The 142,437-nt window shown below is 49.0% G+C and overlaps 2 protein-coding genes and 1 long non-coding RNA gene across 4 annotated transcripts; 2 read left to right on the top strand and 1 right to left on the bottom strand.

Annotated features, from left to right (window-relative positions):
* The first annotated feature begins 540 nt into the window (after positions 1–540).
* On the top strand, positions 541–10,366 carry LOC107543121 (uncharacterized). The gene is made up of 4 exons (XR_001603781.2): positions 541–802; positions 1,860–3,049; positions 6,801–7,327; positions 7,896–10,366. It is a non-coding gene; the product is annotated as an uncharacterized LOC107543121 (long non-coding RNA).
* Positions 10,367–22,602: 12,236 nt separating this feature from the next.
* Positions 22,603–107,463, top strand: ADARB1 (adenosine deaminase RNA specific B1). 2 transcript variants are annotated; one of them, XM_087818393.1, is made up of 11 exons: positions 22,603–22,663; positions 56,444–56,594; positions 79,490–79,564; positions 83,478–84,412; positions 88,262–88,376; positions 90,806–90,974; positions 91,626–91,771; positions 92,841–93,009; positions 96,295–96,476; positions 102,794–102,972; positions 103,788–107,463. In XM_087818393.1, the coding sequence occupies exons 3-11, from the start codon at positions 79,537–79,539 to the stop codon at positions 103,965–103,967; spliced, it is 2,103 nt and encodes a 700-aa protein (XP_087674519.1). In that variant the 5' UTR covers positions 22,603–22,663; positions 56,444–56,594; positions 79,490–79,536; the 3' UTR covers positions 103,968–107,463. The 2 variants fall into 2 exon arrangements, with proteins under 2 accessions (XP_087674519.1, XP_087674518.1); XM_087818392.1 differs by having other exon boundaries at positions 91,623–91,771.
* Positions 107,464–120,580: 13,117 nt separating this feature from the next.
* POFUT2 (protein O-fucosyltransferase 2) lies at positions 120,581–130,961 on the bottom strand. Its single transcript, XM_087818391.1, has 9 exons — positions 130,812–130,961; positions 129,281–129,531; positions 126,572–126,716; positions 125,772–125,882; positions 125,004–125,070; positions 124,728–124,853; positions 123,593–123,773; positions 123,252–123,375; positions 120,581–121,975 (listed from the first exon to the last, which is right to left on the bottom strand). Exons 1-9 carry the CDS (start codon positions 130,940–130,942, stop codon positions 121,822–121,824), a joined length of 1,290 nt encoding a protein of 429 aa, XP_087674517.1. The 5' UTR covers positions 130,943–130,961; the 3' UTR covers positions 120,581–121,821.
* Positions 130,962–142,437: the final 11,476 nt, after the last annotated feature.

Raw genomic sequence — 142,437 nt, 5'->3', positions numbered from 1 at the left:
CCAGCCCTCTCTGTGACAACGGACATTAGAACACCAGGGACGCAAGCCTCACTTTCAGAGGCAAACCTGGGATGAATCATTTGGGCCTGATGGTACTTTGTTTTTTTTTAAATTAAAATGTAAATCCCTTTTCTGTGCTGATTAGAGAAGCTATAGGTGAAGAAAGCTTTCTGGCCCAGGGAGCTAACCAGAGAGGTTCTGTGACAAGTGGTCGGGTTGAATGAGGACCTGAATAAATGTGAGGCTTGCTCCCTGCCTGGGTGGCTCAGTTGGTTGGAGTGTCATCCTGTACACCAAAAGGTTGCGGGTTCAACTGGGCAGGGCACATACCTGGGTTGATGGGTTCGAGCCCTGGTTTGGGAATGTAGGGGAGGCAACTAATCGATGTTTCTCTCTCTCTCTCTTATCAATGGGAGACATATCCTTGGGTGAGGGTTAAAAAAAAAAGTGAGGCTTGCTCCGCTCTGCATCACAGGTGACAGCCTGGCCTCACTTCCAGAATCCCCACCAGCTTCCACCCCAGCCACACTCTTAGGGCTAGGGAAACTCCGGGGTGGGACTAGCTGGGCAGAGGTGCTCATACCTCAGAGTCACTCCACAGGGGCTGACAGGAGCGGGGCACCTGCCTCTCCTTCACGCACATGCTCCCTCTGGACCCGGATTCCACATTCGCTAGAAAAACAGCCCAGTTTGTGGGCACAGGACGGTGCTGCTTTTCGTCTCCTGGCTGCTGCACAAGTGATACCAAGCTCGGAACAATAAGGATGCGCTGGCAGCTCCAAACCTGAAACGCAAAGCAAAGGTTGGTACCCCTGGACGTACGAAGGAGTGTAAGGAGTGTAAACCTAGAAATGTAGTAGTAACACTACAGCTAACGAGAGGGGAGGAGGCAGAGTGGGGAAGAGGAGGAGGGGCAGCCTGTCGTGTCCGCACTCAGCGTGCGACGAGCACGTCCACAGCTGTCCTGGCTCCGGAGCTCCGGATCCCACGGGGCTCTTCTCTTGCTAGAAATCACCCAAAAGCAACAGGAGGAGATATAAATATGCAAATTCCATTTGCTTAAACTGAGGAACAGAGAATTGCCCTGACCTCCCAATGACAGGCCCACCTGTCTTTTGAGGCTGTCACCAACGTGCCCTTCGCCATGAAGCACCCTTAATCCCCCCGGTGTACACTCTGCTGTGGCTCCAGAGGCCCTGTGCCCTCACCCTGTGCCCATGTCCCCAGTATGCCATGCCCTCCTGGAGGGGGTGGGGCTCACTGCCCCCTGCCCCCACCCCTGCAGGGCTGCCTTCCCATGTGGCACCCACGGGCACTTCCCAAGGCTCCAGGACACTGGGGTCACCCTGGGCTCCAGAGGGGACAGGTGAGCCAGGAGCCCTTCAGGTGTGTGTATGGGAACGGGGAGAGATTGGCCTGAGAGTTCTCTTTGAGCTGATTTATATGATGGGTTAAGATTTTATTCAGGAAAAAGGGTGACAGGCCACCTTGTGCCTGGTACACAGTGGGTGTGCGGGTGGCTGAGCGAACAGAGCACAGTAGCTAGAGGTGGCTTCTGGGAGCTGCCAGATTCTTGTCTTTATGGTGACGCCACCAAGAGTGTGTGCCTGTGGCTTCTGTTCGGCACCCAGTACAGAGGCCTTTCTATTTGTGGATGGGAAGGTGGTAATTAAGGTGGAAACAGCCCTCACACAGTCGCTTTTATTTTAAGGCTCCACAAATGTTTATTTTCAGCCTGAAGATTTCTGTCTAAATTCACATTTTAGAGTTGAACTGAATTACTTTTCTTCATTTTAAAATTTATGTAAGGCGATGAAATTCCTTGCTTGCACTTTAAAAGCATCTTATTTTGCCTACAGAGAAATCAAAACAGCCAAGACTTAAAAGTTGAAATTTTTCATTTGTCTGTCTTCTCTGTGAGTCCTCCTGGGGGATTCTGCGAAGAAGAAAAAAATAACAAAATTATAAGTAACTGAAAACTCGCTTGGCCACGATGAGTTCGGAATCTCACCGATGCCCGAGCTGTTTGTGCTGGTGGAGTTTTGCGGTAACTGTCATGTCCCCTTCCGGAGGCTGACACAACCGATTCGGGTCGGGTCTCCTGGGGTGACGGAGCAAAAGGACACAACAGCCCCCCTTCACGCCTGTCCATCCCTTCCCAGAAATCCACTTTAGGAGAAAGAAACCAGGAGAATTAAACCAGGCTCCGGCCCTGCCAAGATGCTGGACTGGCCCAGGCTGCTGCTGGCTCCTGTCCCAACCAGCCCTGAGGGACTGTCACGGGAACGTCCTGTCGCCTAGAAAAGCACCGAGGAGAAGCCGGGAGAGCCCAGTGGTGTCTGGGGCCCGAGGCCAAGGGGTCGGTCACACTGCTCCTGTTTGCGTCCCCTATGTTGATATTTTGTTCTTCAGTGATTCCTTATATCCAATTTGGTCTTGTAAAATATTGCATTAAAACATTATTTATCCTGATTCCTGAGTTTTTGGTGCCCCTTGACATTTTGGGCCTTTGCCTCAGCCTAGTCCAGGCCCTAGTGGGTCAGAAGGCTGCACAGTGAACTTGTGTGCATGCATGGTTGTGCATGTATATATGCGTGCACACATGGGTATGCATGTATATGTGTGTGCATTATGGTTGTGCACATGTACATGTGTCCACACATGGGTGGTGTACCCATTTGTGGTGACTACAGTCTGGGGGGAGCAAAGCTGTAGGAAGATAAAATTGGGGAAAGCAGTCTGAGTCCAGCCTTTGTTTCCACATCAGTCTCCCCACTTGGGACAGTGCCCTTGGGAGTCAAATGCACAGACGCTGACACAGGCCAGGTGTGGAGACAAGCCGTGGGGCTGGAACTAGAAATAAAAAGGCTGCCTTATCCTGATCAAGTGTGTCTACCACGTGCCTTCAGCAAACATTACACTCAATGAACAAACACCTTCCCTTTCAGCTTGGGAAAAAAATAAACCAAGGATGCCCAGCGTTGCTGCTTCTGTGTAACACGGGCTGCAGGTCCTGGCCCACACGTGGAGAAAAAGGAAAGGAAATGAGGTGGGTAGGGATCAGAAAAGGGACTGAAACTCATTATCTACAAGCGAATGATCATCTATGGTGGGAAGCTAACAGGACAGACACACGACAGAACTCAAAATAGACTGCAGCAAAGTTACCAGATATAAGACCAACTTGCAAATGCAGTAGATTTTCTCTCTGCTAATAAACTAGAAAGTACACTAGACAGAAAGTAATAAACTAGAAAATACAAGTTAAAAGATCCCATTCAAATAAGCAGCAAAAATTATGACAACTCTAGGATTTAACCTGATAAAGAATGCACATTTCATCACTTGACAGTCTCTGGGAGGCCTTTGTGGGTGTGACGGCACCACTGTGTAATCCGTGTGAGCCCACTTAGCAGCTAATGTAAAATCGCCTGCTCAGCCGCTTCTCTGGCGGCCTGGTTTAGGTGTCAGGGTCCTGCGTGCCAGGACCACCCCGCCCCCCTGTGGGAAGGCAGTGAGGCTGGTCTCCGGCAGGTGGAAGTGCTCAGGCTTCTTCAAGGCCCATTTCCTCCCCTGAGACTCCCAGCCGACTCAAAGCCAACTGCAAAATCCTTCTGTGTCCCTGCCACACTGCAGTTTTCTGAAGTAGACACACCTCCTTGATTAGGGAGGAGGTGAGACCCAGGGGAAGACTGAGCAAAGATGATACAGGCTCTGCCCAGTGCTGGGGAGGCTGGGAGGAGCTGGAAGGGACCAGAATCTCCATCTGTGATCTACGGAGCCTGGGCTCTGGGGCGAGAGCAGCAATGCTGAAGGTGGGGATGTTCAGCTTTGGGTTTTCTTTTCCGTCTTTTTTTAGTGAATTTAACACCCAGCCAAAGGAAAGTGGAAAATAGCAAGTCAGATTTGATGTATCCCAACAGGGCACATGAGGCCACAAAGCTGGTGACTACCAAACACCCCTTTCTGTCCCAGCCATGGCCTCCCTGGGAATGCGGAGCCCTGAGTGGATGTGACAGAGCCCGAGGGAACCTGCCCCCGCCCAACACTTGAGCTATGGAAAGGTCTTTACTGTCATTGATATAAAGATGGGTTAGTTGTCAGTGTAAATATAAGTCAGTCAACTATTTTCAACATTAAAAATAAAATGTCAGCTGCTTATTTGCACCTGGAGAAATTCGGATGTGAACTTATAAAGATTTGATCGGGGACATAATTCTTCTCTGAGAGATTTCAGACACTGGCTGATTTTCCCTCTGCTGGTTTTACCTTAACATTTAGAAATATTTTTGTTGTGATCTTGTGAACAAAAGAAATTTAGCAGCTCTGATTTTAGTCCAGGCAGCTCCTAATCTGTCCATCCCAGTCCCAGATGACAACTATAAACTCAGATGATAGATGAAGGCAGCTCCATGAGGGCACCGAGTAGTGACCCAAATCAGGCAGATGTGGAGCGGGCGAGGGGACACTGGAGGAAGGTGAATTTTACAATCCCCAGCCCCAGAGCAGGCCCTAGGTCACAGAGCCTCAGATATATAATGTCATTGATCACTTTTTAATGTGCTTATCCAATCAGAGGAACAGACACAGAAAAAGATTTAGATAATGAAGTGCGTCTCAAGGGCCTGTAGGTAATATTAAAAAGTACTGTATAGTAGTATACATTAATTATAGTCTGAGAAGGAAGAGAAATAACAGCTTATAATTTCTCAATTTGGGTGGAAAACATACATTTATAGATTTAAGAAGCTCAGCAAACCCCAAGCAAAATAAATATAAAGAAAACCACTCTTAAATACATCATAGTCAAATCTCTGGAAACCAAAGATCAATAGAAAATCACAACAGCAGCCATAAGAACACAGCACACTGGTAATAGCAATTCAGATAATAGGCTCAAAAAATGGAGCCTCCATCAGGCAGAAATCACCAAGGTCATTGTTGAACTCAACAACACCATCAATCAGCTAGATACACTTGACATCTACTGACTCCATCCAACAACAGCAGGACACACATTCTTCTCAAGCTCACATAGGACATTGACCAAGATAGGCCACATTCTGGGTCAAGGACACCAAGAGTGAATGAACTCTTATGTAAACTATGGACTCTTGGTGGTGATGTCAGTGTAGGTTCATCAATTGTTACAAATGTACCCTCTGGTGGGGATGTTGAGAGTGAGGAGGCTGTGCCTGTGTGGGGGCAGGGGATATATGGGAACTCTGTATTTTTCATTCAACCTTTCTGTGAAACTAAAACTGCTCTAAAAACTAAGTCTATCAAAAATTGTATTTCTAAGATCTGTGCATCTCAATGTACATACATTTACACAAAAGACTAATCTAGTAATAATAACTGAGTGAGGAGTGAGAATAAGTGGAAGTATAGATTACTCAAGAGTGACAGAAAGTTAGTAAATATTGCAGGGGTGGACAGAGAAGTCTGTTGCAACATCTTGTGTACTCAGACACGTTTGAAATCTCCCACAACAATGTTTCCTTTAAAAAAGCAATTGAAGAGAAAATGTTCAACGTGGAAGACAGTCAAGCGAGATTCAGCATGTGCACAATTAGAGCCCCAAGGAAGAAAATTACACTAATGGGACAGAAAAAATATTGAATCATGTAATTCATGAACACTCTCCCTAATGAAAGAAGACAAATGTAGAGATTTAAAAAGAAACATTGGAACTCAAGAAAAATGAGCACCCCACAGCATTGTCAACACTATGACACCCCAGAAACTTTCCAGACTACAAATAATTAAAATATAAAGTGTTTTTAGCAGCCTAGCAAGAATATAAAGTTAGTTATAGAGAGAGAAATCAGTCTGGCCTCAGACATCTTCACAACAGCAATAGATACCAGAAGGCTGCAGAGCAATGCCCATGAGACGCTCAGGGAAAAACAGTGTGAACACAATTTTATAGCCAGCTATATTGTCATAAGTGAAAGGCAACTACGAACATTTTTCAACATGCAAAACTCAGGGGATATGATTCTTATGAGTAGAGGGTATATTTCAGCCAACTAAAAAAATGAATTTTAAAACATTATCAAAATAACTAACAGTGAACTGTGAATTTGTTTAACTATAGGACTCAGGCCAAAACAAATGTGACTACAATCAATCTGTGAGAACATAAGGTCATAAATTTTTGACCATAGAGAAATTCTAATTAACACTCACAAGCATTTGGAGTAACAGGGCAAGCAGGTGGGTAGGAGAAAGAGTGTGCTGAGGTCCACATCTGGCCAGGGGCTCAAAGACATTATTTGAAGTTAATAACGCAGGTAATGGAAGTGCAAGAATATTTATAGTGAAACATTAGCACCAAAAAAGGTGGCAGAGGGTGGTGAGGAGGGGAGGGAGGCCAGGAATCTACATCCCTCTGTGCACTGCTCAGCATGTACGGCTGATGGTGGGAGAAGAGACTCATAAAGTGCAAAAATTAATCACTTACATTTTAAAAGTAAAACAAATATATCCAAAGTTGCTCTTGAAATATTAGGTGTTTATTTTACACAAAATGTGATGAGAGTAAGAAATATTGTCGGAATGCAGATCATTCCATTCCAGCTGGTCTTTTTCATTTTGTATCCAAAGTTGTGGTGGTTAAGACTGGTAGCCAGAAGCTGTAACCAAAAAAAGCCACTTCCATTATGTGATTGCATAATTTTACACTCGGAGGAGCTCAATAAAATAGAAGTCTAGAGTTGCTTTTGTTTCTTTCCTAAAGATTAAGTTTCATAGGCCAACATGAGATTGGATGGTTAACATTTAAGATTTTTCTGCAGAATACATCTCAGCATTTTAAAATGCCTCAGACTGAGGAATTGGCCGCCTGCTACAGTAAAACCAGGATCTGGTTTTCTCCATCTGTTCGTGGACTCCAGGCATTCCACTGGGGAAAAAAGTAAGCCCCTAAAATAGATTCCCATCACTAGATGACATAGCCCTTTGGTAAGAACTAATTTGCAAGGAAAATTCCATATTTAATAGCTGCACTTTAACATTTTTATATTTTGGGGTTTCTCCATATTAAAAATAATGTTGAATGGAAATTGTTGTCAATTAATAAGGTAATTATTATGCTTACAAGCTAAATGTACCTTCTTCTGATCAGGATTTCCCACCTGATGTCCTTCAACCTGAAAGCGGGTTAGATAGAGGAACGGTTTCTTCTCGTCGTTTCTCGATGCAGGCTGCTGTAAGGGCAATAACACCACCTTGCCCCTACCCAGGCCACCTTCAGGAAGCTTCACGACCCTCTGGGCAGGGGTCAGACCCATCCTGCAGAGAAGGCCACATGTCAGCCCATCTGGTGAGCATTAGCCTCGGGACTTCTTGGTCGAGGTAACTTTCACATAGTTTTGGTACAAACTGAAAATACAGGATTCGATTACAAAAGCATTTGGAAAAATAAGTGTGGTCAGAGCAAAGCTGTACGGGAATCAAATTTAAAAAATACCAGAAAAAAATACATTGGAAGAAAAACAGGAAAATGTGTTTTAAAAATCAAAAGCCATTCAAAGATATGTGATGTTCGCCACAAAAGCTCTTTTTAGAAACAAAATCTTCAAGTCAACATTTTTATGATATTTACATTAATTTTGGTTGAAAAGAACCACATAATTAAATACTTTCAGTGATTTTTGAGTCTAAAATCATTGTTTCTCTGTATGTTCATAAAACAATGATACTACTTGTATTTTCTCTTTTAAAGGAGAAAAGTAGTTGATAAATGGCAGATTTGTGGGTCCAGAAATGTCCTTGCTTCTTGCCTTCAGTGGCAGAGTTAAAGTGACCCACTGTGTCTAATGAGAGGGCCTCTCATGAATTTATAATTGTCCTTGCCACATGCAAACTTTTCTTAATTATTTTCATTCTAGAAAACATTGCAACTTCTCAAGTGTCAACATAATCAAAGATGAACTATTAATGCAGGCAGATGCCACCCGCTGCTTCACAGACCCTGTCACCCTTCCTGGTCCGCAGTGATGACACCCCAGCCTCCCATGGCCAGCGGGCTGGGATGAAGTTGCAGCCAACACACTGTGGGGAGAAGTGATGCTTCCAGAGGCCCTCGCCTCCCCGCTGTCCTCCTCGAAGCAGGCTGGGGGGGGCAGCCCGGTGGCCTGGGAAGTCCCTTGTGGCAGACGGCAGCCTGGGCCCTAGACGTCTGAGTGGGGAAGGGGCCCCCTGTCCTACTCGAGCCCTCCTGCTGCCTTATCAGATGAACCTCTTTCAACTTTTCCAGGAGCAGTGACCACGCTTGTCCTGTGCTTGAGCCAACGCAGCGCCTCTGTGACCGTCGGTTAGAGCAGTTAGCCCACCCCACTCGCCCAGCCAATTGTAAGGGTTCTTTTCACCCCTTTATCCTGAGATCTCGCGGAGCATTTCTGGAGTTTCCATTCAGCTTGTGGTACCAGCTTCTGTTCTGTGAGTGGAATTCTCCAGAAACTTCATTCCCAGACGCTGAGGTTGTGTTCCCGGCACCGCGTTGTTATCACTGTCGCCCCAGCAGCCATCGCCGAGCTCAGCTCGCACTTGAGGTTTCCTACGCGGCCTGTGTCAGAGCTCCTGCTATGACCTGCCGCCGCACGTCCAGCACTTTCCATCCCCCGGGTGTCTGAGCACCTGGCAGGTGCTCCACGGGGCTGAGCTACCAGACTCCACACAGATGTGCTCATAGGAGAGTCTTTAATTAACTGCAGAGTCTTCTAGCAAAGGAATCTTGCAAGGCCTTTCCTTCCCGAAGGCTTGGCTCACTGGCAGAGCTCTGAGCAGGTACCAGGGCAGGAGCAAGACTGCAGAGGGTCTGCTCTTCTAAACCACATTTTCCAGAGACCTGAGACCTAAGAAATGGAATAGCAGTCTGCTCACACCATGGGAAGCACCTCTTCCATGTTTGCTGCATGAGCTATACATATTCATGGCAAAAAAAGGAAAGAGAGACTCACAACACCATCCCACAGAAAAATGCCTCATATACCTATATTTATATGAACATAGATAAATTACATGTTGTCCTATATGAGCATGTAATACATGATCTGTCGTATAGATTTTTCATTTAATAATTAGACCAGTAGCAGTTTTCAAGGTCAGTAAGTGGAGAGTTGTGTAAAATGGCGTTTGAATAATACAATTTACTGACTAATTCTTCATTGTTGACCATTTAAGTTGTTCAGATTTTAGCTTTTATAAGAAAGCTGTGAAAACACTGTTGTGCATATATTTGGGGACATACTCTTATCCTCGGGACAAATTCTAAGAAGTTGGACTCATTTTTAAGTTTCTGGTAAGTGACATCCAAGTATCCCACAGAGACAAGTGACAAAAGCTCCAGTGTCCCTGAAGTCCCGTCCCCTCCACCCCAGTGACATTCTTTTTAGTATTTGCTAGTCTAGTAACTGAAACCTGGTGCCTGGTTACTCCTTTAATTTCCAGTTTCACAGCAATGTTGACTGATTCTCATGTTAGTTGACCACTTGCAGTTCCTCCAACTGCCTGTAGCCCTCCACCAGCTGTTTTTTTAGTATGTCTTTTCCTAATGGCCATACTATGAAAATATTAGCCCTTTGCTTGCTGCATTATGCTGCAAACATTTCTGTCATTCGCCTTTTCACTTTGCTGGTGGTGCTTTTGTTCCTGTTGCGTGTCAGTGATCCCTCCCTTTCTGGCTTATGCCCGTCCCTTTGGCTATTACTGTGAGAGTGTACTGTGTGTGCGCATCGGCCTTCACGGGCTGCTCTGTGAACGCTGGCACTTATTTTGGCTCACGGTGTGAGGTGAATTCCCTGTCCACGGGGAACATGTGAGTGGGGGACCGGCCCCCTGTGCCCAGCCCCCTTCCTGCCCGTCTGGAAGGCTGCTGCTGCAAGTGCCAGACCGGAGCCCAGCTCACCCACTGGCTCCGTGACCCCAGGAAATGCTCTGCCAGTGGGAACATAATCACGGCAACCTCGTGGGTTGTGCTGAGGATCAAATAGGCAAGTATATATAAATCATGTACTTCTTTTAGTGTCTGGCACATACTAAGCACTATAGAAACCTTATTATTGTAGAGCCTGGTCTTAATTTAATTAAGATATATGATTGTTTCATTGCATACAATTACAACTTAATATTTTATAAGCTCTTCTTAAAATTCTCCAAGTCATTGGATCCAAAGAGGCTGCACTGGACACAACTGGAGCCTAATGGTACAATTGGAGTTTACACTTTGATAACCATTCCTTCCAGGGCAAGACCCTGGACCTAGACTGTGGATCGAGGAGGGGACACTCTGAGCTGCAGGTGGGTGGGTCCCCAAGGACTAACTGCCTCTTGGTAGGAAAATGGTTGGCAAAGATGATGTCCTGAGGAGGGGGAAACCTACAAGGAGAATTAGAGCCCTCCAGAGACTGTCCATTAAATAGAGAAATATGCTTTGGGTGCCAACTTGGCTCTGTAGTCCGGATGGTAACAGACTAGAGCCTTGAGCATAACCAAGCAGGCGGGTGTCCAGGGGCCTTAATGCAGCCACCGCTCATCGACCAAGGTGGACACAGGCCACTCAAGGAGTTGTTAGGTTGTAGGATTTTGTTCAGTTTGTCATCTTAATGCAATGAGCTCAATTCATACAGAGCTGGCAGGAGTTCGTATGCTGTCAGATTCCAAATGAGCATGCCCTGCCCTCCTGCAAGCCACCGCTGGCAAAGACAGAGGAAGTGGCGTCAGGTCCTCAGGTTATGCTGTTTGTAGAAGAAAGAACTAGAAACTAGGGACAAGCCCTTACAAGACAAGAAAGCATCTCTGTATGCTGATGACGTAGAGGACACTGTGGGCTCCCCCGCTCTCCCCTCCATCTGCCCTGACCTCATCCTTCTGTGCACCCCTTTGCTTTTCCTACAGCCACTCCCATGGGATCTCATCTTGCTAAGGTGATAACCCAGGTTTGCTGCCCACACCTCTCTCTGGAATTCCAGGCCAGCACACCTGTATTCCTCAGGGCTCTCCAGAGAAACAGAACCAACAGATGTACATATAGGAAGAGATTTATTACAAGGCATTGGCTCACGTGATTATGGAGTCTGACACTCGTCAGGACCTGTAGGCTGAGTCAGCAGGCTGGAGAATCAAGAGAGCTGATGGTTTAGTTCTAGTTGAAGGCTGGAAAAGGCCAATATCCCCATTCGGAGGCCATCAGGCAGGAGAATCCTTTCTAACTTGGGGGAGGCCAATCTTTTTGTTATATTCAAACCTTCACCTGATTGGTTGAGGCCCACCCACAGGGGAGGGCAATCTGCTCACTCAGTCTACCTATTTAAATGTTAACCTCATCCAGGAACACCCTCACACACACCCAGAGTGATGTGGAACTAAATGTCTGTGCCCCCTGTGGCCCAGTCTAGTTGACCTGTGAAATTAACCATCACAGCTCCTGAGCGGGATGGTGTAGCATCGTCACCTGCCAGTTTGGGAGTGCAGAGGGGAGGGTCCTCCCCAGTCTGGACGAGGGCTGTTAGTGAGGAGCCATCTAAACCAGAAGTCAGCCTTTGAATCTTCAGAGCTCAGGGTGGCCTTCAGGGAGGGTCCCAACCACAGGGAGTGGCTGGAAGCCACCTTCTTATCTCGTGCCCCACTGCCTGCCCACTACGAAGGGCCCTACGGTCCCAAGAGCAGGTGAAACCAGGGGGCTGCAGGTGAGCAGAGCCTCCCGTCGGGCCCAGCAGCCTCGGGTTCCAGGATAGGAATGGGTGAACATGAGGGTGGGAAGGAAGGACATTTCTAAAGGGGTTGCTGCCAGGGAGGCTGACAGGAAGACAGCGCAGGAAGGGAAGCCAGGCTTATCCCTTCTTCACTCACACCTTGCCTGTGGGTCATGGTGAGGACACAATGCTCAGGAAGTGCTGTGAGCCCAAGCCGACCCTCAGGTCAGGAAGGAAAGTGCACCTGTGGGACGTGCCCCAGAGAGTCCTTCACAGCAATGTGGGCGTCCTAAGCCCCTGGGAGATGTGGGGGAGGCATAGCATAGAAACTGGCCAGCGTGGCAGCCCCCATGACTCTGGGAAAGGAAGCTGCTGCAGAGCTGAGACAGTATTGGAGAGTTCCCGGAGCAGAGGGCAGTGCCAGGGGCCCTGATTTCCAGAGACAAGCCGCAAGGGCAGGAATAGTGGCTGCCATGCTGCATGGGGGTGTCTGGCATCCCGGGCTATGGGCCCAGCAGCCACCGCCACAGCAGTGTAGGTACCCACCCTTCCTTAACCAGATGCTGTCAACCTAAGGGCCCTGCCGCTTTTATTGAACAGGAGCCACTGTGATGGGGAGAGTATTTTTAGACTATTTTCTGCCAAGTGGCTCGAGCAGGATTAGCAAAACCAGGCATGAAAAGCCCACACAGCACACAGCAGCAATGCCAGGACCGGGTTCCCACATGCTGAGAGGCCTGTAAGGAAACCCCTCTCCAGTCCAGATTTGGCACCCACTTCCATCCCTTAAATAAGCAGGATCTCAGATTAGTCATGAGAAATAAACAAAATAAAAAGCCATGTCTTTGTTGTCAAAAGGAAGACAAAGCTCAAAAGCTGACATGTGGGGCAGAGGCTGCTCCGTTTGCTGACGTTTATCTCTCTTCCTGCACCTTTTGGTCTCTTCTATTCGTGGAAGGACAGAATTGAGCTGCAGCAGAATGAAAGGAAACGCAAGACAAACGGGCAGTCCAGGCAGAGCGGGGCCATCAGCTGCCCCAGAAATCCTGAAATAAAAATGGCTTTCCCATAAAACATTTGCTTGTCAGAGATGCAAAGTAGAGATATTTTTAGGCAATATTAATGCTCCAATTTGCAGACTGCCACTCATGTCTGCCCTTCCCCCACCCAAACCATCCATGTGCTTGGCTCCTTCCTTTTAAATTCTTTTTTTTTAGAATAATGTTCTCTATAGGAGGGATGCATGCACATGTAGAGTCAAACAATTCCAAAAGTTACAAAAGAGAAAGCAATAAGGAACAAAAAAGTTCACTTGCCAATTGCATGGCCAGAGAAACCCACTTGTGTGCACGCCCCAAGTACACCATGAAGGAAGCACGACCGACGGGCTCATTAAGTAGGTGGAAGGCAAAGGGAGAGGAAGTAAGGATTTTCCTTGACTACAACAGAAGGAAAAAAATGGAGTGAATTTGAAGACTGCTAAATGTAACATAAATAAATCTTTGTCACAAGAAATAATTTCTGAATGATCCCTCCAAGATAATCATCACTCGCTGAAAAAAAGGCTCTGTGTTGGGACCAGCCCTCCCTACGGCACAACATGCCCAGTGAGGTGCATGAACAGACAGACCTGGGATAGAAGAGGAAGCCGGAAATAGGCCCACGTTTAGGGAGGTTCGTGTATGATAAAGGTGGCATTTTAGGGGAGTCATGTTCCAGGAGCTCCACACCCAGGAAGGTCCATACTCAGGGAGGGGTCTGTGCTCAGGAGGGCCCCACCAGGAGGGCCCTGCTTTCAATTTTAATGCTCTGTGGTTACTGTCTTGAAATTTTAATAATTTTAATAATTTTATTGAATTTGTGTTTTGAAAATGGAGCGTGTTCTGGGCTTGGAGTCTGGCCTCAAAAGTGGCCACATCTCTCACCACCTGCCCACACCCACTCAGTGACCACTGCCACCTCTGCCCTAGTGGAGGCCTGGACACAGGTGTGGGAAGGGGTAGAGATGGGCACATGAACCGGAATACTAAGCGGTAGAGTGGGATCCCTGGTGCCTGTGAGGATCTGTATTTGCCCTGCAAGTATTCCCATGACCCAAGGATTGAGACATTAAATAGCAAATCAAAAACGCCAGGACCTGGAAAGAGAGAGAAAGAGAAAGAGAGGGAGGGAGGGAGGGAGGGAGGGAGGGAGGGAGGGAGGGAGGGAGGGAGGGAGGGAGGGAGGGAGGGAGGGAGGAAGAGACTTCAAAAGAAAGGAAAGAATTTTTGTCCTGCATTTTGAACAAGGTGCCTACATTTTCATTTTTCACTGGGCCTGCATGTGATATAGCTGGCCTGGCCTCATGAATTATACAAATATGTGATATTCTTCCAGGGTTTGCTCTGTAATGAAAATTGAGAAGGCAGCCAGACCCCAAAAGAAAAATCCTGTATTACCTTCCTCTTGTGGTTTCTTGGGGCCCCTGAGCCATCTGTTCCATTGCCCCATTAGCTCAGTCATGTGGGCACAACAAGAATGCCACCTGGAACCCTTTATCACAGTCCTGGCCAGTGCAATAAGGCAAGAAAAAGAATAGGAAGCATGCCGAGTGGAGAGGAAGAAGTAAACCTGTGTCTGTTCATAAACAATATAGTTGTAGATGTAGATGTAGAAAATCCTAAAGAACCCATGAAAAGTAATGGAGCCCTGGCTGGTGTGGCTCAGGGGTTAGAGTGTCCGTTGTAGCACTGAAGGGTTGTGGGTTTGATTCCCTGTCAAGGGCACAAACCTGGGTGGCAGGTTCGGTCCCCACCCCATCGGGGCTCATTTGGGAGGCAACCAATTAATGTCCCTCTCCCCCCCCCACCTCCCTCCCTCTCTCCCTCCCTCCCTTCCACTCTCTCTGAAAAGCAATGGAAAAAATATCCTCAGATAAGGATTAATGGCAACAAAAAATGTAATGGAATTAGTAACTGAACGTAGCAAGGGCAAAGATACAATGTCAACATACAAAAGCAATCACACTCCTATGTGCTAGCAAGACGCAACAGGAAAATTACATTTAAAAACCATTTATAGTAGCAACAAAATATATGAGCTATTTGGGAATGAATTTAACAAAATGATATGCAAGACCTCTACTCTGAAAATGCCAAAGATTGCTGCCAAGAGAAAGAAAAGCAGTAAATGAAAGGAGATACATGCCACGACCATGGGGGGAAGATTCAGCACCTTTAAGAGCCTTTCTCCCCAAAATGACCTACCAATCATCACTGTCCTTATCAAAATCCCAGAAGGCTTTTTTGTAGAAATTGAGGAGCTGATTCTAAAAGTATGATGGAGACACAAAGGGCTCTGAGGAGCCCCGACAGTGCTGACCAAGAGCTCCAGCTGCTGCGAAACAGCAGGAATCGAGGCAGCCACGAAGACAGCAGGTCAATGGAACAGAATGGAGCGCCGAAATAGACCCATTACAGGTCAGGAATCGTGAGAACGGCTTCCTCCTGCCTTGACTTGAAAAGGACTTCCTGAGGGTGAAGGTACTTGCTCTAATGCGATCGGGGTTCTGGTTATAGGCTGTATATATGTCACTAGTCATCCAGCTGGGCCTCTGAGGTACTTGTATTTTACCTGTCTGCCAATGCAGTGGGTTAATAACATGAGAGGGTCCGATGGGGCTGGGGTAGGATGCCCGCCAGACATTGCTGCAAAACAGAGGAGGGGGTAGCTTTTCTGGTAAACTTGCTGCAGGCTCTTTTTGGGTGGAACACAGACTAATTGCTATTTTAACAAATGTGTTAACAAATTTCTGTTACTTTCTAGAAAGGTTTTTAAATAATTAAGCTCAGGTCCTTCTGCCAATCAACCAGCTGTGATGGAGGCTGACATGCTAGTGGGAGTGAGCCAAGCAGGGCACATTTGCTTACACTTGCCAGCATGATGGGGGCTGAGAGTTTCCTGAAATAGTCTGGTAAACTCCCCATCTTGGGTCATAACGGGTGCCCAATGCCCACCACACACGTGTTTAGGGCAGTGCAGTGAGAGGGCAGGCTGCCTCCCCTCCCCCTCCTCTTCTCCCGTCTTCCTGGGGGGCCTGTGACCTGGGGCCTGGAATCCTCACAGAGGGGCTTCCCTGGAATCCTGTTACGCAATGGTGGGCATGTCAGCTGCCCTCCTCCAAAGCCTCCTATTGGTATATATGTTAAATACCGAGCATGAAAAACCAAAATAAAATAAAAGTCGGGCTCAGGAAAGCCTTCTGTGTGTGGTACACTCAGTCAGTCCCTGCTCAGGGTATTGGGACTGGAGCTCACTCCGTGCCCACTGACTGAATGGGCTATTTAAGGGGCAACCAAGATAATATAAGACAGTCAAAGAAAAAAAGTGTGTTTTTCCATTTGGGGAAATAGTCAAAGCTTTTATATTCCACCAAAAATAGAAGTGGAATTCTAGAAAGCAAGACTAGCTGGGTGTATGCATGTCTGCCATTCAAACGAACCCGCATAGACTACGGATGCTCTCATCTTTCTGGAATGTTTGCCTGCATTTCCCTGAGGTCCTGGACCCTGGATAGAGGGAGTCTGAGACTGCTCTGGGCCTGCACCAGCCCGGCCACCCAGATCCCCTCCATGCCCTCGTGTTCTCCCTCCACCCACGGTCCCATTCTGCACCCTGGCATGGGTCCACTCAAGGCTTCAGTGACCCTGCCTCCTCACTGATGCATTCTCCCCAGGAGATGATGACAATAATGAGATTCCTTCCCAAGATGTTTTTGTCACTTGAAGCTTCCCCCTGGAAACAGACTTGCTTCTCTCATGTTCTCCTGTGCCTTCCACTGCTCGGCCTTGAGCAGAGCGCCTGCAGGACACTATGGGTGAGGGGCAGAGCACAGTGGGGTTTCTGGAGGGATGCTAGAAGGATCTCAGGACCCCCTGGAAGTGTTGGACACATGGGCCTCAGAAACGCAGGGGAAAGTGGGACACCAGGCCCCAGGCCGTGGTTTGGATGCCATCTCTCTGGGGAGTTCTACCACCAAAATAAGCCTCATCCCAGAGCACTGCACCTGTGCATAGGCCTCGTGGAGTCTCCTTGGGTCTTTGCTGAAGAGGGTGTGGAGCACAGGGGCTTTGGCCAGCCAGCTGGGGACAGCAAAGAACACATCTACTCAGTGACTCAAGCCCCCAGGTTCCCGCACGCCCGCTTAGTTCTCATGCCAAGACTACCGTGTTTTCAGTCTTGATACCTTGCTGGGGACTTCCCCTTGCCTGATTCTTGTCTTGCGAATTTTTCTTCTTCTTTTAAAATTAACATTTTAAAATATACTTAATATGCTACTTGACTTACCAAAAGGTTACGTGTAAATATACGTGACTTACAAAGCATCGTACAGGAGCCTCCCTTCCTCAGGACCCAGGCTGTCCTCAGTAACCTTGGTCTGCAGGCCCCTCCCCCATCCACTCCACGCTGTCCTGCCAGAGGCCGTCTCCACCTGCAACGCCGATCACCCCCTTACTGGTACACGTATTATGTATGCAGATGTGTGTACATGTGTGGGTACATATATACATGTGTACACAAAAGAAATTATATAGGTAGACATAATAATGTATACTTAGGTTGTGTGTGTTCGTGTGTCCACGCCTTCTTTCTCATGCTTACTTTTCTTTGTTCTTAGGCTCTACAGAATTGCAGGTTTCAGCCAACATTTTATTTCCAAGATTCACCCTTGTTGGGTGTTGCTGTGGCTGAGTCATTGAACGTCAGTCACCATTTCACAATGTGTGCAGTGCATGGATTTATCCCAATGCGTTTTGTCTTTCTTTCCCCAGTAAATGGGTAGCTGTGTATTGTGAATACGGCCTTTATGCACAGCTGCTGCCGTCTCCTGACCACACGTGGAAGTATTTTTCCTGTGTGTGTACTTAGGAGAGGGGTCATTGGCTAGTGGGGTACACAAATTTGGAGACAGGTGTTTCTCAAAGTAGCTGCAAATTAAGCTCCCACAGGCAGTGTTTAAGAATTCTGGTGACCCACATCCTCTCCAACACTTGATATTGTCAGTCTTTTAAATTTTTGCCAACACGGTGGGTGTAAAATAGTGTTATTGTGATCTGAGCCTGCATGTTCCCATTCCTGATGAGGTTGGACATCTTTCCTGTGCTTACTGGCCATTCATGTTTCCTCTGCTGTTCAAGTCTTTTGTCCATTTTTCATTAAGTTGTTTGCCTTTTCTTAGTGGATACGTAGTTCTTTGCATATCCTGGATACAAGTACTCTGACAGTTACCTGTATCTTCTCCCTATTTGTTGAGTGTCTTTTTACTTTATTACGTCTTATAATGAACAGATGTTCTTAAGTTTAATATGATCGAATTTATCAGTCTTACCTCATACAGTTAGCACTTCTTGTACCTTAAAAAATCTTCCTTCCCCAAGGTCATAAAGATATTTGCCTGTATTTTAAAAGTTTAAAAGTTTTCTCTTCCTTAATTCATCTGGACAGAGTCTTGAGTAAGGTATAAGGTACATACCTAATTCCATTTTCCCCCCAAATGGAGAAACAAGTGTCTTGGCATCACTTGCTGAAGCCGTTTCTTTTCCTACTGATCTGCAGTGCCTCATCTGTCATATAAAAAGATGTGTGGCCCGGCCGGGTGTGGCTCAGCAGTTGAGCATCGACCTATGATCCGGGGGATAAGGGTTCGATTCCTGGTCAGGGCACATGCCAGGGTTGTGAGCTCAATCCCCAGCTGGAGGTGTGCAAGAGGCAGCCGATCAATGATGAATCTCTCATCGTTGATGTTTCTGTCTCTCTCTCTCCCTCTCCCTTCCTCTCTCTGAAGTCAATAAAAATACATTAAAAAAAAAAAAGATATATTAAAAATAAAGAAGATGTGCGGTCTGTTTCTGGACTTTCTATTGTGTTTCATTAGTCAATTTGTTCATCCTTGAGCCAATAACAAATGGCTTGATTTACTATAACTTAAAGTGTATCTTGATGTTTGCTGGTACAAGTCCCATACCTTCTTCTTTGGAGTGTCTTGGCTCTTCTAGGTCCTTTGCCTTCCTGTTGTATATTTTAGAAACAGTCAAATTGCATAAAAGTCCCTGTTGGAATGTTTGTCAGAATTCCATTGACTCTATATATAGTTTGAGGGAGAAGTGACATCCTTGTGACACTGAGGTCTTCTTATCTAGTCAACTAATGTGTCTGTACATTCTCTTGCTCTTTCAATAATTTTTTAAAAACATTTTTCTCCTTAATGATCATACACTTTTGTCAGATGTATTCTTAACTCATACTTTTGTTGGTATTGTAAACAGGATCATTTTTCTAAATTACATGCTGTTTAGTGCTGATGTATAGAAATTGGTTTGTGTGTGTGTTGATTTTATACTCGGTAATCTTGCTAGATTTTTATTAAATCTAATAATTTAGCTCTAGATTATTTTTAATTTTCTGCCTATGTAGTCATATTACCTGTGACTTTTCTTTTTGCCCACCCAATCTTGATACATTTTATCCCATTGCTGTGTGGTGCTCTGTGTTTAGGCTCTATCGCAATGCTGAAAGTCCTTTTTCTGTTCCCGATTTCAAGGGTGTGTTCCTAACGTTTCACCATTGGTTTGATGTTTGTTTTGGGTGTTTGTAGGCACCCTTGATCAGGTTAAGGAAGTTCTATTCCTGGTTTCCTAAGAGCTTCTTTTTTTTTTTTTAAACATGAGTGGTGCTGGGTTGTATTAAAAGCTTTTTTTATTTTTGCATCTGTTGAGGATCACACAGGTATTCTTTGATCTCCTGATGTGGCAATTCACATTCACAGATTTTTCAGTGTTAAACCAGAGTTATATTCTTGGATAAAGCCAACTTGGTCAGATATTCTTGTTATCATTTTATATATTACTGGATTTTGGTTTGCTGCATGTTGCATGTTCTGTTTAGGATTTTATAATTTATTTAGGTTTATGAGAGTGGTTCATATTTTTTCTCCTTTAAGTTCTGAAGTCAAGGTTATGTTAGCCTCACAATATGTGATGGGGAGTGTTCTCAGTCAATTCTGTCCCCAACGTTCCACTGAATTTTTCAAAGTCACCATGACCTCTGTGTTGCCACATCCAATGGATTTTCTGTCCTGACTTTATTTGGATTCTTATTATTTTACTAACTCATCTTTTCTTCTTGAAACACTCCTTCCTGTTGGGTCCCTCACACCTCCCTTTGTTCTCCCAGTCTCCTCCGCTCACTCCCTGTGTGTACCACACTCTAATGGTTGACGTTTTTCAGGTCTGGGCCCAAGTTCTCTCTTCTTCTTCCTCTCTATTTAGGTGATTGCTTCTATTTTTATGGCTCTCAAACATGGGTCCCCAGCATTGTTCTTTTCCCTGGACACCAATCGTTCACAGCCAGCTCTCTTCCTAACATAGCCATTTGATGCTGATGGGCATCGCAAACTTAGCACAGCCAGAAGGGTCTCCTGGCTTCTCCCCAGTCATGTCTCAGTCTTCTCCCACCTCGTTATGTAGCACTGTCACCTCCAACACATGCGGCCAGAATCCTGGGTGAGTCCTGACCCTTCCCTCTCCATGCCCCTTCACCCCATCTATCACCACGTCTTACTGAGTCTATTTCCAAAACCTCCTCTTTCCACTTCCAAGTTGCCACCTGATCTAAGCTACCAGCATCTCACCTGGATACGTGCATTAGCTTTAGAGCAGACACTGGTGAGGTGTAACATGCCACCAGCATGAAGGGCCTGATCACACCACACCTGCTCTCTCCTGCTGCTGGGGAGGAAATGAGATTCACACCTCCAGCTCCGACTGAAGGGCAGTCGCATGACTTTCCCTGAGTTAGATGACACTAAATGAAGGCCAGTGGAAAATGGCCACAGGGGTGGCCTTCTGTGAGTCATGTGTCCCTTTGTGACTTGCTTTGGCCAATGGGACTTTAGTAAGCATGGTGCAGAGGCTGGAAATGCCCTGTGCACTGAGCTTTGCCACCATGAGAACAGCCCTGGCCAGCCTGCTGATAGTGGGTGAGACATGGCCCACCAGTGGTCCCTGATCCAGGCCCATATGAGAAGGCCCAGCCCACACCCCTTGAAGCAAAGCTGAGCCCACCCAGCTGCTGGTCCACAGGATTGTGAGCAATCAAATGACTGCCTCAAGCCACTTAGTTTGGGGGGGGAGGGGGTGTTACACAGAAATAAAGTCCTCATGCACATACTCTCTTATTCAGGATGACACCCCAGCGGGTGTCCCAGGAGTCTTCAATTTTACTTAGCTGTCAACCAGTGGCCCTTGAATAGTATAGCTGGCACTTGGCCCTCAGGCAGGGTCATGGGCTTGCCTGTTCTCTGGCTGACCCCAAAGACAGGTTTTTCCTTTCCCTCACAGCAACCTGAAGCAGGTGACTGGCCTGCTGCAACACTTTCCCTTGTGGTTAATTTATGCCCCTGATCACTGAGCTTCTCTGTCACGTTCAAATGTCACACGACTCCTGAGTAAGAGAAGCTAACACTGATGGATTACTGACCACATCCCGGGCTCTACACTGGGCTCTCTACCTGTGGGTCTTGTCTTCTCCATCTCACACCCGAGGACACAGCCAGAGTTCCTGAGAGATGCCTAAGGCCCCTCAGCTGAGACGCGGCAGTTGGACTTCACTTTGGAGTCCAGCCTCTACACCCACTGCCCCCACCTGGCACCAGGCTTGGCAGGCCCTGCCCACTCTCTCCACCCCTTGTGAAAATGGGTAAAGGAAATCTCCTTAAAATCAGGATGGGGAAGCCCAGGAGGGGGGCCTCTCATGTGCCACACTCACTGAGGGCTGCAGCCTCCAGCAGCAAGAAGCCCACTTTGCTAAGGAGGCAGGAGGAAGGTTTTCTCTTTGCCCAGCAACAGCCCAGCCAGTAAGAGACCGCCTCACTCAGCCAATGAGAAGCCACCACCCCGCTCTCCTGCAATGGACTTCCGCCCATAACTGCCCCACCCAACTCCCTCCTTCTCTGTAAAGTAACACTCGCGGCCTTGGTTCTCTGTACTTGCCTATGGTTCCCTGAAATTTGCGGTCCCGAGCAGCAATACCTCTGCTATTCTCGAATAAACCCATTTTCCTGGTAAAATAACTGGCAGTTTTTAAGGTTTACGTACTTGCGTTCTCCTAGTAAATCCCCAAATAATGAACCGCTCACGCCTTGTTACCCGCTCCTCCGCTCTCAGCGCCCTTGTTCAAGAACTATAGTTTTTCCTTTATTAAACTTTATTTTCTGTTCTGAATAGAACTGCAGCCGAGTTATTCTGGCCCTCGGAACGCACTGCCACATACGCTTGTCGCACGTAAACGTTTCTTGGTCTAACCATATAATTTAGATACAGAAGTAAGGCTTTAAAATGCCTTTACTGTCAAAACCAACCAATTCAATAACCACCTTAACTTTGGTAATTTGGACTTGCCTCTGATGTCACTGAGAGTGCTACACAGACACGGGGGAGCCCCTCCGGCGTTTGGGGACCCCGATTTCGTACCGCACACCCAGGGCTCTCCGGAAGGTGGACCGGCCGGAATGCGTTTGAACGTCCAGTTCGCAGCGGGCCCCCTCCGGGTACCTCCGGTCCCCTAGCCCCCCTGCCCAGGTCACCCTCCTCCCCGCCAGGCACCCCTCTCCCGCCCCGCCCCGGCTCGGCTAGCGCTCCGGGTACCCCGCAGACCCGGAGCGGAGCTCGCCTCGGCGCTGCGCCGCGCGCACGCGCACGCCCGGCGTCGCGGCGTCGCCCCCTGGCGTGCGCGCGGCCTGGGGCAGGAGGGCGGAGCCGGCGCCGAGGGCGGAGGCGGAGGCGGAGGCTGTGGCGGCGGCCCTGTAGGGCGGCGCACGGGGGCGCGCTCGGGGCCGCGCCAGGCCACGGCCCGCGCGCCGCTGCCCCGGGCGGCCGAGCGGTGCGAGCCCCGGCGAGGCGCGCCGAGCGGAGCCGCCAGCGGCTGAGGTAAGGCGGAGGCGGGCGAGGGTCGGACGCGGCGGGCGGACGAACGCTGTCGGAGCCGCGTTTATGTAAGCGCCGCGGGGCAGGTGGGGAGGCCAGGCCGGGAGTGCGGCTCCGGCGGGACCCCGTGCTGCCGGTGTCGGAGGGGCTGCCGGGGGAGGGAGGCTGCGCCCCGGGATGAGGCTGCGCCCCGGACGGCCCGATTCTCCTCCCCGGGGCGCCGCGTCTGCCCCGGATGCTCTGCGCCGCGGGAGAGGAGGCTGCGCCCCTGCTTGGAGGGGATACTGCGTCTCGGGACGAGGCTGCGCCCCGGGAAGGGGAGTCTACGCCCCCGGAATGAAGGGGAGACTGCGCCCTGGGATGCGGCAGTGCCCGAGGGGTGGGGGTGGCACCCCTGGATGAGGCTGCTCCCCGGGATGGAGCTGATCCCTCGGGGAGGGGAGACTGCACGGGGGACAGACCCGTCCCCACCCTGGGAGTGCCGCGTTTGCTCCGGATTCTCTGCCCGAAGGAGGGAAGCCTTCGCGCAGGGATGAGGCTGCGGCCCCGGGATAAGACTGCGCCCTAGGATGGGGCTGTGCCCCCAGGATGAGGTTGTGCCCCCAGCACGAGGCTGCGCCGCGGCTGGCCCCGCGTCCCCTCCTTTGGGCTCCGCGTCGGCACGGGATGCTCCGCGCCGCGGGGAGGGGAAAGGGACCCCCCTAGAGAGGGGACGCGGCGTCCGGGGTAAGCCTGTGCGCTCTGGAGGGCGCCCTGTCCGCGAGGGATGCTCTGCGCCGCGGGCTGCGTCGGGCGGGGAAGTTCCCGCCGGTGCCGGACGTCGGGAGCGATCCGGAACAATCTGGGGCGATTGGGGGCCCGAGGTGACTTCTGACGTGTTCACATCTGCAGTAGGAAAATTACCGGGTTGTGGATGGGTCCGAGGGAAGGTGTCAGATTGGCCTGTGAACGCTAAAACGTGTTGGAGTCCCGATTTACATGTTGGGTAACCTAAAATGTGTTCCCGCCCCAATTTATCGGTGGGAGTCCTGTACCACTTTGTTTGGTTCGCAGTTAATATTTTTAGCCAACCCGTTTTGATTTTACTTATGATAAAGGCATTTTGTTTCCTTCTTACACAAACCATGATGGTTAGTGGTTCCATTCTCAAAGTACATATAACGAAAAGTGGCTTGATATCAAACTTGCTTCTTTACTCTTAGTGCTCTAATTAAGATGATCTATCTATCATTACGTTTTGGGAATAGAAATATTTAATATTTTTTGTTCCCTCTTAAATTTACCCATATGTATTATGCCTTTGAAAGGTGCCATCCAGAGCTGCCTTTCCCAGAACACTGGGTTGTCTTCAGAATATTTCCTGGGTAATGTCTTTTGATTACCACCTTTTCGTTGGGGCTGAGGGCTTGCTGAGGGCTCCCCAGAGAGGAAAGAGAGAAGGGAAAAAAGGTTAAAGCTTGGGTGATACTGCTCTGCCCTGGATAAGAGAATTAGCTGCCCCTCTCCGCAGGGTTCTTTCAGAGGGCAGGATCCTCTCTCATGGCACCCACAACAGTGGCGTGGTAAATATTGATGAGAAGCACTGAGCTGGGTGCCCCATTCTGCCCAGAGGTGGAGGCCAAGGACTCAACACCAGCTTCGAAAGGAATGCATTGTCTTTGAGTAGTGCCTGTTAGATGTTTGAGGGTTCCTGAGACTGAAGGCTGAATTCAGCTACATCTTCAACAAATTTGAAGATACAGTTGGAAGGGAAGAGAGGAGGCCTTTCTGCAGGGGACAGTCAGGGAAAGAAAACTGGTCCATCTCTGAGAAATTCATGACATATGTGTCTCGAGGTGCGATGTGCTCAGGAAGTCAGTACTGGGAGTGAAGGAGAATTAGCTAATGACATCATTGGAAAAAACTTCTGGGCTCATAGCTAATTCATTCCTTTGTGAATTTATATGTCGTAATAGTAGTTCAACTGCTTTTTGATTTTTGGAATGAGGAAATCCTTTAAATTTATATTTGTCTGTAAGTGAAGAAAACAAACTTAATTCTTTTGATAAATACTTATCCATGGCCTGCTGTGTGCTAGGCCCTCCCTGTTTTTGGCCAGGGGACACAGTGATAAACAAGATAGGCAGAGCTCAAAAAAGCTCAAAAGCTGGCAGTTTGTTTTATTAATCACTTTTGTAGCATTCCATTTTAAAAATAAAATTTATAATTTTAGTTATAAAAATTTTAAATGTCTAGCATTAAATATATTTTGCAGATTTAAAAATATAAGCATGTACACAGTACATTCTAAAGGAGGTACGAAAAGATAAGAAAACCTTCCAGTCCATACTCGGTCACTTTGTTTCCTCTACCTGCTGTGATTGCGTATTCTTCCCACAGTAGTCAGAATAGTATATACACAGTCGTGTATGTGTTTTAGTGTCATTTTTAGTTTTTTCTATAACAGACAGTGCTGTAGTGAACATTTTTATACACAGGTGCAAGCAAAACTTGCCAACTGTTTTTTATTAATCATCAAAACTCCTTAGCTATAAGGATTATTAAGAGCTGAGTTTTATTCCTTTGAATGTTGTTACAGACTATGTCAGTACTTGGGACCAAGGCATATTACTTAAATAGGTAGGAGATAGCTAGAAAGTACACTTTGGAGATTAAGAGGTGAACTTAGACACCTACCATCCTGTTAAAAACTTGAAGAAAAATTATTGTTGTTAGTATGAAACTGAAAAGAGCTTAGAGTGGTCCAATTTTGTTGGAAAACTTGCTGGGTTGTTTTGGTGTTAATTTTCTAAAATGCACATTTCCAAATCTATAATTTGGTGATAGAAATGGTGGTGTTTAAAAAAACCCTTTTAAAAATATGTTCATACTGTGTGAGGTAGGAAATGCCAGTGGTGAGAATCTCATTTACAAATTGTACCTTGGAGTCATTAAGATTTCCTTACTCCTTGAGTGACTTTTCTCTGCAATGTTCATTTCATTTAGAGTGTGGAGAGGGAATGTGCAGTAACCTGCAGAGGTCTTCACGTGGCCTTGCTGCAGAGCTTACTGTTGGGCCCAGACCATTAGCATCATCACCTATTTGTGTGATCTGGTTAGTGTGCTGGCTGCTCTTCTCCACCTGTACATGTGTAAGGTGTTCTAGGAGTGCACAAAGAAAACTCACTTCAGTGTTAGGTTTCCCGTCCTTGTGATGGAATTAAGATGAAGATGTGCAGGGAGGGCATGGAAGGAGCTGAGGTGCCTAGTATTTTTATTGGCGGTGCAGTGAAGCCCTGCTTGCCTCTAGGTTGGTTTTGGTTCACTTGCAGGGTAACCCCACAGGTATTTACCAGGTGCCAGGTACTTTTCTGGGTGCTGGAGGAGTGGGAGCTAGCACAGCAATGATAGTTCCTGCCCTCATGGGGTTCACATTATGGGTGAGGAGGGAACATTAAGCCGCACCTAAAGTCCTAAGTGCCAGGCTGGACAGTGTGGGGGGAATCTGAGAGGGAGCTCAAAGGATGGAGGAGCTGGGTGCTGCCCTGGCAGCCTTGTTCAGGCAGCAGGAACTCTGGAGTCAAAGCTTTGGGCTCAAGGTATTGTCCTGTGCTGGTGATAGCAGGGAGGTCAGTGGCAGGAAGTGAGACTGGGGGGCACCAAGGGCTGAGGTGAGGAATTTAGATGCTCATCTCAGTGTGATGGGAAGCCTTCGGAGGGCTGCCTTCCTCCCTGCCTTCCTGCCTCCCTCCTTCCCTGCCTTTCTTCAATTCCTTCCTTCCTTCCTAGTTGACTTAGAGAGTTTTGAATGAGTGACATGATCTGATCTATCTTTATAAAGAATCGCTGTGGCTGTTATGTAGCTAACGTTTGTTAGCAGCTTTCGACATGCCAGGACACTTAAGCACTTTGCATATATTAATTAATGTAATTTTCATGATAGTTCAAAAAGTAGGCATTATTGTTTGTCCTCCATGGGTAAAACTAGGCAGAGAGAGGCCACAGATAAGCGGTAAAGGCACCTGCCCCAGGACTCTTCCTACCTCCCTGCCATAGGCAGGAGGGGAACAGCAAGGTGACCACGACCATGCAGTGCTCGGACCAGGGCAGAAGTGGCCAGATTCGCTTGCTGTGTCTCAGCACATGTAAGATGCCATCGTTTGTAAGATGCAGCATTACTGTTTGTACTATCAGGAAAGTGTTGCCAATTAGACTGACGCTTTCTTATCACTTAGCTTTTACTTCTACTCACTGGAAGTACAGACTTTTAAAGTTAGACTACTCTTGTGCTTCCATAAAAGGAAAATATGAATGAAATAAAATAAAATAATTCTAAATGCCTTCATGTTTAGAATCCGAGTCTTCCAAGTCAGCCTTTGATGCTGCGCTTTGCTGCCCTACGGTGCTGTCCACTGTGCTGTCACTGAGTGTTTCATAGTGCAGCACTGCTATCCCTGGGGTGTTGTCCCAGCTGCCCAGACCCAGTCAGCAAGTCTGGATGCTTTCTTGATCTCACTGGCAGGTGTTAAGGAGACGTATGTGGTCCTGAAGTGACTTGCTGACTGATTTGATGACAGTTACGTTGTCCTTCATACCTCCAAGAGTAACAGCTGAGTTGAGTGTGCCCAAGCAGAGCAACTGCACTCACCAGCACTGACAGCCTTGTGACATACCTCCAGTGCCAGGCACTCCAACTTCCTAGTGGTTAGGATGGGGGGGGGCTGCTCTTAGCACTGAGGAACGTGGACTTTTAGCAGGTGGGCCCATCAGGATTGCCAATAGACTGTGAGATAGAACATTCCAGAATGACCCTGGGGTTGTTGGTGGGACAACTGACTGGCCAGTTGTGAGGTGGGGAAGTCTCTGGTGGAGATGAGGAACCAAGTGCCCGCAGGAGTTTCAGACTCTGGGAGGCAGTTTCTCAGCTGTCCCCGCTGACCAGACCTGCAACGTCTGAGGGCAGGCGGGCCCTCTTCCCACCCCGATCCAGATGGATGATCTTGAGCAGGTTTGTAATCTTCCTGGGCATTGGTTGTCTGGCCCATGAATTAGGAGGAAGACTAGCAGCTTGTTTCCTAGGGTTGCTGGGTGGGATAAACTGAGCTCATGTAAAGCGCCTAAAATGTACCTCACCAACAGGACTAAAGAAGGTTTACTTTGCTTGTTACTTTTATGATTAGTCACCAGAGTGCAGGTGTTTGGATAATTTAAGGTTGACTTCAAGAAGAGATTGGGGCCAAATATGAAAATGTGGCTGTGATTGCTTATTGCTGGTGTTTGAAACCGTAGGCTGGGCGGTGGGTGTGGAGTCAGGAGAGCAGAAGGTTGAGGAGTGAGCCTGGGGGCTTTGCCAGGCGCCCACTGGATGAGAGGATATGGCAGCATCCACTGGAAGGGGTCTGCTGAAGGAGGAAACCCGGAGGGTCTAGTGGCCGGAACCCAGGGCCGAGGACTGCTAGTTCCAGCCCTTTCAGTGAGGTATCGCTTGGGTTTGAGAAGAGGCATGTAGCCCTTGTGGTGGGGAGAGGGGGTGGGAGTGAGGAAGTGAGACATCCAGTAGAGAGGACTCTAGGAGTTTTGTTGAGAGGGGATAGAGTAATGGGACAGTAGCTGGGTGCGGGGGGGGGGGGGGGGGGGGGGCTCCGGAGTTATTTTATTTTATTTTAAATGTTTTTATTGACCTTTTTTAGAGAGAGAGGAAAGGAGAGGAATAGAGAGAAACATCGTTGAGAGAAAAACGATCTCTTGGTTGCCTCCTGCACACCCCCTATTGGAGATGGAGCCCTCAACCCAGGTAGGTGTCCTGACTGGGAATCGAGCTGTGACCTCTTGGTTCCTGGGTTGACGCTCAACCACTGAGGCACACCAGCCAGGCGAGTGCTTTTATTTTTGAAATGAGAGCAATTATAGTGTGTTTATGGGCTAATAGGAACACTCCCATAGAGGGGGACAAATCTATAATACACTGGGAAAGGGGCTAATTGCAGAGCAAAGTCCTTGAGAAGGTGAGAAGGGACAGCTGGAGGAGCAGGGACATGCAGCCCCAGGAGCCAGGTGGGACTTTGCGCATGGGCATCTTGATTCACTTAAGATCTAAAATGAAAATAATTGGTGCTCAGGCAGGAAACTTGGGCATTGTGCTCTAGGATTTAGGATCTAGAGTCTTACTAGTTTATGGTGCTAAACACGCCTTGGGGCGCCCTTACAGAAAGATACATGTGGAAATGGCATTTTCTTTATGTAAAAAATTCACATGTCCCTAAAAGTATCATTATCTTAACTAGAACTTGTCACCTTTACTCACCAAATTTGGTACTGCTCAGAGGACTAGCAAGGCTTGTTGCTGACTTGTGCTTAATTTGTCTTAAAGATCTGGCAGGAGCCTGTCCAGCGTGGCCAGCGCTTGAGCACAGACCTAGGATCCAGGAGATCACGGTTTGATTCCCGGTCAGGGCGTGTGCCCAAGTTGCGGGCTCGATCCCCAGTAGGGTGCATGCAGGGGGCAGCCGATCAGTGAATCTCTCTCATCATTGATGTTTCTATCTCTCTCTTTCCCTCTTCCTTCTCTCTGAAATCAATAAAAATCTATTTAAAAAAAAAAGATCTGGCAGGAAATGCCAGTGTTGCATCCTGGACAACTCCCCCACCCCCATCTCAGGGGGGACAGGTGCTGCTGCTTTAGGCCAGGGATGTGTGAGCGCCTTGGGGGTAGCAACCTTCACTTCAGATTGTCTGTTGAAGTGATAAAATACCTTCCTTGCGTGTTGGTTTGCATTGTTTGTGGTTATTTTTTTTTAGGTTGGGAGTTTCGAAATACAGTTTTCCCAGTAGTTCCACAGATGTGATGAAATGTAGAGGCCCTTCCTTGTCCTTGCCTTCAGTCCATTGTTGGAGGTGGGAGAGGGGTTTGCATTGCTCTGGGCACACGCTCACTTCCCTCTGTCCTGCAGTGGACAGGTTTCACAAGTGCCTTCTCTCTGTGTCACCGTGGAAGGACACAGGGAAGGTGGAGCTCTCTGCCTCTTTGAGCCAACATTCCAGCAGGGGAGACTAAACAAGGACGAAGTTAGATAATATACCTTAAAATTAATGTCTGTGGGATGGGTGAGGAAATAGGGTGGAGGTGGGTGGCGTCAGAGGGCTGCTCTGACTAGTGGCCTGGTGTTCCAGGAAGGCCTCGGGATAGGGTGCTGTGCTGCGGCCTGAGAGACAGAATGACCTCTTCATGTCAGGAGAGGAGACAAGGACATTTTAGGTGGAAGGGACAGCCTGCAGGAACCCTGCTTGTTGGAGCAGCTAAGGGCGGGGCCAGTAGCCTTTGTCCAGTCCGTCATTAATGGGGGATGCAGTGTTAGATGACATTGAGAGACATGTGGCCTGGCTGTGCAGCTCCCATGGGCCACAAGAAGAGTTTGAAGCAGAAGGATGAGGGTTGGGGGAGCAGGGCAGAGAAGCTGGGGACAGAGCCAAGTGCACTATTTCTGGTGGTCCAGTCAGCAGGGCTGGTGATGGATCGGGCCTGGAGAGGAAGGGGCGGGGGGAGCAAGAGGAGCTACCCTTAGGACTCAGAATTGTGCTGATGCTGAGGACCAGCAGTGGGTCCAAGGGCAGTCCTTTGGTTATGGATGTTTCCATTTTACACTGGGTTCTGTTTGGATCTGGAGATCACTTGTTCCCAGTGTGTGATGTGCACAGTATTTATCTATGCCTAAATATGATCTATAAGCTAGATAACATTGTTTGTAAACACACAGACAGATACAAACATTTAAACCTCTATTAGGTACAGCGGGCGCTAACTGGGAGTCCTTGTGCCCACTCCATTTATTACTCATGAGCATTATGTGGAGGTTTTGTTACCCACTTTTCAGATCAGGAACTGATGTTAGAGGTTCAGTAGCTTCCTGGGAGAGCTGGACAATAGTTAGCTACATTTATTAAGCTCTCACTCTGTGTCAGGCATGGTGGAACCAGTGTATTCTAGTTTACTCCTCTTGCTAACCTTTGATAGTCACTTTATGTGGGACCACCACCATCTGCTCTTACTGATAAGAAGACTTGCCAGGTTCACCTGAGTCGCCTCCTCACAGGTCTCCTTTCCTCCTGTCTGTTCTTGACCAGCAGCCAAAGCCGAGGCTTAAATGGAGAGCAGATTGGTCACCCTTCTGCTCAGAACCCTGTAACTGCCCCATGTCAGAGTCCTGCCAGGGGCCCCCTCTCCTGCTATCCCCTCAGCTGGCTCCTGGGCTGCACTCCTCTGCACCCGCACCTCCTCACCCACTGTGTGCCCTGCTGTCTTTACTGTCTCCCTTCCTCCCATCAGCCTGCCAGGTGGCAGAGTAGAAGCCCCAGGAAGGCAGGGGTTTTGCTCTCTCTCTGTCCTTAGGGCTCAGAACAATTCCTGGCAGACAGCAGGCACTCAGCTGTGTTTGTTAAATGAGTGAGTAACTTTTTCTTACTTTTTGTGTTTGTAGTGAATGGTGAAACCCAAATTGGGGCTGTTGCCTCAGAAAACGTGTCCTTTTGTGCCTTACCCCCCCCCCCCCATTGTGCTGGTGCATCAGGCATATATTTTTACGCCCATATGTCTGTGTTATCGCCAGAGTTCCATGCTTTCATTTGTAGAACAGAAACATTTACTAAGCACTCAGAATTGTTCTAAAACCATAAAGTGCAGTACAGTAAATGAATCTCTTGAAAACAGTAAATTAGTCAACCTGAATAAATGGTTTTCTCCTGCCACCATCATTTTAACCCCTTCTGGGTGACATGTAATTGAAACACATTCTCTTAAGTAGTAACAGTGTCCTTAATAGTCAGAAGTAACAGTTATAACTACATCTTGATAAAAGTGAGAATAAATAATTCTGGTAAGTTTCAGAAAAGCAGCCAAATAAAATGAAAAATACTTGATTCAACTATGGAGGCTTAAAGGATTTAGACATTGGAGAGAATTTGGCTTTATAAGCTGTGTGGTGGAGGCGCAAACAAGAATGTTCCTGCGTTTAGGAACCTGGGGATTTAATCCCAGCCCTGCCCTGAACTTGCCCGCGGCTCTCCTTTCAGTTCTGTCGCAGGTTCCTTGAGCTTTAAACCAGGCCGTTGAGTTGTTGGTTTCCAAGCTTCCTTCCATTTTTGGAAGACTGTTGTATGTAGGAGGAAAACAGTAAGTATTATGTGTTTTAAGGGTCATGCAGTCAATTGTTCAAGAAATAGAGCCCGTGTACAGTCCTTGGCTAAATGCAGTGATGCCACGTCATTTCATGGCTGCTTAAGATCCAGGAGAGGCCCAAGCGTCCCGTCCCCTCCCTGTGGACCCAGTGGCTCTGCTGGAAGAGGTGAGGTGCAGGACTGAGGAAGGTGGGTCAGAGGCAGGATCGGGGGGGTGGAGTGATGTGTCTGACTCTATGAGAAATGGCAAGACTTCGGGGGAGTCCAGGTGATCCTTTTGTGTTTCCAGGCTTAGGGCACTGGACTGTTAGTTGCCGTGAATTAAATGAAGCAAGGATTATTTTCAGTTTGTAAGTTTAGAGCATATCATAACTGACTAACGATAATTCAGTGGTAGGTGACATTTAGTTGGTTCCCTCTTCCAACATTATAGAGTTAGAGACAGGTGGTCATCAACATGTCGGTCAGGCTGGAAAATAAGTTTGAAAGTTGCATTGTATTCTGTGCCTCACGGGCAGCGCAAGTACATCTGATTCCTTCTGGGAGTTTTTTTGGTTAGTCACAGTGCATACAAGTTCTCTCCCTCTCCGAGTGTCAGCGCACTTAGGGTGAGTTGATTTCTGTAAGGACAGGAATTTACCAAGGATGCTGGGAGGCTTCTCATCATGTCTGTGAGGCTGAGAGCCGGCCACAATGGCCGGTTTCCTGCGGGATCACATGCACTAAGCGTGGGAACTACACGTGAGTGCCCTGCCCACTGTCACCTTCTGGTACCCAGGTCTCCGTCATCTCAATTTCCTCCCTTTTCAGGAATGGATTCTGCCAGGCACCCGCTTTCTCAGGTTTCTCTTTCCAGGCAAGATCTCGTGTTTGCCTTATGCGTGCCCTCGCTGAGGGGACAAGGATTCCATTTCTGGCCTCTGCCTTAGGAAGGGGGACTCCGCCAGGGGATGTCCCCAAGTAGAGGAAGGGAGTCGGGGTGCTGGGTGGCCACCAATGTGAAAATGATGGAAAACAAACTTCACTCAGTTGCTTCACCTGGTTCAGGCCTGAGCACAAACAGCCTGAGGCTAAATCTAAATTCAGGAAGCAGTTTCAAGAGATGCACTTGGGCCATAGCTTATATAGCAGTGATGTGACTGTTTATATCCACTCTAGATAGATAAGAATGAAATTAATTATGTCAAATGCATATTTATTAGTCTTGATCATTTGAATTTGATTCCTTTTCAGAATAAGAATCTACCCAAAATAACAGTCAGAGTTTTTATTCCTGAGTCAGTCATTGGCCTTAGGTTTTACAATATGCCTGTTATAATACAGTGTTCTTTGGCGGGCTACTTTAGAGGATTATCTTTCCTTTCTTACTGTATTAAAACTTTTTTTCATTAAAAAGCTATCTAAATGTTTAAAGAGCCTCAGGTAATAATGTTTTAAATGAACAGCTCCAGGAAATAGTGGCATAAGCAGTAAACAATGAAGAATTATTTACTGTAGGTAGAAGTGGGCTTGGGGGTTGAGGCTGAAAGTCTTAATCTAGGAGGATGTGGAAGTCATAGGACAGAATCTGAGGACTTCAGGGCTGCAATAACCCAGGGTTGTCACCAAACCCTGTGGAGAAAGTCACTTACATCAAGTCTCCACTGGTTTTCAGAAGTGGTGAGATGAGAACCTCTGTGTCAGGACTGTGAGCTTGTGTCCCCTTGACTGTGAGGCATGGTGTCACTCAGACACAGAGCAGACTTAAACCTGCACCTTCCAACTCCTACTCTAGAGTTTTCTCTCTTCATATGTTTTTGGTGTCATGAATAGGTGGCTTCTGCCCACGTGCGCATAAGTGAGCGACATATTTGATGATTTCACAATGAAGCTTTCTGATCTTTAATTTTATGCCTCTAATGCAGCTGTGAGGGAATTGATGGTATTTCCACAGAAGAGGCAGGTCCTGCATAAACCTACAGGATATTTCAGAGCACAAAGCATCATGCTCCATGCCCCTTGTCCCACCCCACCATCCTTAAATTCTCCCCACGTGGATCAGCTCTGGGTGAGCAGGGCACAGGCAGGAAGGGGGGTGCTTGATTAATGGAAGTGTTTCTCACTGAAAACCGTTGCTGTAGGGAAGGGAGGCTGTAACCTGGGAAAGGTGCACAGGGTTCGTGGGACAGAGCACCGCTGTGAGTGTCACAGGAAAGGGCAGTGCTGGGTGACTTACCACGCTGCCCTGTGTGCAGTCACAGAGAAGAGTCCATCTGCGTGTTTTCCCAGTCTTACTGAGTGTTGAAAGAAACACTACGGATTGAATATACGGTCGATAACGGTCTGGGTGACCATCTTGTGAGTGCTTGGGAAGATGTAGGCAGAGACAAGGTGGGAATGGTACTGTGAAGAGGTTTGTTTCTTGTGTTTTAAACAGCTACCATGGGGTTCACTCCCTGTAAGTAGGTAATTCAGACACTTTCAAGAATTTACAAGTTGTGCAACCATTACCACAGTCTAGTTTTGAAAACTCTCCGTCACCCCAAAATGTTCATGGGCTTGTTTGTGTTTAACGCCCATTCCTGCTGCAGCTATAGGCAACCTCCGATCTGCTCTGTCTCTGCGTTTGCTTTTTCTAGGCATTTTGTATACGTGGCATTAAGCCACATGCAGTCTTTTGTGTCAGGCTCCTTTCACTTCAGGTGTTTCGAGCACACCCATGCTGTGGCTCTGATCAGTCTTGGTTCCTGTTAGTTGCTGAGAGTATGCCAGGGCGTTGATGTGGTGCCTCTTGTTTATTTCCTCACCAGAGATGGACATTTGCGCCATTTCCACTTTTTGACTGTTAGGAATAATGCTGCTCTGGACGTTAGCAAACATGTCTTTGTGTGGACGTGAGCTTTGAAGGGGGAGTAGGATAAAAGCATTCCTTTGGTATTGTTAATGCTGGTAAAAATCATTGGTTAGACTTTGCGTCTGTCTCTAGGATGTGGGTGGAGCTTCCCGGATGGTGTGAACCTCTCATTTCCAGGACGAAGTGTCATGGTCGCAATGTCACACATAGCCTGTTGGGGTTTCTTATGATGATGCTCTGCATGTGGTGTGCACTGTTAGGTCACCAGCAGGTGAACCCTTGCCCAATATTTGATTCACTCATCAGAGGAGAAATCAATGAAATACTATTGGGCATATTAGAAACCACGTCCAGCCTGCGAAACCACATATGCACTTAGGCAGTGATCCAGCAGTTCCATTTCTGGGAATCTACCTGAGGACACACCTCTGACACTGAAAACACACGTGGAAATGACCTAATCATCTGTACAGGAGAGTGAATCCACTCTGGTGGGCAGGGAAAGAAGTGGGGATGTCAGTGTGTGGACATCCACGTCTTCTGGCTCTGTCCCCTGAGCACACCCAGATGTCATTCTCCAGTGGAGAGGAGCCAGGCTCCTGGAAGAAGGTGGGGTTGGAGCATCTGCTGGTGCTGCAAGTAAGGAAGTGCTAGAAAGGACAGGGCATGTCAAAGGCACAGGGGCCAGCCGGAAAGAGGAGAGATGGCTACACTGGACCAGTCTGAGCACAGAAGTAAATAATGATAGTGTTGGTTTGTAATCCATGGAATAAGTGGACATCCATCACTCTATGCTGGTATAAGTAAATAATTGAATAAATCAGTAAATAAATGGGGGAGATGGAGCAGTTCTTCCTGACAGAAGAATTTCAGTTAATCAGTATAGAAGGAATGAGGAAACAGAAGATCACCATCAGGCTGACACCACAGTCTGGTTACTTTAGGCGAGACCCAGGCGATGTTAAGATAGTGGGTGCAATTTTGAGGAGAAACAGGATATTTGCCTAGGCTCAAAGTTTCTCTTGCCCAAGTTATTTATTTATTAAAAGGGGAAAAATGGTAACTTTAGAGTGGAGAAAGCCAGCAGACACTACCTTCCCCAGGTGATCCAGGTTAACACCACCTGTGATAAGACAGGTCGCTGTCATGTGCTCCCTGATACCACACAGCACGTCACCTCCCTGGTATTCCTGTCATAGAGTCACTATCACAATGTCATCTCAGGAAAAAGCTGCTGGATTCCAGTAGAGGACATCCTGAGAAATGCCTGGCCAGTGCTTGGAGAGCACCCAGACAGGCGGGGATGGAGGGACAATCTCGGCTGGGAGGAGCCTAAGGAGAGAGGGCCCGGAAATGCAATGTGGATTCTGGGTGGGGTCCTGGGGACACGGGGGACATTGCTGGGAAGCTGGTGAATGAGCACTTGGCGCTGATGCTGTTGTACCAGAAGCTCATTTGCTTTTTGTGGTAACCTGTCAGTGCTTCTGAGATGTGAGCACTGGGAGAAGCTCGGTGAAGGGGAACGGGAACTCTACCATTTTCCACTTTCTATTAGTCTAACATTAAAAAACAAAGGGTTGAAAAAGAAAGCACACAACAGAGCATGGCTAGATATCTGTGGAATCCAGGTGAGGACGGGGCCACAGCCTCGGTCTCCTAGTTAGTCTGAGGGAGGGATCCCAGTTGTCTTCAGGGAGAGTCGTTTCCTACGTTCATCCTGGACATTCTGGCTACCTGGAGCCCCAGGTGGTGCCTTCGGGAAAGTGCTTCCCCCATCTGTGTCGGGGAGGGGCACATTCTTCACAGGGGCCCAGGAATGACCTGGTTCCAGTGGAGAGGGGCACTGTGACTGACCAGGAGGTTCCAGATTGGGACCTCTCACATGGCTACCGGTGTTTTCTTGGGTTGCCCGTGGTCTTTTAATGTCATTTTTTTCCAAAGAGAAATTTTTAATTTTTATATATTCAAATTAATCAGTCTTTTCTTTTATGACTTTGTGTTTGCGTCCCGTCTAAGAACATTTCCCCACCTCAAGGGTCATTCTTTAATTTCTTCTAGCAGTTTCATATTCTGTTTTCTACATTTAGGTCTATGTGAAATCTTTTTTTATACAGCTTGAGGTCAGGATCTAATCTTTTTCCCCCATTATCTAGCCAGTTGCTACTATCATTGTGTGTCCTTTGCCCAGTGGTCAGAAATGCCACTTTTATCATATACTAAATTCTTTCTTCAATTACATTCTAATTGCTTATCATTGCTGTGTAGGGAAGCTATTGATTTTGTATGTCGATTATTTATGTCCAGAGCTTGTCATATGTCTCGTGTTTTCAGGTAGAAATCAAGTTTTGCAAATAATGCCTCTTCCTTTCCAATCCTTGTACTTTGCCCCTTACTCATTGGCTGGAGCTTCTGCTGCCGGCTGAATGCAGCATTTAAACAGTAGTGGTGATTAGCGCTGCTTTTTGTGTTCTAACTTGAATGCACATGCCTCTCAAGTTTCCTCGCCAAGTGTGATAGTTACCATAGGTGATTGACTGTACACACCCTTTGCCTAGTTAAGCAAGTTACCTTCCCAGTTTGCTGAGAGTTTTAAAATAAACTTTATTATGAATAGCAGTAGAATTTTACTCTGTGCTTTTTCTACATATAATCTGTAGAGATGATCCTGTGGTTTTTTTCCCCTCCAATCTGTTAATACAGTAAATTTCATTAGATTTCCTGATTGTAAACATTTTTTTCATTCTCAGGAAAAACTTTGCTTTACTTCTAACATACTGAAAATTAAATCTGTTATTTATTTTAATACCTTCTTCTTTTTAAAATTTGAGTCTCCCTCCCCCCCCCCCCAGCCTTTTCTTTCTTGAGACGTAGTTTGCATACTATAAGGTGTCCACAGTGATGTGCAGGAACATGAGAAACACCGGCTTTCTCGGGGGTGGAGGTGTAAAAGCCCTCATTTGTAGCGTTTGCCAGTTTTTGTGGCAAAAATATTCTTACCCTTGCCTATTTTCAGCTGCCAATGAGCTACGTGACAGCTGCTTCACAAAACTCCTAAAAATGTAACAGTCCTTTCTCCTGAGCTGGTGCCAGCTGCCACTGGAACCTGGTGTGCAGCCTGGTGACTTCCTGGCTCGAAGACGTAGTTTATTTATTTTCAAGTCATTCTTGTTTTCTACTCGGTGCATTGACAGCTGTTCATTTTCCCCTAAGAACTACCTTGGCCACTTCACTTATGGATAGTAAATATAGTGCTGGAAGTGATTTTTAGTGATGAATTGGGCATCTGACCCCTAGGTGCATGACCCACAATAGTGTGCAGAAAAATGATGTAGGTTCTGTGATAGTAAATCCTTAACTCTGAGGGGTTGCTAGCATCTCATATTCATGTAGTTCTTTGTCTTCCTTAATATAAATTAAACAATTTCTCATTCATTATTTATGCAGTCATTTGACAAATATTTTTTGAGCACCTATTGTGTGTCAGGCACTTTGGATCCCAAAGGTATAGCAGTAAATAAAACAACCTCTTTCTTCGTGGAGCACAGGTTCTGGTATATCTTTAAGTTGTATGTTTTCCCAGTTTGACTGTCCTTGCCAATTTTCTCCTCAGACATCCACTTGTCTTTGCCCTTGGTATTTTCATGAATCAACCCAAAATTAATCTGATTTCTTCCACTGCTTCAATTCTGAACTTCCTTGTTTCCATACTAGCTGGAATATAATCATATAACTAGTTATATAATTATTTCTGCTTTGACTAAATTTTCACAATGAAAGGCAAAGGAATTGAATATGGTGATTTTTGCATTAGAAATGGCTAATGTTATAAAAGGGCTGTGACAGCAGAGTAGTTGGAAACCTTTAGTGAAGTGGCGCTCTTTCTGATGCATGGAGTGTCATCTGATGCATGCATGAAGGAGCTGTGGACGAGCTTATGGTCTTCCATGGTAGTCGCAGGTGTCTTCAGGCTTGTTCCCAGCCAGCATGGTCTCTGGCTCTGGAGGGCCATAGGATACATGGTCTGTGCCTTCTGGCAGCTCGGCAGCTCCAGTGGGCAGAAGCCTGGTTCCCAAGCACTGAACACCATAACTAGCTATTAGCTGTGTGCTTTTGAATCAGGTGGAGGAGATCAGGACTCAGGCCCCCATTCTCCTGTGGGCCACCATCCAGGGAGAGTGGCGGGTCTCCCTGGGGGTGAAAGAGCTGAAGGACATGGTGGAGTTTAGTGTCATGGTCCATAGACTGGGAAATGTGGATGCAGGCCAGTGGACCTCAGAAATCCATCTGTTCGTCTTTCTGCCAAACGGATTTGGATTTCTGCTTTCTAAATCCTGTGCAAAATTAATGTCTTTAATTTAAAAGTCAGTATTTTATTGAAAATAGTTCTAATTTATTTAGGCAACTTAAAAGACCTTAAAGGGCAACTTTCCTCATTCCTTGAGGAGGATATGGAAAAACAGTGTGAAAAACAGTCTGGGTGGGGCTTGGCTCCTGGTCCCTGAACAGCCCGTGCGCAGAGAAGAACCTTCTGAGGAAGGACGGGCCACTCTGCTGTGGGGCTGTCAGTCCAGAAGGTGTGCCCTGGCCCCCAGCCGAGATCCAGAGCCAACAACACACTCCCTTTCCTCGCCCTGACCCTGCATGACTCCCTTTCACCAGCTGGGTTTCTGTTGAAGATGGAGAGACACTTCTCAGGCCTTTTGTTTATCAGGCAGTGTCTGCCCTCTCCTGAGTGAATGCCTGAGCTGGCCCTCCTTACCCTCTCCACCATCTTGCCACTGGCTGATAGAGGGATTTAAAACATAAACACCAAAGAAAAAATTTTAATGGGAATAAACATCTTTTTTTAGGTATAGTTATACCTTGGAACGTAACCTTTGAAAGTAGTAATTATTGGGATCAGGTCTTAACCTGAGGGTTGAATTCCCGTAAATTACCGTTACATTTTAGAATCAGAATTCAGGAGCCCTCGTCAAAGTCATTTTTCCATTGTTGTGCTCCTGTTGGATTTAAAAAAATAGATGCATCTTATTTATCTGCACTTAAATGTGTAAGTCAGGCTGATGCTAATAGTATCACAGAAGAGGAGAAAGCAAAACATCTTTCTAGAAATATGAAAGTAATGAAGAAATTAGGGATTGTAGCAAAACACGGAGCGGATGAGGTGGAGGAAATCAGTGGAGCTCCTAAAAGCTTAAATCTAATCCTTTACCTGAATAATTATTTAAAAAGTGTTTTAATAAGTAGAGCCTCCCAGTCCTATAAAATAGACATAATTAATTCATCGTCACATGTTTTTATTTTTTTCTTCTTTTTCTTGAAGTAGGTCCTAGGTCCTGAAGATGTCAAAGCTAGTGTCACTTCTAGTTTTCAGAAGCCAAGGAAATCATTGTCCTTTTCTCTGGGGCCAACAGGGTGATCTGTTACTGGCTGCTGAAACCCTTTTGATGAGTCTGGGATCACCCCCACCCACTACTGTTTACACAATAGGCTCAGTAAAAACCAGGAAATCAAGGCTTCAGATAAGCAAATCTCAGGAGGAAGGAAGCAGCACAGCACTGCCCTGCTGCGGGGCCACACATTCGCCTTCATGCGATTCAGGCCACGCTGGCTGGGCGTTGGCTGGGTGCTGAGGTGCCACCAGGGGGCTGTGCTCTCCTGGCTCTCTAGGCATGTGGCAAGCAGCTGTCCCTCGCAGCTGTAGGCCCAGGCACCAGCTGTAGCTGTTCGAGGTCGGCCTAGCGCTGTTGTTGACAGGTTTCCAGAAGTGCCCACCGACATCCCTGGTAATGGGAAGAGAGAATCGGGCATCCCGGGTGCTGAGACCTCAGAGCCCTGTGCTGTGGTGCTCTGATTCAGTGGCATTTTCCGGCTACCTCTTGCACTGTCCTGCAGTTCTGGAATGAGTTCTTGTCCTGTGTATGGCAGTTCAGGGTCTTTACAACCTGAGGCTGAAATCTGTCATTGATGCACACAGCTGTGTCCCAAAGAACCTGCCCGTCTCTTGGCCTGGCCTCAGCGTCCTGCATCTGGGGGAGGCCAGGTAGCTACGTCTACAGGGTATGGAAGGCTCCAGACTCTGGGCAGGGTGACGATGCCCTGGCGGGTAGGCCCTCGTGGGAAGGCTGTTGGCAAGGCCTTCTGATTTTTAAATGACTGTCCAGACTTAGTGAGTCTGTGCCCTCCTGGCTCTAACTTTGGGCACATACCTTATCTGCCCCATTAAGCACCTCAGGGTTGGGCTTCGTGTCCCTGTACAGCTGTAGCACAGTGGCTGCTCAGGAAGTGTTTGATAATGTGGAATGAGATTACTTCTCCACAGCAGTCTTCTCGACTCATAGCTCCTGTTTGTTTGTGTGGCTCTGCGTGATTGTGACCTTCTCATTCATAGAATTTTAAGAGCTGGTTTCTAGATTTTGATGTAATATAATGTTTAATGTTCTCTCTCAGAAGATGGGTTTCTGGTGATTTTATGTTTAAAAAGTGAGGCTCTTTTGAGAGAGAAAATACATCAAGTTATTTGTGCAGAAACACAGGAGCATTTTTTACAGTTCTCTGAGCAGTGGCTCTAAAGACCCCCATTCAGCCCAGCCAGGCGTGGATCAGTGATTGAGCATCGACATATAGGATCCAGGAGATCGCGGTTCAATTCCCCGTCAGGGCACATGCCCGAGTTGTGGGCTCGATCCCCAGTAGGAGGTGTGCAGGAGGCAGCCAATCAATGACTCTCTCATCATTGATATTTCTCTCTCTGTCTCCCTTCCTCTCTCTGAAATCATAAAGGTATATTAAAATAAATAAATAAATACTCCCATTCATAGCTCCTGTCAGGCCGCTCGTCCTGTCTTGATTGAGGGCAGAGCCTCCCAAATGTTGGGAGCCATTCAGGGCCCATACTAGCTTGTCACCTGAAGTTACCTTCACAGTCAGAAGTCTTTAAGCAACATTTTGGAAAGTATTTGATGAGTCCCCCAGGATGCTTTTGAATGTTAGATTTGGTGGGAAGGGCATTTCTGATGTTTTGGCACCACCACTCACTGCTGCGTGGGTACTGGTACAGTCACCTGTGGGGACACACCCTCTGTGCATGGAAAAGCAGTATCCAAGCGCTCTGTGTCTGTCTGTGTCTCAGCCCCCACCTGTGGGCCCTCTGCCCACCTTGGGCCATGTGGACTCATGGACCCAAAGGATGCAGTCCTGGGCTTTCTGTCCACATGACCCACCTGGTTTTCCTCCTTCCCGCCCCCTCCTGTTCTTGGCACAAAGGCCACACTCCCGTCCTGCTCTGGGTGCTCAGGTCTCACCCACCGGCTTGTCCTCCAGCCCCATCTCCGTACATGGTCCTCGTGCCAACTCAGAGCTGCATTCATGACCCCTGTCCCCATCACTCTGGCCCACCCCTGCTTCCATTGAGGCTGCAGCCGACCTCATCCCTCTGCCTCACCCTCACTCCAGGGTCTGACAAGGCCTACCAGCTCCTCCTCCCATGTTGTTCCCAGTCTTTTCTTTCTAGAACCCGCTCTAAGTCACAGGGCTCCTCATTGGCTCTCCTGGGTCCAGACTTGCTCCTGGGCAGTCCCACCTTCATGTGGTCACTGAGTCATCTTTCTAGGGCACATCCCCTCAGGTAAACCCTGCTGACCCCTCTAGGTCAATTCCCATCACAACAGGGGAAGTAAATTTCCTCAGGAGAAGGTTCACAGCTCCTCCCTGGCCTGTTCCTTCCATTGTCCCTATTTGCTGCTCTGTACAAACCTGCCCCACCCCAGGGCCAGCTGTCTGTGGGTACTCCCTGGGGGACAGTCACCCCCAGGTGTTCATCATTCAGCCGTCAGTTCAGATGCTGTCTCCTTGGCTAGGCTGTCTCTCCCTGCCTCCCTCTGTTATTGTTGTCCATGTCCCCTGGTTAATGAGCACTTAGGTGGCCCTGTGTTCTCTGTCCCTCTTCCTGGTGCCTGAGTGTTTGGAAGCCAGGGCAGCCCTGGTCACTGTGTCGGCTCCAGGTCTGTAGCAGGCCTGGCCACAGTACCTGCACCTGGGCCTTCTCCTTGTCTTTGTTTGACTCAGGGTTGACTTGTCTGAGAAATCCTGGCTGGTGTGGTTGGCTTCCAACTCCTGGGTCCCTCATACCAAGAAGTGGGCAGTCTGGGGCTAGGACAGTGGTTTCAGACCCTTCCATCTCCACTTTGCTGTTCATCCTCATGTTTGGCCCCTCGGGTCTGGTGGCAGCTGCTCTGACTCCAGCCTGATGTCCCAGCAGAAAGGAGGGGAAGCAGGAAGGGGCGATGTCTCTATTGGGAAAGTGGTTCAGGAAACCCTCAGCTTCTGTCTCACTGGCTGGGCAAGTGCAACACAGCCACCTCTGCCGCCAGGATGTCTGTGCAGAGTCTGTGCTCCACAACGTAAGGATGTGTGAGGAGGGTGAAGTGCATGGTGGACAGCACCAGATCCCATGGCCACATCAGCAGGAGGTCTTGTACAGCACTGCTGGAGGCTCTAGCAATGTTGGGGGTCTTTATTTAGCAGCCATTTCTTACCGTCTCGAGTTCTGGAGCACTGGAGAGAGCCCCACTCCCCACAGACAGGCGAGTGGAGAGCAGGTGCAGGTCCTGTTTTACATAAGAATACTTAGAGCATGGGGCTGTCCATGGCCTTATGGACCTGCTAGTCTTTTATCCCAAATAGGACAGACTTACCGACCTGGTGATAAGCACAGCTGGGGAGGAGTGCAGGGTGCCCTCAGCAGGACAAGCTCCTTCTGTGCAGAGACCTGAGTGCATGGTCGCTGTATGTGGGCCTGATGACAAGGAGAGCAGGAGGCTGGCTGGGCAGGTCCTGCTTTCCTTCCAGCAGTGACCTGTGCTCCCTCTTCAGGGAAGAGTGACCGAGCTGGATTCTCTCCACAGGGCACAGAGAGGCAAGACTTCAGGAGGTGGAGGCTGAGGGCAGGTGGAGACTCAGGAGGTGAAGGCTGAGGGCAGGAGGAGACTCAGGAGGTGAAGGCTGAGGGCAGGTGGAGACTCAGGAGGTGAAGGCTGAGGGCAGGTGGAGACTCAGGAGGTGAAGGCTGAAGGCAGGTAGAGACTCGAGGTGAAGGCTGAGGGCAGGTGCTGGGGCTGTGCAGTTGGCCTGGGCTTTGGCCAGTGAAGTGGGGTGGAAGATGGTACTGTGCAGGGAACCAGCATGGTGGTAGGAGGGAGAGATCTGTAGGTCTGATTTGGACATAGAGACTGTGACTGTGCAGGCATTTGGATGGGTCACTTGCTTTGGCTTTTCCATCTCTAGCTCCCGTGGTGCTCTGGGCCCAGGCCCGCCAGGCGGTGTGTTGCACCTCCCTCTCCGGGCTGGCATTTCATGTGTGTCCCAAACTGAAATAAAGTGGACCAACCACTTTATTTTCCTAAATTTTGTACCCTTTCTCCTGGCAGTGAATGTCACAGATACTCCTCATTTGCTAGAAACCTGGCAGGCATCCTGGACTCACCGCTGTCACATCCAGTCTCCAGCACTCTTTGTGTGGCTGTCCTACATTAACCCTCCACCTGGGGTGCCTGTTTCTCCACATCTCCCCAGCTGCCTAGCAGCCTATAGCCCACCACTATCTTTCCTTTGGCCTCCACAGAAGCCTCACAACCGGCCCTGAGTCTTCCCTAATGCTTTCAGCGCCCTGCACACAGCTCCAGAGGTCATTATCTAACCTCTGTGCTTACTCATCTGTGTCTGCAATAAAACTGTTACTTCTAAGCCACCAGCACCCTGCTTGATCTGGCTCTCACCTGTCTCCAACCTCCCTCTGACCACTCTCCCCATCTGTGCCCCAGGCTACAGCCTCCTCCCTCTGACCACTCCCTCCCTGTGTGCTCCTGGTCACAGCCTCTTCCCTCTGACCACGCCCTCCCTGCGTGCCCCAGGCCACAGCCTCCAGGTGGGTCAGAAAGCTAAGTGTAAAAGATGGAACTAGCCAAATGTTAAAAAAAACAGGTGTTTCCCTGTGTGTTGGGAAAGATTTTTAAAAGTATAACTCAAAATTCAGGTTCAACAAAAGAAAAGATGGTCAGATTTGACTACATTAAAAAATACTACAACAATGGAAGACTTCTGACAAAACAACAAAACACTATAAGTAAGGCCAGAAGACAAAAATGTCAACTGTAAGAAAAATCTTTGCAACATATATAAATATTTTTTAAATTGCAAGGGGTAAAAAACCCACCAAGATCCTGTAGGAAAACAGGCAAAGGACATGAACAGACAGGCACATGTGCACACATACACACACAGCCCTTCTCTGAGACACCAGTTCTCACACATTGGATTGGCAGAAACTCCAGCGCTCTTTTAAGAGCTGTAACTATCGTACATGCTGAGTTGGAAAGGACATGTTAAATGCAGGTGTTGGGGCCTTTTCAGCTCTCCAGAGCATTGGAGTTCATGGTTGCTCTTTTCTGAGCTTACTCTCAGTGCGCTTTGAAATGGACTATATAATGATGGGGTGACAACTCTACCCCCCATCTCCTGGGTCCTGGGTGCTAATCTTATGGAGTCAGTGGCAGTTGGGAGCCTGTGTGCACAGTGGCAGGTGCCCTCTGAGCCTGTGGGCTCCCTTGGACACTCTAGGCTGCTGCTTCTCCCTCCAAACCCGTGCCTCACCCACACCTGGGGCTGTCGGATTGAGGGGTTTCCTCTCTGCTGCCCATTCTCTTCGGGCAGCTAGGTGGTCATTATGGATTTCACACTCGGTATCTGAGAGAGGAGGAAGTTCAGGGGAAGGGCAGTGCTCTGTTGGTGCTGGCCATGTGGTCATGGTCACCAGGCCATCCATGGGCTGGGTCAGCGGCCGGCCTGCCCTCGGCAGAAGATGAGCCCTGTACACAGCATGGAGAGGGTTGGCTTCTCTCGGCTGAGTCTGTCTCTGGAATTTGAACTGAAGAAGTCAGACGGAGATGAGGAAACACACAGACGAGGAGATGGAGACAGCAGAGCTGCCTGCGGGGCCAACTTCATACTCAGGACTGTGCCAGAACCTTCCGTTCCTGAGCCACAGGCCTGGCCCCCAGCCGCCATCTCACAGCAGACACCCTCTGCTGACAGTACACTGTGTTCTCTGCTGCTGGGTTCTGTTAAAGGCTGACTTGTTGATTTGATTTAAAAAACAAATTTTATGGTTCCTAATGTGGACTTATGAGCACACGGTCTTTCCTCTGCTTGAGTGGCTTCTGCACAGAGATGACAGTGGGACAGGGGATACTGAAACAGAAGGAACATTGGCACTGCTTCGAAGCCTCCTGTGCCCATGGGGCAATGCGGGGTCCAGGACAAGGCCCCCTTCCCGGCTGGGAACTGCTCACTTGCTTGATGATGGCTGGACAGGAGGCCCAGTGTAGGTCCTGCTGGTGCCAGTGGGCTCCTAAGGCCTTGGTTCTCACTTAGGCAGGGGACAACTTTGCCTCAGGCAGGTCTCAGCAGTGAGACAACTCGAGGTGCAGTCAGTGCCTGGCACCCGGCAGGGCCTGATGCTGCAGTGCTCACTTTGACTACAAAGTTACACATACTCAGCCCCCTTTCGTGATCTCCCCGAGCCCCTCTGCTGACGAGGCCCATCAGGAGTATTTCTGCATAAGAGAAAGCCCGTCATTGAGATGTATTAGGGCTCTGACTGGCAAGCACCCACCTTTCTCCTCCATCTACTGGGCTCTTAAACTATTTAATAGACACCCCTGCCCTCTGTGGTGCTCATCCTGCTGCCAGGGGTGGCCCTGGACAGGGCCGTTGCACCTTGAGCCCTGACTGCCTTGAGTCTGGTCATCTAGGCCCACAGGGCTGTGCCACCCTGGAATGAATAGCCCCGTTCTTTAAATACTGGGCTGGCATGAGCCAGTCAGAGCTGATCAGTCCCCAAGTTGCTTTAAGAACTATAGTAACATTTAAAGTGGTGCCTTTAACCACACATGACAATTTACATTGAAGTGAAATAGAAGTCCATTTGCTCAGCTGCATGGCCACAGTGATGGCTGTGGTAGGGGACAGCACAGGGCCACTAGCAAGTTGTTGGCACCAATGGAAAGCGAGAACACAGATCCTGGGCAGGGTGGCGTGTCCCCCTGGCTCTCCTCCTACCTTTCCTGCATGTGGCATTGCTTCTCACACCTAAGCCTTTCTGTTATGAAATTGTGTGTTTCAGTGTAGAAAATTCAGGCAGTAGACACAAGGAAAAGAAAACAGAAGTCACTTCAGCGGTCAGCTAATCGCTGTAACTGTCTTGGGGTGGTGACTTCATGTGTGCGCACACACACAGCTGGACACACAGGCTGGCATTTGAGGGCTCACAGGTGCACTTTCTACCTGTGATCTCGTTCACTCTTCAGCCACAGGGGCAGGGCATTGCTGGTCCCCTGCTCTGGTTTATAGCTGAGTGAACTGGGGCAGAAAGATTGAGCAGCTGCCTGAGCTGGCACAGCCCTCGCTGGGACTGTGGAGTTCACGTGAATAACAGGCCTGTGTAGCTCCCACCATGCATATGTGTATGCATGCAGGTGTGGGCATGGGCATGCGTGCGTACATGTGAAGACCGCACTCCTGGTTCCTGCTGGACGGGGCTCCCTCCTGGCCTGCATGTGTACACACTGGTAAAGAGCTGGTGGATGAACACGGTATTTTTAACCTGACAGTGCACCTTGAGGTTGTTTCCAGGTTCACTATAAAGACCAGTGTTTCAGGAAACTTTTAGTATGCTTTTTGGCTATAAGTGACAGAAAAGCCAACTCAGACTGGCTTAAGCAAAAATAGTTTATTTATTACTGAAGTTGTCACTGTGTAGTTTCCAGATGTGCTCTGAGCAGTTTCTCTCTCTCTATTTTTCTGTCTTATAAGATATTTTAGTGGAAAGCTGAGAGTAGCTGTGGACGGTTATAACTAGTCGCTTGGAAGTCAGATGTGAGCATATATTATTACTACCCTGCAACCCTTTTTTTGAAAAGTTCAGACAGCTCTTATTTTTAACTTTCTGCTCTATTAGCTAGTGCAGGGAGAAGCTCAAATTAGCTTGCTTTGTATTTATTTTTACTTGACCTTTTCTCTTCCAAATTTTGAGAAGAAAATGTGAGATTCTTTTTCTGCATAATTTTCCCCCTTGACAAGAAGCCACTTTCAATAACAGACTCTGAAAGAGGTAGGATAAACCTCAGGGCAGCACGGCTAGCATTTTCCATTCATGAAACAAGTTTTAAAATGTTCATCTGTTTATTCTATGAAATGACTATTAATTCCTTATTCAGCAGTTTTGGAAAATAGTACATATCTGTCCTAAGGAATGGTTGTGTTTTCCAGACAGCCCCTGCCTGTGGTGCAGCAGGGGTGGTTGGTTGGCCTGCCTTTGTTTGAACTGTAAGAATGCGTTTTTGTATCTTTTTTTCCCTGTTCTACGTTGTATCCGTGAGGCTCCCTTTGGGGTTAGAGTTTATGTTACTGCTGTGTAATATTCCACTGTTTGACCATATCATGTATTTATTCAGTCTGCTGATGGATATTTAGGCATTTTGAGGCAATTATGAGTAAAACTGCCATGACCATTCTGATACACAGTTTTGGATAAAAAAGTGCAGTCCTTCACAGGGTGGGCCACAGGTTCGTGTATCTCCACACCAGTGGACTATGCTAGACCACAGCCAGCAGGTGCTCCAGGCACCCTCAACACGGGCACCGATTGTCGTCTTCTGTGGGTGCTTGTGGGTTTCTCTGCAGTTCCAGTTTCCATTTCCCTGACTGCTAATGATCGAGCACTTCCTATATGCTTACTAACCACTTGGACTTTCTCTTTGGAAGTGTCTCTTAAAGTGCCCAGATAAAACCTTGGTCACCGGGGAAGAAAATGGGTCTGGGGGCAATGCTCTCTGCCACAGCTCACGTCATACCTACATCTTTTCTTTTTAAACAAAACCCTTTTCCCCCTTATAATAATTAAAGAAATTGGCTCATCTCTGAATTCTATCACGGGTATCTTTTCTGGAGTTACCTGTTTTAGTTTGTCTTTAAAAAGGCATAAATACTTCATAACCTTAGTATTTGTGTGGCAAGTTCTCTGGAGACACTTGGAGGCTTTTGACAGCCTCTTCCTGCTCTGCCCCTCGGGGACTCCCACAGCCTTCCTCTCCTCCTGCTCCCGGGCATCTGGTTGGGGGCCTGGGCCTTGTGCTGGGAATCCAGCTCTTTTCTTCCTGTTTGACCCTGTGAAGAGCTGCTCGGTAAGATAAGATTCTGTTCTCAATGCAGCCAGGCGGAAATAAGGAGCGGGGTCGTGGATGGCCCGCATTCTTCTGGGTGATCTGCGAAAGATGAGTCAGCAGCCTCTGCAGACCCTCTCTCTCCCCTCCAGTTTGGCCACACAGACTGTGTTAAAGTAGGTGACCATGCAATTTGCTGCTTGAATGGGGACATTTTTGAGAGTGAAAGGGCCTGTGATTAGTAATTACTGTCAGGCCACATGGTAAAAAACTGGATGTCCTGGGCAGACTGGGTCATGACCCAGTGTTACGATCCCAGTCTGAGAGTGTCCCTGGGAGAATGAAGGATGAACTGTGAGTTGTAAGGGGCCAAGAGTATCCCCTAAGCCACAGTCCAGAGGGGGCCTTTGATTGTTTAGTTTATTCCTCCGTGAAAAAGGGAATCTACTTGCCTTGCTTGAATGCCTTCCCTGGGCTATTTGGGGAGGAAAATGTGATGATAAAACTTGAAAGTATTTTGTAGAATGTTAATTATTCACCTTGCCCTCAGCTCTTTCCTTGCCTACTCTTTTAAAAATTTTTTTTAATCTTCATCCAAGGATATTTTTATTGATTCTAGAGAGAGAGGAAGGGAGAGAAATATCAGTGTGAGAGAGAAACACCTATAGGTTGCCTCCTGTACACCCCCTGTCCGAGGATTGAACCCACAACCTGGGTATGTGTCCTGATGAGGAATCAAACCCACAACCTTTTGGTGCACAGGAAAATGGTCCAACCAACTGAGCTACCTGGCCAGGGCTCCTTGTCTCCTCTTTAGTGTGTGCCGAGAAGAAGAAGTGCCAATAGAACTTGGTCTCTTAAGACTGTTCTCAGCTGGCTGGCGTGGCTCAGCAGTTGAGCATCAATCTAGGATCCAGGAGATCGCGGTTCGATTCCCAGTGAGGGCACATGCCCGGGCTGCGCGCTCGATCCCCAGTAGGAGGTGTGTAGGAGACAGACAATCGATGACTCTCTCATCATTGATGTCTCTCTCTCTCTCTCTCTTCTCTCCCTCCCTCCTCCCTCCCTCCCTGTTCCTTCCTCTCTCTGAAATCAATAAAGACATATTTAAAATAAAAAAAAAGACTGTTCTCATTCTGCCAAGGAAGCGCCAGGACAGTCAGATTTGTCTAACAGCGCTGACTCAGAGGGTTCTGCCTGCAGGAGCAGCTGAATTATTGTGAGTTCTTTAATATCAGTCACTGTTTAAGTGAGCTCCTTACCACTGACATAGTTATAGCCCACTTAGCCCTTCCTAGACATGGGCAAAGAACAGTTTAGCTTAGCCATTTTATAAATTTTTCAAAGATTTCAAAGTGGAAGTCACAATTGGCTTTTACTTTTATAAGCCACTCACTGTTGTGCTTAGTCAGTCATATACACATATCACATACAGGAAGACTGATAGTTGGTTAGTTAACAATACTTTTAGCTCTAGTTGGTTTGATTCAGTGGTTAGAGCGAGCGTCGGCCCACGGACTGAAGCGTCCCAGGTTCAATCCCAGCCAAGGGCATGTACCTAGGTTGCTGTCTCGATCCCTAGGCCCGGTTGGACCACGACGTGTTTCTCTCACATCGATGTTTCTCTCTGTTTGTCTCCCTCCCTCCCACTCTCTCTGAAAAGCAATGGAAAAAATATCCTCTGTGAGGATTAAAAAAAAAAAAGTACTTTTAAACACCGGCTAAATTACCGGAATTCTTTTGTAAACAGGAGAACCATGACCTAGCACAGTGGTGGCATAAGGTGTACTTTTAGTGAAAATTGGGATTAGGCGACATGGCTTCCAGACAGCCAGAGGTTACTTATTAGGCATGTTTTTATTAGACAGCGGCTTGGGCCTTAGAACACTGGGAGGTTTTCCTGGTTCCTACCCTTACAAGGCTGACAGCCTTTGAGAGCCAACACACAGATAAAACAATGACAGTAATTAGAAGGAAGCTTCATTTGTCAGGTATCGTCACTTGCAGTGCTGGGCCCTTGGCAGATAATGGAGATCCTTTGTGATATCTTTTCCACGGAGGTCACAGATGACCCCAGGATGCATCTTAGGATGGCACTCATTTTACTCAGAGGTAGGAGGCTGCAGTCATTTCTCTTTAAGGGGCAGAGGGCAGCCTGGGTGGGGGGTGGAGAACTGGACGGGAGCACTCTAGTGGGTGTTATATAAATGGGATTTCTGGTACATACATGGGACCTCGGGTGCATATCTGAGACTCCTCTGTCACACATGGGCCTAACCTCTCATCACTCTGTGACACACCCTTTCATCACACATGGTCGTTAGTACAGATGGTACTTCCCTCATCATAGGACTGACACATTTCATCTTTTTCCTTTTGCAGTAAAAAAAGTTTTGTTAAAAATTCTTATGTTATATGACTAATGTAATGCGTGTACCACCTCACTAGTTATAATGAGTGCATCTTAGTCTGTCCTGTGGACACATTTCAGTTACTACAAAGTCCCCACTGGGTGAGGGCGCCCTTCATTCCACTATTTAAAGTAGCTGCTGGGTAATACCGCACATAGTGTACAACATATTTTGGCCCATCAGGGAGCATAAGTTAAGGTAAAGACGCCCTCTCCTTTGACCTGTCCCCAAGCATAAACAGTTTTTAGTCCGTGTCTTCTCCTTGGTCTTCATTATTCTTATCATCGTCACCATAACTTTAAGTCACACTTCTGTTTATTAGTTCATGTGGGGACTTGAAAAATACTGCCTCTCCAGCTCTCGGTCTTTGTGAGTTATATTTTGAGATTTATACTGTCAAGGTTGAAAACATTTGTAGTCTGCTTCTCATCTATCATTAGGCTTTCTGTGCTTTTTTTCTTTTTTTTTACAGCTTTAGTTTAAAAATGTTAGCACATGGAAAGTAATATTTATAGTGTCATGATAATATAAATATAATCCACTGCAGAACTAAGTAGTGTGACTAGAGAAGGCAGAACATGTAATTTTGTATCACAGAACCCTTGCCTAGGGAAAGAGAATGTCCGACTGGCACCCCTGTTTCTTTTCAGGTTTCTGTGCAACTTCTGGTTGCTCTGGCTACCATGGTGTCTCATTCCCACCATGTCTGTTACTTGGATTCTGTTTTTGTTCTGCACCTTGAACATCTCTAACCATGTGGTTCTTTCCAGTGGAAAATTGCTCAACATTATCAAACAGTTGGGAAGAAATTAAATGAGCCACTTCCAATAAATTTGTCAACAGCATGTATAAAATCCTTAATGGGACTTCATTTTATATTATGTCAGAGCACTCCATAAACTTCAAAAGAGCTGGGTAATTTTGATGCACTTTCCTTGATAGTGTGTTGTAAGTTAGTTAAATTACATATACTCTGAGGCAGCTCATTGCCAATAAATGAAATGTTACTACCTCACAGAAATTTGGCAGTGGGGAGGGGTATTCTGGGCATCTGTTTTACAGTAAGGTTGGAGATGATTTATGATACTGTTAAGTTTAGTTTTTGAAAAATTATGGTTCAAAAAGATGAAGTTTTGTCACTGTGCACACAAACAACCCATATTAAACTGTGAAATGAAACAAAACTAGCAGTATAATTATACAAACAAGAAGGTGGCAGTTGAAACCCACAATAAGCGAAAGTAGCCATTGATAAGGAACCATCCTTACTGAAGCCGTGGGCGTGTGGCCTCCGCATGGGCCAGTTGTGGAGCTCGCCCTGCTGCCGAGCATGGAAGCCACACTTACTGAGATTGAATTAGACCTCTGTCAACCCTAGTAACACTCCAAGTTTAGGTTATGGATTCTGAATTTTAGTGCCCCTTAATAATTCACTAGTCAGTTTCCATTGACTAGCCATGGTTGTATTGGAAAAAGAAAGGCTGTGAAATTTTGTTGGTTAAGCAGCAGAGAAAGGACTGGGTTTGGGGTTAGCTCACAGCCCCTGGGGAGGGCTGACTTTGCTAACCCAGCATGCTTTGAGCATCTGATGAAAGCTACATACATTTTCACTAGAAAGATGCCCCTGGGCGTATAAACACCATTTTGTATATAATTTTACTGCTTTCATGGACTTCATGACCCCTCGATGAGTACCTGCTCTGGGAGCAGCTGGGAAGCAGCTCTTTCTCTCCTCATGGAACTCACCCAGGAGGTCTTTCTATAAGTGGAAAACAAACTCAGAAAGGCTGCAAAGGTAGGTGTCCCGCACTGGCCTTATCCTTTGGCTCTACTCATGATAACTTCAGGATGGATAATCTTCTGAGGACACCACCTCTGGCTGTCCATGGCTCTGGTGCATCTTCTAAACTCGGTCACCTTTCCTCCTCCCAAAGGCAGGAAGGCGTAGAAACTTTATGTGCTTGGTCTTTATTTTCATGATTGGCAAAACGTTTCATTTTATCAGCTTTTTTATCGCCCTCCTCCCCTTTTCAGTTATTTCCTAAAGGTTGAGTGTGTTTCTTAAGAAGAGTGTCAGGCTCATTGTACAAATGGAGATTTAGGAAAATATCAACTTGAATTATTGAGGAGTCTGAGTTAAAGCACTCTTGAATGGAGATGCCACTGCTGATATGGCACATTGATTTATTTCCAACTCTCCGGCCAACTGCACATATTTATGTACATATTTAACTTGGTTGCGATGTGCTATCTCTTATTTATCACTAGATTTAAATTTCATGTCTCTGTTCATGAGGGAAGCTGAACACTGATTTCTGACTTCTGTGAGATCATTGACAGGTTTATTCCCAAGGTTATCCTGGTCTCGCAACAAGAGTCGGGCAGTGTCCCCTCTCTGTTTTCCCTGAGCAGCGAGTGAGGCCTTGTCCCGTGCACCACTTGCTCTAATCTTCACTCTTTTTGTTCTGATTTTCTCTCCAAGATCCCACGTTCCTTCTTCTGTATCCTTTAGGATTCTTCTAGCGAGGGTCTGCTGCTGGCACAGTTTCTCAGCTCTTACTTGTTTGAAAACATCTTTATTTATTGTCATTGTGAAGAGACTTGTGTTGGGGCCAGAATTTCAGGTTGGCAATGTTAGGATCTCACTGCCCTCTGCCAACTTCTCAGCTGTCCCTTCACTTATCTAGGGAAGATTTGTCATTATAGAAGTCGAAGTAGCAGTGACTATAGCTAGCATGCCTTGGAGGTCTTTATAGTCAGAACAATTGAAAGCCGCCCTCTTCTACAATTTCCTCTCTTCATTTTCTCATGTTGGTTGTCAAATTCTCTCCAGCGCTTCACAAGCCTAGATCCTCTGAGTCACCCAGGCTTGGTTCATTCATCCACCTGGGCTGTCAGTCACCAGGTCCCGCCTATCACACCTTCAAGATTTTTCCAGTCTCTACCCTCCCTCTAGCCCCAGATATCTTCCCGGCCTCTGGTCGCAACTTTCTAGCCATTGCCCACAGAGCTGTCTTTTTGAAAGCAGACTGGATTTTCTTTCTTACACAACATTTGTCTATAGTGCCTTCTGCCGAGAGGCCTTCCTCCCTCCCTCACACCAGGCATCTCAGCCAAGGGGCATCTGTCTACCTCCCTGCGCCCCCAGGCTCAGTGACTCTGGCCCCACTTGCATCCCCTCACTGATGCCCATGAGCATCCATCCTTCTGTAGTGGGTACCCGTCCTTAGGACTAATTAAGTACTTAAAATAGAAGCCACTATGAGAAATTAGGAAGAAGGCTTCTTTGTCTTAGCATCCTTCAATCAGTTGATTATTTACCTGTTGTTTGCTTGTCTTGAGCCTATCAGGCCTTTGTATATTGGAATAATTGGTATCTCTAAGCATCAGAGAATCTGTTCTGTTGAAGTCTTTGTTTAACTGTACACTCATGTAATCGATTTATGCAGCTACAAGGTAGAAAATGAGAGTACTTATTTTTTGGCAGAGTGAAGCCATAATTTCCAGTCTAGTTAAATTATAATGATAAATATCACTTTCAAAGGAAACACAATTGCTTCATTTAATCAGTCTGATTATTACTAGCACAGCCAATCCATCCAGTGCTGAGTGGTACATTTATTTTAGTACAACTAGTTCTGTACTTGCCATCAGTGCTGGGCGTGTTAAATCTTACACAACCCCTGTTTTACCAGCGTGGCTGTGGTGTTTGAATTTCCTTATGTTAGGAGATAGTCAGATGGGAACCTGTGGTAGAAGCCCCTCCAGCTTGACTAAGTTGGGGTCACACTATTTTCAGGGAAGGTTTCCTGAGCCTGGGGGCACTCAGCAGTAGAAGGCTTTGGAATGGCATGGGGCTGGGCCGCCTGCCTGAGCATGTCAGGAGCTGAAGGTCACAGAGCTGCCCAGCTGTTAGGGCTTTTTCTTTGTCCCACCCTGCCTCCGTTTCCCCCTTTTCAGATTTTTAGGTGGCTGCAATTCCTGTTTGTTTCACCTGGTGGATCCAGGCAACTTGAGGAAGAGGCAGGATCAAAACTCTCAGCCTTGTTCACTGACTGGCTTCCTGCCCCCAGACCACAGCTCCCGTGCCGCTTCCTCCTCAGCTTCTCTCTACTTCTCTTTTGCAAGAAAGATAAATCCTCCCCTGTCCTGACTTTCTCACGCTCCTGTCACCCTCTGCACCTGCAGAACGTTAGCTCTCCTCGTCTATGGGGCATGGCTGGTAGCCCTTGTCAGTTGTCACATGGTTAATCGTGTAGCAACTCCTTGGTCCCATCACTATTAAGATGGTCCTAGTAGAGCCCAGACCCACAGCGCAGGTAGAGTCCAAGTAGTCATAGCCGGGAGATGCAGGAGGGTCTCAGAAACCAGTCAGTTCTCACCCACGAGGACCAGTAGTTGTGACGGGCCCCGTGGCCTGGGGAAACATCCTGGTGACTGGACTGTTTGCACAGTAGGGGCTCCTGCACACTCAGATGCACCTCGGCTGCGCTCCAGCCTCAGTCTCCATTGCCCACTGAGGGACCCACTGGTTCCTGCCATGGATATTAGAGCACAGCTCTGCCCCGAGGACTTCCCTTCATTTGAGTGTCAGTTTATTTTTCAAAAAGAAAATATTAATGTTATTTATATAGGTTTTGGAAGTGTATCAGCATGTGGAAACCGTCTCTTTAGTGACTGGCTGGTTGAAACCAGTCTTACGTGGAGAGGGAATGACTCGCCGATGTTGTTTCATGGCCTTGTGGCGCCTGTGCATAGATGGCCCATGGCTCCTCAGCCTGGGCAGCAGGGGTTGGGAGATGTCCGGGCCTGTGCGGTTCTGTCTGTGCTCACGCACACATTCACCTTACAGGAGGGAAGCTCACATAGGCAAAGCCCAAGGCCATGTTCCTTGGCAAGTGGCCTGGTGCCTGTTGGCTCTAGTATGTTGGGAGCAGAAATGGATTGTGGGTGTTCCCCATGAGTCTGCCTGTCCTGGCAGGTGGGATGAAGGCGTGATCAATTATTGTGTATCAGCTTTAAAAAAAATCATAAGACTATATTAAAAATAATTTACACTTGTATTTAGGAAGATTTTTAATTATTATCATTAGAGTTCACATCTGAAAGGGTGGAAAAGCATCTAATATTGAGTTAAATTCATGTAAATAATTGAATCTTTTTATTACAGAGTAATGTCTTTTGAGTTGGGCGTGGAGACCTAGAGCAGTAGCCGAAGAAACGCACTTGCTAAGCACATGTTCTGATGATCTGTCCTACATGTACTGACGGAGGCCTGGCCCTGGGATCGGAGCAGACATAGGAACTGAACTAATTCCAAGGTAGGCAAGAACCTGCAAACATTACTAACATTTGCCTGATAAAATACGACTTCTGTTTGATGTAAACTGATCATGCCTCCTAAAATGTGCTTTATTGAGTCACTCCCAGCAGAGTTTACTGTTGCTGTGGATTCCTTTGCGATCCCCACCAGTCCCTGCGGCCCCTGCAGGCTGGAGCACTGCTGCTTTCCAGGGGCTCCAGAGCCTGGGGCTGCCTCTGGCCTCAGGTCACTGGGCAAAGGTTGGTGCCTCCTTCCAGCCTTTTACCATAAATCATTTTCTTTGAGGTGATGAGAAGAAAATTTCTTTCGTACTTATTTTTGGTAATTATTATGTGATTTAGCATCTGCTTTTGAGAGAAGCTGTGACAAATATTTGGGGAGTGAAGATGCATTCGTGTCTGATCACTGGGTTGAGTTTGTGCCGGGAAAGGCCCCACTGGTCATTTCTGAGTCTGTAAATGTCAGGAATGTGGGGTAACTGGTTCCCAGAGAGACTGTGATGGAGATTCTGCATGATCCTCAGCTGATGCTTTGATTTGGCACCCAGGTAGTGAGAGTTGGGGAGGGCACCACAAGGTGCCTTTGTCCATGGCTTGTGCCCCTGGTGGAGCTTATCTTGAGCCTCAGATCTTTTAGCTTGATAGTTATATGAAATCAGCTTCTCTGTAACTGTATTTATTGAAAGCTAGGATCCCCAGGCTGGCGTGGGTCTGAAGGGGACACTGTGCTTGGTGCTGCTGAGTGAAGTGTGGTCTTGACCACCTACGTGTAATAGGCCGCAGGCGTGAACGATTGCTTTAGAGATGCTGCTTTTGTGGGAGAGCAAGTATTTTTATACTGTGTAAGCAAATGTTGGAGAAGTGAAGTGTTTATAATCTTTCGTACAAGTAAATTGTCCTTAAAGCCATAGAAAAAAATAATCAGGCCAAAGGAGGTAACTGAAGTACACGCTGAGAAAGGAGACGAGAGGCTGCAGCTATAAGATGTTACAACATTATGAGTCATGTCTCCTCCTGACTGCGCTAACAGATGACTGCACGATAGAAAGTTTGTATTTCTTTTTCACAAAATGAGAGCTAATTTTGGCAACAAATAGTCTGATATATATGCTTTTCCTTTTTTAGGGTGGCTTGGAAAAAAAAGTAAATGAACATGAATTTTTTGGCTAAAAAAGTCTGTTAGTTGAGGCCCTCATCCACATAGCCCCGCATGCCGTCCGGCTCTCAGGACCCTCTGGCGTGTCTGTCTGACAGAGGCACTGCAGGTGCACGGCCTGATGGTTAGTGTCAGGCACAGGTGCAGCTTTTGCCTTGCTTATTCCTTAAAAAGACAAGTTGTTTCTGGTCTTCACACTTGCGAGTGTCCCCTGAGGTTGGGGCACCTCAGGGTTGACCGTGGCATTCTTGCAATATTTGCCCAACTGTGCACATCCGGAGAGGGGCCCAAGAAAACTTTGACTCCTGTTTGAACCTCAAAACCTTCTCAGTGTTTCTCAATGCCACCACAACCCAATGTTCTAACAAACATTCATTAACTCCACTCTGCTTTATAAACCATATAATTTTAAGAAATGCTATAATGCCCAAATATAATAAAAGAAATTTAAAATTCATAATAAAATAATGTTTATGCCACCGTGTAAAATCTCAGGCAGGTGGAGCCTGGTGCTGGGTTATGTAACCTGAGCCATGCTGCAGAGCTGAGTGGTGGCTCGTGGATTAGCTCTGAAAGAAATAGGTGCGGTCCCCGGTCTTCTCACAGTGGTTACATTTCTGGAATGTGAGTGGGTATTGAAAGTTCGGGAAATATATCATGTTGTATGTAAAAGTAGGGTCTGGGCTTGGGGATGGTGGACTGCCTCTCACCTGCACATAGTTCTTTGGCACAGGGCAGTGTTTTGTTCCTACCCACAAAGTGCCGGGAGCCCCCACACTATGATGTGTAGACCACTCCACACATGGCCACCATGAGGCACCACTGCTACCTGCTGTGGCCACCTACTGGTGGCCATGGGCTGGGGAAGCTAGTCAACACAGATCAACAGGGAGCATAGAAATTCAGTCGTCTATGCAGTGTTGGGTACAAATCATATGCGTGTTCTTAGGAGTCTGTTGGTAATTTTCTTCTAGCTGTTTTGTTTCTGATTGTGCCTAAACATAAAATAATAGATTCACATACCTTCAGACTGATTTACATACCTTCTTTGTAAACAGCAAAGAGATTGGTTCATAGATGCAAGAAAGTCTGGCATCCTCCTGCCGCTGTTTCTTTTCAGTTTTTCCAGTCTTCCTCTGCAGAAGGTACTTGTGGAGACACCGCAGTGCCCTCTTGTGGACTGTTCCTGTGCTCCTAGTGTGCATAGTTCTGGAGGATGGTCCTGACCACCCTGTCACCCCAACCTAGTTGTGCCCAACAGCCATGTACCACTGGTGGTCACAGGCATGCCTGCCTGGTTTAATAGCATGGATGACCTTCAGACATGGGCAAGGGCATTCGATCTGGCCTCTCCATCACTCCCTCGCATTGTGATGAGTAGAGATCCGTGGGCCCCATTCTAGAAGAAAAAGGCACAGAGCTGCTAGAGGAAGCTGCAGGGTCTCTTCTTTCACCAGCACTTCCTAGGCAGCACTGGGGAAGGAACACCATGGTCTTTGGCCTCAATGTGGACAGTCTGGTGGACTCAGGGTTGTTGTGTCTGCTGGTGCTGCGACAGCAGTGGGGAGACAGGTAGCCTGTTGTGGAGGCAGGGGTGGCAAGCTTGGTGGGGTGAGCTGGAATCAAGTCTTGAAAGGTGAGCCTCAGTTATCCAGGCGGTCGCATGCAGAGGTGGGCACAGGGCAGGAGGGGCTGCGGAGCACAACCATGTCAGCAGTCTGGGCCAGTGTCTGCATTTCTCTTAACCAATCCCTCATGGTTGCAGTGTTGCTGTCACAGCTCCTTTCATCACATCCACATTCAAGGCAGGAACACCTGGGAAGGAATCAGCAGTACAGCCCACGTTCGTCCTTTTTATGGGGGCATTCAGGAAGCCTCCAGCATATTTTTACTTGTATCTCTTTGGCCAGCACTGTGTTGGGCGTCCAGCAATAGTCACAAAGGAGACAGGAAATGTGTATTTAACTCTTGTAGCCTCCCCCATAAAGTGGGCAGGGGCATCAGGCTTGCGGAGGAGCACTGGGCAGCCAGCCGGGAGGGCAGCCTCGTTCCTCTGCTGGTTATCAGAGCTCTGCCTGTTTACCTGCCCTGCTCCCCACCATGTTAGACATATGGCAGCACTCACCTTACCATGCCTGAGTCCCCTCTTCTCACTCTTTCTGCTATTCAGCTTCAGTCAGGTTTGTTTTTCTGTTTCCTTTCACATTATAGAGGTAGAAAACTTTATTTTGTTCTGTACCTACAGTTCGGTTTCAGATCCAGAAATGGCATTTGTATTGTGTATTATCATGATCAGTAAAAGTTGTTCATTACAGAACCAAGTGAAATGCATATGATTGTATTTCCTTCTCCACGTCCCACACCAGGACTTCTTCGCAGGCAAAGGAAAACATTAGCGTGACTTCTCTTTTGCACCCTCTGATTGCCAAAAGTCACCCATGTTTGATTTCCCATCATTGGGTCGTGCCTTTGGTTCGGTTTTCTCTTTTCCTGCATTCTCACACTGCTTGGGTGATAGAGCAGAGGGTGAGAATGGCTGCAGACCTGACCCTCCCCATGAGCACCGGGTCCTGGCCAGCTGCCTGGTCTCTTTGTCTGTACGGTGGGGGTGACCTTGGTGACAATAAGCATTAATTGAGTTAACCTGTGTCAGTGAATATTAGTGCGAAGCCTTTGTTTTCTCATTGAGAGAGGAACCACATGCTTCCTTTACTTTCTCCCCAGTCTTCCAGCTTTTTCACTCTGCTTTCTGGAATACATTCATTCATTTTTCTGGAAATCTCTGTGTTATCTATTTCATTTCAAATTGATGCTATGACTTTCTTATACAATATTTTTCGGGGAATTTTTTTAAAGCTGGATTTAAGGTGTAATTTACATACACCTCACCGTTTTTAAATGGTAAAACTCACCCTTTTTAAATATACGGGCTGATGTGTTTTGACAGATGTGTGTAGCGAGCACACGTCTCTTTCATCCCAGAGGTGCCCTCTTGCCCTCACAGATGTCCTGATCCCTGTCCAGAGTGGCCTGCCAGACGTTACTGTTCTGTGGCATTGTGTGTATGCAACAGGACACCAAGACCCCTGGATGAAGGACAAGCCAGTGCCCACAGCAGGCCCAGCCAGGCACTGAGGGCATCTTTGGGTCACTTGAGTGGACAACTTCAGACAGTAGATGGCGCTGTAGGATCATGCTAAGACGATGAGGCCGCTACTAAGAAAAAATTCATTTTTAGGTTTTAGTACCTTTCCCATGCCTCCCCTCTGTGCATCCAGATACCACTTTCCTTCAGAAAACTTTTTGTTCACTGGCTCTTAACCATTTTAAAGGGCCCATGAGGCACTGTATGGAATACTTACAGCTGGGTTAGTTCAGTGAGTGATCTCATTTGTAAATTAAATTTTATCAAATAATTTCTAAACTTATTTATTATAAATTGAGTCTGTGGAGGGGGCTGACTGCATTGTGGAATTGGAAGGTACAGTTTTATATATCTGTTCCCATCTTTAAAAATTATTACTTTGACTTGGGGTGGTGAACACACAATGCACTATACAGATGATGTGCTGTAGAATTGTGCACCTGAAAGCTCCATTTTGTTAACTAGTGTCACCCCCAAAAATTTCAGTAAACAGGAAAAAAATATTACTTTGTTTATATAGTTTATGTGTAGCATAATTTTATGGTTCTATTTCAGTTCACTATTTCAAATAAGAAATAAGATAAAAGGCCAAAAAAATTAGCCTATCAAGTTATAAATGTGTGGTGACAGATTGCCCATTTTAGTAAGTGTACAGTAAGATTGTCAAATTTAAGTGTACAGTTTGTAAATTAACCAAAATTTGTGTGTTTGGTCTTCATTACCAGTGTAAATAAAGCACAGGAATAATATAAATATTGACATTTTAAAATCTGTCTTCCATAAACCCTACCCTGCATCTGTAATTCTTTACTAACCTTGTTGAACCACATCCCCACTTTTGTCTCCTGCCCTCCCCTCCCTCACCTGCTTTTCTCCCCCTGATTGATCTGCAGTGTGGGGACAGGGTCCTAGACGGTAGGGTCTGGCTGGCATCTGTCAAGACCACAATGTAACCCACGGGCTAAAAATCTTTACTCAGATTCTGCCCACAAGATCCCAGGATGCTGGCATTTTAGAGTGAAGGGAGACCACAGCCAGTAGGATAGGACCCTCTCTGGCCAGGGTGAGTGAGGGGCCTTCCACAAAACCTCCTTCGTAGTACTGGCTCAGGACAGTACCCAGCTCACCAGGGTGATTGTCTCCCATTCCCACAGCCCCCCAGGGCTCTGGGCAGTTTGGGGCTAGAGATCTAGGAATGGGGTAAATCTCAAGGCTATGCTGTACACTTGGGTCTGAAGAGATGGTACGCGATGCTCCAGGACTGCATTTGGTGGTGAAAGCCTCCTTAGGATATCATAGGACCCGGCCCCTGTAGAGGTGAAGAACAGCTTGATGGGAACCAGCTTGGGAGTCACACTGTCCTTTTCTTAGAACTTGGTAATATTCCATTGCTGCCCTCCTGCCCAACTTTACCTCTGCAGCCTTGCTTTGGTTTAGACACCCTCAGGATTTGTTCACAAATTTCAGTGATACTGCTGAGAACACTGTGCATTTCCATGCTTTTTGTCACCTTTTCCAGTGTCTGGCTGGTGGCACATTGGGACCGTCATTTCTGGGGAGTTTCTTCTGTCCTGTTTCCCTGCTGGTGTGTTCTGGCCTTTAGACCCATGATGTGCCTCACTGTGCACCATGTAGGGCCAGCTGTCAACGTCCCTAATTCCTGTTTCATTCTTTTCTTCACTTGTTTTAGTTTTCATTTGGATCCGAACATCTTGCCCTATTTGTACTTCCCTGTACAGACGTCTGTTTATGCTGTTTCCTTAATCTACACATTTCCCTTTAAAAAAGAACAGAACCTGGAATTGCTTACACTGGATGAACTTGGCCAGAGGCTTTCTGCTTTAGAACGAGCAAAATCACATTGTTGTCTTTGAAGGACCAGCTGCCATCCTTTTACTTTATATTTCAAAAGATTTGTGTTCTATTTTGTTTTTAATAATCTGTTGTAGTAAGCATTGTTTTTAAAGGATAATTCAAAATTAATCCTTAAAAAAATACCCACGTAACCTCTCTAGCTGCTGGGCTCACCTTCAGAAGTGGTGGTGCTGACTGTGTGACAGCAAGTAAAGCCCAGCGGCTGCTGTGCCCTCACTGGATTCTCCCAGCAAGCCTAGGGTGTGCCGTGACTGTCATCATGAGGAATCTAGGGGTCATGAGGGTAAGAGCTTTCTCAGGGCCCCCTGTCCAGTAGGAAGCAGAGCAGATATTCCACCAGGAGGACCTGCTCTGGGGTCCCTGCTGGTTACCACAGTTCTATTCTCACAGCCACATGGCACAGCTCCCCTCACAAAACTCAAGTGTTGTGAGACAGATGGTGGCCATGCCAGCCTGCCCATTGTGCAGTCATCTCAGAGTCTCCTTTACTGCAACTTGGTGAAGTCTAAGCTAATACATGTGTCGTGATTCGCTGGTCGCTTAATAAACTCACTCTACACACTGTGCCCCGTGGCTACTCCCTCACAAGCTCCTTGCCCGTCCTTCCCCTCCTGACCTCCCAGCAACAGTGCACTTCCCGGTGCACTTCCCGGCAGTCTTGGTCTCTCCCAGCTCTGTCTCTGCCCATGACTCATGAATCTCACCTCTCTCACCTCTGTGTAGGTGAGTCCCACACCTGACTCCCTAGCCCAGAGCTTCCTTGTGCTGTCCCAGACTCAGACCTGGGTCCATCCAGCTTCTTCTCTTAGGGATCCACAGGCAGCTCCAACCTTGCACGGCAAACCCAGCTCCTGACTCCCCAGCCCACTGGCAGTCTCTGTCTCAGCAGCTCCGTCCTTCCAGTTCTCAGCCCCTAAGCCAAGGCCATGTGTTCTCTCCCACCCCACACCTAAGCCATCAGGATATCATTAGAACCTATCCAAAGTCTGGTTATTCCTCTCCTTGTCCACCGCCTTCTGTGCTCTGAGCCACCAGCTATGTTTGCACTGGGCTCCTAATCAGTCTCTCTGTGTCAGCCCTGTCCCCTAGCCGCTCTTCCCCAGGGACCTCAGGCCAGAAGCAGCTTAAAACTCCTGGGCAGAGTGACCACCATGTCCTGGCACTGGCCCAGGAGGCCCCACAAGCTGAGCCCCCAGGACCTCCCATCCTTCGCCTTTGCCATTCCAGCCTCCTGGCTGTTCCTGGGGCTGCTGGGCACTGCTGAGGTCTTGGCCCTTCTGTTCTAAAAACGCTCTTTTCGGGCGTCTCAGCAGCTCCCTCGCCGCCTTTGTCTTGGCTTCATTATGGCTTTCCTCAAAATGCAAAGCCCACCCCTCTGCTTCCTGCCCCCAGTCATTCTTCTTCTCTGACCTGCAGCCCAGGTCATGTACTTGCTTGGACACACTACTGATTGTCCTCTTCATCTCATTAGGACGTAGTCTCCTGAAAGCAGACGTTACTGCCCTTTCGCTCACGGCACACCCCAAGCACTAGGGCCAGTCCAGCACCTCACTCTTAGTGGGATGAATGAATGTTCGCTATGTTTCTCATTAATAGATATTTCTGGGGTACTTTAATATTAAATTAAGTAATGTTACAGTTTCCGTATGTCGATTATATATAAATAATTGAATGGCTCATTTAGAGAGTTTAGAATTCTAATGAAATAAACTCCTTTTTTCTTCTTATAAGAGTAAAAAAATAGTTTTTAAGAATTTCATCCTAAATTAATATCCTAAGAACATTAAATTTTGGAGTCTTTAGTCTGAGGACATAGATAAAAATAAAATGAATTAGATACCAGGAATGTCAGATGCTAAATGATTTAGCATGTGGCTATTTATGACATTCTCCTAGAATTCTGTAGTTATTAACTTGCAGAGACGTGACAGCCGAAGTCGGAAATTGATATACTTTTTAAAATGTGGGGAAAAGCTTTAAAGCATTTTTTTCAATTATAAACTGTCAATTTAATGGTTATAGAAGCCATATCTGGTGCATTAAATCATTGCCGTTCGGCTGTAGTTTCTTAACTCTTGTGAATTCAGGCATCTATTTTTACGTCTCTCTGAAATAGTCCTAGCGGTAGAAGCAAGACTTGGAAAGGAGGAGAGGAAGAAAATGATGGATGCAGAGTCAGGGCATCACTTTGACTCTGGTAACTTTCTGTGTGTGCAGTCAGTGTCTGCGGTCAGCGGATGCTCCAGCCGCTGTCTCTAGGCGACGGCACAAGCGCGCTCCAGCCAGGGCACCGCGTACCTCGTCCTGCTGTGGGATCCAAATCGCTCTTTCAGGAAAGCAAAAAATGAGGCATTTATTATGTTTGGAAGATTTACTGTGCATTGGGTTGTGTCATTTGATGAGGGAAAAAGGAAGTGATCACTGTATGAGATGAAAGCAAAGTGTATGTAACTGGAATTTTTATCTGACTTACTAGATGAAGGTAGAGCAGATATCAAGTAAGACTGCACAGTGTGCTTATCAGGGAACTAGCTTGTCTATGTGTGTAGATGGTTACACGCCCTTCAGTTAACAGGAACCTAAGTGGACTTGGCATTGTCAGACCCAGCAAGTCCTAAGAATTGTACTGCGGTCTCATTTGTACCCTCGGAGCTGGAGCTCTAATAGAGGTGCTGAGTGACACCGGGGAGAGGCCAGTCCCATTGGAAGAACACTTTGCTACTTCCATTTCCCTGGAGGAGGGGGCACGCCATGCCACACAGGGAGCACCAGGTGTGGTCAGGAGGCAGAAAGGAGTGAGGGGAATGCCCGGGCCAGAAACTTTATTGGGGCTTCCACGGGGAAAGCCAGGCAGGGCAGGGTACAACTTTAGGATTGGCCAGTTTGAATAATTCTGGTGGGTTTTGGGCTATAAAGGTGGTTCCTGGGTGCCTGGTCCCTGGCCCAGGTTGATTTAGGGCAGGGGAAACATTGGCTTGGTGTGTGAGAGTTAGATTAGGGGAAGGACACACTCCTGGCTGAGCCCTCTGCTGTCCCTAAGAATGGCAAGCCCTGGGAGGGATGGTCGCCCTGGGTGTGCAAGGCCCCCAAATGGCTGAGCATCAAGAAAAAGAAAATAGAGTGAATATAATCTGCCTGTGATGACTAGATGCCAAATAGACAAATATAGAGCCTAAGAAGGCACATCTGGAACAACTGCCTCCACTGACAACATGGCACATGTCACCTGAGACAGACACCTAGATAGTAGGACAACCCAGCAGAAGGTCTCCTATCAGACTTGCCATTGTGTCTTTTATAACATTAGCTATAATCCCCAAGTTAATTTTTGCTGACAGCATCTCTCTTAGATTGTGGTTTTAGTGTACTTTCACTTCAAACAGTATCTTAGTTGATGGGTTCCTGAGAAGTACGAGTCTATCAGGTTTTCAGTGGTCACGTCATGAGCTTCCTCCCCCACGGTGCAGCCGGGAGCCTTTGAGTCAGTCCATTGTCCCTACTCCTTGACTTACCAGGTTTACCTACACTTTGCAAATTTTTCTTTTTATGAATATTCCGGTTATAAATTGTGATATGACTTATGTCAAATGTTTTGTCTCTTTTAGGTCAGGGTTATGATGGAGATGGAGAAATTATAATTTTCTCATCTCAAGGAAGCAGATAGGAAACCTGTGAAGTCGCCATGGCAACTTGGTCTTGGCTGGTGGTGGCCTCGCCCTGGGTTGTGCCTGGGGAGACAGGAGCAGAGAGCATAGCCAGTCCCTGGCAGTGGCCAGGCCTCTTTGCTACCTTGTCCCAAATGGGGGCTAAACTAGAAACTGAGCTCAGCTTCCTGGAGAAACAAAACCCTAATGCAAAGAGACCATGAGGTTTATTTTTTTCAAAAACACGAGTCTTCAGCAGCTGGGAAGATGTTCCTTATTTTTCTCTGACTTCTTTAAGCATATTTTTTTTCCAGAGAATTCCATCATAAAGAATCTAGAATCCAGACAGCTTTTCACCATATACCCTTTTTAAAAATCAGTGTTTGTTTTGCTCTGGACTGCACAGGACTCTGGTGGTATTAAACTCTTTCTCCTGGATAAGAGAGCTCTAGAAGTTCTGGCTTCATTTCTCAAATTGTTTCTTCCTTGGTTCAGTCCCCATTAGGAGACCCCCGGGGCCAGTCTCAGCACTGCGTGCTCCAGCCTGTGTCTCCTCAGAGGCTGCAGACCTGACTTCGAGGGCTCTTCTCAGCGGCCAGCTCACTGCTGCAGAATTTAGCTTCCGGCTCAGCCTCTGTCTCCAGCCTGGTTAGGCACAGTGCGTGGCAATGTTCATGGTTAAGTACACAACTTGCTTTGATGCGTGGCAAGGGTACAAGTAATAAAGAAACCCGTGGAAATCCCCATGGGTTTTTAAATACAGTGACTGTATTCTAAAAGAGGTTTTCTTGTTTCTTATTTGAAATAATTGAAGAACGTTTATGTTTTTCTTTTTGAGTCTCCTTTGTGGTTTCTTGATTCTAATTCCTGTGGTTGCCTTTGGGTTCCTCTGTTGGGGATATTCTGTGCATCCCAACTTGATCCTGAGGGGCAGCAACAGGAAGGCCAGCCCAGTGATGCTGTGGGGAAGGATTTTGCCCAAGGTGACCTGGAGCAGAAGGTGTAAAGCGTGCTATGTCAGACTGCAAAGAGGAGGGGTTATTGGTGTTCAAGTTCTGCTTTTACCAAAATGGGGCATCTTGGATACCTCAGGCCCGTGCTTTGGGGGCACAGTGAAAGCACAGCAGCAGTAGGAGGGAAGTCTCCAGCCCACCCGTGGCCGCAGAGCTGAGGGAGCTCCACCCACCTGTGGCATTGGTCCCCACACACTGTGGGGACAGTCAGGGTGTGATGAGAATAGCCCGGACCTGCTGCCCCAGGGTTGTATGCCTGCTCCTTCCCCACTTCCTTAGGCTTCCATTTCTTTGTCCTGCCCTCAGGCCCCTCCCTGTGTCTTTGAGGAGCCTGGTTCAGGGCTCCTCTCTGCCCCACGCCTTCCTCCTCCTCCCTGAGCGAGGGCTGGGGGCCCTGTCCCACCAGTGCTGACCACCTGGGGGCTTCATAGGGTGGTCTGCAGGGCTTGCAGCACAGGTCTGTTCCTGCACTGTGGAGTGTCACTGTCACCTCTGGGCCCAGGTCACAAGCTTAGATGCTGTAAGAAAGGCATTTTTCATTCCCTGAAGGAATCCATCCAGACACGGAGGTAGCCTTTGCCAGAAACTTCTCTCCCCTCTCCGCCCTAAGGCCATGCCGGGCTTGTTGAATTTGTAAGCAATAGAGACATATGGCCACCAAGTCTAAAAGACTTATCTGGCCCCTGATCCAAAGGATTAAAGATAAAATATGTAATTGAATTTAAAGTATACAAAATTTGAATACATTTCTGTTAAAAATGTGAATTTAAGTAAATAAAGCAAAACATTATATTAATTTTTCATGTTCTTAGAGAATACTTCTTCAAAATTATGTATTAAAATATATAGTATCAAATATTGAAATCAAAATTATTTAAAGAGAGCAGAATTTTTAATTTAACACTGAAAATTTAGTTAAATCATATTAATGATTTTATCTAAAAAATCCAAATGTGGTAATTCTGGTGTCCAGCTGCCATCTGGTTGCATAGAATGTGAGTGGCTCCATCTTGTTCCATGTGTCTGGACACACACATGCACAGTTGAAGAGTAAATAAGAATCGTTAGCATGATGCCATGTGCCATGGGGAATGTTAGTTCCTGTGCACCTTTGGGGAAATAAGTTGGGAAGTAGATGGTCACTGTTGGGAGAGGAGTTTCGTTCTACAGGACACAAGTGCTGTTAGTTGAGAGAAGTACCTGAGTACTTCTTCCACTCCCATCTGCCCATAATCCGATTCCTCCCAAGACAACCCACAGTCTCTGGGTTTTTGGACATCGCTGCCTTTTCTTTAAGGACCCAGGGCCCAGGTGTGGGAGAGTGTTCCCCTGGGGCCTGGAACGAGTCTCTCTGGACCAGAGGATGTGAGGGCTGTGGGCTGTGCTGTCTAAGTGCTGGAGTCTGAGTTACAGGCACCATGTGCTATGAGATGTGTGCATGTGTGAGAGCTGATGTATGTTGTGTGTGCATGAATGTACATGTGTGTGAGTGAGCATGTGTGTGCTTGTGCATGCATGTGCAAGTGTGTGCATGCCCGCATGTGTACACATAGCCTGTGGGCCCTGCTCGGGCTGGCCCTGGCACTGTGCGGGTCCCACTAGCTGTGCTGTCATCCCCCAGGCTTGGAAGCCAATGTAAAGGGGTCAGAGTCTGCTCCTCCCTCGGCAGTTTAGCACACAGTGGGGGGCTATGCTCTGTACAGTAGTGAAGGAGCCATCAGCGGAGCGGAGTGGCATCTGGGAACAAAGGTGGGAGGAGGCGATCCAGGGGCATGGTGGGCAGGTGGTCCCGGGTCCATGCTGGACCTCATCTGTGCCCTCACTCTCAGCAGCACCTCTGGACCCTGGCTGGCCTCTGTGAACTGTGCCCTCTCAGTGACACTTTTACGTCATTATTTCAGGCACTCTGTGTCTTTCGAAGATGACAGAGGCGTTTTACCTAGGACTTTGGAGATTCCTGTTTCCCTGGAAAGCGTCCCCAGCATGTCTTTCCTCCCTACGCACAGTGTTGTGCCTGTGACAGCCCTGAAGGGTTAACTGTCACATGTCACTCTGGGTGGTGTGCTGGGAGTCGCTGTGGTGTTGGTGTGCTTGCCCTGATTCCGTGGTTTGATGAATGAGCCTGGGCTGAGCAGGAGCGGCCCCATGTGCCGGCAGGGGGCTGGCATTGTCGCAGCCGCGCTGCTGGAGCAGTTCACAGCGACGCGGGGCACAGAATGAGGCTGGGCTGGCGGCTGGTGTTGGCTCGGCTGGATGGCCTCGCTCGTCACTGGGACTTTGACCATGGGGACGTTCTTCAGCATCATGGGACGTCGGTATAAAAGGAGACGCAAGAAACGCTCCGAGAGGAAAGGTGATGTGTTCACTTCCATTCTAAATGTAAAGTATTGGCCTCTAAATGTGATGTAGGAACATATGCTGGGGTTGCAGCTCTGGAATTAATGTTGCTGCCAGTTACCTTATATTTTCCCTTTTAAAGTGCCTCCTGTGGGCATTTTGTAGAATTTTAGACAGGGGCTGGCTTAAAAAAGTAGATTTGAAAACATGTCTATAAACTTGTATAGAAGTCATTTTAGCTTCAAACTCTAATGGATATTTTAGAAAGATATTTGTGAAACATAGAAGTTCATAGCTTTGTTTTATAATTGTTTACCGTTGGCTGCCACCATTCATTAATGACTTTTCTCACATTAAATGTACTTTTCCTACTGAAGAAATACAACTGTGGCAACCATTGTTAAAATATTTTCCTTTTAAAAACAGGGGCAGCAGATTCCTTACATCCAACACTCCAGGTGACTTCAGTCTTTAATTCAACTTGATGTTTTAAGCCATTAAAATCTATATATTTTTCTTAACACCAGACTCAAAACATTGTCCATGACTATAAAAATTAGAAACTACTGGCTTTGGGGGTGAATTGTTGCTTTAAAAGGTGTTGAGAGTTTGCTGTCTTTGTATAAAATGCATTGAGTAGAAAATGTCTTAGGTGCAGAGATACTTAAGTGAGGGGAACAGCCGTTGTGCAGTGAGTGAGCCTCTTTTTCTGGGCGTCCCCTTAGCCACCAACTGATAGGACAAGACAGTCTTTTGCCACGACAGCATCCTTGGGATATTCTGTGGAAGGAGATAGTCATCCCTCAGGAAATAAAATGAGCCACAATTTTTAGTACAGCTTCCTATAAAGAAATCAGTTTCAGAGTCAGCAATCTTGGGAAAAATAGCATCTTGCTAAATATAACAAAGAGGATTGTGCCTAGTGGCACCTGCGTGTGGGAGTAGGGAGAGCGTCAGGACCCCTAGACCTTGATGGACACCGTGCCCACTGTGTGCCCAGGACAAAAGGCACTGTCCGGAGGGCGCCTGGGTGTCTTCTGGGTGACTTTCCCAGCCATCTCTTGGATTCTCTCGACTCATCTCAGGTTACAGAGTTGATATGTTTTGTTTCCTCGGTTAAGCATTAAAAAGCAAGATGTCATTAAGACAGGCAACAGAAGAGTAAGACAAAGGCAAAGCAAAACTGCAAGAAATTTTGATCAAATACCCTAAATTTAGAATGGCCACCATTTTTTACATGGCCTCTCATCACTGCACATTTAATTTGGAGTAAATATTGAGAAGTACAAGAAAAATTCTGTCATCCTTCTTTTGGAACTTGCTGTAATGCCACTGGTTTGTCGGTCCCACTATATACAGTCACAGAATGTCTTCCTGCCCTGGCCGGTGGCTCAGTTGCTGAAGCATCATCCTTTCACCTGAAGGTTGTGGGTTCGATCCCCAATCAGGACACATATGGGAAGCGAACTATCAGTGTTTCTTTCTCATTTCGATTTTTCTCTTTCTCTCTCTCTCTCCCTCCCTTCCTCTCTCGAAAACCAATTTTTTAAAAATGTCTTCACACATTCTAGAACAGCAAGAATTTTTAAAATATGCTGCAAGGATGTTTAAAACATGCAATTTCATCAGGGTCACTGACCTCTTTCCCCTTAGATTGTCAAATAAAAAAATAACAACAGCCAACACAACAATGGCCATCCAGTGTGAATGAATCAAAATTAGATCTACTTATTGTCAGATCGGCAAAAAAATATACTTTTTGGTGTACTGCAGAATTTTAGTAGTTTATGTGTGCCATGACATGGAAGAGGGTTGAAAATCGCTGTTCTAGAATCTTATTCTTCAGTAGGTAAACCTTTCTCAAATAGGTTGCATTTTGGAAACAAGATCTTAAAAAATTGATAGTGTTGCAAGATGTTAACATTTAAGCCCATGTACTAAATGGTGAGTTCACTGGACATTCCTGTATGTGTAAGTTCAGTGTGACTGTCATTAAACAGTCTAATGTTAAATGTTAGTACCTGCTCTTATCTATAATATGCACTTAGTAAAAATGCCTTTGAAAATTACGAGTTTTATTAAGACTGGCTGTCCTGTTTATACCAACTTCGCAAAGGTTTACAAGATATGAAACATAGCCTTCTAATTGTATAATTTTAAGGTGCTCCAAATCATGCGTATTGAGCTTTTCTAAGACTGGTATAATGTGAGCCTTTTCAAGTTTTATTATTTGCTGAGGGCAGTGTCTCGGCAGGTTACTGTTGGCTTCAGTAGCAATACATTTTCAATGATTTTCATCACTCCTGAGTTATCCATGCACCACTCCCTTCCACGGGGCAGGCAGTTGGCTGTTGACTGTGTGAGACACAGATGGATTAGCTGAGTCATCAGAAAGTTACAGTAGAAAGAAAAATGTGCAACCTAAGTATTGGTCATGCCCTCTGTAGCCAATGTGCTGCCCTGGCAGGTACTGCCAGCCAAGGCCTGAAGCGGGCCCGGAGCCCAGGCCACACTGCCGGGGACAGTGAGACCGACACACCCCTTCCCTGGTCCCAGCCTGTCCAGGTGGTTGCTGCTCACCTTTCCTCAGGACACTGTGGTGGAGTAAAGGAAAGGTGGGAGGGGTGTGGGGTGGATGAACCGTGAAGGCATCTCCCCACACGTTTTATTAATAAGGTCCTGTATTTTCACATTAAGGGCCTACTCATTGTGCCCCAAGTGATAACGCCCTATCTGTGCCTGGTCATTCTGCATACATGTGAAGACCACCAGCATGTGGGCAGTGACTCTGAACTGTGCTGCAGCCTGAGGGGGGATCCCCCAGTTTCCAGGATGGGAAGTGAAGGTGGTGGAGGGACCTTTTGTAGAAATGGAGGCCCAGGCCCATAGAGGTGTGCTACCTCTGATACTGCTAGAGGACAGGCACTGAAGATTCCGTGCTGTCTGTTCTTCACAGAGTGGGAGATGCAGCTGGCTGTGGCTGACCACCTGAGGGAGTAGGTGGCTGTCATGCCAGCCTTCTCTCCTGGTTTGAGCCCTGGTTTCACCGTGCTGAGAGAATGCATCTTTGTGAGGTGCAGAGCATGGTTACATGCTAGAGGTGTAGGGTGGGATGTTATTCATGTCTCCACCCAACCATCCATCCATCCATCTATTTATCCATCTGCCCATCTACCCATCCACTCATCACCCATCCCTCCAGTCACCCATGTACCCAGCCGTTGGTCCATCAACCCATCCATCTATCCACCCATCCACTTCCATCCACTCATTCACTCATCTACCCATTCAGCACCCCTTTATCCATCCATTCATCCAATCAGTACCCATTAGCACTTTCTGTGAGCCAGCACCAGGGATTTGGGCATGTTCAAGACAGGTGTGGGTGACAGGATGGCCAGGGATTTGGGCATGCACAGGACAAGTGTGGGTGACAGGATGGCCATGGCAAAGGGACAGCCTCAGCTTTTAGACTTCGGGTTTGCTTTGGAGTGGACCCCCTGAAGTACCATTCAGTGGATGAGCAGGTGGACTTGTGTGATGTGTTGCTTCCATACTGTGTGCATCAGTGAGGAAAGGATCTTTCCCAGTCTCTGGCAGGAATGGAAGACACCATGTCTGTCAGGAGAGGGTTATGAGTCAGGAAAATTGCCCCCTCCCCTCAGTGAACAGTAGGTTTTGGATAAAGGCCCAGGTTTGGGGTGGGTTTCATTGCATTTGGGAGGAGCACCTTGAGCTGGAGGGTGTGACCCAGGGGTAGGCAGAGCTCCTCTAGGTGGGCAGTTGAAATTATAAGCAAATGGGTAGAATTAGATGTGTGAAATTATACTTGAAATACTACAAAATTGGATCAGTACCTGCTCTTAGTGTAACTATTAGTGTTCATTTTGAAAATACATTTCACATTTTTTCCTTGATTCCAGGAAATAAAGTATAATTTTCAAATGAATGGGACTTTAATTAGGCCATGTTACATAGAATAAGCTTGGACAGTACATCTAATGCATTGTTCCTGTGTGTCCATTTTGAAGGACAGACTGTGGTTATAAAAATGTTTTGTGGAGTTTTTTCTTCTCCTCAGTCTCCTCTGAGCTGGTGTGTTACTTCATTGTTCTTCTGTCCGGCTCCAACAGTCTCTGTCTGGTTCTAAAGGCTCATACTGCCCAGGCCTGCTGTGTGGGGGTGGGAGGTGCAGCAATACGAGAGAGCTTGTGCACGCTCATGGGTTTGTGTGCATGAGGGCACACACGCACACACACACGCACACAGGGATTGGGGAGGGGACGGGACCAGAGGGGCAATGACTGAGTAAGCAGCAAGCCCAGTGCTGTGACACAGCAGGCTCTTGCTGGTGATGGCCCACCAGGCTGGGGCTGTGTCTTGGTTCCACCCCGAGTCTTCTCTTGGCAGCATCTTGCCCCTGTCCACCAGAGCCCCGCCTGAGGTGGGTGTGGCACAGATCATAGAGAACAGGGGACCATCTGAAAGTTGGATGGTGGGCCTTACAAATTATTCTATTTTAGGCCAGACTCACTTCTGTATATTTGTTAGTTGTAAAAGATGCATGTTTAGAAGGGTGTGTAATGGTGATAATTGAATGAAATAAATGCCTCCAATTTGCAAAATTGTGTCAGAGAGTTGAGAGTCCTTTGGTCCCTTTGTACCAATGTCACTTTATGGAGGCTCATGGGGCTTGGGGGACCTGCCTAAAGTTGTCACACAGCAGCCTCACAGGCAGGACTAGATCCAGGTCCCGTCCTTCCCCCACTGTGCCCCCCAGGTGCCCTGAGCTGTCGCGCTTTCCCTGGGGTCCCACATCACTGGTTTGTCCTTTACTCAGCAGATATTAGTTCTGCCTCTGTTTTGGCAATTGTGCTCTCTGTAAGATCTGACAGCCTGATCTAGTCTAGAAGGTTTCCAGTGTTTGGTGTGACGTCAAGGCAAACTGGCACAGCGGTGACTGCAGGTAGCAGAGACAACTGCTGGACGGGTGTCAGCTCCAGGGGCAGGTTTACACCTTTCCAGACCAAGTTCAGAGTTCTCTGCAGAGCACTCATCTGTGCGTACAAGAGGATGGCTTAGAACAGAAAGCCACTTTTTCTCATTGTGGAAGCAGTGTTTATTATAAGAATTAGGACATACAGATGCAAATAAATTGTGTGAACAAGCAGAGGTGATGATCCTTGTAGCGAAACCTTTGAATCTGAGCAAAGCCTTGGTAATTTTCTTTCAGCTCTTAGAAGTGGGTTTCGAGTTGGAAGTTCAGTGACTGTTCAAGGTTTGTGTTTGGTATTATGATCAGGAACACAGTGAAGCCTGACTCCTGCCTTGGGTCCCCTCCTGGGGTCCCCATGGAGAGAAGCCACAGGAGGAGGGGAGTGACTGTGACGCCCCCCCCCCCCATTGCTAGTTGCTGAGGCCTGATGCCCAAGGGGAGCTTTGCTGGACCACCTCTTGCAGCCCCAGCTTCCCAACCCAGCCCCTTCTGATTGCTGGAATATTTTCTACTCTGGGTGCAGCCCGGAGAACGCCAGGCAGGCCATGGGTTTGTTCCCCATGAAGAGTGACCCCTTCTCTGGACCGCAGCCATCCGTGACTTTGCCATCAGTTTGATTACTAACACCTTTCTTTGCTTACTAGCAAATGACATAAAGGTTTAAAAAGTAAGCTTATTAAAGCCCATTTGTGTTTATTTATTTAGGAATTTTGTTCATATTCATCTACCATTTTTTAAGTTGAGTACTTGTCTTTCTATTATTGACTACAGTAGGCTGTTGAAAGGTTGACCAAGGAAATGTGACTCATTCAGATAGGCTGGGCACAAGGAGGTCACTGGGTGCCCTGGGTCAGGTCAGGCTCATCTGGAAGGTGCTGCCTTCTGACGCAGGGGCATTCAGGGCCCCTGAGACATGCAGGGGACACATAGGCCTTTATCTAGTGGACTGGGGTCAGAATTGACCAGAGACGTCAGTCAGGGAGGCTCTCTGCCAGGTTGAGACCTTCATCATTCCACAGGGTCACAGGGAGCAGAGGGAGAGGCAGGGGTGAAGGGCGAGGGCTCAGTCCTGTTTGGCTGTTTTAACCCAAAGAAGTTGCTTCTTGTGTTTTCACTGTCTCTATTGCTGCATCAGTCTGTTCACTGTTTTATCTAACTCTGTGTCACTTATGGCATATCCAGGCCCTGGCTCCACGCTGTGCCATTGCCTCATGTGTGTGTGTGTGTGCGCGCGCGCATGTTTGTGTGTGGTATGCTGATCATGCTTCATGAAGATTCCCGGTAGCTCAGTTCTGTTTAGTTATCTCAGTGCTAAGTGTAGTTAATTAAATATATGCAGACGTTTCTAGATTTTGTGTGTCTAGAACTCTCATTTACTAAACATCTTTCTGGGTGTGACTCTAACAGTATTATGGGTTTTATCGTAGGTAATAAAATTTTGTTTGCTGCCTAATCATGTGGTTCCAGTAGATGTTCTGCCTGGAGAGAATGTGCTCAGTTTGGTCTTCCTTCCTGTAATATTTATTGCCACGGACTGAGCTCTGGTTTATTGTCCCATCTTTTTTGTGGTCATTGTATTAAGTACAGAACCCACCAGCCATGTGCACCTGGAAGGTTAACGTCTAGAGGACAAGTTGAAACATGACTTTGAAAATGTATTTAAGAATTCCTTTAATTCCCCTGAGATTATAAATACCAAGGTTTCTAATATCTGCTGTGGGGCCTACGCTGCAAACAACTTGGAATTAATTAGCCTGCCTGTGTTTCCTGGGGTCGCACCCTCCAGTGTTTCAGTCAGTATCAGTTTTTTGTACTGCCAGCTGAGCCTGTAGTTTTGATTTATCAAGAATAGCCACATATGACTAGGAACATCGAGAAGCGTGTGGCCCTGCTACGTGCTGTGGTCATGATGACAGCTGATGCTCAGGAGCACTTGCTATGTGCAGAGGCTAACCCACTCCCCATGCTCCCCCCACCCCCGCAGCCCAGCAGACCCACCGACCTGTAAGATGTGAGAGTTTCTGATGAAAGCATGGCGCACAACCCTTGAGAACCTTGCCTAAGGCCACATAATTAGGTATTGAAACAGGCTCACCCAGGACTGTTACCCCCCACCTCCGCGGGTTCATAACCCGTGGGAAAGGAGAATAGTCATAGCTGCTGGGGAGACATTTCTTTATCATGAACTGCACTCAGCAGGTAACTTACATCAGTAGTAACCAATGCCAAGCTGCTTTATTTACAGATGTTTCTGATTTAAGGACTTGAGAGGTAACTTCTTCCTTCTCCTTCAGCACTGTGTTGCCTATTCCGGGTCTTTGTGTCTCCATATACTTTAGAAGCTGTTTGTCAATGGCCACAAAATAACTAGCTGGATTTGGATTGGGGTTGCCTTGACTCTAGATCAAGTTGGGAAGAATTGACAGCTTGACAATACTGAGTCTTCTATCCATGAACGTGGACTATCTCTACATTTATTTAGCTCTTCTTTCATCAGTGTTTTGTAGTTTTCCTTATATAGGTCTTATATATTTTTTATCTAGTATTTAATTTGGGGAGTGCTAATGTAAGTAGTATTGTGTTTCTCTTTCAAATTCCACTTGTTCATTGCTCATATATAGGAAAGCAATTGACTTTTTTATATTAACCTTGTATTCTGCAATCTTGCTATAATTGCTTATTAGTTCCAGAAGTTTCTAGTCGATAACTATGCTTATTTTAATTATTCTCTGTTGCATTTCACTAGAAGAAGCATGTTTGATAAAAGTAATGCATGAACTTTATTTGCTGTGCACAGTCTGCTATATCTTGTTCCATGTGTACAGTCTCTAAAGGGTAATAGAACTGAACATCCATTACTTAGATGGTTTCCTAGAAAGAAAACTATTTCATTGTAAAATATAATAAATTGATAGCTTTGAACACTTTTGTGATATTTTGTTTAGATAATAAAAATGTTATTATCTAAGTAATAATAACGCTTCTCCTCCATAGAGATAAGGGGGTCTGTCAGAAGTCATAGGAACATGATATTTGTATAAAATTTTTGTACTTTGCTTTATAACATAAGCACCTACAAAGGTATAAAGAATAATACAACAGATAACATTTACCCACCACCCACATAAATATAAAGCATTCCCAATGAATCCTGTTACTTGAAATGACAAGTAACTGTGGAGAACCGAAGTGACACTACAAGGACACTGTGGACCAGCCTCGTTGTCTTCCGTGGGATCCCACAGATCCAGTCCCATCCATTACAAGTGCCTCCTGATGTCCCTGACTTGGGATGCCACCTTGGACGAGACAGTGTGGTTCTGAATGTGCTCTGTTGCAGTCTGGGGCTTGACACCTTTGGTCCACAAGCCCACGCACTGTTTTGGGTGTCAGGGCCCTGTGGTCTCCGGTCTGGAGCGGCAACCCCACCTCATTGCTTCTTTAATTCAGCGTTTTTCCTGAATATTCAAACCTGTAGGTTTTTCCACATAAACCTTAGAAGCAGCTTGTTTAGTTCCATTAAAACAAGAAAAGTTATTTTCTATCTATGAGCAATGAACAAGTTAAATGTCAGTCCCAGGTCTTTTGATGCCAAGTTTAATGGTCTTTCACACTTTGCTCCCTCCTGAGTTTAGCTGGCTTCTTCCTGCTTCAGGAGCATCCTGAAAAGTGAAGAAATAGTCTGAATATTGCTGCCAAATAAAGCTTTCCTTTAATTGGCCCTCCCTGGAATTTGGTTTCATGTGGGATTTTTGATGGGGTTTTAATTCTTAGGTGTTTATAGTTCAGGCTGTAAGGGGTGCCTTCAGAATGAAAGAAGAATGGTTCTGTGAAATGTTCTAAAGCGCCTGCATCTGCTGTTTTGCTTTGTTTTATAACCTTTGGTACAAGAGTTGGCATTTGTAGAAAGTGAAAATGTTGGCTCCTGCTCAGCGAGAGCTTTCTGGCTTCCGTTCCCCACATGCACGACCCTTGCCGCTGTGCACAGCCTGGTTATTTTCTACTGTGAGACATTTCCGTGCCTTTGTAAGAACGTTAATGTGTAGGAGCAGGAAAACCAGGCACTCTATAAAGCAGGTGAGCTTCGCTAGGGCCACGCTCCTGCCGTGGCTCAGACTCAGTCACTGTTGCGGGCAGCGTGCTCTTCCTGGTCCTGGGCCTCCAGGTAAGCCGCCTGCTCAGCACAGCTGTCGCTGATGAGTCGTGTGCTCTCCGAGCCTTCTGCCTACTTCTAGTTAACTCTTTATTTGGAGATAATGTGGATTCTCATGAAGCCGTAGAAATAATACAGAGAGAACCACGTTTGCTTTACGCGGGGCAGGTTGGAGTCCTGTTTGGGTTCTGTGGTTGTCTGTCTTCAGTTCCTCCTACAGGGGGGAATCTAAGACGTTGATGCCATCACCTTTCTCCCTGGTTCAGAGCCTCCATGGCCCCCACCCCTGGAACCAAGGCCACCCTCCTTAGAGTTGCCCTACATCTTCCTTGCTGGGACCTGTCCCCACCTCAACCATCCCTCCCTGCAGCAGAAATGCCCAGGGTTCTGCGCTGAAATGTGCTGAAAAGGTTGGAGCATCCAAACGTCCAGTCCTGATGGCAGAACACCCCTTCGTCATTTCAGGAGTTTTTCCTGTAGTTCGTATCATGTTGGTGGTGTTTCTGCGGAGGAGACTGACCTCATGTTACTCATGTGATGGGCATGCTAAATGTGGTTTTCTTGCTGTCTTTCAGACAGAAACAGCCTCCGCCAGTCAAGAAACCCTCCAAAGTATTTTGCCATGGATCTAGAAGATGAAGAAAACCTGAGTAAGACCTAGGCCTGCCACGTAGTATCAAGTAGCTGGTTTTCCATTAGTCTTAGTGTTCCTGGAAGTTTATATCATGAGGCCAATTTGGGGGAAATGATCTCCCTATGACCCAGGCTACAAGCAGTGGCATGTTTTTAATTTTGGGTTCATTCTGTCTACTGTGTGCATCTCCCTTATAGCCACGGTGCGAGGCTGTCGCTCCTGGTTACGTCCTGGGCTGCGATGCTTGCTTAGAAGGAGCGCATCCTCTGGGTGCATGTCTCATGAAGCTGCACGCTTTGTGCCATGTTGGTCATGATGACCATGATGACGGTCAGGTTTCTACCGTCGTTTATTTATTCTAAGATAACCTTTGAGGTGGATTGAAGTACCTGGCCGTTTGAAATAACAGTTCATACGTTTTCTGCTCAAATGCAGTGGATTCTCCCACATTTTAAGGGCAAGGGCGCACAGGAATCTGCTGATCTTAACTTTCTGGACTTTAATGAGCCTTAGGACTGGTGAGCCTGAAACACCTGGGGCCCATCTTCCCACGCTGTCCTCCCTGGGGCAGAGGGCGGAGGGCGGAGCAGCTCAGGCTCTGCCAGCTTCTCCTCTCAGCCTTCTTCTTTATGAAAAGTTCAGTGAACACACTTCTCGTCTGTTTTACCTTTTTTTTAAATCCTCACCGAAGGAGTGAGGATATTTTTTCCATTGATTTTTTTTTTTTTTTTAAGAGAGAGTTTAAGGGAGTGGGGGAGGGAGGAGAGAGAGGGAGAGAGAACAAGATCAATGTGACGAAGACGCATCGATTGGTTGCCTCCCACATGCGTCCCAGACCAGGAGTGGGGATCAGACCTGTAACCCAGGTACGTGCCCTTGACCGGGATCAAACCCGTGACCCTCCGGTGCCTAGGCCGACACTCCAGCCACTGAGCCATGCCAGCCAGGGCATCTTCTGTTTTACCTTTAATCCCAGAGAGCAATGCATTTATTTATTTTTATTTTTAATTTTTTTATTATTTTTTAATAAAAATCCTGAGATAACAGCAGTGCATTTAAATAAGACTTAAATGTTCCCACAGAAGTTGGGAGCTTTTAGTAGGGAAATTGCAACAATGCACCCTTTTTCTGATACACATGTACATGTACATTCTTACTTGTCTGTATTCAGTTGCTCCTGAGAAAGAACATGCAGGTCTAAATGATGAGTGACATTTTCTTAAGAGTGGTCATCAGTGACCAGAACACAGTCCAGTCCATTTCTCTGTGACTTCACCCAAACCAGCCAGCTGAGGCCTGGGAATTGGCTTGTCTACGTATATAACCCAGAAGTCCACGCAGCAGACCTTCCTGCCTCGCATGCAGGCTGCTCCATGAGCTTGGTTGTAGATGATGTGAGGTAGTCTGGGTCTTGGTTGTATGAACCACACAGTAGATGCTTTTTGGCTGGTCAGTCCCTGTGGGGTGGACACCAGCATGAGCAACTGACCAGTCACTGTTGGAGAAGCACGTGGCATTGTGCCCTTCCCCCTGCTGACCTGTGCGTGGCCTCTGGTGGCCAGGCGGAGGCTTTCTTCAGGGTGCTGCCCCATCAGAGCCTACTCCCAAGGTCCTTTTAGAACCAGCCATATGTTTTTACTGGTCTGTTTACTAGCCATCTCCAGTTTTGCCTGTGCACCATTTCCCTTGAAGAGTGTGCACGCGAGTGTCCCCCAGCCTCCCTTTTGTCGGCACTGTGGGCTGTCGTCTACAGCAGTGATCATCTGGTTTGTGTGGAAACGTCATGCAGTATAGATATGTACAACTGTCCCCAGATTGATCCTCTAGCAACCTAGATGAAGAATCCTTCTGAATAATTTTTTTGAAAAGATAAGCTGCTGGTTCAAGTGCTGAAACCCAGCAGTTCCAGTCTTATTTTCTATCATTTGGAAAGCAACAGAAAGTGCTAGTAGTCACATTTATGAAACAAATAGCAAGATATGTAAAGAGAAAGTGACTAAGAAGAGTTGTGATGGTGGGGGTGCCTTTCTCCACTTTTAATATGTTCTCTTCACGTAGTAGCATCTTCAGTAAGATGGAATGAGAGTATCTCAGTGCTTCTGAAGCAAATAAGAACTTAGAATTCACGCAAACTGTGTTATAGACAGTGTACTTGTCCTATAATCTCAAGTTGTCAATCCAGTACTGATTGCTTCATTCCTTAAAGGAAAGCACCTGGCTGCTTGAGGTTATGAATATTGGATTAAACGGACGTCAGAATGTATCAGTGATGCTCTGAGTGTCTCCACTGCTGGTCCTGTTTAGCAGAAACGCCAGCATGCCAGCAGACGTCCTCGCCGCTTGTTCATCTAACCTGTCTTGCTCTGCCCTTTTCACCTTTTGTTCCCTCTGAGCACCGAAAGGAGTAACCTATCAGAGCTTTTGCTGGAGGATGTTATAAATGAAAATTTAGTGTCTATTCCGTCAGCTTTGTCAACTGGGAGAAGTGGTGTGTGTGTCAGGACCTGGGAGAAGCTGTCCACAGAGAAAGTGTACCTGGCTCTAGTCTCTACTGCAGGGCAGAGAGCTGTGTTTAAACCAGGGCCATACTTTATATACAGGCTAAATGCTGACAGCTTGGGAAATGTGAGGCCTTTCACTGTGGCCTTGCAGCCACTGACCCAGACTTTCTGTCACATGAAGCCCTCCCATGGGGAGAGCTGGTGAAGTTTGCTTAATGTGATGAGAGTCTGCTTTTACATTATGTTGATGAAATAGACCCAGGCTGCCACACTGGGCACCTGTAAATTGGTTTACATTGTAAAAAATATTTTGGTTTCTTAAAAGATTTATTGTGGATTTTTGAGAGCTTGTGGGAGGTCTTTAATACAGTGACATCAATATCCTGATGCCCTGTGATCGTTGCTACTGCGCTTCATGCGCCAGACGGCCTAAGGGAACCAGCCAGGAAAACAAGGAATTATTTCTTCTCTTTTTTAAAAAGCTCGATAAACTTAAAGAGAAGAGTAAATACATTTTTATTCCCTTTTTGAAATTAAAATAAAATTTTTTTTGGCCACGAACATATGGAGTTCTAAAATTATCTTTATTAATTATAAATATTAATTAACTACCTTTAAAAGGTAGAATAACCAAATTATTCTGTAAATCCATCAAATGTTTGTTTGTTTTAAAAAAGACCAAATTTCCAGCTGTAGTTAGGAAATTGTAGCTTTCAATTTTATATTTCCTTCATATATATGTTTTTTTCTATCACGGAATGTGTTAAGGATTCAGAGTTAAGTCAGTCCCCATATGTAGTGATAAAAACATTAAATGAATACTGGAAATGAAGCTGTATCCTTCAAAAATCATTTCTAAATGGCCTGAATACTTTACATAATTACATGAGCAGATTTCTAAGATTGATTCATGAACTAAATCAAATTGCTGCACAAGTTGGTTGAATATTTTGAACCTGGAGAACTAATAAGCCTGTAAATGCTGCTCTTAAATATGTTACCTCTTCTGGGAGAGGCTGCAATGCAAAGCCCAGTGTGAGAGCAAATGCCATTGAAAAGGGGGACAATGCCAAAGTAAATGACATTTGTCAGTACTGACATTAGACTTATTCACGTAAGGTCTTCTGGACAAATTTATCGTCCCCCACTTTGATGCTTCAAAATATTCTCATAAAGATTTATTTAAAAAGTCACCTTTTAACGCAAAAGCAGTTGGTGATACTAAATAGAAATGGTAGGTAGGAGCCATTATTCAGTTGAGGCCCTGAGCTAGTGGTAAATGTGCAGTCCCTCCTGTGTGCAACAGGGAGTAATGCAGAACACACATCACTTACCCAGTTACAAAGAGAGATAAAGGAATCTATAAATTTTGCATTTACAAGATCCTGCAACGAAGGCGTTGTAAGTTGCTCTTTCTGGGCACCGCAGGTTCGAGCAGCACAGAGGCTAAGGACAGCTGCAGTGTGGACCATGGGCCCCTTGGGGACGGCGGTGCGCCGGGGCCGGCTGATAGCTGCCTGTTCCCCAATGGGGGCGGTGGCATCCTCGGCAGGAAGCGGCCCCTGGACGAGGGCAGCAATGGGCATGCCAAGTTCCGCCTGAAGAAGAGGAGGAGGGCGCCGGGGCCGGCCCTGCCCAAGAACGCGCTGATGCAGCTGAACGAGATCAAGCCCGGCCTGCAGTACACGCTGCTGTCCCAGACGGGACCCGTGCACGCGCCGCTCTTCGTCATGTCCGTCGAGGTGAACGGGCAGGTGTTCGAGGGCTCCGGCCCCACGAAGAAGAAGGCCAAGCTGCAGGCGGCCGAGAAGGCCCTGCGGTCGTTCGTCCAGTTCCCCAACGCGTCCGAGGCCCACCTGGCCATGGGGAGGAGCCTGTCCGCCAACACGGACTTCACGTCCGACCAGGCTGACTTTCCAGACACACTCTTCAACGGCTTTGAGACGCCGGACAGATCGGAAGTGCCATTTTACATGGGCTCCAACGGAGATGACTCCTTCAGCTCCAGCGGGGACCTCAGCTTGTCAGCGTCCCCGGTGCCCGCCAGCCTTGTCCAGCCTCCCCTCCCGGTCCTCCCACCGTTCCCACCGCCCAGCGGCAAGAACCCTGTGATGATCTTGAACGAGCTGCGCCCGGGTCTGAAATACGACTTCCTTTCAGAGAGCGGGGAGAGCCACGCCAAGAACTTCGTCATGTCTGTGGTCGTGGACGGCCAGTTCTTCGAAGGCTCGGGAAGAAACAAAAAGCTCGCCAAGGCCCGGGCCGCGCAGTCTGCCCTGGCCACCATTTTTAATTTGCACTTGGATCAAACACCATCTCGCCAGCCTATCCTCAGCGAGGGCCTCCAGTTACACTTACCACAGGTGAGGAAAGTCTGGTCGTGCCTTGATCATGATTTTAGATAGGACCTGGTTTTATTATCATGTTGACTTTCCATCTCATGTCACTCTGTCCTCACCACCAACAGTTACCAGTAAGTGTGGCTGCCCAGCAGCCTGTCCTAGATTTTGCTGGCCATGTGGTCCCTGGCCATCATGAGCCAGCCTGAGGCCATCACAGCATAGGTTGGGGACACCAGAGCAGTGCTGTCATCCCTCTCTATGCTGAACCTCACCTCAAAGGATAGTTCACAGTTCCCTCCCCGTATAGCTGCCCCTGTGGGGGGTGAGGCAGGCATCCATAGCAGCCTTTGATGAGAAGGGTAGGGAGCCAGACACCGGAACCTGCCCCAACCCAGGGTGTTTTCCTAAGTCTCACTGGGATTCTGGGCACAAGAGGAGGGAGTCTGGCCAGTCAGCTGCTAAAACCCAAGGGTGTCAGGGCTCTGGCTCCAGTGGGACTGGTTTGCAGCTGCATTCCTGTGCCCACAGCAAAAGGGAGCGAGTGTCAGAGGGATAGGGGGCCCTTAAGCAAGTGCTCCAGGTCCACCAGGCACCCGGGTCTGTCTGTACCTGGTGGGATTCATGCAGGCTTCCTTTTTCCTGGCCCCCTACACCCATTAAAATCAGGGTGAACAGAGGAAACATTCAGAGGGACTCAGATAGGCATCTGTGAAGGAGGAAGACTGAAGGAGGAAGACTTACTGTCATTTCCAAATCCTACAACTCATTATTTATTGCTTTTCTTAGAAATCCAAGATTCTCTCGTCTACTGTAAAAATCAGTCTTTTAGGGAGAAAACCTGATCCTCTTCTCCGTTTATTCCTTCTTGTCAAAGTGCGATTCAGTTTGAAGATAAATATATAGTGGTTTGATCAGAAGAATTGAAGGACTCGATATTGATGGATAGGATGGCCTGTGTTCTCTTAGAAGAACTCAAGAGCGCCAGCTCCCTTTCACCTTTGAGCCAGTTAGAGTAACCTGTCCTCTGAGATGACCAAGGTCCTCAGTTTTAAAAGAAGGAAATTTATTTTATTTTGCCTAAAGCAACCGAATGCAGCATCAATATAAAGCAAAGGTGGGGAACTTTTGGCTCATGGGCCGTATATGGCCCGAGAAGTCATTTGGTCTGACCCTGCCAAGGCAACTGTAGGTGGGACTCAAAATTCAATAAATCTAGGCATTTTTTTCATAGCTAATTTTTAAGTTGATAATTTTATATGGTCTGAGAATGATGTTATGAATATCCAAATGACCCTTGGCAGAAAAAAGGTTCCCCACCCTTGGTAAAGTAACATGCTCAAAGTAATGTACTGATTTTTTTTCATGAACCAAATAATTGCTTCCCATGTTAAACTCTTACTATCAGTCCATTCATAGTTTTACAAATCGGTGGCACTAGTTCCCAAGTCAAGTGATGTTTTATTTTCAAGCTTACTATATGCTAAACCTATTTCAGCCTGAGTTCAAAACAGCGTCTGACTTGGCCTGTCTTCCCTGAACGTGAACAGGGTCATATGTAAGAGAATGGAAGTCGTACTGAATGCTCTGCCTCCCAGATGCCAGGTTTCACAGTGCAGATGGGTAACACTGCGGAGGGGAGGCAGAGGGAGGTCTGTGTGTGTGCCTGTGCATGTGTGTGCATGCATGTATGTGTGTGCACTTGCAGCCTGAGCCCCAGGCTGAGCTCAGTGGAGCAGTGACCAGAGCCCCTGGCCTGGGAGGGTGGGGCCTGTGCAGCCTCTCTGGGGAGGGTGTCTGTGGGAATCCTACAGTCAGGGGCCGCCCCACACCACTTACCCAGATTCTGCAGGTGCTGAGTAGTCGTTTCTGGAGCTCTGTGGTCTCTAGACAGTGAGGCCTGGGGGAGTGGAGTTGTATCTGCCCCCTAGTCTCTGCCAGCAGTAGCCCCATCATGTCTCCAGAGACCCCTGGTGGCTCCGGTAACCATGTTCTCCTGGAGGACCTGGGGGGTGGTTTCACAGAATCAACCCAGGCCTTGTTTCTGGGCTCCATTGTCTTTCCCCTGGGAATCTCAAATGCTTCTAGAACAGTGTAAATTCCTATGTTTCCCGCAAGTAACCCATGCAGGATTTGGGTCAAATGTCCCTGGTCTTATGATTGTTTGCCTTCATGGTGTTCATACTGGCACTAGAGAGTTTAAAAAGCAGGTGATGTTGACCATGTGATGAGTGTGAAACACCCTGTCAGCACTGAATGTTATTTAGCGGCCTAGCCGGACCTCCCTGCCTCTCTGCCCTGAGTGTCGTTGCAGGAGGCAGTGCTGTGGGGCCTATAGTGGTATGGGCTTGCCGTTTAGGAGCTTGTTACTTTGCCATTATATCTGCCCCCTTGTTTAGAGGGAGAGGTGCTTCATTACCCATAAAGAATGAGGTAGTGACCCCTTTAAGGGGGGTGGAAGAATGTCCATGTGTGCAAATGCTGGCACCACACAAGCAAGTGTGCACAGGAATGCTGACTTCCACTCAAGTGTCTCCTAACTAGTGAAACTCCTGTGCCTAACCTATGAAATGAAACTTTTATCCCCTCTGGCTGTCCTTAACCTTTCATTTTTTCCTTCTATATAAGTTGGAACGCGTTGTCCTTTATCTGTGGTGCCCTTGGCATCGTTTGGTTGCACATCTGTTTCTGTCTGTGGTCTGACTCCCTTCCCTGTGCTCATACCTGTAGCATCAATGCCTCTGCCAAGGTGCCAGGTGAGGCCCGTGGGCCCCACCTGGGCATTCTGCCCACCCACCACATGGCTGGTCTTGAGCACTGTCCCCTGGAATTTGCTGGTACAATGACAGGAGGAAAACTTCCTGATAACTATGCTTTTTCCAAATAACTCATTATTTAGGATGAGTGACTTTTCTATTCATTTTAAGCCTATTTTTTTAAGGGCCAAGCTGGGGACACTGGATTTGGCCGTTTGTCAAGACAAGTGTGAGATTGGGGGGATATAGGTCCAATGTGGCTCTTTACACATACACATACACGTTAGCACTGTTTCCCAGAACACTATGGGTTCACTTTATCCATAACTCATGAGCCATAAAAATAAGATGTGTCCCAAATCTAACAGATAGTTTGCTTCTAAGAAGCAGTCCCTGGAGGACAGTGCTGTCCGATCTGGTCACATTCCAGTGAAGTGTTCCAGGCATCACTAAGCACCTTCCCTTGAGTACATCCTACTGTCATTTGATCTGAGGGATAGCTGCCCCACAGGCTCTGCTCAGTGCTGGATTTGGAGAGAGTGACTGAACCAGGGTGATTTGTCTTAGCTGTTAAAATAACTGAGACATATTTGATGGGCGGGGCCTTTGAGAGGGAGGTGCTGTGCAAAGCTCATGATTCTTCGATTTGACCGCCCCTTTCTCCTGCCCATGCTCCCTAGTCTTGCCAGGCTGGGCTGGATACTCAGAGAGCCTGGGCAGCAGAGCAGTGGAGGGGGGAGGCAGGTGACCCCAGGAAGGCACTCTTGCCACCCTACACCACCGTGCTCTTATTGGAGGGCAGGGCTGGTGCGCTGTGAGGACCGGAGGGGCAGCAGGGCATGCCCCATCTGCACCAGCTTGGGCTCCCATACAGCTAGACTCTGGGCTGTCCCTGCCCTTAAGGCTCTGGTAAAAGATTCCAGCCATGGCCTCGCATGTTCCTTGGATGTGTGTTTCCAAGGAGTGCTTTGGAGGAAACACACACATACGCACGCATGCATGCACACATTTGTTTACCCGATTTACTCTGGGATTCTCCAGAAGAGAAGCCATCTGAGCCACCACCCTGGCATTTGCAGGCAGGTGCAGGCGCCTAACCCCCTGCTGTGGTCCTCAGGTGTTAGCAGACGCCGTGGCCCGCCTGGTTCTGGATAAGTTTGGTGATCTGACAGACAACTTCGCCTCCCCCCACGCACGCAGGAAGGTTCTTGCTGGAATCGTCATGACAACAGGTAAACATCTTGCCCTATAAAAACTTCTGACTCTAACAGGAAAATTGTGTTTTCCCTCTTCAGAATGTCTGCTGTCTGCAAATGTGGGAACTACTTACTTTTTCCCCCAAATGTTCATCTTTTCAACCTAAGTTGTTTTCATTTGGAGAAGCACCCTATGTTAGTGTTGGATTCCCACAATTGTGGGTGAGTGGTCTGGATCTGCTCGGGAAGCTGCAGGAGACGTGTGAACTCCTGCTTCACAGGAAAGTAGGACATATCTGATTTACCAGTTAGTGTTCATGCTGCAGGTAGGGTTCTGTGTGGCTTTTGAGGAGAGAGGAAGCTCTAGCAAGAGTTGAAAATCTGTGGGGAAAACACACTGTTTGGGATGGCAGGAGGAACCCTATTAAATTTGTAGAAGTTCCCAGTCATGGAAGGAACCCTTCCCCAGATCCTCTTCCCACACCAGCGAGTGGGACAATGTGCTGCAACTCCATGGGGTCTCCTAGGAACAGGAAGCCACAACCTGACCAATGCCCAGATCCTGTGGTGGTGCAGGCAGGTTTTGGAGAGAGGACCCCCACACCCTGTCATTTGGGCCTCTCTCTGCTGGCAGCATCCACAGTGTGTGCAGGGAGCAGGCCTGGAGGCCAGGGAGCAAGGGGCTGGGAGCAGCGTTTCTGTCTCCACTAGCCAGGAGAAAACCCCAGCTCTATGTAGGTGGCTGTGTTTTCCTCTCCAGAGGGAATTTTCTGTCCAGCTGGGGAAAGGACATGATTCTGTGATCCTCACGTTGATCCCCCCAAACCCTGGAGTACAGGACAACTTTTTTTTTTTCTTTTCATTCATTTTTTGTTTGTTTATTTTTGTTTAAAATATTACAGATGTCCCTTTTTCTCCCCAATGACTCATTCTACCCCATCCCACTCCCCTCCCCGGTCCCTCTCCCCACCATTGTCCATGTCCTTGGCTTGTGCATATATGCATATAAATTCTTTGGTTAATCTCTCCCCCTCCACCCACCCGCCTTCCTCCATCCCTCTGACATTTGTCAGTCTGATCCATGCTTCCATGTCATTGAATCTATTCTGTTCATCAGTTTATTAAGTTCTTTAGATTCCACATATAAGCAAGATCATGTGATGTTTGTGTTTCGCTGCCTGGCTTATTTCACTTAGCATAATTTTCTCCAGGTCCATGCATACTGTCCCAAAGGGTACGAGATCCTTCTTTACAGCTGCATAGTATTCCATGTGTGTGAATGTCCCACAGCTTTTTATCCATCAGCTACTGATGGGCACTTGGGCTGTTTCCAGTGGGACGACTCTTGAATCGCAAGCGTCCTCCCTGCAATGTTAGTGCTTTGGCACAGCTGAGCGTGTGTCTGAGGGGCAGATGATGAACTCTGAACTTTAACAGGGGTTTCATGTTTTCTCTGATGTTGGTGCCTGTATTTTCCCTCCTCTTCTCTCTGTACACTTACATAACTGAAAGGTGAGCTTTTCAGCTGCTGACACAACAGTTCCCTGAGAAGGCTCTGTGGCTCCAGCGGCACCAAGGCGTGGGCAGGCGGTTCTGTCATCCAGCTCTTCTCACCACTGTAGAAGGGGCAGATAACCGCAGGGCAGCATTTGCACCTAGGCGTGAATTCCACTTGGGATGCTGCTCAAAGCCACAATTCACATCTGCAGGCAGGACTACACAGCACAGGCCATGTGGTTCTGACCTCAGATGGCCTCCACTCGTTGAATGACCTTGGCCAGGTTATTGATCCCTCTGTGCCTCAGTTTCCTGGTCTGTAAAATGGAGGCAATGGTAGCCTGTACCTTAAGGATGTGGGATGAAGTGAGAATACCTGACCTGGTAGAGCCCGCACAGTGCTGGGTGACACAGACATGCAACAGATGGTGCAGTTTATACCTGGTGACGTTTGGGACCTTTGCAGTATGTTGTCTGTCGACAGATTTACCATCAGTGGCCGCTCTTCTGCAGGTTCCCCAGTGCTGAGGGTTTCCTTCCAGCAGTTAGTGGGTGACAGGGACTCCTAATGAGCACGCTGCAAATGGCTTGTTTTCCTTCTTACCCCTTCCTCATCGCCTCTTTAGTGCTTTGATATTAATTTCAAGATTAATAACCAGACTACCTATCTACCTTCACATAGTGCTTCCTCCCTGTATCCAACAGGACTGTTCAAGAAAAGACGATTACATTCCAGAGGAAGTAACTTCCCTAAGTGTAGAACCTTCACACGGCAGAGTGAGGACGGTTGGCTTCCAGGAGTGTTGCAGAGCCCATCCTCTGGGAGGCCTGCAGCCGTGGCGGGGGGTGGGGTGGGTAACGTGCGCTGAGTTCTCTGCCAGGTTCCGTCACCTAGGACACATGTCAGGCCTGGGGGCTCAGGTAGGCGCATGACTGTGACTAGAGGAATGGTCTCTCTTGTTTTTCAGGCACAGATGTTAAAGATGCCCAGGTGATATGTGTTTCCACAGGAACGAAATGTATTAACGGCGAGTACATGAGTGACCGTGGCCTTGCTCTGAACGACTGCCACGCAGAGATCATATCTCGGAGGTCCTTGCTTAGATTCCTTTATACGCAGCTTGAGCTTTACCTAAAGTAAGTCTAGTAAGTAAGTAAAGGAAGCTGTTTTAAAAGGTTTTTCTCCGTCAGGAAACACTGCACAACTTTCACTGAAAAATTCTCAAAATAATAACTGTCGGTAACAGTGAGGTTGGACCCCATTTTCCCATGATGCTCAAGCTACAAATAGAGTTGGCTAATTTACAGCACACATATGTATACACACACGTACATATGTGCACACACATGTATGCACACATACATAATAGCATCGCAGGTTTCAGGTCTGTGCTCAGACCCTGTGCTTTTGTTTTCTGCAGTATGACAGCAGTCGAACGCCACTGCCTGGTAAACACGGTCATTTTTATTCCAGTCACTGTGCCTAAAATCAGCCCAGCATGGATCCAAACTGCTTTTCTTTACCAAGCCATCTCTACACAGTCATCCTGTTTGGAGTCAGAAGTGAGAAGGAAAGGAGGAATACTTGCATTTCGATGGCATGTCCATTGTTGAGTGGACAGGAACTGTGTGAATTACCACAAAAATGTAAAATAAGGATTCCAGTTCCAGCTTCTCTTTACCCCGTTGAAAATATGGGCCTCTGAAAATCACTGGGAGCTGGGGCAGACTGGATTTTGACCACACGCAGCTGGAAAGTTTACTTTGCGACTTGTTTCCTTTCAGTAGCAAAGAAGATCAAAAAAAATCCATCTTCCAGAAGTCCGAGCGGGGAGGTTTTAGGCTGAAAGACACCGTCCAGTTCCATCTGTACATCAGCACCTCTCCCTGTGGAGACGCCAGGATTTTCTCACCACATGAACCAATCCTGGAAGGTACAGCCAGGCTTCTTGACAGTCAGCAGTTTCTCAGAATGCATGGTCACGTGGTAACAGACAAGACTAAACGTACATTAGTATCCTTTGTTTTTTTAATATCAGCCTTGAACGTGGATCTGAGGAATACTTAAAAGCATGAGGTTTTACTTTTCCATGAATAATTAACTAGAAAATTTTAATGAATGAAAATGTTGAATCTAATAAACTATGAAATTGGAATAGAGTGAGTACATCAAATCAGAATTGTTTTCAGCACCTAAATTTGGACAGTATATGTCTCTAAATCGGAGAGACATATTTCCTCTCCCATATTTCTGATGAATCATAACGTAATAAATGCGTAATTGGAGTGTTTGGCTGAAATTCCAGAAGCAGGTTCAGACTAATGGAAAGGGAGACCCTGTTTCTATCACATCTTCCCACCCTTCTCTGCATGAGTTAGTTCTTTTGTTTCACACGAATTTGTGTCCACATCTCTTCTCCCAAGCTTAAACATTATTTGTTCCTAATAGAACATTTAATTGTGTAATTTTCCTTGATTATGAAAGCAACACACTCACTGTGGAAAATTGCTAAGTATTTTTAAAATAAGAAAGAAAATTTAAATCACCCATTTTCGTATGACCCAGGGGTAGTCTCTGTGGACGTTTGTACATGCTTCCTGTGGGCTTATTTCTGCTCCCTATGGATTTCTTTATAAAATTTTGAAAATACGGGGGAAAATATAACACCCAAATATCCAACACATAGAATTAACAAATGTTAGCATTTTGTCCTATTTGCTTAAGCTCCTTTTTAACGATAGAAATCAATTGCTTTGGCTGAAATGGAAGCCCTCTTTTCCCCATCCCTGAGGAAGGCACTTCTGTGAATTTGGTTTGTATTATATCCTTCCTGTCCAATTTCATATACTTATACTGTACATATGTGCTATAGATACACAGTAACCGCCTGCACATATTGGCGTAAACTGTTGTAAATTTGTAGAGTGTAGTTAGATGTGCTTCCCAGTGAGTGGAACACATGGTTTCCTGCCGGTGACTTCCTTCTCCTGTTTCTCTCTTAGAACCAGCAGACAGACATCCAAATCGAAAAGCCAGAGGGCAGCTGCGGACGAAAATAGAATCTGGGGAGGGGACCATCCCGGTGCGCTCGAATGCGAGCATCCAGACATGGGATGGGGTGCTGCAGGGGGAGAGGCTGCTCACCATGTCCTGCAGCGACAAGATGGCTCGGTAAGGCCCCTGGGGGCACCTGACCCTCCCCACTGCGACAGTCACCCCTGATGGCTTTCAAAATCGTGAATTTTGTCCCCACTCCCTACTCCAGTGTTCCCTGCATTCTTTGAAGGACTAAAGCTCTAGAGAGGCTCCAGGACCCTTTGACAGGGTGAAGGCGGGCCTTTACCCAGGAGTTCCAGGCTGTCCACTGCCATTCTGCAAAACCAGCATCCCGCCCTTTATTACTATTGTTATTCGTGGGCTTCTGGGGTGAACCAATGTGTTTCACTGGACGTTTTAAAATGATTTGCTCCCAGAGAAAGCAAAGAGGTTCCTTGTTTGTCAGAGGTGTAACTTTAATGGTTATGTTCACTCTTCAGTTAGTATTTGGGGTAATTGGTGTTTACATTTAAAAAATAATGTGACACCCGTCACAGGCATTGTGCTCTGAGTACTGGGAGCACCCACTGGTGGTCAGGGTGAGGTTGGGGTGCTGCAAACACCCATCGAGTTTCAGTCCCCTGAGAAGTGTTATTCTTTCAGGAGCCTGCATCCCAGGCAGATTATAGAAAACCCCATTTCTTCAGATGCTGGTCTCAGTTCTAGTAGTTATTTATCTTCTAACAAACATTAAAGACTTCTGTCCGTCCTCACCCCCTTTTCAGGCTCAGTAACTTGCTAGAACAGCTCATAGAACTAAGGGAATATAGTTACTTAATTGACCATTTTATTGTAAAGGACACAAGTCAGGAACAGCCCCAGGAAGAGATGCCTAGTAAGGGTGGGGTGCAAGTATCTTCTGTGCTCTCCGGCCCCACTGTCCTAGCGCCTGAGGTGTTCACCAGCCTGTCAGGTTTTATGCAGATTTCCATCACATAACCATGATTGATTAAATCATTGGTGATTGGTGATCAACTTGATCCCCAGTTCCTCTCCCCACTCCATCTAATTATGTGGTCAGTTTCCCTGGCAACCAGCCCCCATCCTCCTAGAGTCACCTCATTTTTGTAAACTCGGATGTGATTGAAAGGAGCTTAATATTAAATATCACACCAACAGATGGCCATGGCTTGACAGCCAGAACAGCCATGGCCCAGAAACCATGCTGGCAGCCGGAACACTGCCCACTGGCTGCAGTTCTCCTGTCCTGTCCCGTCCTGAGGGGATGAAATGACAGCCTCTTGAGTGACCATCACGGATGAGAGGCAGTGGGCAGGTGCTGGGCGAGATGTCCTGTGTCTCTCACAGAGGGACAGAGCAGTGGACTATGTGTCCCAGCCTAAGGGGCAGGAAGTGGGGGAGGGGCAGAGGGCAGGCTTAGGAGTGAAGGCCACAGTGGGCAGGGGGAGGGAAGGAAGGTAGAGTGCTATTGCTGGGATCACCGGGTGTTGTCTGGTGGGTTGGTGGGCAGTAAGGCTGAAGGCAGCCACCACCCCTCTCAAGACTGCATGGGTCACAGTGATGCGAATGGAGTTAACCATCTCATGGTGAGTTGCGTCTCATGATGGGAAGGCGCCAGGTCTCAGTTCTGATGACCATGGCCTCTGTGGTCTGGGCTGCATGGAGCTGTGGGAGGAAGCAGAGACCACCTTCCTGAGGGCAGACAGCTTGGCTATTCGGAGCTGCTGTAGCAGGCAGGGTGAGGGGAGCTCTAGTGGACAGGGGAGGCTCAGGTGTGTTCCATGGAGGCTGTGGGTGAGCTAGCCAAAAATGGGGCCACTTCTGGGGCCACTCTGGGTGGTCCCAAGTTGGAAGCAGGGACAACAGTTAGGGCAGCTGACCAAGTCCTGACTGCTGTGGGCCAGGTGCCATGGGGGCTGTGGTTGGGTCAGAGCTTTCCTGTGACTGGTCTGGCCATTGCCCACTTGTACACTCAGCCTCTCCGAGCTGGGCTGTGCACTTTACAGATCCAGGGACACACCTGCATGACAGCGCTCTGAGCCCTGCCCTCTAAGAAATGATGTAAGGGAGACGAAAGACAAAGAGGCCTGGACAGCGAGCATGGCGGGTCCGAGTGAGCTCCCCTCAGCACCTGTTGGTTCTTCCAGTGCCACCCCAGCAAGTGTCACTGGCAAACTGCTGTAGAGGCGGCTCCCCTATGGCCACCCACCTGTCGTCCCACCAGACCTTCCCCACACTGCTGACAGGTTACTTCCCAAAATGCAGACCACATCAGTCCCTCTCAGAAAAACACTTCCATTAAATTAGGTGGTGCCACCGCCTCCCCAAAAGGCCTTCAGGAGCTCCCGCTGCCCTGAGGAACAGCCAGTCCTTGTGGAGGTGGCTCAGGCCAGTCTGACCCTGCCCTGTCCCCACCCTGTCCCTAGGCCTGTCCCCTCACTGGATCTGGGTGGGGCTTCCCTCTCTCTGCCTCATACCCTGCTTTGGGTCTAAGTTCAGGGTCACCCTCTCAGAGCCCTCTCTGGAGTCAGCACCCCTCTTCTGCTTTTTCATGGAACCCTGCTCTCCTTCAAATTGATCTCAGCTCAACTTTTAATTCTTGATTCATGTGTTTGCCTTTTTACTGCTTGTTCCCATCCAGACAGCCCACGGACTCCAGGAACATGTGGGCTATGTCATCTCTGCACCCTGAACTTAGGCCCAGCACCAAGGGTGCAGACTCCCCAGACTCCCCAGGCTGTAGAGTGCTTCTCCTGTTTGTGGGGCTCAGAGAGAGAGAGCAGCGGTGTGTTTATGGGATGGTGTGTGAATTAGAGTGCAAACAAACACCTGGATGTCAGTGATGTGAATGATTGGTTTAATAGAAGTCATATAGTCACTCCCTCTCCCGGTGTGGTTCCAGTATCACTGCTGCTGTCCATGGCAGGGCAGGCCTGGTGACCAAAAGGCAGTGGGGAGAGCACACCTCTCTCCCTGGCATGGCTGATTCTCACCTCCTAGTGTTAAATGGAGCCTGAGTCAGAGTTGTCACCAAGGAACAGGAAATGATGGTTTAATGTTTTGAGGGACTCCAGAGCGATAATTTTTGTTAGAAGTGATAAAATATTTACTTTCCCTTTTGATTTTTCTCACAAAAAATGTGCCTCGTGGATACCTTGTTGGAACTAACCTTTAGTAAGTGTGCCGTCATTGCAAAGGTCGTTCGACAGCTCAAATGATTTTTACATAGCTTTTTCTCTTTAAAGTTCTAAACTGCTAAGTCAGCTATTTCTAGCTGCTGTCTCTTTAATTGGCTGACACTGGTGCCGAATTAACAGGCATCTGTACATGCAGGCAGGTGGCATCAGGTCTGTGATAGATGCTGCACCCCTGCTGAGGCCCGTGTCTCTCTGCCGGCAGGTGGAACGTGGTGGGCATCCAGGGCTCCCTGCTCAGCATCTTTGTGGAACCGATTTACTTCTCGAGCATCATCTTGGGCAGCCTCTACCATGGGGACCACCTCTCCAGAGCCATGTACCAGCGAATCTCAAACATCGAAGACCTGCCCCCTCTGTACACCCTCAACAAGCCTCTGCTCAGTGGCAAGTATCCCCGAGCATGATCTCATCCCTTTCAGATTAACTTCTTATGCAGTGTCTACATCGTGTGGATAAAAACACCTCAGGGAAGCTGCTGTAGAGTACCTTTCTTCAGAGGACAGTTGGGGCCACTCTGAAGGGAGGGGGTGGCTATTGCAGGGCCTGTGAGAGTTATTATATGAGTCCTGCTATAAGGTTAATCTCTTACTGACTGAAAACTTTGCCATTCGTAAAGGAGCAACAGCCCAGATTTGGCACCTTCGCATCTTTCATATGTATGTATTCAGGCCCTGTCTCTGTAGAAAGACTAACAGATGCTGTGGAAATTATACACATCGGCTGTCTGAGATCAAGGTGGACTGGGCCACCAGAATATGTGGTCATAGTGATGAGCTGCCACCACAAAGCCAGCCCCTGTGCAGGTGGTGGCAAGTCCTGGCTCCTCACGCCCAGCTTGCTCTTATGAGGTTGGTCATGTAATTGAAATGTACCCTTGACACATGGGATGTGATGGTGTGGACCCGGACAGGCCTGGGTGTCAGGGGTGTGATCCTGTGGACCAGGACAGGCCCGGGTATAGGGGTGTGATCCTGTGGACCAGGACAGGCCCAGGTGTCGGGATGTCTTGCACTTGTCCTGTGCATCTGTTGTTACTGGTTTGTTTATTGTTTTTCTTTTAGAATTTCAGTGGTTAACAGCAGAGTGATCAAGAGCTTTTGAATTCAAGGGCTCTAACTTCTCAGTTCACCCTTATTTTAAAGGACACAAGGTATTTTTATCCTGTTGAAAACGTCATTGTACTTATTTTTTGATCTCAGAACTAAAACCATAACCTGAACTAACCGCGTGTCCTGGAGTGCGTGTGCGCTGGCCGGCAGCACAGCCGTAACAGCAGCGCGTGGGAGTGTACTGACAGCATGGCTCTCAGAGCACAGCCGTTCGCACGAGCGGGGAAAACACTGGTTGTCTCAGAGCTCCCAAACCTTAGCCACTACTTTTTTGAGAAGAAGTAGAGTTTGATAAAACTTGATTGTGGGAAGGTTGAAACTGTAGCATCCACACCCACGTAGCCTCCTGGAAGCTATGAAGTACTTGTCAGTATTTCACTGTGTGTTGGCGGACAGATGTCTTGTGCATCAGTGAATAGTTTTTCCTGTTTACTCTCTCTGTTCTATGTTTGAGTGCTTTGCTTAATTTCAGCTGTCACTTGTCTCCTGGCTTCACAGACACTGAAAACACGGTGTGTGAAACCTGTGGCACAGGCGCAGCTCAGACCAGTTACTGACTAGCGCCTGGATGAGAGCCATCTGAGCAGCGTCGCAGCCCTAGTGGGGGGCCAAGAAAACAGGATCATTTCACTAAAGGAATATTCTAAGATACTGAAACCAGAGCTCATTTATAAAGGCAGATTATTTTTATCATATCAGATGTACATGAAGGGCATGGATGGCTATAAAAAGATACTGAAAAGTAGCCTTTGCAAGACAAACCTTGAAGTCATCGATGCATTCCACCTGTTTGTTAAAAACATAAAGGAAATAACAAAATTGAAGAATCCACTCTTCATTCTCCTCTCCCCAGTATCACCTCGAATGCCAAAGCCTGAAGCCCCCGCCATGCTGTTTGGGCCTCACTGAGCCCACCTGGCAGCCGCAGCCTAATCAGAGCCAAGGCCGCCTGCTGTAGCTCCACCTTGTTGGCTGCTCATTCCTCGGTTTCTCCCTCTGTCTAGTGATGGGGACAGACCAGATGCCCTCTGCGATCCTTTTGGGCAAGTGTTAGAATTCTGTGAAGTGTAAGGACAACACTCGAGTTTTGGGAGACAGGCCGTTTCTTGAATGCTGAGCCCATGGCAACGCACTCTGGCATCACCATCTATTTTGCAATGCAAACTGTTTGAAGTATTGGTCTTTGGAGAAATTCTTGACTTTGGAAACAGTGGTGTTTTGCTGTTGTTTTTCTTGAAGGGAGCTCAAATTGGCACAGCAGGTAGTTTGGAGAAGACACCTGCAGACAGGGCCCTCCTGTGAGGCCAGCAGGGTTGGTGCAGCAGGACAAGGCAGCTGAGGGCTGAGTGGGGGCAGAGATGCTGCTTCCTCATGGGCTGCACAGGCGCTGCCCGGATTGTGGAAATCACTGTTACCAGATGGAGGGAATTGAGTGAGGGGACCTAGAGGGGAGAGTTTGACATCTCACAAGTGGGAAGTCACACGCCTATAGATGGATGTGTTTCCTTCAGCCCTCTTTCTGTGTCTGCGCCGTTTCAGTCCTCTTTCTGTGCCTGTGCCATGTGAACATGTGTTTGTTGCAGTTCATGCCACGCTTGCCATGCTGTTTCACTGCACATTTTATCACAGAGATCATCATATCCATGTTAAAGAGGGAGTGACATACAGTGGCGCCCATAGAATTGTAGTGTCGTAAGGGAGGGACAAAAATGGACATAAATTCAGAGAGGATAACTAAATCAACTAAAACAAGATCACCTAAAAACCGAAGCCAGTCAGATAGACCTTTAATGAAAAATTTAGTAGACTATTGTTTTAAACCCTGTCTAGGTTAAAGTGAGAAGAATTTAATTTTATTTCAGCATACAGAGCATATTTGATTCTAAGAGAGAATCCTGGTAGTGAGCTGTGAGCCATCTGAGCCTTTACCTTGAACACTCAGGACTCCCTTCCCTGCCATTTTGGGAATGGAAGCCTCTCCAGTGCACATGTGTCTCCTTCCCAGGTTACTTTCAAATCCTGTACCTGCTGGTTTCAGGACAATTCTAGCCTCTAATTCTATCCATTGGCCCCCTGAGCCTGTTTCTCCACTGGCCCAGTTTGCTGTCGGGGCACTGGAGAGAACTCCAGAGGGAAGGCCAGTAGTCTTGACTGTCCCAGTGCCTGCACACCCTCTGCCAGGGAAGAGCCATGTCACCATTTATAGTAGTTGGTAAAAAGAGCTGACTCTTATGTCAGGATAGGGAAGCCTTAAATGAGAGAGAGAGAGAGAGAGAATATAAATATGAATAGGATGAGAGAGTGTGTGTTTCCCAGGCAGGAGTAGGCCCCCAAGTGTGGTGACCCCTTTTCTCGTGCCCCAGCTTAAATGGCAGGTTATTTCACAGCTTTTGGGGCCCTAAGGGTCACTGACACAGGGGCTGGGAGGCCCGAGCAGATGGCCTCTGTCACCATCACTATGAGGTGTGCCATACACTGAGTTCCTTATGCTTTAGCTCCTAAATACCTGCTAGTAAGCATTATGCATACAGTTTCATTTCTGATCACTCACAGTAGTGAGCACCTCTTAGAGAATTCCTGTTAGAGGGAAAGAAGAAATACCAGCTCTTCGGGTTTTGCACTCGTACTTGTTATTAGGCCTGTTCGGTTTCTCTGTATTTTTGCTCTGGAAGTTCTGAGTCAGCACACATCTTTACAACGGCAGAGAGATTCTCATTCCCAGCCGTGCAGCTCCTGCTGTCTCTGGCTTCGCCCTGTGGCCTGTGATTCACTCATTACCCTAGTTCTTGCTTTGCAGCCCTGGAAAGATAAGCTTTCCCTGGTGTCAGTCCTCACAGTAGTGTTGGCCCCCTGGGGCTCGGAGAAATACGTTGTCCTCACCTTTGGGGACATTCTGCGCTAGAAAAAGCATATGGTCAGTATTGGAAGCCCAAACTACCTGTTTTCTTTTTGCCTTATTTTCTCCATTTTTGCTAAAGATGGCACCTTATTTAGCTTAAAATATAAAAAATATGTGTACTGTGAGAGTCTTGCTTTTTCAGGTAATTGACCATTTCTAGTTTTAATGCAAAATGTTGTAACTCTGAGGTTTAAGTATCATTCAGCAGTAACCTTTTATTTTGACCTTATCACGGAGGAGTAATAGACTTGTAAGAAAGATAAGCATTACCCATCTATTCATGAGTGACACGGTTCCATTGTGATCAGAGATTCCCAACAGTTGTGCCTACACAGATCCCCACCTGTCCACCCCCAAAACTCCTCCCTGGCTCTCACTTTTTGAAAGGGTGTGACCTTGAATAAGTTCAGTGCCAGTGTGGTGACCTGTAGGAACACCCTGCCTGCCAGCAGGTGCTGGAGATGGAGCAGATGCAGCAGCAGCCGCTGCAGACCCACCCCCCGACAGCCATGCCAGTAGAAACTGGAGCGTAAGGAGGAGTGTCCTGGCCGCAGAGATCAGTAAAGCGGGAAAATGGTGATGTCAGGACTACGCTTGACCCCTAGCAGTGCTGTGGTGTCTCCTGGCTTTGTGCTACGGGGGAGAAGCCAGCCTCTTTCTCTGTGGGAGTCTCCCCTGTGTGGTCAAGGCCCCCGACTGTCCCAATAGCCAGGCAAGGACCCGGCTGGACCTCTGAAAGGCTGCCCAGCAGCCTTTCAGAAGGAAAACAGGAAGAAATAATAGAAGAAAACTTCTTGGCTAAGGGAACCACAAGTGCTAAAACTGAGTGTGTACTGAGTACTGAGCATAATTAATTTTAAAAGAGACCATTCCCAGTACATCTTTCTGAGATTCCAGAACATGACATACTCATCAGTGCACCGGGAGTCAGACTGAGTGATGAAATGACTCCCAATTCTGAGGAGAAAATGTGCTTATTGTAGAATTTTTTATCTAACCAAATATTAGGCATTTTGATAAAGTGATACTGTTCATATATTCAAGGACTCAGAGGATCTATCTCCACTGTATATTTTGGAGGAAAAAGAGTAAGGATGCTCTAGCAAAATGAAGCAGACATACATCTAAGAAAGAAAACCATGGGATCGAATTATCTTATAAATCAGCATTGCAATGACAGGATAACCAGCAGCAAGCCTATAAGAGTTCTAGTTAGAACAGGGAATCATGTCAAAGCTCGAAAAGGATGTCTTTCAGAAGAAAGTGAGTGTATGTTCACAAATAACCTGAGAAGCCGCATGGCCTTTCAGAGGTGAAAGCACATGCTTCTTTTACGAACAACAAAAAAACTAAGGAGTTGGAAACTCCAGGAAACCTGAAGAGCTGTTCAGGAAGGGAGTGGTTCACTATAAACCACAGAAAACTAAGCTCTGTGATACTTAGTTTTCTGCATCATCTGGCTGGCCAAGGGCGCTAGAGTACTTGTTCTTTCTGGGGGTGTCAGGGAGGCTATTTGCAGGTGGGGTTAGCATTTGATGGGTGGATTCAGTAAAGCAAACTGCCTTCCCAGCGTGGGTCCACCCACATTGCATCCACTGAGGCCTGCATCAAGGAATCCATCCCTTTTTCCTGCCGGGCTGGTTGAGCTGAGACGTCTCATCTCACCTTCTATTGACTGGGACTCACACCATTGGCCCCCTAGTTCTCTGCCTTTGGACTTGGACAGAGCTACACCACCAGCTGTCCTGGGTCTCCAGCTCACAGACAGCAGGTCATGGGACTTCTCAGACTCCACAACCTTGGGAGCCAACCTCTCATCATAATTCTCCATACACCATACTGTTCTGTCTCACTGGGGACCCTGCCTGACACAGGTATGGTTTAGAGCAGTCACTGGAAGTTGAGACAGAGACTCCATTTGAAGTTGGGGCTCGCAATGCTCTCCTTTCAGTTAATAGACTTGATAATGAATTAACACTTTTTTCCCTCGAGTCTGTCATGCTGCTTAGCTCTGCAGTGCATCACATGGTCACTGTCACAAGTAACTGAACCGAAACTTATTACCTATACTGGTTACTTTGATTGCATGGCACTAAAACTAAACACTGGCTACACAGGGAGAGTATAAAAGGCCAAGTGCCTCTGCCATGTGGAAGTGGGACTCTTCAGGAACTCTCAGATCAGAGAGGAAACCAGACTAAACTTAGATACACACATCAGAATTGACAGGTGGAGCCACAGGTACACGTCATAGAATCGTGGCCTTGAGTGGATGAGTGAAAATGAATGAAACATTTGGTCCTAGAAATGGTTGGAATGTGGTAAGAAGACATGTTAAGAAGCCAGTTCTTGTATCGGGTATAGGGCATGTGAGGCGGGGTGGCTCCAGCATCAGGGTCTGAACACCAGAGCTGGCTGTCATCCACTAAGGAGCACCCAACATGACTTTGTGCGGCCCTGAGCTACAAGATGGCTGCCATCTGCACAGGCTTCCTGGCCACCAAGCTCTGTTGCAGAGTGAGCCAGAAGTGCAGTGAAGTCCCACAGTTTTAGGTCCCGAGGACCTTCTGCCCCCCTCCCACAGCAGTGCGTTTCTGGGCAGCAGGAAGTAGCACTGGACTCATGGGAGCCACCTGGTTCCGCACATCTGTCCTGTGGGGCTCTGTGTCACCTTGCCTATCTGTCCCTTCCAGGCATCAGCAACGCGGAAGCACGGCAGCCAGGGAAGGCACCCAACTTCAGCGTTAACTGGACGGTGGGCGACTCGGCCATCGAGGTCATCAATGCCACAACCGGCAAGGACGAGCTGGGCCGAGCGTCGCGCCTGTGTAAGCACGCGTTGTACTGTCGCTGGATGCGTGTACACGGCAAGGTACTGAGGCGCCCCACAGCGATGCCCGCCCCACTCCCCACCATTTGTCCATCCTTCTGCAGCCCTGCCACTGTCCACACAACCCTTCCAAGCCTGTTCCTTCTGGTGGTGTCCAGTCTAAAGTCTGGCCCTGGCTCTTCAGGTTCATAGCAGCTCAGCATCAGAGGCAGCTTTTCCTTCCCCATCCCTTCTGCTGGGACCCTCTGTCCTCAGACGAAGAGCCAGACTTCCAGTAGGATGGGCATTGCTGGTCCCAGTTAAACTGCCAGGAAGGATTTTAGACTTTTTCCTGCAGTAGCAGCAGCAGGACCCTTTTTCCCCCCAAATAAAATCTTATATAGTAAATCAGTATGTTACTAGTTTTCATTGATTTGTGAGTCTGGTGTGTAGTGTTTGTTTATTGTGAAGCTGGCATTGAACTTGATGTGGAGGAACAAACTAGCTGCAGGAGCGCACACCTGAGGTAGCCAGCTGGTGGGGGGAGGGGGGATCCAGCGATCAGAGGTACATGACACTGTGGTTTCCAAATAGCCACAGTGTTGAAAATGGACATTTGAATCGACTGTTTGTGGGTGGCCAGAGCACTGCCTGTGTATCCACAAGGCTGCTCCTAGGGGTGGGAGTGCAGACCCTCAGAGGGGCACCTAGGCTTTATTCCCTGTGAGGACAGTCCCTCTGCGGGAGGCACTGTCACCTGGTGGCCCACCCCCAAAAGCCAACATAGTATTAAACACTATTTTTTAAATATCTTCTTGAGTTTCAGCTTCTACTGTTACTTCTTAAATGGTTGTTCTTGTTTTTTTATCTTCACACAGGTTCCCTCCAACTTACAGCGCTCCAAGATCACCAAACCCAACATGTACCATGAGTCCAAGCTGGTGGCGAGGGAATACCAGGCAGCGAAGGCCTGCCTGTCCCGGGCCTTCATCAAGGCGGGGCTGGGCGCCTGGGTGGAGAAGCCCACAGAGCAGGACCAGTTCTCTCTCACGCCCTGACTGTCGGTGGGGACATGGAGGTGCCCGGTGTCCAGCACTGTCCCTGGGCCTCCCATCTGACCTGGGGACGGGCGTACAGCTGGGGCAGGTGTGGGGCGGGGCCAGTGCAGCAATCTGGCAGCTCTGGGGCACCACCTCCCCTCCCATTGGCCCAGTGACCCAGTGACTGCTTTCAATCTCAGTTTACGATAGAAGTTGAGTTCTACTGAGTAGGGCTTCCTTACGCTTAGGAAATAGCAATTACTTCGTGTGAAATTATTGAATAAATAATTTATTCAGAGCTAGAAACATGATTTATAAAATGAGAAGTAATTATGCCAAGTCAATCTTATGCCACATTATTTTAATTGCAAATAAAACATATATCTATGGAGGAAGTGAGAAAGTAGAGGTAGGAAGTAGCAACCTAGAGAAAGCCCCCATGTCCATACTCCCCACACCCTGCACCCAGACAGGTCCCTGTAGCCTCAGCTGCTCCAGAAGCTTCTGTGCTCTCATAGGATCATATCACAAAAACCTTTCTTGGTTTACTTCTATGTAATGAGATATAAATGGGGCCATTTGTTTGGGTTTTGAAGCAGTATTTAACTTTTAGGGACCAGCAGGAGTGCATCGGGGCTGCTGCACAATAACCAGCCTGACCTGCTCCTTCCTCTGAGTCTGACGGATGCGAATGACTGTCTAGAGGTCTTCATGGGTCAGAAAGAGAATTAAGTTCCTAGATATTCATCTTGGAAAACACCACTTAAGGCACATTTTAAAATTATTCTTTCCAGCTTTATCAAAGACGTGTTTGAAAAATAAGCATGCAGGCGGAAAGCTGGCAGCACAGCGGGCCACGGGCAGAGTCACGGCAGGGAAGGGGTGCTGCTGGCTCTGGGGGCACCCAGGGGTCCTGCCCAGCACCCTACAGCACACAGGACGGCCCAGGGCAGGCTGAGCCAGGGAGTCAGGTGGGTCAATGCCCTAGTGCCCCCACCCTGTGCTTAAAGACCCATACCAGCTGCCTGTTGCTGCCACTCAGGGTCAGAGAGGAGCGGATGGAGGAAGTGCTCCTACACTTGGCTGATTCATGGTTCTGGAGGGACCCATGGGTTCCATGGGGAGAGATGGGGCACACCCCACTCCACAGTGAAGTCCAGGGTGTCAGCACCTGTGTGGCATCGAGCTGTGTATCCAGTGTCCTGTGTCCTTAGGCTCAGAAAGTGCAGAACAGGAGCAGAGCATGGATTCCTGCAGTGATCACATCTGGTGGGGGGCGTGTGGCACATTGCTGGGACTTTCCAGGTTCAGGGACAGCGTCGCTCGCACCAGCATTCTCCCCTTGTATAAATTGGTCGCTCATCCCAAGCCAGTTGGAGGGCAGGCCCAGATCCCCATTGCGCAAGGTATGGTCTGGTTATGATTCACTGGCATTTTCTTTCCACATCCCAGGAAAGTGTCCTGTGGTGCCAGCCCCTCCCTCAGAACATTGTGGGAGGCCCTGCATCTTTCTTCTTCTCTCTAAAAATGGTATTTTTTCTAATGGGGATTGGGAGATGGACTTAGTTTTTAAAAAAAAGATGTGATTTGACCACAAAGCCCAATGAAATACATTCCATAGACATGGTCTGTCCTGTGTGTCTAGCCTTCCCTTCTGCCAGATAATGGTTGAAGTCAGCGTGAGTCTCCCTCCTGCCCCAGGTGAATGGATGCCTCACTGTGTGCTGTCCCTGTGGACCCCAAGCTGAGCACTGTTTCTGGGCCAGGTTTGTGCAGCCAGCCAGGGCAGGCCAGTTGCGGGGCTCTGCCCTGAGAGCACCCAAGCCTGGCCCGTGGTTGCCAGGGAGGAAGGCAGGAGGTCGGGAGGGTCAGGAGGCCTGCACAGCCCCTGCTCCTGGGACAGGGCAGCCCCTAGGACAGGACAGCTGGAACCACCCCTCTGTGAGCAGGAAAGGAGGGCAGGTTGATTAACCCCTGCAGGACACAGACGAAGCAGGAAATCCAGCACTTTACACTGTCCCTCTGAGCTCAGTCATTAGACACACAACTGTTTCCTTGAGGTGGTAATTTGCATCCAGTGTCCTCAAGCTGGACTTTAGAGACTTCATAGAAAAGTTGGCACAACCAAGGACTTGGGTTTTTTGTTTGTTTGTTTGTTTGCTTGTTTTTTTGAGAGGAATGTTAAGTGTTGAGGACTTCTGACCAGTGGGGGTCAGGGCGGTCTCTGTTCTGTTTTGTTAGCTAAACCCGAGTCATAGTTCCACGAGAACACTGGTCATTGTCCAGGCCGCCGGGCAGCCATCCTGCAGGCGGGAAGGTGGGGTTGAAGGGAGATCTCAGATGGGGCAGCAGGGCTGTGACGTGAGCCAGGGCTCTTCCAGGCTGGGCCAAGGTCGGGGGACATCATCCCAGCCACGTGGCTCAGCCCTCATCACCTGCTCAGGGTCAGCTTTCACCTCTTCTCAGGCAAGGGACACCAAAGAACTGCGCTTCTGATTCCGGGTCTTCATGTAGCTTTTCTTCATCTTTTCCTATTTTGGGGATTTTTATTGTCATCAAAAAACAATTGTTTTTAAATGTCTGAGCCAGCATCTCAGAAGGTATTGATTTCTCTGGAATTTATTTTTATTCAGATCATTTCATTGGTCTCCTGACTATAGAATCACTTGGTGAAGACGGCGCCTTGTGGACAGTATTTCAAGTAGCCACACTGACGAGCCACGGCTCCCACCCCTCGCCACAGGCCTGCGGAGGGGACTGGTGGCTGCCGTGCGAGGCTGCGGGCCCTGTCCTCAGAAAGCAACATGAATACAACACGGATGGCTTTTTTCATCTGTAAAACATTTACACCAAAATATAGGGTCTGCCCCAGGCATAAATTTGATTTCAGCAAGAGAAATAAAATTAGCTGCTTTTCCATCTCTGTATTCTATGAGATCTCTGAGAAGGTTTCATTTTATTCCCCGACCGTGTATGTGGGAGGGCAGGCGACTTGTGACCATGTGTGTCCAGTTCTGTGTGCCCTTGTCCCTGGCGTGTCCTGTAACCACCTCTCCTCCCTGCAGCACACAGTATGTCCACACACAGGGGGTGGGGAAGGGACTCTGGCCGCGTGGGCTGCAGTTCCTTTCACTGTTGGAGGGACGAGCCCCCGCCCCAGGAGCACCTGTTCGGGCTCCATCGTGGGCCAGGGGTGCGTGAGGAACTGAGGGCGTCCTGGACATGACCAGGGGCAACAGAAGGCCCAGTATGTGGACTGTTGGTGGGTGAGCCCCAAAAGCTCTTGGCTTCTCCGGACTTTAGGTTGTATGCTTTTCACTTGATTCAGAATTTGGACATTTATATGAATGTAATTCAGCCAAGGAACCGTCGCTGACACACTCAGTGTTCTCCTTTGTATATTGTGTACATACCACACCCGCATGAGCTCCTCGCGCTGAGACCGAGCATGAGACGCTGTCTGTAGACAAAGGGTTTCAACATCCTTAATAAAACAAAGCGTTTCACCACCGCAGAGCGGCTGCGAGTTTCTCTGCTCCCTGGCCCTCTCCCTGGCCCGCGGGCCGGTTGGCCTGGTCGGGCCCCGCGAGCATCAAGCATCGGGTGGAAGGTGCGAGCGGCGGCTGGGGCGGCGGCTGTCGTCTGGTGCAGTCAGCTGTGCTGGCCCCGCCCCGCCCCGCCCCGCCCCACTTGGGGACAGGCTCTCTGGGCCCCCGCCCCTCAGATTCTTGCTTTTTCACCGTCTTCCTGAGCAGGTCGGCGGCCCCCACGTGTAAGGTGTGCAGAGGGCAGTTAGAGCCGCCCCTGCGCGGCTCCCTGCGCGGGGTGAGGGCGGGAGCCATTACCTATGGGCATGTGTGGGCAATAGGGGGGGCACAGGACGGGCTTAGACCCCGACGACAGGCCACAGTCCACATTGTCCATTCGTGCTCAGCGGGGACCACACAGAAGGCCTTTGGGCCTAGGAGGGCCGGGCAGGTGGGGCTTTTGGGCCAGTGAAACAACACAGCTACCAAGTGACAAGGTAAAACTGTGTTATGTAGGCCTAACGTCCCAGAAAGACATTCGTCGTAAACCAAGTGGAAAGCTGGCCACAGGGCAGTATTTAGACTCGGTGGTGGAGAAGTCGGATGCTTTGGGTAAGTGGACGGCAACAGGAGAGCCTGGAAGGGACCACGTCTGGTCACAGTGCGTGGATAATGGGATTCGGGTGGTTTTTATTTCTCTTCTTTGTCAATGTGTCTATAATTAAGTGAGAAACAAGAAACTGTTCTGAAAAATCAAAAGCCCCATACAAATAAAAAGCCCTGTTACAAATAATTTGTTCTGTTGCATTAATTCTGAATCTCTTCTCTTCACACAATAAAAGCAACATTAAAATGAAAACACATTGCATTAAAAAAAAAAAAAAAAAGATTAAGCTTCAGAGAAAAGACAGGGAGGTGGGGGTGACATCTTACAAGTTCAGTCCAGGTTCCCATGGTGTCTTCTGTGGCGTCACGTGGCATCAGACTCCGTGTCTGGGGCTTGCTTGTCCAGTCCCGGAGATCCCTGAGCTCGACAGACCACTACCCTCGAGCAGCTGTGTTCTCCTGGGGAAGGGCTGAAGTGGACACACGGGACAGACCGATGTCCAGTACAAGCTCGGGGAAGAAGGAAAGGCAGGGAAGGGTGGGGTGGGCCTCTCTAGGAAGATTTGGAGGCTGAAAGAGCAATTGTGTGATCAGTCATTAAATTCTTTAATAATTGTTAGCTAAAATGTAAAATGAAACAAATGTTAATTACTTAATAATTATTTTCAGTAAATTATTAAGCAAAGGCAGAGGGAGCTGGCAGGTTGGGGTCTCTGTCCAGCGTGAAGCGCTGAGGCTAAAGTTCCAGGAATTTGGGAGCGGTATTTGGACACAGCCACTGTTTAAAATCACCTTATATAAACTCATATTAATGACGAAGGCAATGACTGAATGCTCAGAACTCATCACTTCTCACTCTGCTGCGTCTCCCTGCCATCTGTGCCCTCATTGTTCACAGGCCACAGGATGCTGGCCACCCCTCCCTGTCCTCGGCACCCTCCCGTCAGCACCGGAACCAGTGCTGGAACCTTGCACGTGCCGCTCAGGGCCTGGTCTCAACCTAAGAAGGTGATTCAGAAAACAGGTTACATTTAAAATGCCCCAGTGACACTGTGAACGGCACAAAACCTTGATGACATTCTTGCAGCATCTGAAAACTGTCACCCATGTGAGCAAAAGAGCCACTGTGGCCCCAGCAAGGCTCCCACACGTGTCCTGTGGCTTTGCTGGCATCTGACTCAGGTGAAACGTGTACCGACGTGAGAACCACACTGGTCCATCGGGCTCGGCCCTGTGCTGGCTGCGGAGGCCAGTGTGCGACAGAGCCACAGAGTCTCCGGGAGACTCGGGCCCTGATCTACAACAGCGTGTCGTATGTTTCATTGTTACTTATACAGTGTGTGCTGCGTCTTCGTATCTGTAAGCTTGCCAACAGCCGCGTGTACTCAGGCGTGCATATGTGGGGGATGGGGTTAAGCAGGTACCAGCGCCCCCTGGTGCGGGCGTCCTTCAGAGCCAAACCAGGGCACTGCCGAGGCCCTGTGCAGGTGCAGGGCCGAGCCGGGGTCAGGCGACCTCTGGCAGTTCCTGCCCCTGCCTCATCCCACCTCCCAGGGCTGGTGAATCTGTCTCCTCCCACAGCGGCAGAGGGTGACGCTGGGCATGAAGGGCGAGGAGTGACTGTGAACAGTGGGTGCCGAGCTCCCACCCTGGGCTCAGCTGTCCTTCCTCCCCCTGGCTCCCTGGGCACTGAGGTCTCACATTCCCCTACACACCACCTGGGCAGGTAGCCAAAACCCCGGGGAAATGACCTCATAAGGAGAAATAAGACATTTGAAGAGTATAACTATTTGAATATAAAAATGGCAATACTGAATTAGGGATTGCATTAGAGTAGATTCTAATATTTTGGAACAGACAGTAAGAATTTAAAATGAGCCCAGCTGGGTGTGGCTTATCGACCTGGGATCCAGGAGATCTTGGTTTGATTCCGGGTCAGGGCACAGACCCGGGTTGCGGGCTCGATCCCCAGCAGGGGGCGTGCAGGAGGCAGCCGATCAGTGACTCTCATCATTGATGTTTCTCTCTCTCTCTCCCTCTCCCTTCCTCTCTCTGAAATAAAAAAAGATACATTAAAAAAAAAATTTTAAATGAACCTCACATTTTCTTTTTTTTTTAAATATGCCTTTATTGATCTCAGAGAGAGGAAGGGAGAGGGAGAGAGAGAAACATCAATGATGAGAGAGTAATTGATAGAGCCCACAACCCGAGCATGTGCCCTGACCAGGAATCGAACCCCGATCGCCTGGATCCCAGGCTGACGCTCAACCGCTGAGCCACACCCGGCCGGGCGAACCTCACATTCTAAGAGATAAGAAAACAAGAGAACTAAGCAGAATTTGAAACAGCACAACAGGTGAGCCGAAAGAATGAATTTACAATCCGAAGACCAGATGGAAAACGAAGGGGCAAAGAAAAAGGGAATAAAAGCCAAGCCCGAGTGTTTGGGTGCTGCAGCGGGGGTGCTGACATCCGGCCAAGAGGGCGCTCGGCGCCTGTGGCCCCCGGGGCACTGTCAGACACGGCCCGAGCGCCCAGGTGACACACCGTGCCTGGGACTCCTTAAGAGAAAAACACACACCTGATAAATGCAACAATCCGGGCCAACTGTAGATAATCGTTGGAGCTGGTAAGTGGGAATTCATTATGCTGTGTTCTCTCCACTTTTATGTTTAAAACTTTTCATAAGGAATTTAAAAAGTTTGAGCATAGGCTTTTTAAACACCGTTTTCATGGTACACCAAATGCTCATGGGGTGGTTTTTTAACACAAAAGCAGGTAATGCAACTCAGAAAAAAACTGTAATGCTGTAAAGTGTAAATTTTCCAATTTAAAAAAATAAGGGAAATACCAAGCAGGTTTTTCATTGCAATCATTTGCTTCCTTAGAGAGTCCTCCGAGGCGCGTGTTCAGGGGCGTGAGCCCTGTGTGCATTGCCTGACCTGCCGTTGCGCGCCCCGTTTCGTTTTTCCTCCTACATTAGTCACTCTGACATAACTGGCATTTTCGTGTTTGTCCCCCATGAAGCGTAAGCTCTGTGGGGTAGGAGACATTGGTCTGCCACGGCTGCTCCCGTCACATGGCACCAGCCTGCCGTGCTGCAGACGCGGAATGTGTCCCGAACTAGTGAAAACAGCTCATCGCCTCCGAGCTTTGTCTCACCGAGAGTTGTTTTGATGAGATGTTTAAAAGGAGAAACAACATTTAAGAAATGTTGCAAGAAGTTTAAAGTAAAAGTGATCAGTACGTTGGCAAGTTCGTGGTGGTTTTTAAAAAGTTAAGCTCCAATCAAAAGAACACATGCCCTTAATAACTGGAATTTAAGGTCTGGGTAACATCAGCGTGACAAAGGCTGGCGTGACGGGGACATGATAGCATCTGAGAGTATATTTAGGTTTCTCTCTAATTGGGGTGGAAATATAAACATCCATTATTTTTATAATAAACACTGTTAAAGATTTTATTTAATTCTAGCTAATGAGGAAACTAATAAGATGTTAAAACCCATTCCACTGGGAATTTGACCCACTCTGCTAGGTTAAATGCATTTGACCTTTACCTGCTAGGTTCAATGCATCTGACCTTTTATATTACTAAAAACTAGGCTGCCTAATTTTTAGCAATATATACCTTTCTTTTTCATGAAAGACAGTTCCACCGAAATGGATGCCAAAAACTGGTGGATAGTGTCAGGCCTCATGAATATTGAGCACTATTCATGAAAATTGAGCACCGTCTCATGAATATTGAACACAGTTTATGAATATTGAGCCCCCCCTGGAACTGCCCTCCACGTCAGCTGACTGACATTTAATTTAACGCGTCAAACAGGCTCTCTGCTTCTCTGCTCATTTCTAATTTTCTACAGGTGGATTCAATATTCTTAACTAATGCCGCAAACACTTTGCCACGTGCTAGCTACCAGGCTGCCTAGTTTTTAGCAATATATACCTTTCTTTTTCATTAAACGCAAAGGAAACTTTGTGATGCATAACAGAATGGATGAAGGGGGGTTTTGTAAGATGATTTTTATACCCAGTTCTCATTTATTCTTCAGCTGCTGGGAATAGTGTTCAATACACCCATATATACAAACTCTTATCATTCCTCTCAAGTGACAGTCCCTCGCTTAGCACAAAACCTGAGGGTTTACCCACGTATTTCATTTCTGTCACACAGAAAAGCAGCATATTATAAAGTGGGCCAATTAGTTATATCAAATCTACACGTTTCAAATCTCGACTTCACTGACATCAGTAATTTATCAGGAATGTTCTATAATTTTATTTCTCAGGGGTTTTATTTGTTAGTGTCCTAAAAAGCATGTTAACACTTTTATTTGAATTGAAAAAGTGAGTGAGGCCTTTTCTGACAGAAAACAAGCCCACTATGGCTCACTGGCCAGGAGGTCAGGTGACAGGGAGGACACCGGCCACAAACAGGATGAACTAAACCAGTGACTCCAAAGGTCAATGAAGATACATTTAAAATAATAATGTGACCAAAGCCTTTTATTGGAAAATGTTGAATTGGGAAAATCAAGCTAACATTTCAGTGTTCCCAACCCCCTCAGAATATATCAGGTTATATTCTCCACTAAGTGACGGAGAATCATGGATAAGTGACAGTCCCGTGATAAGTCCAGGTGAGGCCTGTCCTGTAAATGTTCCAAAAATCGAGAATGACAGGATAGCAAACCCTTCATAAGTCAACTACTTTCCAGTCCTTTGCTTTGAAAAGATCTGAATCAAAGTCTCACCGAGTTGACAGTTGATAAAGTATTAAAATAAGTTTTACAATTTTTCATTTCAGATCACCTCTGATTTGGGGGATATTAAGAGTTCTAAAATAGTGCAGGACATTATTATATAATATATAATATATAGCATAATATAAAACATATAACATATTTTATATATATATTAAGGATATATACTAATACCCTTATTCGGTGTCCATGCCATGTGTCCTGGCATTCACGCCTATAACATGGGACTGTTGGCACCGAGGGCAGAGCAGAGGCCCCCGATTCCTGCCTGACCCTGGGCCATCTGGCCGGAAAATGGCCCCCATCGCTTTGAGAGAGGTGCTTACCCGAAGATTCTGTTTTCGTGTGTGACAGATACCTACCCATGTTTGTAACTTGTTTATGTTGGTTGAGAAATTGTGAACCTAGAGTACTTGAGACAATAATGTAACACAGAGAATATTAAAAACAGTTCAAACGCGGGGATGGGGGTGGGGAGGTGGAAGGTGGTGCCTGGTGCAGAGTGAAGGGGAGGGTGCTGGCAGGTGGGGCGGGTGCCGTCTTTCTCCTCTAGAACCCGATGAAGGTCCTGTGATTGTGGTCATGCTGGTCTCTGGAGTTTTCCCTGATCCCATCTTGGTGGGGGTGGGTCTCGTTTTCTCTGGGGACTTCAGACGGTAAAAGCAACAGGGGAGTGGGTGCTCAGGGAGCAGGTGACCCAAAATGACAGAGTCCCATGGGGAGGGCTTGGGAGGCTCCCGTGTTGGGGTGGGGGTGGGGCAGAGAAAAGGGCTGTAAGACTCGAAGGACAGGTGGGGCACAAGGGCACTGGGCTTGTGGGGGAAGAAGGCGGGGGTTTGGGGTTCATGGTGGTGAAGGGAGACATGCATCTGGGGGGTCGTGGGGCCTCGGTGTGTGGGGACATGGAGCCAAGGTTCACAGAGTCATAGGGGTGTACATGCAAAGAAGGAATAAAAAATTTATTTTAAATCTTTAATATTTACAATTGGCCAACAATTGCTGTAAAAATGTATAATCAAAAGATTTCATTGTAAACTAAAAAGTATATGAGTTGACAGAGGTTCAGAAATCTTTCAGAGATTAAGAGTGAAACCAAAGCTATCCCGCGAGCCTCTCCCCAGCACCCTTGCCTTTGCCCGGTGCCCCGGGGCCTTTGCTCAGGCTCTGTCTGCAGAGAGGTTGGTCACCCCAAACCCGAGCGCCTGGTGTGGGCTTTTACCAAGTCCGGGGTCCCTATCTCCAGGCCCGTGCAGGCCCTATGAGCACAAGAAACCCCCAGATGTCGCCGACACTGGCACCTCCCTGGGCTGCCCCCAGTCCGGGTCAGTGGGGCGTCCTGCTGTGAGTCCTGAGTCCACTCCCCATGGCCTCATTTTGGGGAGAATGAACCCGTTTCTTCTCAGCAAATGAACTGCGCAGTTGAGCAGAACAGGCTTATGTGCAGCTGGCAAATTTTAGAGCAAACTCGGATAAGGGCGACCTTCAAACCCATGTTTGTCTTTCTGCTTTTGCCTAGAACTAATCAGCTTACTGTGGATGCCTGGGCGACCAGGGAGGTGGGGACCCGTGGCACTCAGGTTTACTTTTTATTAAAGAAAAAGCCCGTTCTCACCCGTGCCTTCATTTACTCTAGAGCTTCCCTCATAGGCAGCTCATGCTCGGTCATTAAAAGGATAGAAACAGTGCTGGAGTAGTCAGATTGCTTTATGCTTAACTATTCTCGGCAGAAATGCAGACTGTGGGTTGAATATTGTCACCTGCCAAGCTGAGCTGCCAGCCCTGTCGCTCCTGTTTCCATCCGTGGCCGGCGACTGGCGTTTGGGGATGTGCCAGCCCCTATCGGCTCCCATCACCTGTGCTGGGAGCAGTGAGGGGCAGTAAGCTCTTTAGGATTACCTGCCTGTGTGTAAACTGGAGACACAGACAGCGTGGACAAAGCCGATTCCCGGTGACAAAGAGGGTGACCTGGCCCGTGACAATTAAAGGGATGAGATTACATTTCAAAAGTTGTTACTGTCACTCAGTTTGCTGTGCTCACCTCCGCAGCCCCCCTCTCCCCACAATAAAACGAAAGGGGAAGTTGGGGAGGAGGGGTCTGCTGGAGACGCCGGTAAGTGGACCAGACCGGCCTGTGTTTAAAGAACTGCAGAATTGCTTTGTGCCCCGAAGGTCAAATGCTATCAGTAATTTGCTCATGAATCAGCCACGTGTCTGGAACAACCTGTGGGTGTGGCTGCAGCCACCAAGGGCCCCCCGAGTCCCCTGCTCCATCACTTTCTCTCCTGCCTCCACCCCTTGCTGGTCCAGGGATCCCCTGCATCCCTTGGGCGCGGCCCCTGCCCAGACCAGCAGGGGTGGCTGGCACCAGGACAACAGTGTCATATCAGAGGCCTGTGGGCCCTGACCCACCCAGCTGCAGACCTCTTGGAAGGCGACAGAAATTCAGGAAAGAGGTTGCAAGAGAGGGACACAGGTGGCTATGTCCTCGAGCAGTGACACCAGAGGCTTCACACTGCAGGGAAGCAGTTCACTTGCTCTGTTTTCGTATCTCAGTTTCTTTAAAGAACATAAAATTATATAAAGTAACATATATGTAAAATATATACTTGGTAATAATAACATAAAAGGGGAAGGGGGACTATCGCTATGTGGGACTAATGTCCTCGGGCACGTCCACCTCCTTACCCGCCTGTGGGAAGGTCGCAGAACCTGTCAGACTCCTGCGCAAGCCACCTGCTTATCATTGGCACCGTCACGGATGCCAGCCGTTAGCCGGAGAGAGGGCGCCCGCAAGCCGCATTCATAATGCCCGTCGCTCGAGGCGGCGCTACTGACCATGGACCCAGCGTCGGGTGGACAGGAGCTTGGGCAGCGTGGCCGGATGGTCGCCCCTCCCCTGGCTGGGGGACCTGGTCCAGGTGGAGCAGCATGACCCTCAGGCGTGTGCCTTGAAGGGGGCAGGGCAGGAGGGGCAGAAAGACACGCTGGAATTAGAGCAAACCAGGCTCCTCCCCAGGCCCCCTGTGCATCGCTGACCCCCCGTGCAGGGGCGTTTTGAGGTGACAAGCCAAGGCAGTGAGGTGGCCATGCTTGGTGTCTTGTCTGGCCGACAAGCAGGAACTTTGGGGAAGTTAACCAACAGGAAAAGTTCCTTGCGGCACTCAGCGGACCTCGCAATGGATTAGCTGCAGGGGAATCTGTTATTTAAGGGACTTTAGATGTGCAGTGAATCCTAATGGTGCAGGTAATGGGGCGGACAGGACGGCTACAGCCCCACTAATTTCTCTCTGGAGCCAGAGTTAATTGTGTGACGCTGCAGGTGGCAGCGGTTCTGCCTTCCTGCTTTTTTTCAGGCCGACATTGTGAGTTTGCCTTTCCCCGGCCTCTTACTCTGCCTGGGCCGGGGGCGGCTGCTGGGTGGGGAGCGGAGCCTGCACCACGCAGATCTCTACGGATGAGCCCATGGGGTCGTGGGGGGCAGGGGCAGGGTCCTGGGGAGTCCTAGTCCCTCTAACCGTGAGGCTTTTCAGTTTTGTGGAAGCGTCTGCACTGCCTGCTCCGCGCTGAGAATTATCTCATGGACGTGTCACCGCAAATGACAATGGAATCACAGGAAAGCGTTATTAAGTTTCTTGAAACAAGAAACCAGAAATATTGAAGACAAGCTAAAAATAGCTCATCTTCATAACCGCCCCAGACGAACCATCTTAGGGTTTTGCCCACGAGTTACACGCACCGACTCAGGTTGTAAAGACAATTTATACTGTTCTGACGCCTTCCCTCGTCACTCCCCTTCAAATCCAACGCTTGTCTCTGTCCTTGTCATTCTATTACATTTTCAGTGCTGCCTACATGTCTATGTAAGAGAAATACTGTAATTCACCGCAGTTCACCCAACGCCCTCCATTCTCACATGTTCAGCAAAACCCTCTTTTTTCATGGAGATGACGCTGCGACAGGCGTGGGCCCGCTTCGCTCCGGGGGGTGCTTCCCTGAGTCCCTGCCGGCGGGGCTGCTGGGTGAAAGCACCCACATCCTCATGACTTTCGCTGCATGTTAGCAAAACTGACAATCATAATAACGTTAAGTACTATTTCCCAAGGGGTTGTGTTCAAGTCGGTTCCAAAAAGAATCCTGACTTTTGGGCCATCCAGACGCTTGAAGGGTAAGCCCTGGGCCCACGCAGGGAATTGCGGATCTTGTGAAAGAAGGACACGGACCTGTGTGCCCCTGAGGGGCACAGACACCGCCCGCTTTGTTCACTGGTTAACCGTGATTTTTCTTTTTACCATAGCCGACTTGTTTAAAAGCTAACTTTCAGAAGATTTATTATTTGTGATAATAGTACCCACTCGCTGGCACTTACTGAACTCTTTTTTTAAGCTCCTGGCACCCCGGGAAGCGCTTTACATGATTCTCATTCCCGTGACAGCCGAGAGGTTTGGTGCCTGGGTTTAGAGACACACGCGGCCCCCGTGTGCAGCTGGCGGTAGCGAGGCCTGGCTGTCCTTTTCGGGTCCACCCTCTTCTCTCTGGGCACAGGCCATGTCCCTGACAAACAGCCATCTCCTCACTGGGGCGTCCTTCCCACTCCCCACTCGTCCTGGCAGCAAAATATCACTTGTTCTACAAACCCCCGTCTCCAGAGGCCTCTGGGTCCTTCTCTGACTTAGGGTCACGTTGCTGACACAGCATCGCTCGTGTGCTTGCTTGCTGGTCCTTGACACCCCAGGAAGCTGAGGGACCAGGAGGGCAGAGAGAGGGGCACTTGAGCCCCGCACCCCTGGTCCAGCCTGTGCCTGCCACTAGTGGGCTCCCTGAGGTGGCATGGTGCCTGCTCTTCTGGCTCTGGACACGTGTGGGCTCACCACCTCCTCCCAGAGATGGGCTAAGGTGTCAGGGGCTCTCTCATGCTCACTCAGGGGACAAGAGTCCACGGCACTGTGGTGTTCGCATACTTGTCCACTTGTGCACAAAGCTGCCCGCAGCTGCCCAGGGCCCAGCCGTGAGGGACACAAAGCCGTCCTGGTTTGTCCTAAAAAGGCCTCTTAATCGAAATGAGAGATTTAATTTGTCACGGGCCATTTCTTGCAGCATCAGCCTTCATTAGTCAGCTAATGTGGCCACGAGGAGCCATGAGACGTCCTCGGGAACAGATGGCGCTGGGAGCCAGCAGTGCGATGTGACTTCACGGCTGCTCCTCCCCCGGGGCATAGAAACCGGGTTACTGAGTCCACGGGCCATCTGCTGACTTCCGGGGGGCGCTGCGCCAGCTCTCCCTGGGGACCCCTTGTCTTCCTCCTTTTGGGTGCCAGGCCCTCCTCTGCCCCCACCCGTGGTTTCTCTCACACGCCTCCACGTGTGGGCCAAGCTCTGCTCTGGGAGTTGCCTCTGTGTCACCCTCAGGCTGCACAGCCAGGGCTCAGGATCTGGCTACGGTTCCCACCGCCCTGCCCAGGACAGGGGACCGGGCACAGTATGAGCAAGCCAGACAGCGCCGCGGCGGCCGGGCCCAGGGCTGATTTCGTCTGCGCGGCAGTGAGGGGCTCCTGGGGGCTCCTGCTGCCCACTGGGGCGGGGGAGGGAGCGCCAAGAATGTTCTGGGCGTCGGGGTAGAAGACGCTGTGTTCCGTATCACAAGGCCTGCAGGGCTGCCAATGTCACTCCCACAGGAAGGAGGCTGTTTATCGCCAGGTCACATTCAGTGAACCTGAGCCTTATTTGTGTTTTCGGGGAGGGACAGGGATCATGGGCCACACGGGTTGGCCAGTGGCAGCTCTGGGATTACAGCCATAGCCTCCTGTGCCCCCTCCCCCTCAGCCCTGGGGAAGAGTCTGGGAGCAGTTGCCACTGCACCCCATGGGTCTGGACCCCAGAAGTGCCCTGGGCACAGTCACCTAGGATGCCCACATTTTTTCACATCTTGTTACTGCTCTTGTCTAGCAACGTGAGCACAGTGTAGATATCTGTTGCTGTGTAACAAATTACCCAAAAATTTAGGGGTCAAGCCAACATTTGTCATCCCAGCATCTGTTGGGTCAGGACCTGGGGACAGCAGGACCTGCCTTCGAGGTGTCATCTTGGCCAGGGCTGCATCATCTCCAGGGTAATGGGCTGGATCTGGTTCGAGCTTTCAGTGGATGTAGCTGGGACCCAAGTGCCCACAGTTGTTGGGCTGGGGGCCCAGCTCCTTGTGAGCCGGTGACTGGCCTGCGGTCCTCCCCACATGAGCCTCATCAGGGGAGCAAGAGGAAGGAGGGGGAGGGAGGGAAAGGCAGGTAGACAGAGAGACAGAGACAGGGTGGGGAGAGACAGAGAGACAGAGAGGTCAGAGTCTTTTGGAACCTTGTTTGGCAGTAACATCCACCACTTTTGCAGGGTCCTATTGTCAGTGGGAGTCCCAGCCCGGCTCATTCTCAAATGCAGGGGATGCATGAAGTATGGAGATAGAAGGGAGGTGTGTGGGAGTGGGGCTGATGACAGTCTCCCGCATTTGGAGGAAGGGCTGACACTGACAGAGGGCAAGCCACTTGGAGGGGTGCGCAGCCCTGACCAGCCCTCCCTCGGCCTAGGCTCCCGTCTGAAACAACAGCTCTCTACTCAGGGCCTGAAGCCCCAGTGAGCCCAGAGGGCACTGTGGTCACAGCAGGAGGCCCACCACCACAAGGCAAATCCACTGGTGTGAAGACAAAGGCCCATGTGAGAACAGAGCAGAGCTGGGTCCTGTGTCCCCAGGCCTGTCCGTCAGCAGAAGCTTCCACACAGCGTGGCAGGTGCCCATGGGCCCTGTGGCACTCCCCGCAGGAGGGCCCACTGTGACCTCAAAGGATCACAATGTGGGATCCCTTTGAGGTCCCTCTGGCTCAAGGTCAAGACAGTAAGGTCTGTCCCCCAACCACAGTCCACTGTCCTTGGCTGCCCCCCGCTCCCCACACAACTTCAAATGCTTCTCAAGAGCAGGGCCTCACAGCCAGACCACCTTGACAGAAGCCGCAGCTACAGGAAGCCAAGGACACCAACTGTCACTATCAACAAAGGGATGGCTTCCTTCACCTTCAGCTCCAGGAAAGATCTTCTGAGATGCAGGCCCTGGGGGCCAGCCGGGCTCTAAGAGCTACTAGACTGTCATAGGTGCCCTGTCACAGGGAGCAGCACCGATGGCCTCGTCCTGAGATGAAGAGCCTGTCTTGCCACACTGACTGCCCCTCCTGGGGCAGGGCCACTAGAGCACCACCTCTCACACCAGCGAAGCTGCCACTGGTCAGCGGGATGTGGTGCCAGGCGGACCACTGGCCAGTGTGCTGGGGACCATGGAGTGTGGCTGTGTCCCAGGTCCTCGGGGGACTTGGCCCTGGGCTCCCCCTCTGCCCATTTTCCCGAAGTGTCTCCCACCCTCTAACATGGGTGTTTTCTCGCTGCTCTTTCCACCAGAACACAGACCCAGGACAGTGCTGCTGCTTCCTCGGGCCTGCTGCCTGTCACTCCACCCATGGTTTTCTCGCACGAGCCAGGCAGCAGGTGGGCCAGTGGGCAGAGGTGCTGCCCCTGCACATGGGCGCACACCCAGTCACGCTGGTACGTCACCCCCGTGGCACCTGCATGGTAACACTGCATAAGCACCACAAAGCACTTTATTTTCCTTTCAAAAGGTGATGGTCACAGCCCACACTGTTTTGTAAGCTCGCAGCCAAAAGAGAATTCAAGGGTAAGAAAAGGTACTATTTATAGGATTCCAGCTTTCTAGAAAATTTATTTTATTAATATTTGAATGTATAAATGGAAATAGAATAAATATTTCACCATTTCACCCTGCATGGACACGACACCACTGGGCCTCTGCACGTGTTCAGGGTAGATTTCAGAAGCTTGGGAAGGAAGAGAACCTGGGGTCATGGGCCTCGACCTTGCCACACCTTGGCTGCCAGGCTCAGCAGTAGGACCCCATGCCCTGCGCTCGCCATCATGGCTGTTCACCCTGGTATCCCTGAAAAGTCAGGGTTCCCAGTTAGAGGGGACAGGGTGGGGCTTCCGTGGCAGTGCTCCACAGCTGACCCATGTGGCTGGTGGCATCCCAAGTGGCAGCATTTCTGAGACCTCAAAAAGGCTCCTGGAGAAGAGCAGGGCCCAAGGACAGCAGCTTGCCTGCCATGCCCCTCCAGGCCACACCCCTGCCCTCGAGGGGAGCAGTGCTGAGGCTTCTTGGCCAAGCACTGCCACCCCTGGCATGTGGCAGTAACAGTCACGACTGCAGAGGCAGCCCACTAGACATGGTGTGGGGACGGACCAGTTTCTCTCCACGTGAACAGTCCGAATCACTGAAGACCTGCCGTGGAACTTTCCAGCACTCTGACCAGAGCGGAGAGCGATTATCTCACAGGCCCCCTCCAACCCAGCTCTGTGAGGCAGCGATTCACCTTCCCTCCAACTTGCATGAGGTCTTGCCCAAGGGGAAGGGCAGAACTAAGGCTCTGCTCTAGGGCAACAGAGGAGTTAAAATGACTGACCTACAGACCAAATCGCACCAAGTCCAAGGGCACCGCCAGCTGTGCGGCCTCCCTGGGACGGGAGCTGCTCACATGCCACGCCTGCCCTTGGCTTGCTGGGGAAAGGCCTCCAGAAGGAGGCTGAGGAAGACACACCATGGGCCTCGCTGGCGGCTGAGACGCGGTTTCAGGTCCTGACAGAAAACACAACCAGAGTCCCCAGAAAGCTGCAGTGCCTTTTCACAGGCGACAGCTGGAGGAGACACCAAGAACGGGTGCAGCACCCGGAGCAGTGCGGCTCACGCCATGGCTCACATGGCCATGGACTGTGCCTGTATGTGGCCACCTCTGGGCTGAGGCCCTAAGATGTGACGGTCTGCCTGTCTAGCTACGGGCTGGAGACAGCCCCACAGTGACGTGTGTCATCAGGGGAAGCCCGAGAGCCCACCACATGTAAATGGGTGCAGGGCATGGGGCAAGGCGCCAGCTCAGTACACAATCTTCCAGTGGGTGGGCTGCTCACACTCTTTCTCTTTGTCTCCACAAAATCGGTTGTACGTAGTCTTGGGGTCCAACCCTAGGATCTCTCTTTCCTCATGAATCCGAAAGGAGAACGTGGAGACAGACGTGCCGATGAAGAACCTGCAAAGAAACGGCAGAGGTTGCCAGAGCCGCACAGAACCGGCCGCCTGCTCGAGCATCTCCGACACCTGCCCACCCAGCCTGGGGCCCCAGGCTCCCTGAGGCCGTCGCCACAGCCGAGTGGCCAGGGCTGGTGGGACGGAGCAGAGGCTGGAGGAGCCCAAAGGCCAAGCTGGCGGGGCCTGGCTGAGTCTCGGGTACTCAGGAGACAGCTCTGCACACGGGCAGACACAAGACTCCTCTAGAGTCTGGCTCCAAGAGGCGAGGGCTTGGAACCACAAGCAAGGCTGGGGCGGTGGGAAGAAATCACCTGCAGCCACCAGCCCCCTCCAGGATGGCAGTCTAGGAACAAACGCACCAGAAGTCTGCTCCGCAAGACGCTGGACAGTCTGGGTCTGTGGGAAGTGGGTCACGGAAGTGCTAACCTCAAAATCTCCACAGAGCTCAGGGCTGAGGGCACAGAGCTGTCAGGCTCTCACTAAAAAACGTGGGGTAGCCGGCTGAGTCTCTCGGCCCCAACCCACCTCCATCCCCACCACTGAGGCAGAGCCTGCCCCCTAAACCCCCTGCTCAGGGGACGCCCCTCATCCTGGAGGAGGGTGTCCCCTGGGCCTTGCCTACAGTGCTCAGCACACACAAGGACAGATGCACGTCGACCCATTAAAACCAAACATGTGCATCCACCCAGGAGTCAGAATCCTGACAGAAGGAAAATGAGCTGCTCCCCTTTCACTTTCCATTTTACTAGAAGTATTCTTTCTGACCTTTCCCCAGCGCCAACAGGCAGAGGAGTCCTTAGAGGGACCCACGGGCAGACCTAGGACCCGCTCTCTCCTGGGCAGGCTGCCTCCCACAGGGAAGTCCCAGGAAAATGAGAAGATCGGGGGCCTGTGCGTTCGGACTCTAGGATGCCCTGTGCACACTCAAGGATGGACTCAGGGCAGTTCCTGGCAGGCAGGTGGGGCAGGTCTAGGAGTGAAGTCCTTCACTGCCCCACACTCACCCTCCTTTGACAACATCAGACAGAGAAGAGGTCTGGGGGAAGCAATCATGACAGTGCACCATGAACCACAGGAATGAAATGAGTAGCTGACAGCGGCTACTCAGAACCACTGAATGGAATGTTACAGGGAACATTTTCTATTTACTGAACAGCAGAGCAGATGGCTGGGCAGTGACCAGCCAGTATGCAGAACTCTGTCTGTTTTGACTATCAGGAATTTGAGACTCATGGACCTTGTGAAACACAAGCAAACGCGCCCTCGGCTCTGAGCACCTGGCATGCGAGCAGACCCACTGGTCGATAATGGCCACGCCTCCATCCTTGTAGAGCTCCAGCTCCTCCCACGTGGGCTCAAACCTCACCATCTCGGGTAACAGCTTTTTCAGCTCCTCATATTCTGCAAAAGAAAAGGAGGGGCCGTTGAATGGGGATCTGCTACCAGGATTACACATATACCCATGACACCTTCATCCTCAGGGAGTAGCATGGGTGAAGAGGCCAAAACTGCAGAATTCGAGGTTCCCTCCCAGCATCAGAGCTGAGGGTAAGTACGCAAAACCAGTTCTGCCCAGGACACACTGGGGCAAGGGATGGACAGAGCCAGAGCTGCCTACCTGTTCTGACGGCATCTGTGGCCACAAACACTTTGCCCAGCCCGTGGGTCTTCATGAGGCTGCGTATCTTCTTCACAGCTCCACCCAGACTGGGCACGTCCTCCCTGTGGCCCCAGATGAAATCCTTCCTTCTCAGGTGGACGGCGAGGTACGGACCCCCCAGTGAGGAGCCCAGCTTGACCTGGCAGAGGACAGGGACATGCTGAGATGGACCTAGGAGCTGGGTTCGCGTCCAGCTCTCGCCCTCGGGAGACGCAGAGGGGACAAGCAAGCGTTCCACACTCAGAGCCCTGTACTGTGAGTCTGTCTGAGGGACTCTCAGGAGGACAGGATGTTTTCTAAGGCCATACCTTTGATGTTAGTGCAAAAAAAAAGGTAAATGAACACTGAAAAAAATACGAATTGATTAAAGATAAAAACTTTCCACTTAAATACATTTTTCCAATAAAAACTATCCACATATCTACTATGAATTAGTCCTTGAACAATGTCATTCCACTTGAAAATAGCCCAATGTCCCATAGAGGAGTAAACAGGTAAAACGGTGTTCCTCTCTATGAAATAGTTTGCTGTTAAAAACCACACTGAAAGAACTACTAAATTATACTGAAAATGCTTAAACACTAAGTCCAACTGAAAAAGCAACATAATGTTTCTTAAAATTAAGTTATAAGAAAACCAAACCTTTCAGAAAAGAAAATTTTTAAAGGGGTGACCCCAGACCAGAAGGGTAAGTGGTGCTCTTAGGTAGTCTGGATGAATCTCGCTTTTTTTATCGCTCTCATATTATAAAAAACACTGAACATAAGTGATAATCTTTTTCTTTCTGCTTGCACATCTGTTAGCTGTTTTTACTCTAAGAGAACTGCCTGGGCGGCCGGAGCCTGCAGTAATGTCCCATTCCATTTCACTGAAGCGATTTCCCTAAGTTTGCACCAGGACTGTGGGGTGGGGTGGGAGGGTTCCTGATGAGCAGCATCCATGGTAATTACATAATGACTGTGGATGGCATTCAGGGGGGTGACACTGAAGGTGACCATCATCCACCCCCACCTGCTGTAAATTAAGGGGTTCATTATTATGCATCTAAAGAGACCATTAACATTTCCTCCAATTAAAAAGAAATAGAAACTACCTTCATCTTGGTCCAGTCCTCCTCGTAGGGGATCCTGTCGGCCTCGTTTGTGGAATTAAGATATTTACTTCTGAACTCGTCGCCCACAGCCCGCAGGTGCTTGGCAAACACCATGCTCCGCCGCGTCTGGGGGCATAGAGACAGTACAGCTGAGCGCCCCACCCCATATGCCCACCACAACCCACCCCTACCCCAACCTCCACCATCTGAGATTTTCAAAAACTAAACAAAACAATGTGAGAAAATCTAGAAAGATGCCGCGTGGGCAGCACTCACATCCCAGTACTCCTTTCCTCCGTAGCGATCGTGAAGGAGGTTCTCGGCTCTGTCTAACATCACGGACCTAATTTTTCCACAACAGGAAAAGTGTTTAACTTTATAAATGATTACTTTCCCAGGCTCCAGAGAGCAGCATCAGAGTGGAAGCCCTGGGCCAGGAGCCACCAGGAACACATTCTGGGAGGGCACTAGCCTGTGTCATCAGGGTGCATGTGGGCAAGTTCCTGCTGACCCTCTAGGCGGCAGCTGCCTGGCCCTCCACGCCATGATTCAGGCAGGATTTTAACTTCTAAGTGATTCTAAGCATTCATAGTCTCAGCTGTCCTAGCCACTGAGCTGGGTGTTGCCAAGCCCATTTGTGATTATGGATGCAAAAAACAGGTGTGACCAGCAGCGTGAACCCTGCCGTGCAGTTCAAAAGAGCAGTGGCTCCAAGGAGCACCCTGTGGGGATGACAGACTGCACCGCAGCAGAGCCTCAGGGTGTGGGTGCTGCTGAGCCAAACCTGGGGCCCTTTCCTGGCCTCTCCCCAAGGGCACACACAGCCTCCACCTGGAACCCAATGCCTGTCCCACCTCACTGCAGAGTGTGGGGATAGGAACAAGGTCTAACTTTCCAGCAACCGCACAAGGGCCACAGCTAGGAGGCGTTCTGATGCCACCAGGACACAGTGCACATGTGCATGTACACACATGCACACACCCACATGTGCACACTCACACGCACACATACCCCCTTCACTGAGCGGATGGTGCAGGCACCTACCGTGCTGATGTGTTTCTCAAAAGCACAGGCGCAATGATAGAAGCTGATCCTTGAACGGACAGACAGGAAACGTTTAAACCCCTTGTCTCTTCATAACCCCAAAACCATCCTCTGGAAAAGAAGAGCCACGGGACCCCTTAGTTTCGTTTGTTTTTCACAGGCAGTAAGTACAATCTGGACGCACATGCATACACCTCGACCTTGGTAAGCACAGGGTTCCTCGTAGAGGGAGCTTACTGATCATGATCAGAGGTAGTGATATTCTCGTGAGCATTTTTAGAGAAACTGTAACTTTCATCTGACTTGATGAGACCACTATAGCTCTTCATAGGAATCAGGACGGTAGTGATGGGAAAACAGGCAGGCCAAAGGAACATGATGGAAACGACACCTCCTGCTTCAGGGCCAGAGTCGTGACGGTAACAGTCCCTAAACAATGCTCCTCTAGAGAGCTTCTGTGCCACTCAAGTTGCAAAAGCCACTGAGTGACAGCCCTTCCACAGGAAGGTCTCCTGATGGCAACTTACGATTGGAGTGACAAGACTATCATTCCCAGGACCTGGTTCAAACACAATGTGGGAAAAGGTAAACATCAGGTATTTTAAATTGCCCTGAGGCACCTGTGACTGGGGTACAAGGAGGCTGGCCGCACCAGCAGGGTGGATGAAAGGAGACCTTCCCCTCAGGAACCGAGCAGTGGCTGGCAGGTGGGGAGTGAGGTCTGTGGTCACACATGCACTCCAGGTGCTGGGGGACCTCAGGCCCATCACAGGCTGGTGGAAGGCTTACCACGGTCGTACCTGTAGTACTCGTGCTTGTCTTGCGAGTACAACAGCGGATCAATGCAGGGTCGGTCGTCAATCTTCTCTTCCCAGGTCCCCTCTTTCCACCCTTCCACGTAACTTTGCAGGACATAAACCTGGTCAATGAAGGGCCCACCAGACTCTGGAAGAGACCAAGAACTGACAGTAAATAGTAACCCGAAGCACACACATGGCTCGAAGCAGGCTGCCATTGATGCAGATTGTGGCCTTTTATTTAAGGCCACAATCTTTCCAAGGACAGGAGGAAGCTTACAAAAGTGGAGCTAGGACAGAACAAAAGACATCAGGGCACAGACTCCCTCAAGGGGGTGAGTGGGTGAGCTTGAGGGTGGTAGAGCTCGTTCAGGCCTTGACTGCTCCCAGGGACCAGGCCCTTCCTCGTGCTGACCTCCTCCAGGATCTGGGCCTGCCCTCAACCCTCTCCTCTTCATCCCTGTACCCCTTTCCCTGGAGCAGGGCTGGGCCTCGTGCTGGCCACAGGCCCCATCTGCTCCTTTACCCTCCCCTCCCGGGCTCCTCCACGGCCGCCTTCCCACTGTGCCTTGGTGCATCAGCGCGCTCCCTCCCTGGGGCCTCTCCTCAGGGCTTGCTCTTGACTCTTTGAGGCCATTCAAACTACACCTCCCTGGGACGCCTTCCCAGGGCCATGGCCACCTGCCCCACCAACATTGTGAACCCCTTCCTGCTTTCTTTTTCTCTGTACACTCTTCGCCATCTCAAACACTGTATGTTTCAATGACTTATTTACATTCTTTTTTAAAATCCTCCCCTGAGGATACATTTCTATTGATTTTAGAGAGGAAGGAACAGAGAAACAATGATGAGAAAAACATTGATCAGTTGCACACATCCTGAATGAGGATTGAACCCACAACCTAGGTACATGCCCTGACCTGGAATTGAACCCACAACCCTTTGGTGTACAGGATGATGCTCTGACCAACTAAACTACCCACTAGGGCAACTTACTTATATTCTTTATCTTCTCCTCCGCATTCCCACAGGGGCTCCGGGGGGGGGGGGGGGCCTGTGTCCCTCTTACCCACTGCTCCCACCCATGCCCAGGATGCGTTGGCCACATCTGTGGTGGTCAAAGATTTTTTTCAAAGACAGAACAAACGAGCCCAGTGACAACAGTGCCACAGCAAGTGAAATTCTGGTGTCTTTCCCGCATTCACTCTCACTTGGGCACTGACATCTGCGTGGTAGTGGCAGGGGTACCTGATGCCAGAGCTCCAGGGGCTCCTCTTACAGCGAGGAGAAAGTGATGAGGCACAGGGAGGCTGCTATGTGGTCAGGTGCTCTACTGCACACCCCCAGCACCCCATCCTAGGATGGGCACCCATGCCTGTCCCCCTTTGTAGGGGAGGAAACAGCTGAGCAGAGCCAGCCAGTCGGACAGGGTGGAGGCAAAGCCGTTTTGCCTGCCTCCAAGCACATCATCCAGAGCACTCCCTTTTCCCTCCCCCCGGGCTGCTCCGGCTCCGGCTCCGGGGAACATCAGAAAACAGCAGGGAGGACACCTGTCTCCTATACCCATACACCCACAGTTTCCAGTCACTAAGCATGATTTCAAGTGGCGAAGGCCCAGACCCGTCACTGCGCCTACCTGTCAGGAAACCCACCACCCCACCCCGCAAGAAGGTGAAGGGCAGGTTCTCTGGGAGGCTCTGTAACCCGGGTTCAGAACCAGGGCAGGCAGTTTCCCAGGCTAAGTCAAGTCGACTAAACACCTGGCTACATCTCCTCTCAGGCTGCAGGAGAAAGAGCTCCAAGAGTGCTTTGGAGTTTGTCCAAGAAAGGCAATCTCAGAGTTTGCCTTTTTCAAGAAGATACTATGTTGTTCTGGGATTTCAGCGTTCACAGTGCTGACTCTGACTCTGACACAGAAACATATCAGTGAGAGGGTCTAAGATGCAGCGACAATAATACTTGAAAAATGAAGATGTACGAGCCACCATCCTCAGTGTGAGCACCAATTCTAAGCTGTCCAGGTCCCTGAAGAGTAGGAAGTCAATCAGCGTTAGAGTATCACCGGCTTAGAAACCATGACCCACCAATGACTGTTACAGACTATCAGTAGCTTAAGAAATTGTGACTCATCAGTAAACATAACAGTGTATCAGTGGCCTAAAGACTGACTGGCTCTTCTAGGCCTCTCTAGGGAAGCGGAAAAAAAAGATATCACTGATTTGTTCAGTTTATGTCTTCTAAACAAAGTAACAGTAAGCTCTAAATACCTTTATTCTAAGAAAATCTTCAAGCAGGACTAAATAACGCATCGTTACAAGTCTTCACCAGCACTGCAGTGGACGTCATAAGGTCAGTGCCACACACGAGTGGTGTCGTCCTTCAAGTAAAATGGCCTCTTCTGCACAAGGAGCTGAGTCCCGCTAGGACAGTCCTGACCTCCGTGGCAGTGGCTTTCTCATAGTAGCTCTAATTGCACTTCCCTGACTCCCCAGGCTGCCACAGTTGTCAGAGGTGAAGGGGCAGAGAGTTCATACACTTCAGATCTACTTCCCTAGAAAAATTAAGGCAAGACCAAGATCACAGATAGTGTGGGAAACGAAAGAATACAGGGCCCCTCCATAGAGCAAAGGCTACGACAACAGGCCCAATGGGACAGCTTGCTGGCCGAGCTCTTGGCCTGGCCTGCCATCCACACCAGAACCACCACCTCACCTGCAATGAACTGCTCATATTCAATGACGGGGATGTTTCTATTGAGACTTGGAAGATCAAAAAAGTCAGACCAGGGAATCCGGACCTGGTGAATGTCGGGGCTCTGCCAGTGGTAGAGGCGGCCCCATGGGGGCAGCACTAGCACCCATTCCTCAGTCTTCAGCAGGGTCTTCAGGAGGGAAGCTATTCGAATGTAGACATCCCTGCGGAGGTTGAAACCCTCTGGGGGGTTGACGTCATACAGAAGATACCTGGCAGGGAGGAGCAGGACAGCGGTGTTTCAGGGAGGAGGCCTCTGGACAGAAAACCCGGATACACCAGCAATCCACAGATGATTGCCCACCTTGGGGCTTTCAATAGCTTCTAGTGTGTAAAGTGGAGGCAGCTGCCCACCCACTTCCATCTGACCTAAGACTTACAGAGCTCACAAGTCAGAGCAACATTTAACAAGTAGCAATAATTGACAACTAAGGCCAACAGTCTCAGTGACCAGAACCTGAGAATCAGCCCTCCAGTGGTTCTCAAACTTTTGGGTCTACAGCCCACTTTACACTCTTAACAATTACTGAGGACCCCAAAAGGCTGTTGTTTGTGTGGCTTAAAATAAACAGATAATTCCTGCATTAAAATACAACATAGGAACATTAAAAAGTATGTAATTAATTCACCTCAAAATAACAATAAACCTATTCCGTGTTACTACCATTAACACTTTTAAATGAAAAGTACATTTTTTAAAACAAAAATAATTGGTGAGAAGGGCGGCAGTGTTTGTAAGTTTTTCCGTCTGGTGATAGCGGGATGCTCATACCTCCTGCTGCATTCAATGTGTTGGGATATCACAGGTGGTCTCCGGAAAAAAACCACGAAGTAAAACAGTGGGAGAAAAAGAGTAAAAAAGGCAAATACCATCCTGGTATTACTACAAAGCTGATCGTCCAGGGGCCCTGAACACACTTTGAGAACTGCTGCTTCATGCACAGCCTCAGGCAGGGGTGCCCCGCGGCCACTGCAGCAGCGGCCGCCATCCTCGCCCCTCCCTTCCCCACGCGGGTTTTCCCACGGCTCCGGCTCCCGCAGACGCAGCCGCGCGTAAACCAGCGCGGGGCGTGCGAACAGCCGGGGGAAGGGCCCGTCTCCCACCTCTGCACCCCTCGCCCGGCACAGGGTCTGATTTGTACCAAGATGACCTGCGCCGATCCTTATTTTTCTACGCCTGAGACTTGAACATCCAACATCTGGATGGAGAAACCGAAAGACTCCGAGCAGATACACGAGGCTGCGCTTTCTCATTAGGAACCGTCCCAACCGAACATCTGACCCTGGGGATCCGCGAAACCCGGACAAGACCCCGCATCACCTAACAGGGCCCCCGGGCCCGCCCCTGAGCGCGGACCCACAGCCAGCCCTTCCCGGGGCCTCCGGGGTCGCATCCACCGCCCCCTGCCCGGGACCCACCAGCCGGCCCGTCAGCCCCGCCCCCACCCCCGGCACCCAGGGAGCCCCGCCGACGGCGCGGACGCGCGTTTACCGTCTGCGGGACGCCGCCCCCGACAGGATGTCGGCCGCCGACTGGCCGGGCCAGAACTCTTCGCCGGACGCCCAGGCTGACGGCCAGGACGCCGCCCCGAGCAGCAGGTAGACGACGCCGAGCGCCGCCATGGCCCCGGGCGGCCACGCACTTCCGGCGACCCCGCCCCGCCCCGGAAGCGCCGGCCCGCGATTCTGGCGGGAGCTCTCCACCTGTAGCCACGCCCCGCCCCGCCCCCGGGCCCCGCCCCGCCCCGCCCCGCGCTGGCGTGGTGCGTCATCCCGGACCCGGAAGTCTCCAGAACCAAAAGCGCGGGGCGGCTGGGGCTCGAGACATTGGTCCAGGCCCTGGACAGGGCGGGGCGGGGCCGCGCGCGAACCTCGTGTCCGCGGTCGGCGGGGATCCCGGCCTCAGCTCTGCGCCCTCTTCCGGCCGGTGAGGCGGCGCTCGGGCCTTGCTGGCAGGTGCCCGGCCGTGCTCCAGAGCCCGGGCCCCGCATAGCGACTCTTTCCCTGGAGGTTGCGGTGCCTCCTGCGGCCCTTCCACCAGTTTCTTCCGGGAACACGTCCCGGCGAAAAAGGCCCGGGGCTCTCCACGCCGGGCACCCCCCCAGTTCGTCACCCGAGGGAGGGGTGCCTCCCTCCCCTCCCCCCTCTGCCAATAGACCCCGGGAGTATGGTCCTTGCCAGGAGTGACTAGGAGAGGTTTTACGCGTCTTTCATTAAGAGAAAAAAAAAAATCCTTATACAAATAACTGGAAATAGCCTCCTTCTGCACGGCAGCCTCTGGTGGTGGAGGTTTGCTGGGTGTGCAGTTTGGAGGAAACGTGCTCAGGGGACTCGAGCAGCGTCCACCCGCAGCCACTTGGCCACAAGAGGGCAGGAGAGCCCTTCCCAAGGCTGGGCTCCGGAGGGCGGCACGGCTGCGGAACGCGAAACGGGGCTGCAGGAGGAGCCTCCAGACGAGACGGGGGAGCTGGGGTCTCAGACCTGGGACCCGTCTTTCCTGTCCTGGGGACACCCAGAGCTACTTCTCTCTATCCTGGCCCAGCTCCCCCAGAGAGGAGCAGGACCCTCGCCTGAGAATGGAGAAGGAACCCCATTTGCTTGGGGTCCAGGCTGATGCCCTGTGTGAGTTGTGGGGCCACACCTGTTAAAGCAGGTGCTTTGATCTCGTTTGGCCCTGGGGCCTCATCTATCCCCACAGGTCTCAGAAGTTCCCGTGCTGGGCACCTGCACCCCCAAGTCCTGGAACGGGAGAGACATGGGAAAAACTCTGAGCCCTGGAGTCTCTGAAGAGGGAGATTCCTTTGGAAGCTGGGATTCCACAGCAGGGAGGACTGTGTGTGAGGCAGAGGCAGGGCTGGGGGGTCCTCTTTAGAGAGGGGAGCAGACCTTTGTGTCCCAGAGGAGCCCAGTGTCCCTGCTGCTCAGCGTGGTCCAATCATGTCCCCAGGTTGCGGCCACATTCACAAACGCCTTCCAGCCCACGTGGAGGTGGCCCTAGGGGTGGGGCAGAGGAGAGGGAAGGGGCAACCTTAGGGAGGCCTGATCAGCAGTCACAAAGCTTGACGTGGGGATGGGGGGGCGGGGAGGAGAATGGACTGAGAATCTGAGATCAACACTGGCAAATGTCAAAGAGTGCGTACTTTGTTTCATTAAACAGGCTGCTTATTTATGTTTGGAGAGCCAGTTTCAAGGACTTATCTCAACCCGCTCAGATGATAGCATCAACAGAACCACAAACAGATGGGGGGGTTGGGGTTGGGGTGTCCCTCTTTGGAATGAAGTGCAGAACAGGGACCTCTGCTGATTCGAAAGGAGACCCCCAAGTGGGTAACAACTCCACACAACTGTTGCCCTCTTTGCGTTCATGCTCTGCATCTGGCCCAGAATTGCAAATTCTTCCAGAGGAGTCCCCAAAACTGCAGGGGCTACCTTTAGACCAAGGCCATGAGAATCCAGAAAGGGGTGGAGGGTCTTTTATCCAGAGTCTCCTCAGCCAGAAACACTGTAGCTGAGTCACAAACTCCCCACACCCCAGAGATCCCAACAGCAGGCATGGCTGGGGACCCTGCAGTCTGTGATTGGGAAGTCGCCTGCCCATCTCGGGCTGGGAGAGAAGCTGCAGCCACGTGGAAGGGAGAGTGTGAGCAAGGACACTGTGTGTTGGTGGGTGTAATGTTTTCTTTTTCAAATGCACAGCCAGTTGTCACATCATCATCTAATGAAAAAGATATCCTTTTTCACTGACACGAATTGCTACTTTCTTCATAAATTCAATTCCCTGAAATACTCGGTGCTGTCTCTGGTCTTCCAGTCCTGACTCGTGCACCTGTTTGTCAATTTCTGCACAATAACAGTGCATTAGTTATGATGGCTTTACAGCAGATTCCTTCTCCACAACATTTTCAAAGCATTTCTTTTCCAGATGAAGTTTAGAACCTATTGTTTCAAACCAGTCCTGCTGGGACTTTTACCAGGATTGCACTGAGTATGTGGGCACACTTTGGAAGCTGATGTTGATGTGATCTGGAATCTGGCTCTGGGGTGGGTCTGTCCCTCGACTTATTTAAACCTTAGTAAAGTTTGCTTTTATGTCAAATTCACTTATTTCTTCATTTACTTCTGGGTTTTACTGCTATCATGAATGGGACACTTGCTCATGAAACATTATAATTATATATTGCTGTTTTAATAAATGCTATTGTGTTTGTATGTTGACTTTAGAATTGGCCACTTTTCATTCTAATGGCTTGCCAGTTGATTGTTTTAAATTTTCTAGACAAATAGTCATATAATTATGCAAATAATTGTATTTTTATCTCTGCCTTTTTAGTATTTGTACTTCACATATATTTCCTTGTATTATTACATTCTCTAGGATTCAAATATAAAATTGGGCATCTTTCTCTTGCTTCTTACTATAATGTGAATGGTTCTAATGTAGGTCTGCAAATCATGGCTGGGTGCCAAACCCTGCCCACAAAGGTCTCTCTTTGTAAATAAAATTTTATTGGCACACAGCCAGGCCTGTTCCTTTACATGTTGTCTAATTGGCTGATTTCATACTGTGGCATCAGTGTTAAGTAGCTGGAACAGAGACCATATGGCCGGAAAAACTTAAAATATTTGCTATCTGATCCTTTACAGAAGTTTGCTGACCCCTGTTCTAATGTATCAAGTACAATGTTTATTAGAGGTTGAGGAATTTTCCTACCATTCCTAGCTTCCTGAAGATCTTCCAGTTGTGTGTGCTTGAAACTCAGCAGTAAGTACTACATTTTACCAAATGCTTTTGGGGGGACTATCTTTTGAGATGATCAAAGATTCTCCTCTTTCTAATTTCTTAATGTAGCAAATTATACTAACAGATTTTATAGTATTGACTCATCCTTGAATTCCTGAGATGAGCTTTACTTGCCCCTGATGTATTGGGTTCCATTTGTCAATGTGTTTATTTGGGGTAATTGTGTCCGTTATAAATGACATGTCCCTATCAGTATGTGTATTACCCCACCACCAGGATATGCGCTGAGAAAGGTTCATATCATAAGAGACGAATGATCGTGTGACATCTGCCAATCCCAATTTAGAATCTGGGGAAACAGCTAAGTGGTGACATTAGCATGCTCTGAAACCTTGTTGCAAACAAGGTGTCAAAGGATGAGAGAGCAACTTGAGCATGGGGTCAGCTAAGGTGAGAGTGCAGGGCTGACACAGGTTTGCAGACCATGCGGGTTGGCCTCTTTTCTATGGGAAAGATAACAAGCTTCTGGCCGAAGCTTCCAGAGCAGAGTTGGAGCTGGAGAAGGCGGGCCAGGCTCTTCATGGGAACCTTCCGGACCAGGTAGTCACATCTGGGCAAGTATCTCCAAAGGGGCTTTGAATCAGAGCCCAAAGCAACGCCGAAGACATGGGACACTGGGCGATTTCACAATCAAATGGAGTTGGTGTCAAATTGGTTGAATATTAAAGCACAATAATTAAAGCCGACGTGCTGAAGGCTGCTGCCCACGTGCGGTGGCTCTTCTGAGATGGGCACCTCCATATATTGGTGTTGACCCTTGGGCTACAAGGACAGAACTGAACTCCCAAGAGCTCGAGGTAAGAGAAGGATGTTCTGGAGTTTAGAGGTAAATAGCCAGAGGGAGAGACAAATGAACCCGGGTCCCTCTGATGCCCCTAGCCCTCAGTATCTCTATCACCCATCTTCTCTTCACCCCTCCCCTCGCCTCCTTTCCCCTCACCCTGCCATCTATCTCTCTGTCTCTATCTCTTCCTCTGTCCAGCTCTCTATCTCTCTCATTGTCTCTCTTTCTCCACATGTGGGAACTCACTACTCAAGGAGACAGCCACATAAGAAGCCCTGGAGCCACATGTTTGGGGCTGCTGTTGACAACAGGTGGCAGAGATGCTAGAATTAGGTGGGCATTAGAAATCACCTGGTTTACAGATACAAAATATTGAAAATAATCAGGCACTTCTAGCCCTGACCTCAGTCCAGTGTCCCGCAAACCAGGCCACTGAGCAAGGCGCATGTTTTCTGAATTCAGGAAGATAGAGGGCAGGGCCCTGGACCCTTCAGAAGTGTGGACTCAGCATTTATGCCTGCACCGTCACCACCCAACCCACAGCTGGTCCCGGAATGGTGCTGGTCCAGGTCTGGGAGAGATTTCCCAGAGCTGGCCGGATCATCCAAGTCCCTGGAGGCATGTGAGAATTGTCCCCACAAAATGCAGGATGGAATGTCCATCGTCTAACTGGACAGCTTACTGCAAACCACAGCTTTCTTTCTATCTTAATCTTCCGGAACTGGGAAAGCCCAGATCATAACATCAGAAAAATTCCTTTGAAAGCTGGGTTGGCGGCTAAAGGATGGTCAGGGTCCTGGGAACCTCCTTGGTCCCGGGACTCACCCCCCAGGCATCTAACCTGCCCTTGTCCTCTGGGATGGGGCCCCTTGAGGCTCCCTCCGTTCCTCATGCAGGCAACCCCATGGCCTCAGCCCAGATTCATCTTCATTCTCACTGTCTTGCTCCCTCCCCGGGGAGCCCCAGCCCTGGGGAATCTCAGAAGAGCTGGCGAGGACACTGCATCCGGGCCTTGCCTGCACCCACACCTGTCCCAGACGCCCCAATACACCAGGTCCCACTCCCTCTCCCACTCCCTCATCAACTGATGTTTCCCTACTGGTTCATCCCCCAGCACGAGTGCTCCCTGATGTACTTGTACCCTAAACTACAGCAAACTGCACGAAGCCCCATCCTGGGGTGGGAGCCTTGTGCTGTTCTCTCTCTACCGTCCCTCCTATCCTGCCAGCCCACTCCTGCTGCCCTGGACAAGGTCAGCAGCCGCCTCCACATTTTAAATCTAGGAAATCCTGTGACTTCACCCACTACAAACCCCATAGTTTCCTTGGCCTCTGACACTGTGTTTGGTTTTAGGGTCTCTTTCCCGTGGCCTCCCTCTCATGTCACATGCTAAGTCCTCCGTAGATTTTGTTGAAAATGGGAGGAGTGTCCAGCAGGCTCTGTGGGTCCTGCATCCCAGGGACCCTCTCACTCTGCCCTGCAGGAGGAGTCTGCAGGGATTGTACTTGGGGTCGCTTCCCCCGGGCGTGTGCTGCCCAGAGCATGTCTTCTTCGGTCTGCATGGCAACCCGGGACTGCCATCTCTCCCCAGGTCAAGGGGGCTCGAAGGAGGTTAGAGACGCTGCCTCAACCCCAGCCTCTCACCCACTGTGCCTGCCTCCCTGCCGGCACCCTCCCCGCCCTTCCCGGTCTCTGCACCCAGCCTCCCAGACCTTGGTGTCCTCCTGGCAGACACTGGACCCAAGTCTGGCTGACCAATAGGAGTGTCTTCCTCTGGGTCCTGCCAGGAGCCAGGCTTGGAAGGCAGGGCCCCAGGTTAGGCCTGGCCTGGGTTTCCTGAGGATTCTGAAAGGCAGCTGGCAGTGGAAGCTAGACAGTGCTGACCCTCAGGGGCACGTGGCCTGGCCCAGGAAGGTCACCACATCAGCAGTGACCATGAACACAGGTGCAGGGCATGTGGCAGCAGGGAGCTGGGTCCAGTGGTTGGTAGGAGGGCACCCCGATCCGTATTTGCCTGTGGCCCTCCTGGGACAAAGCTGCCGAGGAACAGGCTCGGTCCACCCTTCTCTGGACCGTGCCGATACCGAGCAGCCTTTAGCGCAGCCAGGACCATTGTGGGTACTGCCCAGTGCTGCCTGTGACATTCTGGGTCACAGTGTCCGCCAAATGCCCCAGGGCCATGACATTGCCTCTACCCAGAGAAACCAGGCATCTCTGACCAGCCCTCAGGGCCGTGACCTCTGAGTGGCCAGGCAGCTCGGACACTGGCTGTGGACAGTGCAGGAAAGCAGGGCTGGCACCATCAACCCAGCATGTCTGGCACTTGAGTCCTGCCTCGAGGATGTCACTGGGCTGTTGGGGGGCTCCTCTGGCTGAGGGCGCTTGCCATGGAGAAAGATCGGATGTGCTTGAGTGGGTGGCGGGGAGAGGAATACAAGCAAGACTGATGGGCCAGGAGGGGTGGGAATTGGGGTGTTGACATGAAGTCAAATAAATGATTTCGTAATGAGTCCCAGCAGCGCTGCTGTACTTAGCAGTTAAAATATTTACTTGGAGATGCTGGAGTTTTGAAGCTCAGCTTCCCAACAGCCAGAAAAATGGGGGCAGGGAAGCATTTGTAGGTGATTTTTATCCCAAAAATGTTCTTTGAAGCCGCCACCCTCCCACGCAGAGGAAGTGGCCCAGCCCTCGGCAGGCTGACAGGGGAACTGTCCCCCCAGCCTCACCTTGGTGCCATAATGTGGCCCCAGGGATTGTCCCCAAACACTGGCCTCACGCCTGGGAGCCTAGACAGGCCCCTCCAGCATCTGGAGGGAAACCTTTATCTCGCTCTGATCAGAACCTGCCTGTGACAAAATCAGCTGCAGCCTTCAGGGCCGAAGCGTGTGGGGAACTCATTAGCATCTGCGTGGAGTCCAGAGGCTGAATGGCTTTTCCTTCTGGTCCTGCAAGCTCACAGCCATGGTCTTGGCCAGCAGCTGGGGGGGCCAGTGCTGTCTGTGGAGTGCTGGGTGCCCAGCTCCAGGCTGGCTCCACGGGCTCCCAGGAACCGACCCCCCCGAGAGGGTCAGCAGCCTATAGCGCTGTGACGGGTTCCACTGTCTGTGCCTTTACCCAGAAGGTGCTCAGTAAATATTTGATGAAACAAGGATAGACTAAAATTGGGCGAAATTATCACCTGGATTATAGAAATCAGGGCCTATGAAATTGTATGCACCCTGTGAAATGTCCCTGGAGATCTTTACTGTGACATGTACTGAAGGTGAGAGGAGTAACAAGCAGCTGACCGGCTCCCCACTCCTGCTGTCTGGTCCTCCAGCCCAGGCCAGACCCATGGCACTCTCCTGGAGCATTGATGGCCCCGTGAAGCTGGCACCTCTGTCCTCCCAGCCTGCAGTTCCCACCGGCTTTGCAAGCCGCAGCTTCATGCTGGTCTCAGAAGCCTTCCTTCCAGCTCCCACCGCATCCCACAGCCCCACCTCTGCATAGAGTCTTTCCCAGGCTTTCTAAGCCTTTCCCAGGCTCGCTAAGCTTGTCCCAGTATCTCTAAGCCTGACCCAGGCTCTCTAAAGCCGTGGAGGCTGCCACGGTAAGTGGTGCTGGTTTCCAGAGCCAAGTCACAGTTGAGCTGACCCAAAAATAGTGTTCAAGAGCATTAGGAGATGTCCCAAGTCCCCGGCACCCCTCTTTCTCCTAAAGTGCACCTGGTTCCCTTCAGCACACCCCAACCCCACGCAGCCTTCAGGGCCAGTTTGAATGACCTGCTCCCAGAAACCTGCGGAGGTGGAACCATGTGGACTCTCCCATCACAGAACTGAGGGCATCTTTTATCTCCAGCACCCTAAACTTAATGAGAGAAGATTGGGGCCAGCTCTGATTACCCACCCCCTCCCCCACTCTGGGGCAGGAAACTTCCTGTGGACAGGAACCCTGGCTTAGTCACTGCTGGTTCACCCACAGCGGCAGAAAGGACATTCTTGTGGTCAGTCCAAGGAGACTCGTGTCCATGCGGCTCGGGGGCTCCTGACGGTTGTTTGGAGCCACCGTACAAGCATCCAGTTTAACACTTGTCATGATCCCGCTTGTGAGCTCGTTTGAAATCGTTCCATATTGACTCCACGTGGAATTGACTTGGTACTCGACACATAGGACTCTTTGTAAAACATGTTTGATTAGCTGGTGTCTCCTCTGGGCAGTGGTTACAGGTTGTGGTCTCATCCACGAATGGGCGGACTTGGGGTTTGGGGAGAGATGAGGGCCCATGCTGACCACCCACCTGGCCCCAGGGAGGGCTGTCAGGTGTTCCTCCTGGGCCCACTAGAAAGCACGCCCCCAAATGCCCAGCAGCTGCTGGGTGGGCCAAGGATGGAGGGGACTCAGAGGGCAGCCCCTCTTGCGGGCAGGATGGCCGAAGCCCTAGACCCAGAGGTGGGGCCAGGCCAGGACAAGTGCTGCCTCCAGGAGGCAGGAAGTGAGCAGGGCTCAGGCCAAGGTCAGGCTCTGCTGGGTGTGGGGCTGTGGTTCAGGGGGTGAGTGAGTGGGCTTGGGCCCTGTGACATAGGACGTGACAGACAAGCATGACCAGAACTTCCCAACAGAGGAGAAGGCGGTAACCACAGGGGCCCCACTTGCCCAGATGGGGGTCCCTCCAGCCTCCTGCCCATTCCCCAGAGATTCTGGGTCAGGGCTCTGGGAGGGGGGCCTGGGAATGTGGATTTTTACAGTGCTCTGGGGGAATCTGACCACCAGGGAAATGGTTTAAGGGCCCTCCTGGATCTCTGAGGCCACCCCAAGTCCAGCTACGAGCCCCTGGGTCCAAGGGTTTGAGGTGCCAGTGACCCTGGGTCCTTCTCTATTGTCTGGCTCAGCTCAGCTGTGTAATGAAGGCCGGTGGCAGCTGGGCCTGTGGACAGTGGCCCATGTATCCACCTAGCTTTAGGGTGTGGTCCTGGGAGCCAGAACCCAGCCCTGATGGGCAAGGTGGTCTCCAGCTGCAGGGCTAAAACTCACCAGCACCCAGGTCCTGGGTGGGAACAGGGCCCCCAGGTGTTCACATGGGCTCTCATGAGTGGGATGAAAGGAGCAGATGAGGCTAACGGTGGGGCCGCCTCAGTTTCCCGTGTACTGTCCCCCTGCTGATCGGATGTGGGTGAAAGAGCAGCACAGCAGGTGCTGGCCTCCCATGTAGCCACCTGCTGGCTCTGAAGTCCCAAACTGTGGGTCTGTGCCAGGGAGCAGCTTCCTCTCCCTCCTCCGGGTCTGCAGATGCCTGGGGTGGGGTCCCAGTCCCACCTCCCTGGCGACCCTGAGAAGACAGGCAGATGCCAGCCAGCACCTCCAGACCACAGCAGCTACAGGACGAGAGCAGAAACCAGTCACATGAGGAACTGGTTTTTTTAAAAATTTTCTTTTCATTTCAAACCAATTTTGAACATATTGAAAAGTTGAAAGAGTAAAGGGTGCAGAGAATACCGCACATTCATCCGCCACAGCCCTGTTCAGATTTTGCCAATTGTCCTAATAATGTCCTTTACAGAAAAATATCCAATCTAGGGTCACATGTAGCCCAGTTGCCATGTCCTCATGTTCCCCCTCAACCTGGACCATTCTTCGGTCTTTCCTGACGGTCATGACTGTGACGTTAAAGAGTGAAATGTCCCCAATTTGGGTTTGATTAGGCCCAGATGTCCCTGGAGTGTCACTCATCTGGACATGCCCTGTTGGGTGGTGAACGTGTCCCCGTGTCCACTCTCGGAGGAGCTAACCTTGCCTGTCTGATGAACATGGGTCTGCAGGGGTCTCCAGTGGAAAGTTAGCTCCAGTTGCAGTTTGTACACATTTTATGGGGGACACACAGAGGTTCATTCCACTTTCACCACTAGTCAGCGTTTCCTGACATTCTCATTACCTGAATCATTTGTTACTGTAACGGCCGACAAATACAGAGCGACTTGCTAGTTCCATTACTTATCAGTTGGAATTGTATGGTAAGGAAGAGCTCTCTCCTTTCCCCATTTATTATTTCAATTTATTTATGTCAATAGAGCCTCAGAGAGTCCCAGGTTATGCAGTGGGTTATCATCTGTTACTGCCCTTATTTATTTTATTTCGGTGCTCGAATGTGTCCCAGCGGGAGCTCCTTCTGGCTGGTTTCTGTGTCTCTTCAATACGTACCAATGTTTTTAAGCATTTCATGACCATGCGCCCCCCCCCCCTTGTGCCTCTACACCCAACCCTCAGGCTCTGTTCCAGGCCCCTCTTTGGTGTGCAGACCTCCCACCTCTGCCAGCGAGACCACCAGGCACTGGGCTGCCTGTCGTCCCCAAACATTTGCCATTTACTCAGCAACATGCCCTTCTCACACCTGCTTGCTTGAGAAAGAAGGAGAGGTGTCTTCTAATTAAGCACCTGGGACCCCAATGTGGAGGTCTCTCAGGTAGAAGATGGGGGACCTCACTCTACATCATCTCTGGGGTGAGGTGGCAGGTCCTGCTGGTCCTCGGCAGCCTCATGGTCAGGCTCAGCCACAGAGGAGGGGGAGGCTGGAGGCTTTGGGATTTACCCCACTCTGGGGCACGTGGGGAGCTCCACTGTAGCAGGAGGGGCCCAGAGCCACCTCCTTGCTGGCCCTGCCCTCCCTGAGGCCATAGCGGGGCCCCACGCAGATCCCCGCTGGCTGCAGTGGGTTCTCACATTTCATTTCCAACTCAGACCCTGGGACTCAGTCCCAGCTAAAGCTAATTTAAACTATCCACTTCTACTTGTTCTAACAGCTCTGAACAACCATCAGAACTACCATATTTATAAAGAGCTTGGCCTGGAAATATTCTGCTGTGGAGAAAGTGGCCCTTGACTGCCGCCAGTGTCCTGGGCTCCCCTGAATTTTCAGGGACAGGGCTCGGCTTAACAGGAGGCGTCAGACACGGATGTGACAAGGGGGAGAACTCTCATCCCGGGGGGCAGGCCAGGCAGCCAGACGGCCTGTCCATTTAGCCTGGCTGCTTGGCCGCAGCTGCCCCAGCACACAAAGGGGCCTTGTTCACGCCCATCATGTGCTCCCAACCTCTCTCTGGACATGACTAGGTGTGGGAACTATTTCCCCTGGGGCTGCCTTTGACATTTGCCATTCATCTCAGAGGAGGCATCTGGACCGAAGGGGCCTCTCCAACCTCCCGACTGACTCACTGCAGCAGGATCAAGAGCAGGCTGCCCTGATGCGCCTGCTGACCGAGCACAGGTTGTGGGTCCGCCTTGCTGTCCGCGTCCTAATGTGCAAGGCTGGTCTGGGGGTGGGGGTGAGAGAACAGGAGGAAGACAGAGCTGGGGACACAAGTGCACACGTGCTCGCACACACAAACACATATGCAGAGAGATGGAGCATTCTACACAGAGTGGTGAGGGGTGTACAATCTGTTCCCCAAGGACATTGGCACACACACATCTGCACACATGCAAGCACACACTGGGCCCAACCGGCCCCAGCAGAGCTGCAATCTCAGTGAAACCAGGGGGCTTGAGGTCCCCACCCCTTCC

The sequence above is a fragment of the Miniopterus natalensis genome, chromosome 6 (assembly GCF_054644295.1).
Source record: "Miniopterus natalensis isolate mMinNat1 chromosome 6, mMinNat1.hap1, whole genome shotgun sequence".
NCBI lineage: Eukaryota > Metazoa > Chordata > Mammalia > Chiroptera > Miniopteridae > Miniopterus > Miniopterus natalensis.
Note: the sequence above shows the minus strand (reverse complement) of the source record. Positions and strands in the feature narration are given on the sequence as shown.

Coding starts and splice junctions, on each gene's coding strand:
- ADARB1 (XM_087818392.1), top strand. CDS start 79,537: ATGGATCTAGAAGATGAAGAAAACCTGA. Junction 88,377..90,805: donor TGGAATCGTCATGACAACAG/GTAAACATCTTG, acceptor CTTGTTTTTCAG/GCACAGATGTTAAAGATGCC. Junction 96,477..102,793: donor CAACAAGCCTCTGCTCAGTG/GCAAGTATCCCC, acceptor TGTCCCTTCCAG/GCATCAGCAACGCGGAAGCA.
- POFUT2 (XM_087818391.1), bottom strand. CDS start 130,942: ATGGCGGCGCTCGGCGTCGTCTACCTGCTGCTCGGGGCGGCGTCCTGG. Junction 125,071..125,771: donor TTGAGAAACACATCAGCACG/GTAGGTGCCTGC, acceptor TGGAAAAATTAG/GTCCGTGATGTTAGACAGAG. Junction 121,976..123,251: donor TGGGTCTGCTCGCATGCCAG/GTGCTCAGAGCC, acceptor GTTTCTTTGCAG/GTTCTTCATCGGCACGTCTG.